This window comes from Loxodonta africana, chromosome 4 (genome assembly GCF_030014295.1).
Source record: "Loxodonta africana isolate mLoxAfr1 chromosome 4, mLoxAfr1.hap2, whole genome shotgun sequence".
Taxonomy (NCBI): domain Eukaryota; kingdom Metazoa; phylum Chordata; class Mammalia; order Proboscidea; family Elephantidae; genus Loxodonta; species Loxodonta africana.
Genome location: NC_087345.1, coordinates 113732407 through 113876585, shown reverse-complemented (window position 1 = coordinate 113876585; position 144179 = coordinate 113732407). Strand labels below are relative to the sequence as shown.

The following is a 144179-nucleotide window of genomic DNA, read 5'->3' as shown; positions in this document are numbered from 1 at the left end:
GTGTTTAGTTCTGTTGTACATAGAGTTGCTATGAGTCAGAACTGACTAGATGGCACCTAACAACAACAGGAATTAGACAAGAAAATGCACAGAGTCAAAAAGAGTTATTAGATTAGAGAATAGTAGTGGCAATACAAGCTTCCTAGACGCATCCAAACACTTTGAGGGGCCGAGTCACTGGGGCTGAGGTCTGGAGACCATGGTCTTGGGGACATCTGGGTTAATTGGTATAACACAGTTCATAAAGGAAGCATTCTACATCTTTGGTGAGTAAAGTCTGGGATCTTAAAAGCTTGCCAGCAGCCATTTAAGATATATCTACTGGTCCCATCACATTCAGAGCAAAGTAAAATGAAGAATACCAAAGACACAATGAAAATATCAGTTCAAAGGACTAGTTGATCACATGAACCACAGCCTCCACCAGCCTGAACCCAGAAGAAATAGATGGTGCCCAGCTACCACTACCTACTATGCCACAAGGGCTTCGTCTATCTCTCTCTCTATCTTACTCTCTATCTATCTATACTCTTCACTGGTTTTGCTTCTCTAGAGAACCCAGCCTAAGATAACCTATAAGTACATTAAAACAAGGTATAGAAATAAAGGAAATACGGTGGTATAGACGAAGACTTACAATGTGCTTTTGAGAACTGGGACAGCCATGGAAGTGTGCCACTTGAATCTCCGTTCAAGACTTTGCCATTCAGCTGCAAGGAGTGCATTTAGCTGACAGCCTCCAGCTGTAGCATCTTCAGAATCACCCTCAGGTTTTGAGCCCAGGCCATGCTTTTCCTGGACAGCTCCTAGGAAAAGACTGAGTGCAACTGGGGGACTATGGCTTGGCCATTTGTGCCCAATGCACAACTTCTCTGATGGGTGATGGGCAATCTTTGCTCCTGATCTCCCATTGGGCTGGCCACAATTGTGAGCACTGCCTAATTGTCTGTCCAATTCCAATTCCTTCCCCTTTCACAGGCATTACCCCCAATAAACTACTTATAAGTCCATCTCAGCATCTGCTTCCTGGAAGTGTATCATCTGGCAAACCTACTGTTGCTGTTGTTAGTTGCCATTGTTGATTCTGACTCACAGCGACGGCGTGTGTGCAGAGTGGAACTGCTCCATAGGGTTTTCAAGGCTGTGACTTTTCAGAAGCAGATCACTAAGCCTATCTTCTGAGATGCCTCTGGGTGGGTTAAAACTACCAACATTTTGGCTAGTTGTCAAGCACTTAACCATTTGCAATACCCTGGGATCCCGGCCTTTTAATTAAGAGATAGAAATTAGAACTGGAATTATTAAATTGGGTACTTATATAATAGAAAAGGAATAATTTCGTTTGAATAGAATTCAATGTGATTATTTACCTTCCTCAAAATTTGAACATAAGTGATCACCTTGCAGACAAGTTCCTACTTCTTCATTAAGTCAGGTATTACAATTGTCATAAATCAGTACTCTGAAATCTGTTTCAAATGCCAGAGTAGATGATGACAAGTTTGTGTTACTTTAGACACAAAGTAAAACTTACGGAAGCCTGACCTCTCCCCCTATTTCAACTATTAAACCATAAAAATTACCTTCACATGGATTTGGTCATGAAGATCAACAGCATCTATGAACTTCCGTGAAATAAAAGGTAGACCACATGATGGTAGAGAGTACACTTCATACAGACTCAGAAATCAGACTATCAATGGAGGTTAAAAAAAAAAAAATTAGGCAAATTGCATAAGTCAGGTTTTGGCTAGGAAAATAGAAGCCACTTCATGTTATTTCAAATAGAAGGTATCTAATATAGTCAATTAAAGTCTTATGAAACACCTAAGGAGCTGACAGAGCAAAGTACAGGAATGCTGTTTTCAGGATATAGAAAGTACAAGAATCATGGGGAAGCTACCACCTATGATCTTCAACCACCTGCAGCACCACAACAGGTAACTCCCAGGAAAACTCCAGATGCCCAGGGAAGCACCATTGATGATCTCAGCTGCCTGTCTTCAGCTGCCAATGGAGGATAATGACTCCCATTTCCTTTACCTTCCAAAGCTCCTTTAAATGTCTATCATTTGGCAGAATCTCTAACCCAAAAACATTCTAAAAGGATTTAGAAATGCATTTCCAGAATTCTTCTCTGAAAGAGGAGAAAGGGACAGGGAAGATGTTGAGTTGCCAACAGACAATCTAATGAACCAATCAGGCTGTTTCTCGTGCCTTCTGACATCACTTGCTCATCCGTCAGGCTCTCTCCTGCTGCTGGCTCTTGTCAGGTTATTAAGAGTCTGGCATCTTCTTGTAGCCAAATATTTGCTCTTTACCTACCATAAATCTGACAGCTACTAAAGCCTGCAAGAGCACAACCGAAAAGAAATATCATATTAAATTTCATAAGGGCTTACTACCTGGTTTCCGTAAGGATGACCTGATTTCTCTCAGGACTTATGTGTACATAGTAATTTCCTCAGCTAACTTACACTACATTATTTTACTCTTTTAAGGCAAAGAGAAGTCCGAATAAATGTTGGAGCAACATTGCCTTGGGCCGCTTGAAATACGTGAGTCAATGATTCCTTGACCACGTGTTATCAGTATTAACTCACTCTTCTGTGCCCTACTCACTCTGCTCCATCATTCCACAAATTCACACAAAATAGTCTATTTTGAAAATGAGATATTATTTATTATTCTATAAGATTTTGAAAATAAGTCCAGATTCTTACCTGACCCTGGGTCCGTATTTTGAAATACAATAAAATATAGTTGGAATTTGATTGATACCACATGCCTCTTGGAAGAGGACGGCTGTGCACACTGATACATAGTAGTATGCACATTTTACAGTTATATCCAGGAACACACAAAGCTAAGTTAAATTTTGTCTTTTCTAGTGTTATGGGTTGAATTGCATCCCCCAAAGACATATGTTGAAGTTCTAAGCCCTGGTACTTGTAAAAGTGACCTGACTTGGAAATATGGTCTTTGAAGATGTAATCAAGTTAAGAGGAGGTCATTAGGGTGGACCCAAATGCCATATGACTGGTGTACTTATGAGAAGAGGAAAAGAGGCAGACATTGACACAGGGAGAATACCATTTGATTACAAAGGCAGAGACTGGGTGATGTGTCTACAAGCCAAGGTTTACCAGAAACACCAAAAGCTAAAAGAGCAGATCGGAACAGATGGAACAATTCTCCCCCTAGTGCCTTCGGAGAGAGCGCGGCCCTGCTGACAACTCGATTTCTGACTTCTAGCCTCCGGAAATGGGAGAGAATAAATTTCTGTTACTTTAAGCCACCCAGTTTGTGGTATTTTGTTTCAGCAGCCCTAAGAAAGTAATACAGGTAGTTAGTTGGCAATTAAGTCCTCTTGAGGAATGCCAAATTCACCATAGATATTTTAGAGTATAGACATACAAAATGAAACCATAAGACAGGGTAAACCAAACTTGGTCCATATTAGTTTCAAATATACCTATGAGCCTAAGTGCACAAAATGTCCAAAAAAAACTTCCAAGATATATTTCTTTATAAATGTTTTCACTAAATACTTCAAACAGAGATGGCATTTCTGGAGACATGTACCCATGCAGCCTCAGCACTAAAACAATTACAATGTTGTATGAGGTGTTTCAAACTGCTACATGCAATTTAAAAGATTTAATAAAAGCTTTAAAATGTCTTAAATGCACATGATGAAACAATAAAGAAGAATGTACCTATCCTGAAAACCAGCTACTGAGAGGGGGATTCAGAGGATATTAATTCTTATTTGTGAGCTATGGGAGAGTGTACGTAATTTTAAAATGTTTACCTTTTTAGAACGAGAAAAAATGTGGCATTCTTCAACCAAACCCAAGTGTCTTTGTTTAATAGAGCTGCCATAACGAAATATACCATAAGTGGGTGGCTTAAAAAAAAAAAAAAGACATTTATTTTCTCACAGTTCTAGAGGCTAAGAACCCAAATCAGGGTCTTGGCTGTGTCAGTTCCTTCTGTGGGCCTCTCTCCTAGTTTCTGGTGACTGCCGGCAACCCTTGGCATTCCTTTGCTGCTTATAGATGCTTCTGTGGTGTATTCCCCATGTGTCTCTGTGTATCTTCTGTTCTGTAGGTAAGACTCCACTCAAAAGGAGTCAAAAAAAGAAGGGTGGTACAAATGGTGAAGCACTCGACAACTAGCTGAAAGCTTGGCTGTTCGAACCCATCCAGAGGTGCCTCAGAAGATGGGCCTGGTGGTCTGCTTCTAAAAGGTCACAGTCTTGAAAATCCTATGGAGCAGATCTACTCTACACACATGGGTCACCATGAGTTCTAACAGACTCCATAGCAACTAGCAATAAGCACTCTAAAGGGTTAGGTTTTGGGTTCACTCTCCTCCAGTACATCTTCATTAACACAGTAAATGTAAACTCCCTACTTCCAAACAGGGTCCTGATCACAGGTACAGAGGTTAGAACTTCCATATATATACAGTAAAACCTGCGAAAGCCGGAACTTGTGTAAGGCGGAAACCTGTCAGAGAAGGAAAATTCAAATATTTTCTACTAAAATTAGATAGAAAAGTGTAAGACTACACCCTGTCAAAGGCAGAAAACCAGTGAGGCCCAGAAAAATAAGTCAGTCTCGTCAAGTTCTGGTCTCACAGGTTTCACTGTATATTTTGGGGGGACACAATTCAATCCATAACACCAAGGAATACTGCTCCTTTGCATTTAATCATTGCTTGCTTCAAAGTAGGTTGGTAATGGCATTTTCTTTGGTCAGGTTGCCCATGTTTCCGTGCTGTCTTAGTGCTACTATAACAGAAATACCACAGGTAGGTGGCTTTAACAAATAGAAATGTATTTTCTCATAGTTTGGGAGGTTAGAAGTTCGAATTCATGGTTCCAGATCTCGGCGAAGGCTTTCTCTCTCTATTGGCTCTGGAGGGAGGTCCTTATCTCTTTTCAGCTTCTCTTCCTCAGTTCCTTGGTGATCTTCATGTGGCCCATATCTTTCCCTCTGTTTGGGCTTCCTTCTCTGTTCTTGACCTGGCCTTTTTATATCCCAAAACTGATTGCTTAAAACACACCCTGCACTGATGTGGTCTCATTAAGATAACAAAAGAGTCCTATTCCTAAACGGAATTACATCCACAGGTATAGGGGTTTAAGATTTACAACACATATTTTAGGGGACACAATTCAGTCCATAACACATCCTAAAAGTTGAACATTATTAAATAAGTTGAGAGGTATAACAATACTTTCGAAATTTTTTTTTCTTTTCCTACAAGCTTAATGATGTCATGTATCACTAAGCTTGTAGAAAATTCAGTTCAAAAATAGTTAAATATTGAATCTTATAAATAATTTTCATGACACAGTATACAATTTTAAATAAATCCCTATTTATTTCTACCCTGATTGTAGCAAAGGGTATTGCATAGCAATGAAGAAAAATTAATGCTTCTTGGTCACCAAAAAGGAATCCCCAGTCTTTCCTCAACAAAAATGAAGAGTTCTGTTTAACTGCCTACAGAAATTAACTGAAACTACTGGTCTTTAGTTGAGATCTGTCTAAATCATCCTCATGATTTTAGTACACACACACATATATATTTTTAATTTGAGGATATTTGAGGACAGAGATCATGCATTTATGAACCTTGGTCTTCTTCAATTCCTGGCAAATAGTGGGCCACTCAAAAGTGAGTTGAGAGAAGGGGATGTGTCTTAGAAGATGCAGAGAAAGAAGAATGTTAAAGTGAGAATATTTTAATTCCCTTAAGTAAAGCCTCATATATATCAAACACCCTGTTAGTGGAAACACCATTAGAGAAAACACTTTCTTTTTTTAATGTATTCATCTTTATGAATTTATTCATAAAGTTTTACAAAATGTGTGACTAACAGGCATTAGCCAAACATTCTGTGGAAAGACACTCTCATTCTGCATGGAAGTAAATAGTAGTTAACACCTAAATATAGCCTGAACTAAAAAGAAATAAATGTACCTTCACTTCAAAACCCATCAATCACCCTCTTTGAAACATTCTGTTCACACATTTGGCTCTCCATCTTTATTTGCCCACTGTTTTATTTCTCCTCTGCCTACACTGGCATCCATTTGTTCTTTCCCACCACCTATGTGTGTTGCATGTGACACCTTGCTAGGCACACTAGTTTACTGCTGAGAATTTCACATGGAACATCTGTTGCTCAGATATTCATTTCCTTTCTGTCTTAATCGCCTCTCATTCAAAACTAAAATGAAGGGAATTCAAAACCAACATGAAATCATAAAGTCACACACACACATACACACAAAAACCCTCAAGAATCTTCTAAACTTCTCTGCATTTCCCCAAGAAGGAAAAACTAGAAGGTCCCCATATCCAAACCACTAAATACAATCACATCAGTTATCTCCTGTCCCCTATTAGGACTGGTATGTAAATATTGATAAATATAAGAAAGAAGGTCAACAAAACTTCTAATACTACTGAAGAAGCCCAGAAATCTCCGGGGAGTTTTCCATCCAGCCATATTCCTAAATTATAGGTGTCAGTCTACATATCCTAGGAACCATCCCCAATTTAATCAAGCTAAGGTAATGTTTGACTTTTCCCTACCCGTCTGCCCCTTATAAAATCGTAAGGTTCTTGAGAAAGGGAAACCATCTTCTGCTTAGTATACTAAGAGTTCTCAGGGCCTTGCTATCACAGATTAGCACTTCAGAGATGGGAAAATGTCATTGAGAGGAGTAACAGATTAAAACACATGAAAACATATTACAGAAATAATATTCCTTTGTATTGGGTAGAAAAAATCCAGTCCTCAAAGCTAGTTTGAGAAAGGAAGAAAAGGTCTGTGTGGCTTTTTGAAGGAAAAAAGACTAATTCTGCCTACCTCACAAAACAAAACCCATGCAAAACCTGATGTAAAGGATAACCTGGAGAGACTCAGACAGCCAAATCCAATGACAACCTCTCTGTCATGAATTGAATTATGTCCCCCCAGAAATGTATGTATCAATTTGGCTGGGCCATGATTCCCAGTTTTGTGTGGTTGTCTTCCATTTTGTGACTGAAATTTTATGTTAAAGAGGATTAGGGTGGGATTGTAACACCCTTACTGAATTCACATCCCTGATCCAATGTAAAGGGATTTTCCCTGGAATGTGGCCTGCACCACCTTTTATCTTAGATAAAAGAAAAGGGAAGCAAGCAGAGAGTTGAGAGACCTCATATCACCAAGAAAGCTGTGCCAGGAGCACAGCGCAATCTTTGGACCTGAGGTCCCTGCGCAGAGAAGCTCCTAGTCCGGGGGAAGATTGATGAGAAGGCCAAAAGAGAGGGAAAGTCTTCCCCTGGAGCTGATGCCCTGAAGTTGGACTTTAAGCCTACTTTACTGTGAGGAAATAAACTTTTCTTTGTTAAAGCCATCTACTTGTGGTATTTCTGTTATAGCAGCACTAGTTGACAAAGACACTCTTGAATCAGTGGAGACAAGACATGTTTATAAAACATTAAGTGAAAAGAGTACGATTCTGAAAGTGCATTTTATCAGGGATGTATGCTTCAGCTACTTAAGCAATGAAAATTAGATTATTTTAGAAAAGCTAAAATAAAGACAAGATAAAAATGAAAATAAAAGGGCCTGAATGGAAAGGCTGCAGAATAAACCTTTAATTTAAACTCTTTCAGAGAAAGATACAGAAATTATGCTCTATAAAATTATTCATCTTCTTCTCCACATTAAAAAATTCAGATTTCTCCTTTAAAGGACTAAGAGCTCTTGTTTTGTATGACAGACTTTGCTCTTTGAAGAGAACAGAATTACTCTTTTATTTTTTAAAAATATGTAGCTATGAGTTAAACTGTTGTAGTGGTAAACACAGAAGCTTACATTAAAAAATACATTAATCTCCAATTACATTTTTTAATGTGATGGGGAAACAAATCACCAACTTCATATGGAAGGGAAAGAAGCCCCGGATAAGTAAAGCATTACTGAAAAAGAAGAAGAAAGTGGGAGGCCTCACTCTACCTGATTTCAGAACCTATTATACAGCCACAGTAGTCAAAACAGCTTGGTACTGGTACAACAACAGGCGCATAGACCAATGGAACAGAATTGAGAACCCAGATATAAATCCATCCACATATGAGCAGCTGATATTTGACAAAGGACCAGTGTCAGTAAATTGGGGAAAAGATAGTCTTTTTAACAAATGGTGCTGGCGTAACTGGTTATTCATTTGCAAAAAAATGAAACAGGACCCATACCTCACACCATGCACAAAAACTAACTCTAAGTGGATCAAAGACCTAAACATAAAGACTAAAACGATAAAGATCATGAAAGAAAAAATAGGGACAATGTTAGGAGCCCTAATACAAGGCATAAGCAGAATACAAAACATTACCAAAAATGACGAAGAGAAACCAGATAACTGGGAGCTCCTAAAAATCAAACATCTATGCTCATCTAAAGACTTCACCAAAAGAGTAAAAAGACCATCTACAGATTGGGAAAGAATTTTCAGCTACGACATCTCCGACCAGCACCTGATCTCTAAAATCTATATGATTCTGTTAAAACTCAATCACAAAAAGACAAACAACCCAATCAAGAAGTGGACAAAGTATATGAACACGCACTTCACTAAAGAAGATATTCAGGCAGCTAACAGATACATGAGAAAATGCTCTCGATCATTAGCCATTAGAGAAATGCAAATTAAAACTACAACGAGATTCCATCTCACTCCAACAAGGCTGGCATTAATCCAAAAAACACAAAATAATAAATGTTGGAGAGGCTGCGAAGAGATTGGAACTCTTATACACTGCTGGAGGGAATGTAAAATGGTACAACCACTTTGGAAATCTATCTGGCGTTTTCTTAAAAAGTTAGAAATAGAACTATCATAAAAAAAAAAAAAATTTTTTTTTTTTTTTTTTTACCATACAACCCAGAAATTCCACTCCTCAGAATATACCCTAGAGAAATAAGAGCCTTCACACGAACAGATATATGCACATCCATGTTTATTGCAGCTCTGTTTACAATAGCAAAAAGCTGGAAGCAACCAAGGTGTCCATCAATGGATGAATGGTTAAATAAATTGTGGTATATTCACACAATGGAATACTATGCATCGATAAAGAACAGTGAGGAATCTCTGAAACATTTCATAACATGGAAGAATCTGGAAGGCATTATGCTGAGCGAAATGAGTCAGAGGCAAAAGGACAAATATTGTATAAGACCACTATTATAAGATCTTGAGAAATAGAAAAAACTGAGAAGAACACATACTTTTGTGGTTACGAGGTGGGGAGGGAGGGAGGGTGGGAGAGGGTTATTTACTGATTAGTTAGTAGATAAGAACTACTTTAGGTGAAGGGAAGGACAATACTCAATACAAGGAAGGTCAGCTCAACTGGACTAGACCAAAAGCAAAGAAGTTTCCGGGATAAACTGAATGCTTCAAAGGTCAGCAGAGCAAGGGCGGGGGTTTGGGGACTATGGCTTAAGAGGACTTCTAAGTCAATTGGCAAAATAATTCTATTATGAAAACGTTCTGCATCCCTTTGAAATGTGGCATCTGGGGTCTTAAATGCTAATAAGCAGCCATCTAAGATGCATCAATTGGTCTGAACCCACCTGGATCAAAGGAGAATGAAGAACACCAAGGTTACATGATAACTATGAGCCCAAGAGACAGAAAGGGCCACATGAACCAGAGACTTACATCATCCTGAGACCAGAAGAACTAGATGGTGCCCGGTCACAATGACTGCCCTGACAGGGAGCACAACAGAGAACCCCTGAGGGAGCAGGAGATCAGTGGGATGCAGACCCCAAATTCTCATGAAAAGACCATACTTAATGGTCTGACTGAGACTAGAGGAATCCCGGCAGTCATGGTCCCCAAACCTTCTGTTGGCCCAGGACAGGAACCATTCCTGAAGACAACTCATCAGACAGGGAAGGGACTGGACAATGGGTTGGAGAGAGATGCTGACGAAGAGTGAGCTATTTGTATCAGGTGGACACTTGAGACTGTGTTGGCATCTCCTGTCTGGAGGGGAGATAGGAGGGTAGAGTGGGTTAGAAACTGGCAAAACTGTCACGAAAGGAGAGACTGGAAGGAGGGAGCGGGCTGACTCATTATGGGGACAGTAAGTGGGAGTATGGAGTAAGGTGTATATAAGCTTGTGTGTGACAGACTGACTTGATTTGTAAACGTTCACTTAAAGCTCGGTAAAAATTATTTAAAAAAAAACATTAATTTAATAAAAATGGCAATCATAAAAAAAAACTAATAAGACTCATTCATGACTACCCGTGATTTAGCTATAAAAATAAAGGCTAAATGAGACCAAGCAGTCCAACTGCTTGGTCTCTATCGTTTTGGGGAATTTATCAAAAACATTTTTTGACTTAATGTAGTTATAAGTTTTACCTTTTCCATCTCCCGGAGTAATATTTCATGTCCCTGGTGGTGCAGTGGTTAAGAGCTACAACTGCTAACCAAAAGGTCAGCAGTTCAAATCCAGCAGCTGCTCCTTGGAAACCCTATAGGACAGCTATACTCTGTCCTGTAGGGCCGCTGTGAGTTGGAATCGACTCAACGGCAATGAGTTTGGTTTTTTGGTTCTTTACTAATAGGTAAAATGATGATTTAACTTATTTGAAAATAACTGCCTTTAATGCGTTTCAAGGCAAAGTAAGCTAAAGTTTACTAAAATAGCTTTAAATTTGTGTCAGGAATAATTAAATCTAGGAAAACTAAACTAACTGGGACATTTCAAGCTGAGAAGTGTAGTTGGGAAGATAGAAATATAATTTTAAAACAGCTCTTAGATGCCATTATTCTAGTGGGTATTTTGTTAATGACATGAGTTGTTTCATAGAACGTGGAATCTGAAAAGGAGCCAGGGATTTCTGTTACCAACCTCCTTTTTTCCAAGCGAAGAGATCGCGATGGCTAAACCATCACCTAAATGAACAACTCTCCATTCTCAGGCCAAAAAAAAAAAAAAAAACTTTAATTCATGAGCCAAGATTTTCACTGAGAATGAGTGAGAAATAACCCTCAGTGTGTGCGTAAATCTGCTAAAAGAAACTATACCAACCCGGAGAAAAACTAAATTCAATGGCATGGGTTACATGTATGTGATTTGTTGTTGTTACTTGCTGTCGAGTCGGTTCTGGTGATTTAGCCTCTTAGAAACGCTTTAGGATAGTTAGTTCAAGGCTACTACTGTGGGGGAGGGTGCAGGTGGTTTATATAAATATCTAATCTGTGAACATACCTTTTAAAGAAATATTTTATAATTTTAAGAATAGAAATAGAAACTTATATATATTTTTTTTTCAGGAAAAATTCACCAAAGGAACTTATTCTCATAACATTTGAATTGAAAATACATTTAAAAATTTGGCTTAATGTGACAGTTTCAGGAAAACCACAAGCATGTTCATGCTGGTAACATTTCTGTCAGAAGAAATCAAGGAGAGAGGAGCTTAGTTGACAGAAGCTCCTTAACCAAAAAAACACAAAAAAACCCAGTGCCGTCGACTCCGACTTAGGGGGGAAAAATTATATTCCATTATAATTTTTTGAAGCTGAGTGTCTTAATTATCCACTGCTTTTTTTTTTTTTTTTTTTTTTTTTGCTATAATAGAAATACCACAAGTGGATGGCTTTTAACAAAGAGAAGTTTATTTTCTCACAGTAAAGTAGGCTAACAGTCCAAATGCAGGGTGTCAGCTCCAGGGAAAGGCTTTCTCTCTGTCTGCCTTCTCATCAATCTTCCCCCAGACTAGAAGCTTCTCAGCACAGAGACCTGGGTCTAAAGGACACCCTTTGCTCCTGGCACTGCTTTCCTGGTCATGTAAGGTGTCCCTGTCTCTCTGCTCCCTTCTCTCTTTTATATCTCAAGAGATTTCCTCAAAACACAATCTAATCTTGTAGATTGAGTCCTGCCTCACTAACAACTGCCGCCCATCCTACCTCATTAACATCATGGAGGCAGGATTTACAACATATAGAAAATCACACAATACCGGTAATCATGGCCCAGCCCAAGTGATACACACATTTTTTGAGGGGACATAATCCAACCCATGACATTCCACCTTTTGGCCCCCCAAAAATCACATCCTTGCAACCTGCAAAACATATTCACCCCATCACATCATAGCAAAAGTCATAACTCCAAGTCCAAAATCCAAAAATTCCTCCTCATTTGTGAAATCTAGAATACAAGTTATCTGCTTCTAAGGGCACTATGGCAGAACAGGCACAAGCTAGAAATTTCTATTACAAATGGGAGAAACTGGAGAGAAAGAAGGGATAACAGGCACCAAGCATGTCAGCAGAATCAAATTACATCAGCCCTCAAGGCTTTGAAAATAATCCTCTGTTCTCCGAGACAATTTACACGATGATCCTGTCCTTCAAATTCTAGGTATTGGCCACACTTTCTAGATTCTGAGTGGTGTCACCTCTTGCCTGGGCTTCAGCTCCACCTCGGAGCCACTGGGACACCAACTCTGCTCCCTCAGCTTTAGGCGCTATTCTCCTAGCCCATCTTTATGGCTACTCCACCCTTAGAAATACCAAAGGCCATGGCTCCACCCTTTGAAATCCCAGAGGTCCTGGCCATACCTTATGAGACTGAGGCAGCTTGGTTTCCTGTGTTCCTTGTCTCCTCAGCTTCTCTTTCCTGGTTTCTTGGCCTCTTGGCCTCTTGGCTCTCTTGCTTCATGGGCTGGCAAGCCTAACTCCCCCAATAAGTGCCCAGTGGCACCCTACTTCCCCCAGGAAGACTCTGCGCACACGCACTCAGCTCTCTCACTCCGTGGGTCAGCTACAGCGCCCTCTGGCCCTGGTCTCCTGGTTCTGCTGCTGCTGCTTCTCTGCCACTGCTTCTCTATCCATTCACAGTTTCAAAACCACTTCCACATTTTAGGTATCCGTTAGAGCAGCACCCCACTCTCTCGGTAGCAAATTCTGTCTGTTATCTAGTGCTGCTATAACAGAAACGCCACAAGTGGATGGCTTTAACAAAGAGAAGTTTATTTTCTCACAGTAAAGTAGGCTAAAAGTTCAAATGCAGAGTGTCAGCAGGGGAAGGCTTTCTCTGTCTGCCTTCTCATCAATCTTCCCCCAGGCTAGGAGCTTCTCAGTGCAGCGACCCCGGGTCTAAACGACGTGCTCTGCTCCTAGCACTGCTTTCTTGGTGGCATGAGGTACCCCTGTCTCTCTGCTCGCTCTCTCTTTTATACCTCCAGAGATTGCCTCAAGACATGATTCAGTCTTGCAGGTTGAATCCTACCTCACTAACACAACTGCTGCCCATCCTCCACCATTAACATCATAGAAGCAGGATTTACAACATAAAGGAGAATCACACAATACAGGGAATCTTGGCCCAGCCCAATTAATACACACGTTTTGGGAGGACATAATTCAAGGCATGACACTGAGATATAGCAGCTCTTTATACAAAACTTCTAAGCAATGTGAATATCTTCAATAGGTGAAAGGCACTCCCCAAACTTTCATATTTGGAAACAAACTTATCATTTGCAAGAACTAGAAAGCTAAATAACAAGGAAATCCCCAAGATGCAGCTGTTTATGTGAACAAAGTGCTTTACAAACAGGGACAGGAAATAAAGCAGAAAGGAAGCTATCTAAAATACACAGGCCATCGCTCTGCTGAGCAATATGCACTCACTCATTTTCCTTGCTAGAAATAAATCTCCAGCACTTAAATTCAAGGGAACGGACTCTTGAGTACAGCCTGTTGTCTGGGTAGTTCATTTTGGGAGAAAGACCCCACATAACGTATGATTAAATAATCCCTTACTGAGAATGTGTCCAACAGAACTGATAACCCTCTTTTAGATAGACCTTTTGTTTGCACTATCTAAAGACTTAGATCTTGGGTATAATAATGGTCTGTTATGGGGCTGCTGGAGCCCTGGAGGTACAGTGGTTAAGAGCTTGGCTGCTAACCAAGAGTTCGCCAGTTCTAATCCACCAGCTGCTCCTTGGAAACCATGTGGGGCAGTTCTACTTTGTCCTATAGGGTCGCTATGAGTCAGAATTGACTCAGTGGCAATGGGTTTTGTTTTCTGTTATGGGTCTGCTAGTCTGTCTGAAGAAAAAAATTCAAGGCTCAAGTTGCAATATTAAAAGATTTATAGCAAAATATTTAATGATGCAGGAAGCATCAAAAGATGATAGAAGGAATACAGACTCACTATATCAAAAAGAATTGGTCGACCTTCAAACATTTCAGCAGGTAACATATGATCAAGAACTGATGGTATTGAAGGAAGAAATTAAAGCTGCAGTGAAGGCATTGACAAAAAACAAGGCTCCAGGAATTGACTGAGTACCAGTTGAGAAGTTTCAACAAATGAATGCGACACTGGAAATGCTCACTTGTCTATGCCAAGAAAATTGGAAGACAACTACATGGCCAACTGACTGGAAAATATCCATATCTGTGCCCATTCCAAAGAAAGGTGATCCAACAGAATGTGAAAATTATTGAACAATATCATTAATATCAGAGGCAAGTAAAAGTTTACTGAAGATAATTCAAAAACGGTTGCAACAGTGCATCTGCAGAGAACTGCCAGAAAGTCTAGCAGGATTCAAAAGAGAATGTGGAACCAGGGATATGATTACTAATGTCAGATGGATCTTGGCTGAAAGCAGAGAATAAAAAGGATGTTTAAACCAGAAAAAAAAAAAAAAAAAAAAAACCCAAAAAACAAAAACTCAAACCCCTTGACACTGAGTTGGTTCTGATTATCGGTGACCCTATAGGACAGAGTAGAACTGCCGCGTAGGGTTTGCAAGGCTGTAATCTTTACAAAAGCAGGCTGTCACATTTTTCTCACATGAAGTGGCTGATGGGTTCAAACCAGCAAACGTTCAGTTAGCAGCTAAGTGCTTAACTACTGCACCACACAGGCATTCAACTGTGTGGACCATAACAAATTGTAACATTGCAAAGAATAGAAATTACAAAACAATTCTGCTTATGAGGAACCTGTACATAGACCAAGAGGCAGTCGTTCAAACAAGGGAATACTGCATGGTTTAAAAGCAAAAAAGGTGCGTGTCAGGGTTGTATCCTTTCACCATACCTATTCAATCTATATGCTGAGCAAATAATCCCGGAAGCTGGACCATATGAAGAAGAACGTGGCATCAGGATTAGAGGAAGACTCATTCACAACCTGCCTTATGTAGATGACACAACTTTGCTGAACATGAAGAGGACTTGAAACACTTACAGGTGAAGATAATGATGGCAGCCTTCAGCATAGATTGCACCTCAACATAAAGAAAACAAAAATCCTCACAACTGGACCAATGAGCAACATCATGATAAACAGAGAAAAGATTGAAGTTGTCAAGGATTTCATTTTACTTGGATCCCCAATCAATGCCCATGGAAGCATCAGTGAAGAAATCAAATGATGCATTGCATTGTACAAACATGCTGCAAAAGACCTTTTTGAAGTGTTAAAAAGCAAAGATGTCACTTTGAGGGCTCAGGTGCGCCTGACCCAAGCCACGTGTTTTCAGTCACCTCATATGCATGTGAAAGGTGAATGATGAATGAGGAAGCCTAAGAAGAATTGGTGAAGCATTTGAATTATGCGTTGGTGGAGAATGTTGAATATACCATGCACTGCAGAAGTACGGTCAAGAGGATGAATCAAGGATGGAGAGACTTCATCTCACATACTTTGGGCCCATTATCAAGGGAAAGACACGCTTAGTAGAGGGTCAGTGAAAAAGAAGAAAATCCTCAACGAGATGGATTGACACAGTGGCTGTAACAATGGGCTCAAGCACAGCAACGATTGTGAGGATGGCACAGGACCAGGCAGTGTTTCGTTCGGTCGTACATAGGGTCTCTATGAATAGGGACTGACTCAATGGCGCCTAAAAACAATAATAATGGGTTGTGTGACTCATGGCAACCTCATGTACAGCGGAACAAAATGTTGCCTGATCCTGCACCATAGTCACGATCACTGGAGTGCTAGAAGTTCATTGTTGAGGCCACTGTGTATTTTGAGTGCCTTCCAATCTAAGGAGCTCATCTTCCAGTACTATATCAGACAATGTTCTGTTGTGACTCAAAGGGTTTTCACTGGCTAATTTTTGGAAGTAGGTCACCAGGCCTTTCTTGGTGGTAACAAAGAAGTCCCAGCGCAAAACCAATTCACTTACATACTCTCAGCACATGACACAGCTTGCGGAGCTAGACTTTGTCCTGAGGGAACGAGGCTGGGAACACACTTCTAACATAGTTCTAAAAGTCAGTGACTTTCAGAAGGATCCAATTAGCAGAGTAACTTAAAACACTTGCATTTTTTAAAATCTCCTTTGAGCATATGTATTTCTCCAGCTGTCTCATATTATCTGAAGTGGCAGGAGAATAGTGACAAAAACTCAGGCACTTAAACGGTGCCTTCAGGATGTGTGTGGCTTCTTTTTTCTTTCCACGTCTTCTCCTGAATCGACCTCTTAATGTTATACCTTCCTTGGCAACTGAGCAAGAGCAGAGCAGACAGAATAAAGTGCCCGTAATTCTTTTCCTAGGCCCTGTGGAGTTTGAGCTTTTGTTGTGTCACTTGAACATTCGATCTTAAATGGCAAAATATTCTTCAAGGCAGACAGAGGACTTCAACATGGCAACCCCAAATTTCTTTTCCATACGCTTTTGGCAGCTCTGGAAGAAAGTTCTGCTACTGCATTTAGGAATAATGTTTTTACATTCCTGTGGACATTCACAAAGGGAATATTAGATTTAATTTTTACCACAAGCAGAAAAATGATTTCTGATGGAAATAATGTTAGACATGAATATCATGGAAAGTATTTTCTAAACTTTTATGTTGGGGAAAAAAAATCATCCTGCTTCTCAGGGTTATTGCACACTTACAAAAATCAGGAAAATTGCCAGTGACTACCCACTGCGGAACTTGCTACTTTGATAAACGTGTTATGCTCCCAGTCAAATTGTACCACCACAAAGCTTCGTATAAAACCAGAGAGACAAATTAATCTTAGCAGCTATTTGGGGGAAGCTATCTGAACATGCCTCACCCTCCTCTCCCCCAAATCACAATGCAATATTAACTCCTAATCTCTTTCATTGCCATTGGTAATTGTACCCTTTGAAGATAATCTATGAATATGCATATGGCCTTTAGGCACTTTAATTGCCATTTCATCCAATTAACAGATAATTAAAAATGCTTCTTGCGAATACGTTTTTTTCCCTTCTTTTTATCACCAAATAGTGCGAGTTGCCTGTAAGGATGAAGCAGCTAACAGACCACATCAATGGCAGATCTCAAGTGTGTCAATAGCAAACACAGCCAATCTCCTTCCATCTCACGGAGTTCCAGTCACTCTGTAACTTGGCCCTCCAGGTTTGGTTCTTAATGACCTACTATTCTTTTTTAACTAGTTCACTAGCTCTTATTGGACTAGCTCTTATTGGACTAGTCATGAAATATTTCTAAAATTTCTAAGTGTTGTTAGAGTCATTTTCCTGTAGAGTGATATGGTGGGTTATTTTTAGAGAGAACAAAGAGTAAATGATACCTATAGCTAAGTTGACCACGGAGATCCATTTGTAGATACTGGAACCAGACTTGGCATACCTAGCCTCAAGAAATAGAACCTGACTTGAAAGCATAATCAAAGTATAGTATAAGGGATTTTTTTTTTTTAACCAACTCTTATGGATTAAATTGTGCCCCTTCACCCCCCACCCAAAAACACATGTTGTAACTCTTAAACTTTATACCTGTGGTTATAATCCCATTTGGGAATGGGATTTCTTTGTTATGTTTACGATGCAGTATTAGTGTAGAGTGTATCTTTCTTGAGATATAAAAATAAGAAAACCAAACCCGCTGCTGTAGAGTTGATTCCAACTCATGGTGACCCTATAGGACAGAGTAGAACTGCCTTATACAGTTTCCAAGGAGTGCCTGGTAGATTCAAACTGCCAATGTTTTGATTAGCGTTGGTAGCTCTTAACCGCTATGCCACCAGGGTTTCCCTTTCTGAGATATAAGAGCAAATTAAGCAAGCAACAAAAAAGCAGAAATAGGGGAAGATAGATGCCAAGCCACATGAAGATCATTGAGGAACAGAAGCTCAAAAGACACAAGGACCTCCCTCCAGAGCTGACAGAGACAGAAAGCCTTCTCCTACTGCTGGCATGCTGAATTCGGATTTCTAGCCTCTTTTAACAGTGAGAAAAATACATTTCTGTTAAAAGCACCCACTTGAGGTATCTCTGTTACACCAGCGCCAGATAACTAAGACAGCAAGCAAGATGAGTGAAGTTAACCTGTGATAATGAACAACTCCCAAATCACAATGATTTCACTCAGGTTTGTTTCTTATGCATGTAATATGTTCAACATGTAACACGTGGGACAGCAGGGGTCTCTGCTTAATTTAGTCACTCAGGGACCCAGGGTGACGAAGACTTCCTGTTAACTCAAGATTGCATGATCATTGAAGCAGGGAAAAGGAAGTTCGCAGTGAGTACTACCAATTAAATGCTTTCATTTGGAAGTGACACACATCACTTCCACTCACATTTCCTTGGCCAAAGCAAGTCACTGGCCAAACCTAACTTCAAGGGGGCAGGAAATCACAATCTTAACAGAGGCTTAGAAGGAGGAGAACCAGAATAATTGTGAATATCTCTAATTGCTATTATACTGCCTATTCCTTGTGATTGACCTGTAGGTGTTTAATAATACAGTGTAGTTTGATGAAGTTTGAGAATTTAGCATTGAGTATTTCAACTATATGTGAGTGACCATGTGGGAGGTAGTTACCTGGCAAATGAGCTAGCTTTGTTCTCTACTTATTGTCACCTTCGTTGTAAATGAAAATGTGTCTCTGAAAAGCATATTTAGTTGTCCCTTATGAGGGCATTCTATTATTTTAAGAACTAAGAAAAGGTTTGTCTCTCTATGAAGAATTGGTGTTTCCGCTTGTAAGTTAATTAGAATCTGTTGATTTTGCCGAGAGCCAGGTTATAAACTCTGAATTAGCCCCAAGGGTTAGTATACTTTCTTACCTTCTTCTAACCTTGTTTTCTCCTTTGGAATTAATTTTTAAAATAATGACACTATATTTGTGTTTTTAATAAAACACCTCAAGCTCTTTTGTGAACTAAATGGACAGTGAATAAATAATTGGAATTAAAAAGAAAAGGATAAAAACTGTCACTTTGTTAAAAATAGTTTTCCTGGTTGTGACATTGTATTATAGTAATGTAAGATGTTACCACCGGGGGACACTGAGGAAAGTAAATACAGGACTCCCTTGTATTACTTCTTGTAACTGCCTGTGAATTTACAATTACAACAAACAAACACAATAGCCCCCAAAGAAGGTCAATTGCTAGTGCTGGTAATAGAAGAAGTCTTTTTATAAAGACTTACAAATGCCAAGATTCTTTAAACCAACAGTTGAATGAAGAAATTTCCAATTTACCATGCAATAGAAGTCATCATGGTAAAGACTTGGAATTGTAATTCCAGGATATTTCCATGGATTTATTAAAAAAAAGGCAAAAAATTCTTACATAAAGAAAGCTTTTATTCATTCATGCTTTCTTTCTAATAAAAAAAAAATTATTAAATGTCTCCTGTTGCTAAGGAGTATTTTGGGCAACTGCTATAGAAAACCAAAAAGGTGTCTGCCACATAGTGCTTACATTTTAATGGAGGAGACAGGTAAGTCAGCAAATTAATAAAAGCAATTGCAGTTGCGGTATGTGCTTTGAAGAAAACTAACAGAGTGCTGAGACGAGGCTAACAGGGCGAAGAGTCACTCTGGACAAGGTGGTCAGGAAGAAATCTCTGAGGGGAGGGGATCATTCCAAGCAGAGATAGCAGCATGTGCACAGCCCTTGGAAGGAAGTGGAGCTGCAAATATTTAAAAACCTGGAATTTGTCCAATATGACTGGTAGATAGTTAGCAAGGATGTGGCAAGAGATGACATTGGAAACATTGGAAGGAGCCAGATGTAGGCAGAAGCCCAGTCTAGTAGTGCCAGATGTTGTTATAGATGACTTTTAGCTAAGGATGATATGACTACTGTCATGGATTGAATCGTGTCCCCGAAAATATGTGTCAACTTGGTTAGGCCATGATTCCTAGTATTGTGTGATTGTCCACCATTTTGTCATTTGATGAGATTTTCCTATGTGTTGTAAATCCTATCATTATGATGGATCATTGGTAGTTGTATCAATGACATCTATAAGATTAGACAGTGTCTTAAACTACTTTCTTTTGAGATATAAGAGAGAGAAGCAAGCAGAAAGACGGGGAACCTCGTACCACCAAGAAAGCAGTGCTGGGAACAGAGCAGGTCCTTTGTGCTTGAGGTTCCTGTGCAGAGAAGCTCCTAGACCATGGGAAGAATGATGACAAGGGCTTTTCTCCAGAGCCAACAGAGAGAGAAAGCTTTCTCCTGGAGCTGCAGCCCTGAATTCAGACTTCTAGTTTACTGGACTGTGAGAGAATAAATACTCTTCGTTAAAGCCATCCAGTTGTAGTATTTCTGTTACAGCAGCACTAGATGATGAAGACAACTACCGATGTTAGTTCTAAGTAGAACAAATTAGTTATTGAACTAATTGAACTTAAAGCATTTATTCTTTGCCCCTTTGTTGTACATATCATGATTGTTGCCATATTCTTCAATATTCAACTTTCCTTGAGAAAGCTAACAAATGAAGAAGTTAAGTGGATACAAAATGGGGAAGAAAAGTTAGAAGTAAAACCTGGTGCTAAAGACCTGCATATGTAAATAAAATACCAGTAGCAAGGAAAATCCAGGAGAGAGAATGGAAGGATATTATGATTCTCAGAGGCAGCCATTATCACTGGAAAAGATACTGCGTTCCTGACTTCTTTACCATCTGCCTGAAATTCTCCTAAAGGTATACATGACCTATGTATTGCATTATTAGAGACTGGGCTTAAAGACAAATATGCCTTGCAGATTTAACACTATGACTTAAATTTGCATCAAAGAGTAAATGACTACCCTGGAGAGGGGATTGTAATAGGTGAGATGATATCTGGAGGAATAGGTTTTAATCAGAATATTTTATTTCACAAAGCTGTGAGCTGGCTGCATGGGTGATGAAGGTGTTCATCTTTATCTTGTCTTGGATTTCATATACATTTCTCAGTAGTTTCTTTTTTATTAAGAAAAAAAAAGTAGAGGGTTAACTTTAGATTCTTTCCTAGAGTAATTCTTAAGCAAGTGGGCTCTTGAAACAGGGAAATTTGGGGATTTAGGATGGAAAGGGTCATGGAAAACACATTTGAGTCCACTAATGACAGATTTCTTAGAGTTGAGAAATCTTAGACTGAGCAAGGGCTTTTAGGAGTCAATGGATTTAAACCATTCTTTTTAGAGAAGTGAATCTGTTCAAGGCCATATACCCAGTTAGTGGAGTCAGTGGTGGGAAAGGGGGACAGGATTTCAAATTCAGAATCCTGACTCCAGCATTACAACACAACTCATTTGAGTTTCCTTTTTGTTCCGTCACTGGTTATACCAAATTTCATTTTAGTGACAAAAAGAATATTTGGAAGTTATAAGTAAACCTCGTAATGATGTTCATTGACAAATTGAAAAAAAAAAAGTTAAAGATAGCGAGAGTCAATAGGGCAACCATCACAACTGGGAAAGAAAGACACACTGAAGAGATAATTGTAATCGATCACCTAAGAAGGAGTAAGCAATGCAATAAAATAAGCTTCTTATCTGGAACTATAAAAGGAATGCAGCTTGTAAGGCCTGTGTCCTCTTCACTGAACAGAATTTTACAAAAGTCTATTATCCAGGTCCAGATTCTGAAGGGTGAAAGAAGCAGAGAAATTTGAGAGGCTATGAGAACAGATATAAAACCTATAGAGAAAAAAAATGAGATACAATGAGAAGACCATGAAATTTGACCTAGAGAAGAAAGGGTTACTGGAAACTGAACAATAATATTCTTATACAGACGTGGAAACCCTGGTGGCTTAGTGGTTAAGAGCTATGGCTGCTAACCAAAAGGTCAGCAGTTCAAATCCACCAGGTGCTCCTTGGAAACCCTATGAGACAGTTCTACTCTGTACTATATGGTCACTATGAGTCAGAATCAACTCGATGGCAATGGGTTTGGTTTGGTTTTTTAATTGTACATATGGATATTATGTAGGGGACATTAGATGTTCTTCAGTTTGTCTATAGATAAAATATGAAATGTTTTTGTTGGGCAGCAAAAAGGATTTTGACTTGAGAGATAAAACAAAAATTCTTAACACTTTAGACATTAGAATGATCTGTTAAAAGGACAAGTTGCCTCTACTGCTCTGCTGATGGTTGAAAAGGAATAGATTCCTGACATCTCTTCTGGCTTACAGGAACCTTGGTGACACAGTTCCTTAAGCATTTGGCTGCTAACGAAAGGTTGGCAGTTTGAACCCACCAGCTGCTTAGGGCATGGGGTTGGGGGGAGGATACGTGGTGTCTGCTTCCGTAAAGATTACAGCCTTGGAAACACTATGGGGCAGTTCTACTCTGTGCTATACAGTCGCTATAAGTCAGAATCAACTCGACGGCAATTGGTTCTGGGTTTTTACGCTGGTTTACATCAATCCAGCCTGATTGACTTACTTCGGGTGTACAAGTAAAACCAGAGACCACAATTCTGGTAGGAACTAAATCCAACGGACTTAATGTTAGCACCCTAATTTCAGGTTCCATTAGTAAGTGGGGAAGAATAAGTCATCGGGTTCACTTGGACCCAACAGCACGAGCAGAGCCTCAGGAGAGGACTCCAGTTCTTCAAGTTATCAGCCAACCAACTGTCAGCTGCAACTTGGCTTAGAATCTTGTTTATCTTTTTAATTGTGTGTATATGCCCAGAGGCTCTACAGTGGCTCTAAATATAAAGGATAAATAGTGTACAGCAATTCAGTAATTAAAAGTCTCCTGTTATTTCCTGTGTGGTAATTTTCAGAGATCACCATGACAATTTAGTGACATTAGACTGAGAAAGAAAGGAAGTACCAGGAGAAAACTCAGGAGAAATTAGCAATTTAGGAGGGACATTCCATAATCAAACAAGCATATGTCTGGTTTGGAGCAAATCCAAGGTTACCCAAGTATGGCAATGCAGTCACTTCGATATGAGAACTATTCCTTTAGTTATCAAGTTATTTCTGGTTTTCAAATTAATCTTGTTTCTAACTTCACAATAGTGTTTAAGTAGTACCTCCACTTAATGAGGAACTACTATACTGAGGTGTTTTCAGATCAGTGCTTCACAAATTTGAATGTGCTGATGAATCATCTTATTAAAATGCAGATGTTAATCAACAGGCCTGGGGAGGGGCCTGAGACTGTGCGTTTCTAACAAGCGCAGGGAGATGCTGAGGCAGCTGTTCTGGCAACCATGCTTTGAGTAGCAAGACTTTGGGTAACTTCGAAACTACCCAAACCACCAAAAAACCCACTGCTGTCAAGTCGATTCTAACTCATAGTGACCCTATAGGACACAGTAGAACTGCTCCATAGGGTTTCCAAGCAGCGTCTGGTGGATTCGAACTGCCACCCTTTTGGTTAGCAGCCATAGCTCTTAGCCAATACACCACCAGAGTTTCTGAAACTAGCCTAGTAGGTGCTATTTTAACTTTTAAAAATACTCTTTAAAAAAGAAAAAAAATCTGGACAAGAAGAAGCTGGGATGATTTCTTTAGAAAAGGCTTCACAATTTCCAAGGCAGCACATTAGTTAAAAAATTGTCTGGGCAAAGAAGGAACTCTTTCAAGTTGGGCCCTCAAAAGCAAGCTGGCAGACAAACGAGTGTGGACCAGAGCCAGGCAAGTTTCCACCCAGTGGAGGTAGCATCAGTCCAAATAATTATGTCCAAGGGGTATGGAAAACTCAGGTCTAATTAAGGCTATTTTCAATATCCGAGAGTTACAGGATGGTTGACGGGGCCCAGAAATAACTATAATAGAGCAAGAGATAGTGATTTGGTTCCAAAAGTGTCAATGTAGATTGGAACTGGACCCTAGCCTACATCTTGGTGGGAAGAGACAAGGTCCAGGCTTGAGACGGTAGCTGGGCCTGTTAAAATGGGTTGGGGCTCCAAGCAGAGTGCCTGTTACAGAGAGGGACTATACCAGGGCAGAAATCCAGACAATTGGGATGGATGGACATGGAGGTTGAGGCGTAGGAAGAAAGCTGTAGGTCAGTGGGTATCCATGGACACATTTCAGAGACACTTGATGCTGAGATTAAGGCAGCAAAGCTCATTTTAAGCCCCTAAAACTCAACTTTTAATGTACTATTAGTCTTGTTTCCAATTAACACTTGAATTGGGTGAGGTTGAGCCTACAGACTAGAAGTATTCAATACTTAAAGTGATGCTTAGGGAAAAGGAAGATGTGAGATGCCCTGGTAGCACAATGGCTAAACACCTGGCTGCTAACTGAAAGGCCAGAGATTCGAACCTGCCAGCGGCTCCATTGGGAGAAAACACCTGGACATCTGCTCCCATAAAGACTACAGCCTAGGAAACTCTATGGGACAGTTCTACTCTGTCATATAGGGTCACTAAGAGTCCAAGTTGTTAATAGGCACACAACAACAACAACCACTAGATGCCAGGACTATAAACCAAAAACCTGTTGTCATTGAGTCGATTCCAACTCACAGGAACCCTATGCTAGGTGCTTAATACATACTTACACACAATTAAATAATTTTGCTCTGGAATGACAGAAAAATTATATAATTTTTAAGTTTTATTTTGGATAAAACCCTTCATAATCTTTTGAAGAGTTCCTAGTGTAGTGGGAGACAAACATTGACGTAAATAATTACAAGTTCTCATAGTATTTGACAAAAGGGAAACAGAAAAGCAGAACTTTCTGTGGCTTTCCTACACTTGACTGTGAACACTATCCATTTCAAGTCAGTGATTAGCAAAAAGAATAATTAATATTTTATTATTTTATTGCCATAATAAAAAGTTTGCATTCAATTGGGTGGAAAATAACTTTTTAAAACAATGCAAAAATTAACCTTTGGATTATGAGAAAAGAAAGCCCAAGAAAATACTGTCCCTTCTTCTCATAGAAAATAGGAGCTGACCTTCTCTTAAAACAACTGGACTGGTGAGGAGCTGTTTTGGATGATCCCAGCCACCATCATTTAACCTTATTAGGCTTTTTATCGCCTTTTAAATTGCCTTGTCAAGTCCCATTGGAGAAACAGGCCGATTTTTTTCTCTTTATTCAAGAGTTTAAGAAAACTATCGTACAAAATAAAACTTTAGTAAGTCTGAAAGATATGTAAGTAGAAGTCTGAAACTGATTTTTATCATCCGAGTGGCTATTTCCATGACAAAATAATCCTGTCCCTCAGTTATACCAAAAAGGGAGTACTTTTCATCTACTTTTGGCCACATTGTGCTCTCCGGACATAGATTCAGACCAGAAACACGAAGCTAACAATAGTTACGGGACATTTAATGGCTCAACGCTCAGAAATATTTCCATTATTGATGCCTGAAATTTCACTTGTAATGTCTGCTTTTATTTGGGTTGTGCCAGGCTGCCAGTCTTGGAATTCTTATTTGCTCTTAGGCACTATGTCTGCAATTAAACTATCATTGATGCGTTTTTCCATTAACAAGTGTTTGAACTCCTAGGCATGCCTTCGGCTACATACCAGATGAAAAGGGAATACAGCACACAATTTTCTTTCTCAGGAGACCATAAATAACTAAGAATGTTGTATTCATGTGAAATGTGGAACTTAATCCGTTTTTAAAAAGTAAATCATCTACTTTCAATTGGGAGTATTTCTCAATACATTTATCAACCATTGCTTAATCTGACCCTGGTTTTTACCTCCAGGCTTGAGTAGATCACACATTTCAAACTCACCCTAAGCTAAATGATTTCATTTGTCCTGGGGCAAGTATCTGCACTATAGATACAGAGCATTCACCTTCTCCAGTAGGCACAAAAATCATGGCGGTGGGGGGGCGGGTGGAGGGAGGATCACACCAACTACTTCGTAAATTTATTTAAAATCATTTCATGAGCTCTGACTTAACACACGAAGTTCTTTACAAATATGAATCCATTAATCCTTATAATCCATGAGGTTGGTACTATTGTGGTCTCCATTTCACTCATCAATTTAAGTAACTTCTTCCATGTCACACTGTCAGTAGCTCTTAAATAGTGCTCTTAACTGTTAAGCTACCTGCATATTAAGAAAGATGTTTTGTCTCTGTCGTGGCTTGGAAAGAGAGGTTAAAGCATGCACAAACTCTGCTTATCATTAGCAGGCGTCTTTGATGAGGAATGTTTACTAGATTTTGTAGCTACTTTTAAAATAAATGCAGTTTAACCTCCCCTTTCTAATTAAATCAGTCCAGCTTTAGAAATAGCTATATCGCATTTGAGATACAATTAGCCTGAATCTTCCAACTCTAAAAATTTTTTCATGAGTTAATTCCATATGCTTTTCAAAAACCCCACTGACTTAGTGACAAAGAACTCTGGAGAGGATGCCCATGGGTTTAACTCAACACTACCCCTGCTACCTCTGGATGTAGCTAGAGACAAGTGGGTGATAATACCACACACATAAGCAATTATTATCTATGTATCGGCTGTGAGTTTTTTTTGTAATAAGAGGAATGGGATCCTGCAAGTTGTCAACATTATAAATAAAGCAAGGCTATAATAGTACATTTTACCTCAAGATAAATTATCATGGTGTATATCATATATGATATGCCATGTATGTGGAATTAGACTTATGAGATGAAAAATGTTTAAAATCAAATGTAATCAGCTTAGCAGAAAAATAATTTAAAAAGTTGCTTCTGTTTGTAAACCAATAAAAAAAAAATCTTTTTTTTTTACCTGATGGAGACTGCTGTCTCATCTGATACATAATATGAGCTCAGGAATGACAGGTCTGTCTTTGTCACTCTTGTATCTTGACACTGAGTGAGAACTTAACTAATGACCTTCACCTGGACCTTCCAAAAGCTGTAACTTCTCGATAAAGATCTTGATAAAGGTCAATATTTTCACAGGCTGACAGAGTCTGGAGGAGGGTCTCTGAGCAAGCACTTCGATATTTTTAAGTCTAGTTGATGGCAACTTTTTGAAAAATCCCAGTTTTGCTGAACTTGCAATCATTTGGACAAATCACAAGAAAATGAGTATAAAATACATGACCCTCAGATACATCTGCATTTGGTTTTACTCTCTCAAAGATACATACTTGTGGAAATTTATACAAGGCCTGGTTTGACTGAAAGGACACATCACTGATGTTCTCTAGGTTTACATCGAATGTCTTTGGCTTTATATAGTGTCTCTTATTCTAAAGCTAGTTAACCACTTACGGGTATGTTTTTTTATCAGTGAGGTAGAAGGTGAAAGGGAAGGGGCTAATCCATTTCCCTTATTCTGTGCATAAGTCAAAAGACGAAGCTAAATTTTACTAAAGACAAACCCATACCCAAGGGATAGAAAGACAATTTTTAAATGTCTGTTGTATTCCTTGGAAACCCTGGTGGCATAGTGGTTAAAAGCTATGGCTGCTAACCAATAAGATCCACAGTTCGAATCCATCAGGCGCTCCTGTGGGGCAATTCTACTGTGTCCTATATGGTCGCTATGAGTCGAAATAAACCCGACGGCAAAGGGTTTCTTTTTGTTTGTTTTATTGTATTTCTTTTCCAAATGTTTGAAAACATAAAATATACATTTAGACTCTCTATCTTTTTTTTTATCCAGGCTTGGTTTCTGGTTTTTTTCCTGGTGTGCTCAATTCTTTTCACTCTCTCAATGTCATTTTGGTTTTAAAATAACACACATTTTAAAATACCACACATTTACTGACCAAAATTCTTAGACCAGGATAAAAATCATAATTAAGCGTTATTATTCCATGCACCCAATACTGGCTTCATAAAACTGCACAAACAGGATTCCTTTAAGTTGTTTTATTGATGACAGAAATAGTGCATAATTACAGATGCGATGAGGAAACTGCAAACAATAAAGAATGTGTCTATTGCCCGCAAAATACAATTATACCAGGTCCTTTAGACATACAAACACAGAGTTCTTTCTCACCAGATGGTTCATGTGTAACAAAGCCATTTTAGAATGTTTAATTGTGCTTCTACAAAACCTTCAAAGAATGAGGTAGTTTCCTTTACCGTACCCACTATGTTACCATATTTCCATTATTATACTTTTAGTAAGCTTAAACTCTTTTAACATAACCCTTAATTCAAACAATTTTTCATGAAAGCCAAGCCTCATTTACAAAATGTTTATTTCTTTTTAATTAATTTTTCTTCAAGAGAATTTCAAGAATTACCACGACTAGAGAAATTTAAGATTTGCAAAGGCCAGCGTTTATAATTACAATGGTAATTGCAATTAGATTCTGATGAAAAGAACAGGTTCTAAAATTTCCATAATTAAGCTAATATTCTCCTGTTCCTATTTATAAACTCTGAATTAAAAACGTCTTCCTCAAGCGACTTATTTTCCCTTAGCCACCATATCAAGTAAGCACAAATTCTTCCTAACAGTGGGTCAGGCTTCATGTACTAGTTAATTGAGTGCATTCTGGGATCATTCATTCTTGTAAGTCACACGGGAAACATCTGTAGAAATTATAGATGCATACAGATTAGCTAGCTTATTTCTAAGATCTGATTCAAAATCTACTCATAGCCAAAATCTTGAGAGAATTCCTGCACTCTTCACAAACTTATCAATGAAGTAGAAATTGAGGCAGATGTTTGCATTCCTTTGTTAACCCTGAGAATGACCTTAATAACCCTGTGAAACTAGCTTGAGGGAATTGCACTAAATTTTTGCACATTTTAGTCAAAAACTAAAAATAATATCCAACTAATTTCTTTCACAAAAAAAGAGGGATAGTGATAAACAGTATTTCTAAGAAACAACAATAAAAGTACTAAATCACAATATACTCTTTGTCACTCTTTTTTTCAGATGCAAAACCTTTAATGAGTTTTAGAAAAGATAAAACAGTTGGAGAGATAATATATTTTTTAAAATAAATTTTAAAGGCTATACAACTATAAAATAAAGTCGTATCCAGCAGTAACCTAAAGTAGTTTCCATATAACACAAAGTGTATAATCTCAAATCGTGGCTTAATTCTAATATCTGGTCAACTGATTACTATCTTTAATCACTTCCTATTTTTTTTTTTAATTGGCACCATTTGTATTTGGCACCTACACTGAAGCTAAACATCCCAATGCCTGGCAGAATAAGGAAAAAGCTCCTTTGGACAACAGAGAAGTAACTTTGATATATTTTCTCCTATATTATTCCTTTCTTTCTGTAGCTCATTTTCTTCCTCTGACATCTTTAATTAAATTTTTCTCCACAATTCAATAATCTATACAGGTAACAAGGAACCTAGCGATTGTGACAGTGGGTCTGAGGTATTGTTTCAAACACTCTGACGGTAACTTACTAACCATCACCACACAGGGCGATGTGCGAGAAAGCTGTCAATGAAAGTATTTTTCAATTCATCCTCACTTGACACCTTACAGTCAATTCTTAGCAACCCAACACTGGATTATGTAAATTGAACACTATGCGATTCAAGTTTTGAGTCTTGTTAATTGCGTCTATTGTGGTATGAAAAATATACTTTCAGACAGATGACGTAAAACTTGTATTCAGCAGATTTCAAAGACCACTTTGATTTGAGATTGAATTTGATGACTTTATCAACATTTTTAAAAGCAATTATATTTACATATATCTGCTCCTAGGGGATTATTTACCCGTGAACACTACTATATCCTGTTGCTATGTTTCTTCATCAACTTCTCAAAATTAAGTACCAGAAAAGTCTTTTATTATGCTATGTATGCTGAAGACAATCAGTAAATCACTTCCTTCTACCTTTGTATTTTTAAAAGAAAGTCTGACAATGATAAAAATGAATCTCTTTGCCATTCTTTTTAAAAACATCAAACTGTGAACAATCATGGTTATATTAAAGTTATTCTTCCCCCTGTTGTTTTCTAAGTAGCTGGATCCATCACCTTCAAGCTAACATCACTAAACATCTTGATTTATAATAGACATTTTCCAGGAAAACTCACTCTAGGATCATTTTCTTTATTTCAATATTACCCAGCTTTATGAAGATGAGCAAGGATGCTGTTATCTGAGGTGTTTGTTTGTTCCATGTACCATAACAACTCAACATTGCTCCAAAAGAATGCACTCAACAAATGTACCAAATTGGCAGTAGTAAACTAGGAAGAAATAATTGACACAAGTAAGCAGCGGCTTACATATATAACCCTAAATATTAACCTTACTAAGTAGCTTTGCCCTAGAGAAAAAGAAGGAATGCTAAAAGGACAAATTTCCTTTCAAAAGGAATGAAAGTGTTTGTTGTGATTTCTTAAGAGATGTGCCCAGACCTTACTCTTCTCCTTATCTAACTGCATTAAACACTGCTTTTATATATAAACTTAATTAAAATAGTAGACTATAAACCTCATGAGGTTAATGTCTATATACCATTTATTTTTTAAAACTAACTTTCTAATCTCTATTGTTGGTTGTGTTAGACACACATTTGAGGGTACTCAATCAACATTTATCATAACCGATCAAATTAACTATAATCTCTATGATCTCTGTCAATTATTTTGTTTATTAAAATGTTTATTAATGTTTATTAAAAAGCTGGTACCCTTTGCCTTTTTGAGGTGATATCCAGAAAGCACATTGTACTTGTGACAAAACAATTGACAAGTGTTATCAAGTAAGTGTCCACTAAAATTACTTGTTAGCATTAGTATTTACAATTTAAGTTTCTGCATATTCACATAAGAAGAAATTCACAATACAAAGAATTATTTGATTATATTTAGAATCAGGACATCAAATAAGAGATCCTTACGATATTTCTCTAACCCCTGTCTAAGCCGTTTGCCATCCTGTAGCCGTGGAATATTTATTGTTCTAAATATTTTAGAAAATACCATTCTCAATATATTCATTTCATTGAAAGTGAGCAAATGTTGTTTCTGCTTAAAATATGTTTTCCCAATCATACGAGTAAACTTAACATATCATTTTAAAAAAGAACTTCTTAAAGAAAAAGAACGCAGTGACTGAGCGCTGAGTTGGGAAGAAAAAAAAAAACCCAGTGCTGTCGAGTCGATTCTGACTCATAGCGATGAGGGAAAGAAAATAAGCTTATTTTGGTAGCTGATTTCACAGTACAATCCTCCTACAGTGAGCTGAAACTGCAGCTTTAAAAGTCTCACAGTTCTAAGACACTCATTAATTGCCCTCAAGTGCCCAAGAAGGCTCTAATATGAGGACAGCAAGGCACTACTTGTTCAGGTACAATTATGTCAAACAACAAAACTAACACTGTGAAAAACTGTACACCCAGGTGTGTAGTGCAGGCTTCCCACAACTGCTGCTGTGTGCCATCATACTGTAGATGTTATAGTGTGCTTTCTGCTGCTGTTTCTGACCTTTATATTTTTCTTTTCCTTACAGCTACTTTTCAAGAAAAGAATAGAGAATGTTTGTTGTCATTAGCTGCCGATAAGTCAATTCTGACTCATGGCGACCCCATGTGTACAAAGTTGAACTGCTCCATAGGGTTTTCAAGGCTGTGACTTTTCAGAAGCAGATCACCAGGCCTGTCTTCCGAAGTGCCTTTGGATAGATTTGAACTTCAGCCTTTTGGCTACTAGTTGGGCACCATTTGCACTACCCAGGGACTCCAGAGGATGTTTACCAGGTTTAAAAAAGAAGATTATCCAACAAGATTTTTCATTTGCTTCTCTTTTCCTTTCCTTTTTACTTTTTCTATGTGCCTTTGAAAGCAAAGGCTAAAGCAGGTATTATTAAGTTATTCATTCCTGCCAGCTGCAAAGTACCAGCAAATATGGAACACTTCCCTGAAATGTACTGTTCTTGTGGTGTATATCATCAGTTGAATCCTTAATAAATGGCTACATCAAAGAAAATGTCCAAAAGCAAATATTCTTAATACTCAGGTTTTATCCATGTCAGTCAGAACACTGCATTTTAAAATCTTGGTTTCTACCCATGTGTTCTGTAAAAAGCTGACAAGCTGGGTCAGAAATGCAATAACTGAATAAAGTGGGAGGAAGAGAACATGCAAAATCAGTTAATCATTATCATTTTAAGTGCCACCAGTTCTGTTTATATTCATGCACATGTGAATTGCTGAATCTCATTTGATCAACCCAATTAAACATTAAATAATTGCAGCCAATTATGCAAATATCAGCAACAATATTAATTTGTTGATCTTTTTGAGCAGATTAGCCTCACATGTTCCTAATGTTAGACTATCTTCTGCCTTAAATGATCAATTAGTGTTGGGATAACTAAGTCTTGAAGGATGGATAATTGCCTAGTTATAACGTGCCACTCTTGCTGTATTAATCCACTGCAATTAAACAAATAGCGCACAAGGAAAAAGATCTGCAGATGTTCCTGTTAAATCCATTTAACAAGTCAGTGTCCAGGTCAATTCTTCCTGTCTTACTACTTAAATGAGAATAGCAGATTGTGTTCTCCGTCTCAGGGAAAACCTCCAGTTATTTTAAATAAAAATCTCCAGCTTAAAAAAAAAAAATGCCTATCTTTAGCATTCACTAAGTCTAGGAGAAAGGGTTTAAAATGTCCTTAAAAGTTTTATGAAACAAATCATACACAGATAATGTCAATACATATTACTGTTCTCCAAATTTCACAATGGCCATGTCTTGCCATGCTAAATTTAGAGATTCAAAAGCATAAAATGTATGGCAAGCAAATAACTGCCATTTCTCACAGGAATCTGAGTTTGGTTATTACATGCTACCTGACAGGTTAAAATGACCTGGAAGCTTTTTCCAGATTACCATGTCAAAAATGAGGTCAAAGGATTTAGCCAAGGCAAAAGAAACCCTTCAATTGCACTTAGTGACCGCGTGCAGAGGGCAGTCAGAAACACTAAGGCCTGAAAAGAACAGATGCTTACAAGATTTCAGACCACCAATTAAACCCCTGCCCCGCCCCCCACCAAAAAAAAAAAAGATGGTTTTTACCATTCCTTTTCATCTTATATTTCCAAATTTTCATTCTACCATTCCTATCTAAAAAGACCCTATGGCTAAAAGTCTTGGGAAAAAATCCGGTCTCATTGGCTGTATGCTGGTAAACGCCTTAGGGATATTTTTCAAATGCATCAAACTTTCAGAATTTTTTTTCCCCTTGCTCTGAAAAGAGAATGAAGTATGATCAGCAAGATGATGGTTACTAGGACCCAGGACAATCAAAATACAATGTCTGAGAGTTGACCTTCCAAGGACAAGTGTTTTCTAACAGATTTTTACTTTTTTTTTTAGATAAACCCGGAAGGATAAAACTTTAACTCACAGTTCTTAAATGAAGAAAAAATCTATAGTTGTTCTTTCTGTACCTTACCCACTCATGCATTCAATCCCAGTTCAACAGAAAAGACCACCTATGAACACAGAGTACAGAAACCACAGTACACCTCTTTGCTTTCTGCCCCCAAAATAAAACATTATGATTTATTTTGTATCTAACACTTAACATATAACATTTATCATTTCTCTTTGGTTGGTATCTAGACTTCTCTCTAGAATATGCCTTCAATTCCAAGACAGTCTTCAAATATTAAATAATTGCTCCAACTAATTATGCCTCTGAGTATCTCTTAATGACTTACTAGTTCATGAAAAGTAAAGACAACATGAGGTAAATATGTCAGCATCAATCTTAAATTCTAATGAAGAGGTTTCATAATATAGAAACAAAGATAAACTTCTATAGAAGCTAAATGTTCATTCATTCATTATATACAATGTTTACTGAGTACCTACTATGTGCCAGGCATTGGGGATACAAAGATATATAAGGCACAAGACCTTAGTCTTGTAGTGGAGCCTGATAACAGCTGATTACAATATGGTGGAAAGACTAACAGTGGAATTGTGCCCAGGTCTTGCTGACTCACAGGGTGAGCATGAAAGAAGAAAGGGAGGTGCACCTTAAAATGGATTTAGGGGATCTGCCCCCCCCCACACACAAAAAGCAAAGGGAAGAAATCTAGTTTTTCAAAGTCTCGTTTTAAAAAGGACTATTGAATAGTGCAGAGAAAAAATAAAAATGCGAGCAGAAAATACCTTCTGGGGAGAAAGGTGTGTCAAAGGAAATGTTACCTATAATATTACTCAAATCAGCTTTAAACCCAAAAAAACCTCATTTGGTTGAGCAGAACACAATTTATGCTAAAGAACAAATGTACAAAGTACTAAGGGAGGCACTATAATTATTGAGGAAAATTCTATATTATATGGCTTACATTATCATCTTTCTAAGAGAAGGTAAAGCAAGCTTCTTACCACTTGCATTACCTTTCTAAGAGATGATAAGTAAGTTTACAAATCATCATTTCATGATTGCAATTCATTTTCTCTGGCATGAGGAAACAATCACCGTGGTAACACACCAATAATACAAACTACATTACGCACAACTACAAAAGGGTAGCCAGAGAAATCTATCATAATTCAAATGCAACAGTTTATCCTAATGGCATACAGATGATATCCGGTGTTTCTCATTCAGGATACTATGATTGTCCAGTCACTCTCTTCTCTTCCATACTACAACAAAAGCAAGAAAACATGTTTCAGTATAAAAGCTAACAGTGCAGAAACAGCTTATAAACAAACCTAATAATACAGTGAGGTTGTATAAAAGGTTGAACATTAAAAGCATATTCACATTAAAAGTAAAATTAAAGAGAAAGATAGGGAGGGAGAGACATCTTACAAAAATAAATAAGAAAAAAAAAGCATATGTAGGGAGACTTCTAAACAATCGAATACCTGGAGAGAATCACAAATATTATAATTATTGTAGTACTCAAATTCACAGCTGGTGTGGGCCCTTCATGTATTTAAGTATATACCTTTTCATGACTATTTCTGTATTTAGCATCTGTGCTCCAAAGAAATTCAGTTAAATTGTTTAATTCCTGTTATCTTTACTGTAAAGATGTGATTCTCAAGGAGCTCTGGTGATGCAGTGGTTAAGCGCTTGGCTGCTAACCAAAAGGTCAGTGGTTCGAACCTACCAGCTGCTTCATGGCAGAAAGATATGACAGTCTTGTTTCTGTAAAGATTACAGCCTTGGAAACCCTGCTCTGTCCTACAGGGTTGCTGTGAGTCAGAATCGACTCAACGGGCACTGGGTTTTAATCCCAGCAGCATCAGCATCACATGGCAACATGTTAGAAATACAAATCCGGGGCCCAACCCCAGCCTACTGAATAAGAAACTCTGAGGGTAGGTTTCAGGGACCTTTGTTTCTGCAAGTATTCCCCAGGAATTCTGATGCTTGTTAACATGCTAACATGGGAGAATCACTGCTCTAAATTCCCCATCTTAAGAACTTTTTACATTTACGAACAAAAATATTAAGCTGACAAGCTCCATGAATCTTAACAGTGACTTTGTTCCCTAAATGAAAGTTGTCTGTGTTGTTAGTGTACCATTTTTAGTTTTCCTTCAAAAGTTATGGAACTGAAGCACAGAGTTTATGGTTATTTGCATTAGCAAATAGTTTGCTTTAGGAAGCCTAAATATTAATGTTAAATGAATTAAATAACACAAAGATATTCCATAAATAAATAAAAAGCTAGTTCTATATTCATTCATTCATTCATTCAACAAGCATCCCTGTGCTTAAATGAACTTTTACCCTTTTAGCAATTACTGTATGCTAACACCACCGGTGCTGAGAGCTTTACCGGCTTACCACACCAATTAATCCTCACAGTAACCCACTATCAATCTTGTTTTATGGATAAGAAATTGAATATTAGGGAATTAAATAACTTGCTCAAGGTTGTAATTAATAAACAGTAGTGCCCAGCTTCTAGACAAGGTCTGCCTCACATCAAAATCCACATTCTTCACCACCATCTAACCTGCCTCTATATGTTCACATAGTCACGCAAGTGGAGACAGACTTGGGACAGACGTGCCCAGCCCAATGTAGCATGCCATAAATCTGTCACTCAGACTATGTTCCTTTTAACTTGGATTGGCTCTTCAGTCCTAATACCACTTCATTTTAAATTAACATGAAACGCCAGAACTCTTGAGTTGGAAAGATCCTTAATGATCATCTGAAATAATTATTTCAAAAGGTAGAGGATGACCCAAATGAGTGGGGCTCTGGCCTTTACTTCGTTATTTTGCTTCAGAACAATCCCTTTTGCCCATTTTGCATATTGGGGTTCCAGGAAAGCTTTATTTTGAAGAAAATTCTTGCTGCTTAAAAATCAAATGTGAAGAACACTGAATTTTAACCCAATCCTCTTTTTTACGTATAAGGATACTAAGGCCCAAGGCCACTAGTTAATCACAAGCCCAGTGCTCCTGCCCCTGTGGAGCCAGTGCTATTTCTTCTAGACCACATTGAGCTTGTGCTGTTCCTCTGAATGAGTTTTAAAGACCTTGCAGAGCAGAACCCACCAATTTGCTTAAGAAATACTGGGAGACAAGAATGGGTCTACCTCCCACTTTCTTGATTGCGTAACAAGGAGAACAAAAGAAGCCTAAAGACTGTGTGACTTTGTTAATTCACATCAGAAAGTTACCTAAAGATTGTAGCCTCCCACTATCGATTCTGTGGCTTCATAATGAATGCAGGATAAAATATTTCCAAATTCTGCCTGATTTATGTATGATGTCAACATGACTTAAGTAAGAACAAAATATATGTTTTGTTTCCCTTATTTAGGTTCCCATTAGTATATTAGGTACTTATGCCATTAATTACAAGTGCCAGTGTACTGACATTTTAGCAGATCTACATTTTGAATCTCATCAGCCAAAGTAAATTTGCTTTCAATTAGTTGTCTTACTTTTATGAAAGATCGAAAATCAATTTTGGTCACAATGAGAGTCACAGGCCATATCATTCTAGGAGCCTGCACAATATGCATTAAGTTTTATCCCTCTCATCCTGCAATTTATGATTTTATATAAAATAGAGTTCTAAAAGGTACCAAGAAATGTGATATTACAGGTAATTCGTAATGTCTAGAACTAGGCATTTAGCAATCAAGCTTTTCATTTGGCTGATGGATAATTCAATTTAATACCTCAAGGAAAAATAATTCTAAGCAGAGATGACAGATTTAGACAATAGAAATTATATTCATTTCTCAAGAGTAGGTGTCCAGAGGAGAGAAAGAGAAAACATGTCTCTACATGGGCTAAGGTGTCATTATATTATTGCCAGTGTCATTACAAAACCATGGTAGGCACGTACCTTCCATGTTTGGCAGGCCAGCCCAAGTCACACTTGCTTGGCTTTGTTCATCATAACCAAAGATGAGGCCAAAGCAATGTGACAGATCAGGCTAAGCCTGTGAGATGGTAGTTTACGCCCATGTAGAAGACAACCAGTATGACGTGAGGAACGGTAATCTTGTGAATTCCAGTTAGAACACTAAACCAAAACATGACTAATGACTAGTTCATTATTTCGCATTTGAGGTACACAAAGCTAATAATTTTATATGGCCTTTATGAAAATGCCTTTTATAGTCAGCAAAAAATTGCTGGCAACACAAAAGAACAATCTGCTTGTCATGCACTCACTCTCTACAACACCAATAAAAATATAATCAGTGCTGCCCTGCTGGTAACAATGTGTCATTCTGGTTCTAAATCCTATCCAATGGCTGTGAAAAGCTTTGTAAAGCTGTAACATGTGGAGAAGTATGGATTAGGGAATAAGGGGCTGGGAAGGTGGTCAAGGAACTGACTCATCAGGGCAATCTGGAGGTGTCAAGTCAGTGCGTACACGGAAAAAAGGACAACTCAAGACGCAGGCGGGAATGGGAGTAGGCCTTTAAACTTCTTTAAATTAGAAATGTAACTGAAAGTCACTGAGTTGCTCAACTGAAAACAAGAAAAAATATGGTAAACACTAATGGTCATTCATGGTTATAAAACTGTAGCCACTAAAACAGAAAGTGAATTTTATATTTTTGGTGCAGCGATTAAGAGCTTGGCTGCTAACCAAAAGGTCAGCTGTTCGAATCCACCAACTGCTCCTTGGAAACCCTATGGGGCAGTTCTACTCTGTCCTATAGGGTCACTATGAGTCAAAACGGACTCGACGGCAAGGGGTCTGGTTTGGTTTTTAGTCTGGTGACCCACAATTAATACAGATCCTACTCCCATCCTGTTTGAGCTTTGCCTTCCCTAAATTGCTTAAGGCATCCACCCCTCAGCCCTTGAGACCACTGCCTTCCCACTTTGTAAAACTTCAATAGCAGCAACGCTCCTGTTGCTGCCACTCAAACATGCTACCCTGATATTTAAGATGCAGGCTATTTTTTTGTGTGTGTGTGCTTTAGATGAAGGTTTACAGAACAAACTAGTTTCTCACTAAACAGTTAGTACACATATTGTTTTATGACATTGGTTAACAACCCCATGGCATGTCAACATTCTCCCTTCTTGGCCTTTGGTTCCCTATTACCAGTTTTCTTGTCCCCTCCTGCCTTGCAATCCCCACCCCTGGGCTGATGTGCCCCTTTAGTCTCGTTTTGTTTTATGCAGGCTCCAGCTTTTATCTGCTTCGGACGGCAGTCCCAGTGTGTATCTCATTCTGAATAACATCTAAGTCAAGTTCTTTAAAACTTTTCTTGAAAACTAATTTGACATTATTCAAGATCTTCCTCCTACCCCTTCTCAGATGGTATAAATACACAAGAGTGACATGTTTTTGTTCTTTGGTATTTGTCTACTGTCTCACTCATGCATTCAGCCCTTTATTCATTCATTCATTCAAGAAACATTACTGAGTTGAACTATGTCTCAGGCCCTTTGCTGAACACTGTGGGCACAAAAAGAGAATAAAACAATTCCAACAGCCCTAGCAAAAAAAAAAGACAAGTGTGCAAATAATTATAATGTAATTTAAAAGCCATGTGTATTAATTCCAGGTGCTATGGAACCTGGAGGAAGCAGCAGCATTTAAATGAGTCAAAGTGTGTTTTTACTGGAAGGGAGAGATGTTGTTCAAGAGAGATTTAAAAGGTTCCTAAAATGACACAGTGGTTAAGCAACTGGCTGCTAACCAAAAGCAGTTTGAATCTACCAGGCACTCCTTGGAAACCCTATAGGGCAGTTCTACGCTGTCTTATAGGTTCACTATGAGTCAGAATCGACTTGACGGCAAGGGGCTTGGTTTTAGGGTTTTTAAAAGAGATGAGGAGTTATTGGGTGGTGCAAAGAGTTAAGTACCTGGCTACTAATCAAAAGGTTGGTGGTTCAAATCCACCCAGAGGTGCCTCAGAGGAAAGTCCTCGCAATCTACTTCCAAAAGAACAAAGCCGTTGAAAACCTTATGAAGTGCAGTTCTACTCCGAAGCACACGGGGCTGCCACGAGTCAGAACTGCCTCAATGGCAACTGATCTGGTTTTTAGTTTTCTTTTTTAAGGAGATGAATCTTGAATGATAACAAAGACATTATTAAGTGGGCAAACTCCAGAAGGCACAGTGAAAACAGAAGGATCAGGAAGCAGAGCATCCTAGGAGAACAGAGAGGGTTCCAAAACGGCAGGCGCAAAGGTGAGCATGATGGTGAGTAATCGGAATAGCAAGGAGCAATGGTAACCTTTCACTGGAACAGAAGAGAAATGGTGGCAGCATGACTAACGTTCTCCAAGGTTAAGTCTGGTTAAATGCAAACACAGAAGTGTTTTCCTTTGTCATAAAAAAAAAAGAAGAAAAAGGAAAAAGAAACTTTAATTGAAATGTTCCCCTCCTAGGAGGTATTTGCAGAGCAATCTAAAACCCAGAGTACTTCTATGGGCAATTAGCTAAATGGGATGAAATACTTAACCTCAGAGATTCTTACTCACAACAGAAGTTAAAACGAAAGCCAAATCTGTGGTTAAGAAGGAATGTTCCCCCCTGGGTCATACTGGCAAGAATCTTGAGGGGTTTTGGTGGTTGTTACTGTTCCCCTTTTTCAATTTACCAGACACTTTGCAGGAAACATCCATGTAATGCCAAAGAGATCAAATGTAAAACACGAAGCAATTCTATGCTTTTTCCTAAATAATTACTTAAATTATTTTTCTTGGAGAGAAACAGACAACCTAGTAGCTTGGCTGACAGCACCAATTTGCCATCACGTAAGAGAATAATTTTAAGACTCCTTTAGGTTCCAGGCCCACAGGCATAGAATAATTGAAGAAGAAAGATGTGTTCTTAGCTTCTGAATGCATGGCTTTTTGTAACTTAAGAATTTGGAGCAGATTTGGTGCTTCTGGTTTGTGGTTTAATACATAATCGCTTATTCTCTCACATGTCCTGTGATTATCTGCCTTTGTTTCTTTGCTCAGTATGGAGCTCTGAAGGTCTCATTACTTTTCAGTGTTACTACCATCGTACCTAAGGTCAAAAGAGAAATCATTACATTCTTCTCAGTCACAGGCACGAAGTTATATAAAAAGTATAATAAAGGTAAGAGAAAAAGGTATATTTTTCTTCCCATCTTTGCTTCTTGTATATCTAATATTTTAAAACTTTTACTTATGGTCTCACATTTAAATTGAATATTTATTTTGTTCTTCCTTATCTTGTGGCCTCTATCTTTTGCTTTGCCTATCAGTGTGCTTTTTTTTTTTTTTTTTTTAGTTTTTTTGTCCCATTTTAAACTACCGTATCACCGGTGCCTAGAACAGTACCTGGCACGCTGTGCTCAATACACATTCCTATTAAATGAATGAACCAAAAACATTCACTTCAGTCAGGTATTAAAACAACAACAACAGCAATAAAAAAAGCAACAACTACAATTAGGTTTAGGCTTTACCCAGTAAAGATCCTGATTTCCATTTCCTCATCTAACTACTTGCCATTAAGTCAATTCTGACTCATGGTGACTCCATGTGTGTCAGAGTGAACTGTGCTCCATGGGGTTTTCAGTGGCTAGTTTTTTAGAAGTAGATCACTAGGCCTTTCTTCCAAGGCACCTCCAGGTAGATTTGAATCGCCAACCTTTTTGTTAGCAGCCGAGGATGTCAAACATTTACACCATCAAAGGACTAGACACTAAGTCCTTCTGAGAAGACACAAACTTGACAAGTTCACACAAGCTGTTGCAAAGAAGTTGTGATATGCTACAGTGTCTGCAGGGGTTTTCTGCCTTAGGGACAGCACTGCCATTTCTAACTCAACTGTGACAGTCTGGCACGTGAAGCCCTTTCATACTTGGATTCCATAATCTTACTTTGACAAATGTTCTTTCTGAGAACTTTTGCAATGGGTCCCCATCTTATCCCAAACGTATGTGTTTCGATTTCTCTTTTACTCAGGTTTTAGGGTTCTGACGCATATATTTTGTCATCATCACAATGATGACAGCTGCTAATTCTGCTTTTGCTGCCTAATGTTTCCTTCCTTAGCTAAGGCATCGTGACTATCTGTTGAACACCTTTACGGTTGTTCATATTTTTTTTTCCCAGCTCATATTTAATAGTTTAATTTTTCTCTCAGCTCTAGTGGCCTTATTTTCCCTTTTCTTTTAATCCTTTACAACCAAGTCAAGTAAATTTATGTTTTCTTGTTTCATATAATTTCTAAGAGGCAACCCTGAAATCTCTTGTTTGGTAGATTAACTGCTATAGAATGAACCATCCCCTTCCACTCAATTTGTTCAAGAAAATTTTCCAAAGTGATCTTCTTTTCTTATGACTATAATCACACTTCTCTTCCTCATAAAAATCTCTCAACACAATCTAGCCAGCTAGGTATTTTTCATTCTATTTAAGTTCTTTTTTTAAAAAAAAGATAAAATATCAGTGATTTATTAACTTCATCAGATTTACTCATAGCCATGAAAAAAAAACAAAATTTGAACCATCCTTGCAGATATTTTTATTAGCTATCCCTCAAATCACCTTTAATTGTTTCTAGGCACACAGAAATTCTGAGTCAAGTTTCCTTCTTCCACTAGTAAGATATTCCTCTATTTAGCTTACAGAAAATTCCTATAGAGAAACTTTGTTAAAGGGTGGAAGAGAGCTCATTCGTTCAAAAATGACAATCGTTATCCTTTTATTGTTACACATTTTGCATAAAAGTTGCTGAGATGGTCTGAAACATGCCATTTCTATTGCTATTCAAAGACCTTAACTCTAGAGGCCTGCTGCTTTCCAGCTAACTTTAAATTTTTGCTTAGTTCTCAAGACTCAACAACATCTGACCTTACCAAATCAACAAATTTTATTTCACCTTTCAATATGACTCTTGTCTCCCTTGGAGTGTTTTCACTGGCTGGCAATGATGGTACCTGGCACTCAACCAAAATCTTCTAACTACTTGCTAGTTATAGAACAGTCTCTTGTTATAGAACAGTTTCTTTTATAGGTGTTCCCAGGGTTACCTGGTATTTGATATAGCAATAGCCTGCCTAGAAAGATGCCTAACTGCCTGATAAGACATTATTATAAGTTGTTGCTCAGAAAATATGTACCAAAAAAAAAAAAAAGTTAGTAATATGAAAAAATAGGTTTGCATGCTGTTATGGATTGAATTGTGCCCTTCAAAAATATGTGTTATAAATCCTAAACCCTATATCTGTCTGTGGTTATAAACCCATTTGGGAATGGGTTTTCTTTGTTATGTTAATGAGACAATATGAGTCTAGGGTATGTCTTAAGTCAGTCTGTTTTGACATACAAAAGAGCAGATTGAGCAAGCAAGCAGAGATGAGGAAGATAGATGACACACCACATGAGATCTTCAAGGAACCAAGAAACAGAAGCAGAAGAGACAAAGACCTTCCCCAGAGCCTATAGAAAGTCTTCCCCTAGAGCTGTGCCCTGAGTTCAGATTTCTAGCCTCCTAAACTGTGAGAAAACACATTTCTGTTTATTAAAGCCACCCACTTATGGTATTTCTGTTATAGCAGCACTAGGTAGCTAAGACACATGCCCTTTGACCCTTGGTCCCAGCATTATAATTTTAGGAATTTATCCTAAGGAAATAATCAAGATTGTGTTGTTATAATAGTGAAAATCTGCCTACAATATAAATGTTCAATAACAAAATTTCTTTAGAAGGATGGTACGTCAATGTAATGTAATTCTATGTAAACTTTATACATGGAGTTGAGAAAAGTAAATTTTTAAAAAATTTTATTGTGGTAAAGTATATGTAATAAAAACTTTGCCATTTTAACCATATTAAAGTATACAGTTCAGTGACATTAATTACATTCATAATGGTGTGCAACCATCACCACAATTTCCAAGAGTTTTTCATCTCCATAAACTTTTTTTTATCTTCTGAAGCAATAACTCCCCTTACCCTAGCCTCTGATAACCAAATTAAAAACTTTGGTCTCTATACACTTGCATATTTTAGATATTCCAGAGGTGAGATACTAAATTTGTTGTTTTGTGTTTGACTTATATCACTCAGCATAATATACTCAAGGTTCATCACTGTTGTAGCATGTATCTGAACTTCATTCCTTCTTATGATTGAATAATATTCCATCCTATTCTCTGTATGGCTATAAATTGCCCACTGAGCACTGCATTTGCTGCATCCCCTAAGTTTTGGTATGCTGTGCTTTCACTTTCATCCCTCTCTAAGTATTTTCTAATTTCCCTTATGATTTCTTCTTCTTTGGCCCATTGGTTGTTTAATAGTGTGTTGTTTAATTTCCACCTATTTGTGAAATTTCCAGAGAAAACTATTTCCAATATGAAAAAGCAAATAGTTTATTTAGAGAAAAAAAGCAAACAATGAAATTACACATAATATGATCCTATTTTGCTAGAAAAAAATACATAAATGCCATCAAAATACTGAAAGTTGATATATCAAAGAAATTAACAATGGTTAGATCTCGGTGTTAGAATTAAAACTAATACAATTTTCTTCTTTATGCTTTCCTCTATTTTCAAGTTTTTAACATAAGTACATTATACTTTTTAGTGAGATTTTTAAAAAATGTTATCAAATTTTATACATTTTTAAAACTTTAAGTAGTTTAGAGACAGTGACAATATTTTCTATTTTTTTTTTTCCTTTTGTTGAACATGCACCCCCTTTCCCATTTCTGCTTTGCCCATGCCCGTACATAATATCAGGAAAATCTTTCTTAAATTTAACTTGCAAATCCCAAATTTCAATAATTATTCTTTTCTCTCCATTGAAACATGATTTGGTTCTAAGCTCTGATTCAAAATAGTTTGCTTTAAAAGAAAGAAGCCCTTACTTGAATGTTATTCAATTTGTCCAAAATACGGCTTGCAAGTTTAGGACCGTTCTCCATAGTTGGAATGTGTATGGTCTATGAAAGAAAAAGAGACATGAGATAAGTTGAGGAGAGTATTCTTATATACAGTGAGAACAAGTAAGATACTTGGCAATTCTACTATATTAACAACACAATTTCACCAAAATAAGGAATAGCACTATAACAACCTGCTGATTAGGCATGCTAGCTCCTTATATCAAAGACTCCTCTCTATTTTGAATCTGAGTAAAAACTAACGAGGCAGTAATGAGCCATTCATTGCTTTGCAACTGATATCCAGGCACCACTAGTTTATACACAAGCCTTTAGGCTGATTTGAGGAACAGTGAGAAACTAAGGATACCTAAAATAGTGGTTAAACTTTAATAACTCTACATCTTCCAGAATTCTGAAAATCTATGCAGACAAAAGATTATCCTCCACAACTTTTAGCAGGGAATGAGATCTCAAAGATATTTTGGCCCAAATTAAAGCAAGTTTTGTTTTGTTTTTGCCAAAAATTAAAGTCTAAGTCTATACCTGGACAAAAATGTCTTCTAAAACCTATCTCTGTTCCAAGGCAAACCTCCAAGGACTATAACTTTCACAATATAGGATACCAAACACCAAACCAAACCTGTTGCTGTCAAGTTGATTCTGACTCATAGTGACCCTATAGGACAGAGTGGAATTGCCCTACCAAGTTTCCAAAAGAGCAGACCTTTTGTTTAGCAAATAGATGGCATAATTAAATTCATGAAAGAGAGAGATTTTCTACCCTTATTTATATTTGAGTCACGCCTATTCATGCCTCATGGCTCGCTGGTTTGCACAGTTTTTCATAGTTTGATTTTAGTAGATATTTCATGCTCTCAAATAAGTTTCTTATTCAGCCTTTTAGGATAATAGGATAATTAGATGTAACTTTTGGCTCTGAAATGCCCCCAGAAATAAAATCATTAAAAATTTAAACTTCATGATGTTCATATTTCTAGAGGTGAAAGAACATTTGGACTTAAAAAAAAAAAAAAAAAAAAAAACTGACCTAATAAGCACTTTACTTCATAAGAAAGTGGACCGATAACATACTACTTTTTAATGTAACCATAATAAAATACTAATAAGTAGCTTTATAATCAGTAAAAGTATTGATATAAAATAAGACAATTCTTCTGCTGTGAAACAATAATTCTGTAGATGGAATTATGTCAGGAGTCTTTCCTTAAAAGCAAATTTTAAAAACTTAAGCAATGGAGCAGCCAGCAGTAAAGTCAGCTGAAAAATCAATCTAATTAGCTGAGGAAAATTATAATGTAGAATTTAAAAACCAATAGAATTTGTATTTAATGAGTAATTTAAGCCAGTTCACATTTTAAGAATAAAACCCACATGCCTTGAAGTTAAAAAGTTAACGCTGATGCTAATTATGAGTATCAGAGCTTAGTTATAAAGAGGAAAGCAAAAAAAAAAAAAAAAAGACAAGAAAAGGGAAGAAAGTAAACACAAAATCAGACTGATTTACTGGGTGGAGTAAATGTCTTTCCACCAAATCTTTTAACTCCTTTTGGAAGACTTTAGTGCACGCACAAGTTCTACCAAAGGAAATTTCTTTGTAAAGCAGTATACTTAGTAACTATTATTATTACTATTAGTATTATAAATGAAGTTGATCATTCAAATGCATTTTCCATAAATATTGCCATTGCCACTCCAGGATTTTGGAAGTACTTTTAGAAGCCGCAAACTAATTTCCTGTAGAGTCTTCTTCTGTGAACTGGTAGAAAGAGATAAGAGTGGAAGTCTACTGGTACATCTCTAATGCCCACATTGACATAAGGCAAGCATGATACTTGTCCAAGGATAAAACTGACTTCTCACCATGTTTGAGCTTACACAAAATTGCACAAAATCACTGGAAAAATGATAGTAAGTAAATAATTTGCTAATACAGGTTCACCTGGACAAACTGCCCCAGCTAATGGAATGCCAAGTTATAAAAAATCCCTTTGCATCCTGGGTCCAACTAGAATTTAGTTTACACGTTTAAAAAAAAAAAAAATTAAATTAAATTACAAGTAAATCTCTGGAAATGATGGGAAATGAGGAAACACTGTCTTACCTCACCCTTGTATAGTATATCAGAAACTGGACAAACAACACAGGCCGTACCAGAGCCAAACATCTCTTTCACTCTGTTTCCCTCTAGGGCAGTGGTCAAGTCATCCATGGTCAGATACCTCTCAGACACCTTAAATTCACCCTGTTTAAAATACAAAAAATAAAAACAAATGTATTCTAAAGGAAAAGACATGTAAAATAACCTAAGATACTTACTCCTCTGCTTTACATTCTGATCGAACACCTAATGTCATAGCCATCCTTAGAGGTAAAATTGGAAAGGACAACACCATCCTACAGGTAAACCCCCTGAGGTGTTAAGCAACCTACTCCAAGGTCACAATATTCTAAATGAGATTACTAGAATATAAAACACAAGACCACTACAAGATATTCTAGTACAGAGCATGAGCTTTTTTGCCTTTTTTCTATTGTCATGGATAAAGTCTCAAACTGTAGCACCCTGAGTGCTAATTAAGGCAGTAACAGTGTCTTAAACTTTATTTTATCATAAAGGAGAATAACATTGTATTATATATTATGATGTTAATAATTTTAGCTACCATGTACATGTACCAAGTTCTTTAATTCTTTAAAGTAGGTATTATCATCCCCATTTTACAGTTGAGAAAACTAAGGTTCAAGGCAATTGAGTGATGTTCCCAAGGTCACAGAGCTAGTACACAGCAGACACTGGGCTGGGCCCAGATCTGACCTAACTGGCTCTGCATTTGGTCCTCTACTGTCTTTGATGGAATAAAACTATAGACTCAGTTCAACTATCTGAAATATTTAATTATTTTTAAAAAGCTAAAAATACGAGCTTTAATTGAGAAATTGCATTGTATATATTTTTTTTCTCCCAAGTTCAGTGATTCAATTGGCTTTATAGTGGCAATCGTCCTTCTCCTTTACTATCATATTAGGTTGAGTTCCATCCTAGAATTATTGGCATAGCCTCACTGAGTTCTGCTTAAATTTTGAAACATTTTATTTGCTCAATGACAGGAAATAGGAAAAAAAAATCTGATATTTTTAAACTGTTTAATTCTCATTCTTTTATTTTGGTGATTAAAGTTCAAAGTTTGTCAACAGGCTATTTGAATTAAAGGCAACAAAGAATGGATTTTTTTTTTTTTTTAATAAGATGAAAATAGTTTTTAAAACCTATAAACCCATGATAGATAAAGTGGAAATCACAGTCCTTGGCAAGATTCAAAACATTAGAAGGAAAACACAGAATGTCAGGTTTGGGTTTTTTTGGGGGGGGGGTGGGTAAGAGGAGTCTGGGGGGTACAAGTAGATTTAAAAGGGTAGAAAAATATATCTGCAGTAAAAATGTGGCCCTTCGCACACATTAAAGCAAGTTTTAATTTCTGTTTGTAATTGGCAATTATGTTGTTCAAAGGTTTAAAAATAAATTAAGTCCAGAAAATCAGCCAAATTAACTGAAAACAAGCTGAATTCTGTTCTTGGAGGGCGAGGGTCAGGGGAAAGCCTTGTAAATAAACAGAATTGTTTTTACTTTGGTCACCCTTCAGGTTTTTTTGGTTTGGCAAGTAGTGGTAACCCCCCACTTGCCTCTTGGCATTTTACACTGTTTTAAAATAGCTTTTTAAATAAATTACAGCTACGGAGTCAAGAAAAAAAACCTTCCTCCAGAATAACCCATTGTTCATGTTAACAAATCATTAGTGTGGTAAAGAATTTCCACTTGCAACTTGTCATCAAACCTTCTGTACTTGGTTGATGTTTTTTCTTTAATAAAATAAAAATTACTGAGCTTCAAAAATACATCTTTCCAACTGCAAACATTTAGGACAGGGTAAGCTGTTTGAAATTATACCAACAGTTTGTAAATGTCATGCCCAATGTGCCAGCCAGCATGTGGCAGTTGGGTCTTGTCTACTTCAGGGTTTTGTAGGTTTATTTATAGCACATTTCCTCTATTTTCAAAGTCTTTTCCAGAGAAACCGTGCTAGTACTCTCCTACATAGATAATGTGTGTGTTGCTAAACATTTGTCCTATTAGTACTGTTTGACCACAGTATGCTCAAAGCCTTTTCATGTTCCTTGGAGACCATTTTACCACATGGGTCAGAAGTTCCATCCAAGAACCTCTGCCAGACAACCAACTCATTCAAAATTCTTCTTGATTATGTTATGTCATATCCAATACCAAATGGTTTAATATGGTTGCCTGTGTCACAGAGATTTAAAGTCTACCGAAAACGACTTTAAATTTGCTTGAGTGCTTTGATTTTAAAATAAGTATGTACATGATTTGGAAGGAATGGGGGAGAAAGAAGGCAACCAAACAAATAATGTTATGTAAGGAAACATCTGTATGTCAATAAAATTTTTTAATTTCTATCAATGGCATGGTTGCATTGAAATAAATAGAGGAAGAGAAGAAGTATGAACTGTTGCCATTTGTAAACAATATACTTAGTCTTGAAAAAGTTAATGTCTGGCTAGAGAGAAGCACACAAAGTATAAACTGGGAGAGTTGGTAGTAGACACTCGGTGTGGCAATTGTGGCTAGAACTAGAATACTTCTTCATTAGGACATTCTGCCAAATTGGTTTCTCTCTATCCTTCAGAATAAACAACACTTATTTGATATTCTCACCAGGACAGTTCTTCTAGAAGAGTTCTTTTCACTCAAAAGAATTAAAGAGATAACATTGGTTGGAACTACAGGGCATTATTTCAACACCAGGCTAGCTTCTTTTGATTTCATGATTATAAAAGTTGTTCATGTCAAAGGTACCCACCCACTGGCGTGCCAGGTCCAGTATGCTCTGCCTTGTCACTCCTGGAAGAATGATGCCATCTAGCGGAGGAGTTGCCAGTTCTTCTTCTGTCAATTAGAAATTGGAATATTTTCAAACTTTAACTATATTAGCCATACCTTGTATCAATAACCATTTTAAGAAACCATTTCTAGTCATAAACATAAAGATGTTACTGTTCTGCATTGTCAAATTTCCCCAATCAATTCACGGATCAAGTAGATCCTTGTTAAAAAAAAAAGAAAGAAAAAAGAAAAAGAAGGCTGCTCATTTAACCACTTTCAATTTATCATTAGTCAGTAAGAAATGAGATGGTTTTTTACTAACAAATGGTAAACGTTATAGAATGCTTTTAAGATAAATATTTTCATCAAAATTTACCTGAGTGGGTGTTATGAATTGAATTGTGCCCTCCAAAAATATGTGTTGTAAATTCTAACCCCTATATCTGTGGTTATAATTCCATTTAGGAATGGGTTTTCTTTGTTACTCTAATGAGGCAGTATTAGTGTAGGATATGTCTTAAATCAATCTCTTTTAAGATAGAAAAGAGCAGATTGAGCAAGCAACCAAGCAAGCAAGCACAGATGGGGGAAAATAAACGCCATGCCACATGAGATTTCCAAGAAATCAAGAAACAAGCTGAAATGAGACAAGGACCTTTCCCCAGAGCCAACAGAGAGCAAAAGCCTTCCTCTAGAGCTAGTGCCCTGAATTTGGACTTGTAGCCTTCAAAACTCAGAGAAAATAAATTTGTTTGTTAAAGCTACCCACTTGTGGTATTTCTATTACAGCAGCACTCGATCACTAAGACAGTGGGTAAAAGCTGGTTACTAATTAGAATACTGTAGATAGGCTCTTACTCAGAAACACTTGTCATTACCAAGCCTCCTAAGAATACTGGGGAAGAGTTTTCCCTCAGAAGTGTGTGTGCCCATGCAGTCTGGTTACTGTCTCCACACAGCCCTTTGATAAGTTTATCTTCAGCGGTTCTCAAACTTGGTGAGGTGTCAGCATCAAGTATGGAGACGATGACTTCTGAGATTCAAATTCAAGGGGCTCGAGCTAGAGCAAAACCAAAAATCACTCCATGGGAGACTCTGACGGAGGGCGAAGGTCAAGACAAGGGTCCAGTGAGAATGACCACAGCCACTCCTACCCACCACGATGGTTGGCATGATGACCTATCTATAGGAGTTGGTGCCCTTACAAAATGATGTCCCTGGTACTCAATATCCTCCTTTCCTCTCCATCTCTGGCACCCAGAAACTGAGTCTAGTCAGAAATTCACTCCTTAAATCCCCACTTTATGAAGATGTTTAACCTTATAATAGATTATGCGTTGTCCATCAGGTATTTGCAGAGGAACTCACAAGGTATGCTTGAAAGGACCACCAAGTAGCAAAAGCTGTATAGAAATCATATTGGTATCTTTGGACTCTCACAACACATTTTATGTAGCTAAAGGAGACTTCAGAAACCATCTAGTACAATTCTTATTTTACAGAAGAAACTGAGGCTCTACAAACACGAGTGACTTGCTAAGGTTGGTGGCACTGGAGAAAAGCCACAGCTGCAGCTCAAGTGTCCTGACTCCAAGACCACTGCCCTTTCCCTCAGTATACAGTAGTCCTGGCCTCACCTTCTCCACGGAGGCTACTTCAGATGTTCCCAATAACCAGGCTGTGTCTGGAAGACAGACTGAGCTGTGTGCACCCCTATATCCCCAAAACTCAGTATAATGCCTGACCCAGAGTGGTATGCAATGAATAATTTTGAATTGAAAAAATGAATGAATAATCCTGTTTGCTGGGGAAACAGCAGTATGATTTTTTTGTTTGTTTCTAAAACTCATCTGCTGACAATTGCTCTCTGGAAAGAAGAAAATTTGCTTTTGGCAATGTTCTTAGGGCTACTTTTTGTCATGTTTAGAACTGTTGATGATCTCAAAATAAATGTGTGTTTTGCAATAGTGAGCTAGCTAGATACATAAATGTATGAATCTATATGTGTGTGAATATATGCATATATACACACATAGGGATATATATCAAGTCCCCCCAGACTGGACCTTTCTTAAAGCTTGCTGAGCAGGAAGACCACATGAAGTTAAAGAAAAACGGCAGCCCTGCATGTACAAATGCTGTTTTGTGAAATACATTTAACACCCAGTACTGTAACCACTAGCCTGAGGTCAAGGAATAGAACATCTGCTTCTCTGATTGCCAGACAGAGATGATGACATGACAACATTTGGGTGAGAAACATTCATTTTCCTCTGCAACCACAAACATGCTTACAAGAGCCAGAACTAGCTCCAGATTGCCCAACATGAGGAAAACAGAATCTCAAACACAGCTTGTTTTTGACAAAGAAATCATTTTCAGGAGACAGAGAATTCAGAAGCAATAACAGCAGGATTCGTCTGTGACTTCCCAAGGTCAAGCACTATCAAGGAATCAGTGGGAACCAGGAATGTAGATTTTCCTAAGTGTCCTAAACATAAACAGAATTATTCATTTACTCAACAAATATATATTAAGTGCCTACCATGTGCTGTTCACTGTTGTAAGCCATTGGATACGGCAGTGAATGAAACTGATATAATTCCCAGCCTACTTTCTAGCAAATACAGGCAAACAATTATTGTATTAAATAGTATGTTAGACTGTTGTTAGTTGCCGTCAGGTTGTTTCTGACTCATGGAGACCGAATGTGTGTGGAGTAGCATGGCTCCACAAGGTTTTTCAAGGCTGTGACTTTTTGGAAGCAGATTGCCAGGTCTTACTTCAGAAGCACCACTGGGTGGGTCTGAACCGCCAACCTTTCAGTTAGTAGTACAGCACTTAATGTTTGCTCACTCAGGGACTTCTATGTTAGACTATGGAGGAAAAACAACAACATGAGGGAAGGGATGGGAAGTGCTGGGGGGAGGGAAATTTACAATTTTTAATAGGGTGCTCAAGGAAGGCCTTACTGAGAATGGAATATGTGAGAAAAGACTTGAAGGAGGTGAGAGAGTAAGCCATGCAGGTATCTGAGGGGAAAGGACTCCAAGCAGAGCCAGGAAAATACCTGGTATGGTTGAAAAGGCTCAATACAACCATGATCATTCAAACTAATTGTGAACTCAACAAGGGCTGGGACTTACTCTTCAGGTTATCTCCAGTGTCCAGGACACCATAAAATTATTTGGCACAACTACGTGTGTCAAATTACTCATCAACAGAAAAAAGAAGAGAATTGAAGCTGTGTAATCTTAACACCACAGTTGCTGTTACTAGAATCAAAACCCACACTAGTTACAGGCCAAATGCCCCAAATAGTTATTACACACAGCACTGTGCTTTAAACACAGATTATCTATCTTATCTACCTTTCTTGTCCCTTGTCCAAAAGGAATAGTGTGGATGGTCATGGAAACATGACAATATATTACTGGAAGAACTCTGCTTATAATTCCTGTTGTTAAAGCTTGTGAAAAATCAATACTTTGCTGATTTTTCAACTTATTATTCTTTGTATTTTCCTAAAGGCAAGTGATATAAATCAAACTTAAGACAGAGTTACTTCAATCTTTTTTATTTTAGCCCAAAGGTTACTCCTGACATGCTATTCACTTTTCTCATAATACTGTTCAAACATTTATTCCATATGTCCTTTCTCCTTAATCTTTTTTTTTGTTGTTGTTGTTGTTAGTAGAACACCTCCAAATTGAAATAGAACATTAAAACCATGGCTCAAGTTATCTCAGGAGACCATAATCTGAATAGTAACTCTTAAGATCTTGTATATTTGAAATGAATTGAAGAGAATTTCAGTCATTTCTATTCTAACCTTTAAAAGACATGGTGGAAAAGTTCCGTGGTCACCATTCAGATAAAGGATTAATTTTTTAACAGGACAGTTTCTGAGGTTTGTAGTTGAATCATGCAGCTCTGATTATACTTGTGCTTAAATGCTGCCATTTCCCATTCATAAATAATGATGCCACCACTTCTGTATGTTACAACTGTCTTTGCTATGGGTTGTTTCCCTCCCCCCTTCTCCTCAAGGGGGCAGCAAGAGGATAGGAAGAAGAGTTGAATAAATCTATTATCTTCTTTCTACAGAGTTCAACACTGGCTGTGATCTTTCAAGCATAGCTCTTGATATACACCATATGCAATAACTCAAATTTAACCAGTTGCTGTACAATTGATTCTGACTCATGGAAAAGTCAAATTTAGAAATCAGAAATATTACAGTATAACTTTTGTTCTTAAATAATGCCAAGCACTGTGAGCATGGTCTGTAATCTGGCTTTTCGTATGCCATGGATCACCAATGGCTGATCTCAGAACAAGGTACCCTCGCCACACCTTCTCCTCCTCCTACCTCTGACTGGAATATAAGACTCATCTTGTTAGTCTCTGTAACTAACACTCAAATTAGTACATAGCTCTGATTCAGCCTCATCTGAATCATCATTTTCCTCTTTTCATAGCCAAATAACACAAGAGCAATAGAGGCTACTATAAGTGCTGAAAAATAAAAATTTCATTTTAAGATTTTATTGAAACCAATCCTAAGACTTCATATGAATTTTGAAACTTATCATTTTACACTTCTTGTCACTACATTCACTACTGTGAAATGAAGGTCTTAAACCTAAAAAATTGTTTCAAAATTTTGCATGACTATAGGGTCACTGGAAACCGTGGTGGTGTAGTGATTAAGAGCTACAACTGTTAACCAAAAGTTTGGCAGTTTAAATCCACCAGGTGCTCCTTGGAAACCCTATGGGGCAGTTCTACTCTGTCCTATAGGGTTGCTATGAGTCGGAATCAACTCAATGGCAATGGGTTTGGTTTTTTGGCTCATAGGGTCACTATGAATTGGAATTGACTTGGTGGCACACAACAATATCATAATTCCAATGGAAATAAAGGCATAGATCTGTATTTTCTTTCATTATTTGCCGTTTAATCCAATACCATAGTCACTGTCAACACTTCACCAAGCCCCTGTGATCTCTTCCAACTAAAACAAACAAGACAAGACAAAACAAAGAGACCTAATGAACATTCAGGATACTATAGTAGACTTACTTACTAAAGGCCTTGAATGGACTGGGATCTAGGTACAAGGATCTCAAGATACAGCTAATATGTCCTTAAAAATAGTGTACTTCAAAAAAACTGAGATCCAGTGTAAATCTGGAGGCATCTGATATATTATAAAATACTGTATGTAGAAAGGGCCACAATTGTTAAGGAATTATAGCAAGAGTGCATACTAAGTTCCATACCAGTAGAATCAGTAGACAATGCTTGTTAGAACATTTTATACATAACCCTCCCCAAGCAAAAAAAATCCTGTTGCCATTGAGTCAATTCCAACTCATGGTGGCCCCAAGTGTTACAGAGTAGAACTGCTCCATAGGGTTTTCTTGGTGGTAATCTTTAGGAAAGCTGATTGGCAGGCCAGTCTTCTGCAATGCCACTGGGTGGGTTCAAATCACCAACCTTTAGGTTAGTAGTCAAGTACAAACTATTTGCGCCACCCAGGGACCTATTTTATACATAGCACATGTATATTTGAGAACACTTTTTTTTTTTTTTCAAATGCAAGGGTATTCAGATAAAAGAAATATTGAGGTGATGACAAAGGAGATAGGACAGCAAATCTTCAAATCATGGAAAATTACATATAGTCCAAGTCTATAACACAAGATTTTCCAGAAAATACTGACTTGAATTCCTTAAGTTGCTACTGATGATAAATATGTCTAGAACCAAAAAATGAACCCTAGTGGTATAACAGCTAAGTGCTTGGCTGCTAACTGAAGGGTTGGTGGTTTGAAACCACCCTGTGGCTCTCCAGGAAAAAAGATCTAGCCATCTGCTCCCATAAAGATTATATCCTAGGAAAACCTATGAGGCAGTTCTACTCTGTCACTCGACTCAACAGCACTAACAACAACAGAGCCAAAAACCAAAACCAAAACATAACCTTTATAACTTTAGTTCTTGTCTACTTGAATGACATAAACACTATGGCTCTTAGCCTTTGGAACTCTGCTGCTCACTTGTTTTAAGGTTCTAGTTCTGTTCTTCTCAGTTCCACTGAAAAATAGTAAAGAGCTGAAACCTGAGTGGATTACCTCCATCTTCATTTATCCAGTAAAGAAAAAGATTCATAGTTCCAACTTCGGTTATCTGATTATTCACTCCATAGAGCCACAGAACCTGCTGACACCCATTATCCATTGCTTCACATTGGGCAAAAAGAGATGAGCCGTAGTTCCTTTTAAAACAAAGGAAACATACCAATTATAAATGTACATCATTTTCTCCCCCTTCCGGACAAACACAGCAACTTCCATACTCTAAAATCCTTAAGTCTTCAATTCACATGTGGATGTAATCAACCTGTTATGCTCTTCCTATATCGCCTCTCTTGTAACATTAAAGAAAAACTCATTAGAGAAGCTGATTTATCTAATTGCACTCATCTGAGAGAGCACAAGTAGAGTCATGGAATCGTAGGTAAATAGCCAAGTTAACACTAACAGTTATGAGTTATTGAGAATTTTTATTCATGCCAAGCAATTTTACATGAATTATTTCATGTAAACCTCACACTGATACTATGAGTTAGTCACTATTATTTCCATAGTTTAGATAAGAAACTGAGGCTTAGAGAAGCAACTTACATAAATTACACAGCAAGTTATAGATCACCAAGTCCATGCCCACTTAAATGAGACCCTTTTATACATTCAGGAAACATCTAACCCCTGATGTCTAAATTCCTCAAATGAAGGGACAAAAATCATGGTTTTGACCTAAAAGTATCCCAAAAGTCCATTTTTCTCAACTTGCAGTATTCATATCAGATTATTCAAAAATAAAAGGAACATAAAACATCTTCCTAGAATGACAATTAGTTTATAATAATTTAATTTAATATCTTTTATTTTAACTTAAATGGAAAGTTATGGAGTATATCACAAAATATGGATAAATTTTTAAAACATGAGAGTCCTCAAATCAATGTGATACTTGATTGCCTCCCTAAACCCCTGGTTGCACAATTCACTTTCCTCTGTTTTTAGAGGATATTAGTGAATAATTCTGAGAAGTACTACCTTAAGATAATCAGGACTAGGAAATAAACCCTAGACCCACCCTTGGACTATACAGCCCCCAGCAGTTAACAAAGGAACAAACAGCTACTGCTGATGCAAAGCATTATTGTAATCATGTAATCTCCCAGAAAGCAACCCCTTAGGCCTTTTAAATCATCTCTTTTACATCTGGGTAAGATTAAAATGGAGCCCTGGTGGTAAAGTGGTTAAGCGCTCAGCTGCTAACTGAAAGATCTGAGGTTCAAACCCACCAGCTGCTCTGCGGAAGAAAGATATAGCAGTCTACTTCTATAAAGATTAACAGCCTTGGAAACCCTATGGGGCAGTTCTACTCTGTCCTACAAGATCCTCCTTACAGGAGCCAATCAATTCTTTTTCTGCTTAAGATAGTTTTTTCATTTGCAACTGAAAGAATATTCACTAATAACTGAAATATAATATATGGTTATTGCAATCTGGTTCACTTTACATTATATCACTTAATCCTCACAGGTAACCCAGTAATAAACCCAGTGCCGTCGAGTCTGTCATTACCCTTATTTTATAAATGAGGAAATGCAGACTTAGAACAGTTAAGTAACATGCCCACTGACATTAGGTTTTTAAACCAAGTCTTTTTGACTTCAAAGTTTGCCCTCAAGTGCTGGAAGAAAGTAAAAGGAAAAAAAATAAGGTGGAGGGAGGGGAATAACTTAAAGAGGGGGAAGGGAGGGGAGCGTGATAAACCTGATCCCTTCCAAATTAACTAAGAAATTGCTTGGGAATAAAGATGTTCCTATGATGAAGGATAATATCATTAATACCTCACGCAAACCACATGAATCACGTCTTCTACCAGCCTGAGCCCAGAAGAACTAGAGGGTACCCAGCTACTACCACCGACCACTCTGACAGGGATCACAACAGAGTGGTGGACAGAGTGGGACAAAAATGTAGAATAAAATTCAAATTCACAAAAAAAGACCAGACATACTGGTCTGACAGAGACTGGAGGGATCTGCAAAACTATGCCCCCACCCCCAACACCCTGCTAACTCAGAACTGAAGCCACACCTGAAGTCCACATTTCAGCCAAAGGTTAGACAGGCCTATAAAACAAACAGTAATATATGTGAGGAATGTGCTGCTGCTTCGCTCAATCAAGTATACAAGATCAAATTGGCAACACCTGCCTAAAAGCAAAGACGAGAAGGCAGGAAGCCACAGGGAAACTAGATGAATGGACACAGAAAACCCGGGGTGAAAAGGGAAAGGGGGAGAATGCTGACACATTGTGGGAATTGCAACCAATGTCACAAAGCAATTCGTGTATACATTTTTGAATGAGAAACAAATTTGCAAGTAAACTTTCACCTAAAACACAATAAAATTAAAAAAAAACACATGCAAGTAAAATTTTACTAAAGATCATTGAAAAAATGGTTGCAGCAGTACATTTACAGGGAACTGCCAGAAATTCAAGCCGCATTTGAAAGAGGACATGGAATGATGGATATCATTACTGATGTCAGACGTATCCTGGCTGAAAGCAGAGAATGCCAGAAAGATGTTTACTTGTATTTTACTGACTATGCAAAGATATTCAACTGTGTGGATCATAACAAATTTTGGATATCATTGTGGAGAATGAGAATTCCAGAACATTTAATTATGCTCATGCAGAACCTGTACATAGACAAGGTTCCACATGAGCACAACTAAGTGTTCTGGAATTTCCATTCTTTACAATGCTATCCATAATTGTTATCCAAGAGGCAGACATTCAAACAGAACAAGGGAATACTAACTGCATGGTTTAAAATCAGAAAAAGTGAATGTCAGGCTTATATCCTTTCACAATACTCAGGGACAGATGATCCACCCATGTGAAATCGTTCACTACAGATTAGTAAGTAAGCACAACTAAGCCCGTGGTTACCTTGCTTACTGGGTCATCCACCCCTGTCAGGTACTGTAAATTTGAAAAGACACTTTGATTCTGTAGGAAGGTGCTGTGGGGTTGGATGAGACAGATGTCAGTCATACTTAGAAACAATTTTTAATGAGGTGAAAATTTCACTACAAATGATCTGGTAAGCACAATGCTTACGTTGCCTATTGGATAATCTGTATCTTACCATACTTATTTAATATGTATGTTAAGCAGATAATCCAAGAAGCTGGACTCTGTGAAGAAGAACGTGGTATCAAGATTTGACGAAGACTAATTAACAACCTTGCAATATGCAGAGGACACAACATTGCTTGCTGAAAGAGAAGCAGACTTGAAGCACTTACTAAGATCCAAAACCACAGCCTTCAGTATGGATTACCCCTAAAATAAAGAAAACAAAAAAATCCTTACAGCTGGACCAGTAAGCAACATCATGATAAATGGAGAAAATACTGATGTTGCCAAAGATTTCATTTTACTTGGATCCACAATCAATGTCCATGGAAGCAGCAGTAAAGAAATCAAACAGTGGATTGCATTGAACAAATCTGCTGCAAAAGACCTCTTTAAAGTGTTAAAAAGCAAAGATGTACTTTCAAGACTAAGGTACACCTGTCCCAAGCCATGGTAGTTTCGATCCCCTCATATGCATGTGGAAGCTGAACAATGAATAAGGAAGACTGAAGAAGAACTGATGCATTTAAACTATGGTGTTGGCGAAGAATTTTGAATATACCATGAGTGGGCAGAAGAATAAACAAATCTGTCTTGGAGGAAGTACAGCCAGAACGTTCCTTAGAAGCAAAGATGGAAAGACTTCGTCTCACGTACACTATACATGCTATCAGGAGGGACCAATCCTTGGAAAAGCATATCATGCTTAGTGAAGTAAAGGGGCAGAAAAAAGAGGAAGACTGTCAACGAGATGGAATGATGCAGTGGCTGCAACAATGGGCTCAAACACAGCAATGATCATGGGGAAGGCACAAGACCAGGCAAGGTCATTATGAGTCGGAACTAACTAGACAATACCTAACAACAAGATGAAGGACCTTCCTCTTACCTCTAAGCTCAGTGCTTCTCAACTTTGGCTGCACATTAAAAAAATCCCAGTGTCCAGACCATATCCTAGGCCAAACAGAGCAGAATCTCTAGAGGTGGGACCCCAGGCACTGGTAGTTTGTTAAGCTCCCAAAGTGATTTGTAATCAAAATGAGAATTTTCCTTCAGCCGTGTGTCATTTTATTACTTTCCTCACTTATATAGAAATGCTCAGAAATAAAAAAAAATAATGTTATCTTCAATGACTCTAAAGTAGTAGAATAATCTTAGAATTAAAAAAAAAAAAAATCCTCTTCCATCCTCAGAGTCACTTAGGTAGAAAGTAGAAAGTTCTCAGGCTTACGAAAATCAGTAGCTCTTTAATAAATACCAATTGGTAGTCATCTCAGGGGTCCTAAAAAATGCTTAGGAGTTGATTGCTGAATTAGTTTTACGGAAGAGCTAACAATACGCAAATTTAAGGTAGTTTCCAAACTCCTTTGCCAACCAAACAGAATGATGCTAAATGCAGATTCATTTTTTCCCCTTGAGCTTCTTCAGGTTTGAAGCACAGCATCAGAAAGCTTTAAAACTTCTTGGAAGTGACAGGAGACAGCTAAAAGTCCGTCCTTTTGGCTACTGGCTTCCTTCTTGCCATTGTTGCTTTTATTTGAGATTCAATCTCTCTCCTCTAGCCTCTTGATCTCCTAAGACATTCCTAGTCAACTTCCATTGATCATGCTCCACTTGAGCCTAATGAGTCGAATTATGAATTTTTAATTAACTTATACCCCAAACCAAAACCATTGCCATCGAGTTGATTCCGACTCATAGCAGCCCTATAGGACAGAGTAGAACTGGCCCACATGGTTTCTAAGGAGCGCCTGGTGGATTCGAACTACAGACCTTTTTGGTTAGCAGCTGTAGCTCTTAACCACTATGCTACCAGGGCTTCCAATTCACTTACAGGGGCCACGTATTCTGTGATACTGTGTTATATCATCTAAATCTTTCTAATGAATAACAACCTTCCCACATACTGGGTAATAAAATTTCCCTGTAACTTCTGAGTGTCCCATTTTATCTTTTTCATAGTCAGGTAGTGGAAGCAAGAAAGCAAGATTTAAAAAATAATTTTTTCATTTTTCCTTATGATTACCTCTTCATCAAGATTGAGATTTACTGTAATGTGCACCATAAGTTAAATTTTAACAAAGTAGTGCATGTGGTACACAGTGGGGCATAGGCGTATGCCCTGGGAAGTACAAATGGGAAGTCAAGCCAGTAAACAAAAGCAGTTTTCACCCGGGCTAGCCTAGGAGATAGTCAAGGAGTACTCTAAACCAGAAGGAAAAGAAAGTGACTTCTTAGCTTAATGGACTCCATTAGGATTTCTCTACCCATTAAGTGAATGCAGTTGTTAAAAGTTGGTAACAAGAATGACAGGACAGAGAATTTTATAACCAACTCTTTTTTGGAGAAAAGAAAAGGGCAATACAGGAAGACTACAGAGGGGTCAAAGCCAGCTGTCAAAGTCTCTAACATCCCTGCAGCACATCATTCGACGCTCCCAGGGCTCCATGAATCTACACGTTGTATCAAAGCCTGGAAGACTGTCACCTTCCAGGGCTGCTGCTGCTCTGGGTATGTGATAAACATCAGCACTTGATACATAAAAAGGAAGAGCCCCTGCTGGGTAATCCAGCTATTCTTGCTCATGCAGAAGGGCATTTCCAATTCACAGCCAAGTCCACCCCTGAAATTATCCACACTTCTCAAATGCTCTTTTATTTCCAGCTAGCTACATATGGCCTATGAGACTGGCCTGACAGAGCCAAAACAGGGCTGTCCCTCAGCCAGTTGGCAGCAGGTGGGGCTACAATCTGTGGCAATGAAGACAGCACTTCAGTGAACAGGCACCTTCCCCAGACATGGCTTCTCGGAGCCAACTGAGAGCCCCAGCACCAGATGCTCTTTTACACCAAGTGCCAACCGCGGCCAAAGAGGATGGGCATCCAGGGGCACTGAATTCAAAGCACTACTTTTATTCCTGCTTTAGTCACCTATTTTAGTTTTTATCTACGTATCACACCCAATGTTTGTCCCTTATGAAGGGCCACAGGTTGTCTTCTAAACAACAAGTGCATTTCAAACGCTGCAAGCTAAGCATGAAACAAAAATGAACATAAAAACTTGAATATTAATATGTACATCCTTATTGAAGTGAAACGGCGATAACTAAATGGTTGCGAAGGGCTCTCCTTTAGATGGAGACACAGATTCTCTTACCCTCCCATTTTGCAGTCTCCAGTTCCACCTTTCCAGGCTCTTACATACTTCGGATGGGCCCACAGGGACACTGGATTAAAGGTTCCACTTGAAAAATAAGGTCCCACCGGACTCAAGATTACAAAGAGCAGGGCTTTGGTTGGCTTCTTGACTCCAAGGGAAGGCTGCAATCAAGCAAAAGTAAGCACAGTTGTAATTTAAAATGCAGACACCAGCCTTTGAGTTTAGAATAGGTCTGTAACTATACCCCAGAAGGCCATCTAATGACAGCAGCTACTACTTCTAAAGCTGAATCGCACAAAACCTGATGGTCTTATAAGATGAAAACACTAAGCATGGAATTCTTCAGTTTCTTTTTGCTTTGCTTTCTGAGCTGTTAGGGTTTCAGAGGAAAAGCTAATTTATATTTTCTTTCCCTTTGTTATTAGAGTTTTGAAGGAGAAGCTTATGTTTTCTGAATTTCAACTATATCTCCCTGCATAGCTCACTGCCCCATGATCCCTCACCCACTACTTACCCAAGGTTATCAAGAATCAGGTAGGGGAAATATTCATAAGCATAAAAATGAGTCTGTGTATGTGCACACTGATGTTATGTGAAAAGCGTGCAGCCCTTACAAAATGGGATGTCAACTCCATTAGCACTGCACAGGAAGATGAGGACCAGGTGGGGCTGGAGGCCACAGAGCAAAAAGAGGATGGGTGACCCAGGACCAAGAAATTAGTCAGCAACATCAGTATTTGGTTTCTTTTTTGTCTGTGTCTGTTCTTTTCTATGAGCTGGATATTAGAGAAGAACCATCCTACTAATAAAGGCTGAGGAGCCTTAAAGTTTCATTGGCCGTTTTAGGTTTCATTGTTTGGGAAGGAAAAGCTCAGGATCATATGCCCATCTGCCTTTCTTCCCGGCTGTGATAAAACTTGACTCATATCTATGCACTTGCATTTACCTAACAAGTAAGTGTAATGATACCTTCATTTCAGGGATGCTTTGAAGCTTAATATTTTATATCTTTTTATAGGCCCTTGTAATGAGGAATAAAGAGAAGCTTCCCAACATAATTTAGAGAAAACAATATTCAGGACACAGTCAATAACTTTTACAGCGTTACGGATTGAATTGTGTCCTCCCAAAATACCTGTTAGAATCCTAACCCCTATACCTGCAGATGTAATCCCATTTGGAAACAAGGTTTTCTTTGTAATGTTAATGAGGCCACATCTGTATGGGGCGTGTCTTAAACCTAACCAATTTTGAGATCTATAAAAAGAGCAGATGAAACAAGCCAGCACACTCGGGAACCCAGGAATGCTGGGGCTACAGAAGCTGAAAGACACAAGGATCTCCCCCAGAGCTCACAGCCTTCCCCCTGAAGCTGGTGCCCTGAATTCAGACTCCTAGAAGAAGCCCTGGTGGTGCAATGGTTAAGCACTCAGCTGTAAATCGAACGGTCAGAGGTTTGAACCCACCAGCCACTCCACTGGAGAAAAGACCTGCAGATCTGCTCCCATAAAGTCAGTACTGGTATTTCTGTTATGCAGCATTAGAAAACTAAGAAACTTAGCTTCTAAGTTTCTAAATAAAATAGGTTGTTTGGAAAACTGGTAACGTTTTATTAGGTATCACACTGATGCCTAGGTCTTTTTTTTTTTTTTAATCTCTGAACTCATGTATCTTATACAACATGCACTATACTAAAAAAAAATAATAATAACCCAACATCTGGGACATTTTTTCAGAGACATTTCATCTTAGTCATTCACTTCTTTTCCCTGATTTTAAATGAGGTAAACTTGCATTTATTCCACTAGGTGGTAGTATAGAGAGCATAGACAGCAAACAGGAATAATTCTATGCATTAAAGCTATTTCTAGAAAAACATCTCAACAAACCTTTAAGTAATATTTTTATTTTTAGCAAGCAGGTAAATTACAGACTAGAATTTTTCAATGCTGAGAGAAAAATCCATATATGTGTACTAACATTTTATTTTCTGAAATTTGGCAAGGTTAGCAAGGTCAGTTCATGCTTTACAGGGGCTTCAAGTACTGGTATTGATCACAGGTTAGTCAACTTCATCCTCAAATGATTATTTATGTTGTCTTTTCACAAAAAGAACTCTTTGAGTTCACTAAAAATGGTCACACTGCTTCAAGATTAAGAATACATAAAATGCAACTATATCCATCAGGAAGGAAGCTTAGTGACTGGCTCTGCTTCCACCCTCAGGAACCATTATTTATTCCTTTGTTTTAATTCTCCCTTCTAGCCTGGAAAGCCATTTAAATTCTGTACTGCTGCGATGGATAAGAGTAGTTTATTATCTGTTAATCAACTGGCAGGGGACAAAATTCTGTGATGACAAGGTCAGGCTTCTGATCAAATAAGGCAATAGTCACATAAATAGAGAAAAATGGAAGATAACAGCTGGTAAGTTACATAAGTCAGTTTCAGTAAGTCTTATTTTCTTATGGTCAATTTGATTGATTTTATAGTTGCTATCTTCTCTATTTGTTTCTTGGATTATTTAAACACACAGAATTGGGGGGGAATCTATGAAAAATGAGGGGCGTAAAATCTCAGTTGCTAAGTATGTAATTCTCAAGGAACCACATTGATTTCGAAGTTGAAGTTCTGATGTGTTAAAAAATAAATGGACTCTCACATCTTGCAAATAACAGATGCATATATAAGGGTACCCTCGGCAGTTCGAATCCGCCAGGCACTTCTTAGAAACTCAATGGGGCAGTTCTACTCCATCCTATAGTCGCTATGAGTCGGAATCGACTCGAGGGCACTGGGTTTTTGGGCTTATAGATGTATATTCTATGTATATTTTATACATAATGATAAGGCACTCTAGTAGGATAGAAAATAAAAGGCCATGTCAAAGTGAAAATTACCTCTTCTTTCTGAGTCAGCTGTAAAATTATAGAAAAGCAGGACTTCAGAGGTTATCTGAATAATGGTAGAAAAAGAGCTCAGATAAGAGAGCTGAGAAAGTACTATTAGTCCCTGTTTAGGCCTGGAAGGCAGGAAAAGGCTGAGAATAATTCTGCCTAGGCAAGGCAAATAAGTGACATAGAAATAGGATAATTGGAAATAATGGAACATTTTCCAGAAACAGTGGCCTGATCTTTATTCCTGTTGGTTCTCTGAAAAGATTAAATAAGGGGGGTAATGATACAGAATATTGGAATGAGAGGTGCTACAAAGGGTGCGAAGAGGAGAGCAATCCATGCATGACCTTGAGTGCTTTGAGGATCACAAGGGGGAGGAACACCAATTCATGAGGTGGTTAACCAAAACCACTGCCGTTGAGTCGATTCCGACTCATAGCGACCCTATAGGACAGAGTAGAACTGCCCCATACAGTTATGTAGAGGTGGTTATGTAGGAAAAATTGGGACGGCTAGTGAAAGACTGGGTCCCTGTGTGCACAAATGGTTAAGTGATCAACTACTAGCTGAAAGGTTGGTGGTTCAAAGCCACCCAGGGGTGCTTCAGAAGACAGGTCTGGCAATCTGCTTCCAAAAGGTCACAGCCATGAAAACCCTATGGAGCAGTTCTACTCGGCACACATGCAGTTGCTGTGAGTCAGATCAACAATGGCAACTAACAGTAACAGTGAAAGATTAAAAATAATAACAACCCTCAATATTTATACACTGTTTTTTGGCTACCAAGACATTATACTTTTATTATCTCAAACAACCCAGGAAGTTATATAATTCCTGCTTTTAAATTGTGGAAACTGAGGCTCAAAACAAATGAATTGCTCAACATCTCAGCTCTTAAACTCAAAACTTTCTACTCTTAATCCAGAGCTTTTTTTCACTATTCCAAAGATTTTTCATATGTAAAGGGAGTGATAATGATAACTAGTACAAGGACTAAATTAGACAATACGTGAAAAGCATCCATGCATTCCAGGCATTCGACAAATAGCAACTGCTATTATCATCTTTATAAATAATAATTGATAATAGTAACAGTGGTAAATCAGTCCATATTTAGTGCTAGGAATGCCAATATGCAAAGCATAAAGATTATAGACTGTAGAAGTACAGTCAACACTCAATGTTGGAACTGTAGAGAATGAGCATTTGGAAAATATGCAAGGATTATTATACTATGTGAGAAATACAAGTTGGTTAAGTTTGAAATCAGTCTGTGGGACAAAGGATTTAACTTTACCCAAAGAATTTGGTCTTTGTCCTTGGTTTCTGAAATACAACCTCTAAAACTTTGGAATTTCCCCAGTGATTGAAGGATTTTTGATGAGCCGTCCAGCCCACACCTGAAGGTTTATGCTGATGAGGTGACTCAGGTGAGGGCTGGCCATACCAGAAAAACCACCTCCTGGTATCAGTGGACCTGGGGGAGGAGAGGCAGGATTGCATCATTCATGTCTACTTAATGAGGTCCCAATAAAGGCTCTGGGCATGGAAGTTCCATGAGCTTCCTGATTGATAAAATATATCAATGCACATTGGACGTAGCATGTTCCTTTGTGGGACACAGAAGTTCTGCATCAGGAATGCTGCCAAACCTCACCCTACGCATCTCTTCATTTGTACCCTTCTTACTATAATAAACCTGTAATTATAAGTGTTTTCCTGAGTTCTGTGAGTCATTCTAGCAAATTATTATACCCAAGGGAGTAATGGGAGCCAGCAGGTCAGAAGTGAGGGTGTCCTGGTGACTCCAAGCTTGCAGCTGGTGTCTAAGGTCTTAGGTAGACCTGGTAGTCTGGATGACTGTGCTCTTTAACTTGTGAGGTCTGACCTAGCTTGGATGACTAGGGTCAGAGAAAAAGTGCTACATGTGGAATGGAAGCAAACAGAAGTAGAACAGAGGGGGCAGAATTGACAATAAATTAATTTGGATTGGTCAACACATTTGTTGCCAGAGAAGTGGGGATTTAATTTTTCCCCGCACAATCTTAAATATAAATTTCACCACGGATTATTAAACAAGTGGTCAAGAATACTTGATGGGGAAGTACTTAGGAGGTGCCAGAATAAGTCACTTGGGAAAGCCATTCTTCATTTTTCTTTTCTCAAATGATTCTACAGCAAAGATTAGCAAACTTCAGCCTATTGCCTATTTCTTTAAGAAAGTATTACTGGCACACACTCATTGACTTATGTGTTGTCTATGGCTGCTTTGTGTTACAGAGGCAGAGCTGGGTATTTGTATGGCCTGCAGAGCCAAAAATATTTACTATCTGTCCTCAACATAATTTATCTAAAGAGAATAAAAATCAAAAGCAAAATGAGTTTCTTAATCAGAATGGATAAAATTAATAAGCCTGACAATATTACTGTTGTTAAGGACATGAAGCAAATGGAATTTTCACATGCTGATTTATTCCTATACACCTTGATTTCATACTTTCAGACATGAGAACTGTTGAGAGAACAAATTTTTGCTATTTTAAACCACTCAATTTGTCCTAATTTGTTTTAGCAGCCCTAGGAAACTAATACACACAGTGAGTAACACACAGTAGATGTTGTGGCATAGAGGTTAAGAGCACCAGCTCTGGAGTCACACTGCCTACTTTTAAATCCTGGTGGTATCATCTTTGGCAATTATTTTGCCTCTTTGGGCCTTAGCATCCTCATCTCTAAAATAATGCTAGTAGCACCTACCTCACAGGGATATTGTCACAGTTGCCGTATTACATGAAAAGCACACAACACAGCTTAGGAAAGTGTCATAATGTCAGCTGATGATGATGGACTGGATGACTGTATGTCATCGAAGGAAGCCAGTACTACCCTGAAGAGTAGCAGTACGTTCTTGGGGGTGGAAAAGTAAGATGGGCTTAGGGCATCTTGCTGGGAACAATAAGTCTTTCAGTAGTCCCCTGGGGTGTATATTTTCAGGCTGTTCATTGCATCATTGTATGAGGTAGCACCAAATCGAAACTCCATTAGAGGAAGCAGGGCAAAACACGGTCGATGCTGAGTATGGAGAACAATGCAGCAGTTAGAAGCAACAGATTAGAAAGACACAGAAAAGTGGATAGAAATGAAAAGCATGGTGCTGAGGGGAAAAGGTAAGAAACAGAATGAGATCACGGGAACTGTTATGAATGTAAATTGAAATATATGTGTAACATAAAGATTTCACGAGATGATAAAATGAAAAGAAAGATATGTCTATAGAATTTGTATGTCCTTAAGCTTCCTGTGAAGTGACTCAGAAATCAAGAAGTGGACCATTTGGAGCTGACAAATCTGATCTCCAGCTATGCTCCTCCCCACTCACAAAATGGCAGGAGAATTGTAAAATGTGAGCACTAATAGATTTCTAATGAAGTTGAGAATAGGGAAACTGCTTCTGTGAGATCTTTAAAACATTTTCTGCATTATTCAGATTGCATTCTGTGTACCTGAGGTGGGTTTTAACCAAAAGCAGGACCGCTTCTCTGGTTGAGCTCAATTCCAGAAATTTATTTAGGGCCAATCCAAATGTAGAAGTGTGAAGTTAGTTGAATCTGAGGAATTAATTAAATTCTGGATCAGCCAATGTCAGTCTGTCTTTGAGTACAGCTGAAAATTCAAATCTCCTTGCTGATCTGTGGACAGCCTGGGACTCTTCAAGGGGGCTGGGTGGACTAATCCCTGAAAGTCCGCAGAGGTAGAAAAATCCTAATACCAGACTCCACCCTTTTCAATGACACTATTCTTAGCCCTGATATATATTAGTATTGTCTCACTCTTCCACTTCTCTAAGGAAGTAAGATGATGGACTTCATCAACATTTAAAACTTTTGTTCACCAAAAGACTATCAGCAAAGCGAAGAAAAAACCTACAAATTGGGAGAAGCTTTTGGGGAACAATGTAGCCGATAGGGTTTAATATCCAGAATATGTAAAACAATTCCTACAACTTAACAAGAAGACCAACAACCCAAACAAAAAAATGGGCAAAGGATTTGAACAGACATTTCTCCAAAAATTTACAAATGACCAATAAGCACATGAAAAGAGGCTCAATGTCATTAAGGAAATACAAATCAAACCACAATGAGATACTACCTCATACCCAGTAAGATCGCTATAATTAGAAGAAAGAAAGAGAAGAATGTAACAGGTGTTGGTGAAGACATCAAGAAATTGAAATTGTACACTGCTGGTGGAAAGGTAAAAATGGTGTAATTACTGTGGAAAACAGTTTGGTAGTTCCTCAAAAAGTTAAACACAAAGTTACCAGCAATTCCACTCCTAGGTATATAACCAAAAGAATTGAAAGCAGGAACACAAACAGTTACTTATATACCAATGATCATTGTCACACTATTCACAATAACCAAAAGGTGGAAAAAATCTAAATACCCATCAACAGATCAATAGATAAACAAAACATGGTATATCCACGCAATAAAATATTACAAAGCTATAAGGAGAATGAAGTCCTGATACATGTTACAATAGAGAAAAACCTTGAAAATATTGTTCAAGTTGCTGCTGATCTAGTTGTTGTGGTTAGGTGCCATCAAGTTGGTTCTGACTCATAGTCACCCTATGTGCAACAGAACCAAACACTGCCTGGTCCTGAACCATCCTCATAATCGTTGCTATGCTTGAGCCCATCATTGCAGCCACCCTGTCAATCCATCTCGTTGACTGTCTTCCTCTTTTCCTCTGACTCTCTACCTAGCATGATATCCTTCTCCAGGGACTGGTCCCTCATGATAACGTGTCCAAAATATGTGATGCTAAGTCACGCCATCCTTGCTTCTATAAAGCATTCCAGTTGTACTTCTTCCTAGACAAATTTGTTATTCTTTTGCCAGTCCATGGTATATTCAATATTCTTCGCCAAAATCATAATGCAAAAACGTCAATTCTTCGGTTTTCCTCATTCATTGTCCAGTTTTAGCATGCTTATGAGAGGACTGAAAACACTATGTCTTGGGTTAGGCCCACCTTAGTCTTCAAGGTGACGTCTTTGCTTTTCAATGCTTTAAAGAGGTCTTTTACAGATTTGCTCTATGCAATGTAACTTTAATTTCTTGACTGCTGCTTCCATGGGCGTTGATTGTGGATCCAAGTAAATGAAATCCTTGACACTTTCAATCTTTTCTCCATTTATCATGATGTTGCTTATTGGTTCAGTTGAGAGGATTTTTTTTTTTTTAATGTTGAGGTGTAATCCATACTGAAGGCTGCAGTCTTTGATCTTCATTGGTAAGTACTTCAAGTTCTCTTCACTTTCAGCAAGCAAGGTTGTGTCATCTGCATAATGCAAGTTGTTAATGAGCCTTCCTACAACCCTGATGCCCCATTCTTCTTCATATAGTCCAGCTTCTTGGATTATTTCCTCAGCATACAGATTGACTAAGTATGGTGAAAGGGTACAACCCTGATGCACACCTTTGCTGACTTTAAGCTACACAGTATCCCACTCTTGATCTATGTACAGGTTCCTCATGAGCACAATTAAGTGCTCTGAAATTTCCATTCTTTGCAACATTACCCATAATTTGTTATGCTCCACACAGGCAAGTGCCTTTGCATAGTCAATAAAACACAGGCAAACATTTTTCTGGTATTCCCTGCTTTCAGCCAATATCCATCTGACATAAGTAATGATATCCCTCGTTCCACGTTGTGATGGTTAAGAATTGTGGGTCTACTTGGCTGGGCCATGATTCTCAGTGTTTTGGCAGTCATATGATGTTGTGGTCACTTCTCTGTTGAGATCTGATATGTGATCACCCCCATGATGGGATCTGCTGTGAGCAGCCAATTGGTTGAAGCGAGTTTTCTTGGGCATGCGGCCTGCACTGAGTGTGGGTGGACATTCTGGTAAGGCTCAGGGGCTTTTGCTTGTTCTGGATCCTGTAGCTGGCTCCTGTTCATCTGACCTCTGATTCTTGGGACTAGAGCTAGCAGCTTACCTATGATCTTGCCTGCCAATCTTGTGATTCGTCAGTCTTCACAGTCTGTGAGCAACAGTCCTGCTCTCCAACCTGCCAATCTTGGGCTCGCCAGCCCGAGGTTACACGAATCAGGAGAAGCCTCTATGCAGACCCATGGACTTGGGATGTAACAGCCTCTCCTTGATACAAATCTCTCTACATGTTTATATGCTTTACTGATTTTGCTTCTCTAGAGAACCCAGCCTAAGACACACATCCTCTTCTGAATCTGGCTTGAATTTCCGGCTGTCCCCCATTGACATACTGTTGTAATAGTTTTTGAATTGTCTTTAGCAAAATTTTACTTGCATGTGATATTAATGATACTGTTCAATGATTTCTGCCTTCTATCAGGTTATCTTTCCTCCAAATTTATTCGCACAGATGAGTGTGCGCTTCCAGCATTGCATCTGTTTGTTGAAACATTTCAACTGGTATTCTATCAAAAAGATGGGTCAAGTAGATGACTTAAAATCAGCAAAACCCAGCTTTTTGGGTGATTGGTTGGATTGTTAGGTATTCAGTACTGAACCTGACAGTCATATATAATTTTAGATTCTTGTCTTGTAAAATAAAAGTTTAGTAATCATTCATGCAAATGTTCTTTATTTAAATATAATTTCAGGTTTTATCTTAGTTTCTGATCAATAAGTAATCAGCAATATTTTGAAGCATTCCTGATTTTAGTTTTTCTTTAAGGTTTTTTAACCTATAACTAAATACTTCAGGAGATATTGATTAAAATGATCTTGAAATTCCTTTTTAGCATGAAGACTCTTCTTGTAATGCAAATGATTTTACCCTCTAATTTTAACTTTTCACATGAGGTTTAGGTATTAATAATGTAAACTCTACAGAGATTTTTTTTCCATATGGATCTGCTGAGGCCCAATACAAACCTACTGTATAAACAATCTATACGTAAATTGAGTACCATATCAGGGAATAAAGACTAGGCACGTGCAACAAACTGTGGTTATATCACTTAATAAATTGTCCCAACACGTAGTTACTCATTCAAAGAAGTCAACATACCCCTTGGATATAGGACCCAGCTAACAGATAATATAACCATGAAAAGAATATGAAAGAAAAAGGTGCATATCAGCCAGCAAGCAGGAGACCAGACCAAAAAAGAAAGAAATCAGACAATTGATGCAGACATGAACTTGCAATTATTCTGTGAAGGCAGTAACATGAGAGAAGCTATCACAACACCAAGTAACATTAAAAAGACAGGCAAAAGCTAGTCATTCCTGATGAAATAATCAGAGTGAACCGGAAGTCACTAAACCCAGTCCTCCAGCCAGTGCTTCACATATTAAATGCAGTCACCATGAAAAGCGATGCATGATAATTATCAAAATGAACTGAACATCTGTGTGATGTATGAGTATTTAAATCCATAGTTATTGTATATGCTTATTTCTGAATTACAGGTGATTGTTTTTTCTGTCTATACCAATAATTAGAAAATTCTAGTCCATACAAATGTATCAACCAAATATAAATATTATTCACCCACCAAATGGTATTAGTTGTTTCTTTCCATTTCTATCTCACTACTTAGGAAGTAGATTTTTTTTTTTTTTAAATTATTGATTCTAAGGTCCAAAGCATGTTCATGTATGCTAGTTGACAGAACGTAGTGGAAGAGAACTATGTGGCAAGGCTTTTAAACATTGAGGTTCTTGAATTTGAGTGTGCTTCAGAATTGCCAGTTGTCATGGATTGAATTGTGTCCTCCAAAAGAAACATGGAAGTCCTAATCTTTTTACCTGTAAATATGACCTTGTTGGAAAAAGGGATTTGCTTTTGTTATATTAATGAGGTCATAGCAAGTAGGCTGGGTCCTAAACCTAAGCCCTTCTGAATGGTGTCTTAAAAAAGAGAATAAACACACAGACATGCACAGTGGGAAAAGACCAGGTGAGGATACGTTCATAAGCAGAGTACTGCTGACAGCAGAGAGGCCCACAGGAAGAACTGACACGGCTAAGACCCTGATTTGAATTTCTAGCTAAAACTGAGAAAATAAATACAGAAAATGAGAACTACCAAGTGAGAGGATTATTATGACTAAGGGCTGGACTAAAAGATTAAAGATCTTGTCTAACTCTAGATTATAAGATTCAGAAAAAAATATTTGACAAAATCCTACATTCATTCATGACAATTCTCAACAAACTAGGAATGAAACAATTGGGTATCTTAAGCTGGGAAAGCACCTCAGGATCACTGAAAGGTAGTGCTTTGAGGTTAGTAACAATGTTTCAACAAATTGAAAAACAAACAAACAAACAAACCAGAATGCTCCTTAGAAGCAAGGACGGTGAGACTATGTCTCACATACTTCAGACATGTTATCAGGAGGGTTCAGTCCCTGGAGAATGACATCATGCTTGGTAAAGTAAAGGGTCAGGGAAAAAGAGGAAGACCCTCGACAAGATGGACTGACACAGTGGCTGCAACAATGGGCTCAAGCATGATTGTGAGGATGGCACAGGACTAGGCAGTGTTTCTGTCTGCTGTACATAGGGTTGCTATGAGTAAGAACCAGCTCAACAGCACCTAATAACAATATCATAAAGTTAAAAGGTAATAATAATATTAAAAAAAAAAAACTTTAAGGAGATAGATTATTTTAAACTGTCCCAATTCTTTAAAACTCATTAGGGAGACAAATGATTCATGAAATTCATTACCTAGTTCTTAATGGTCTTTCAAAGGCACCAAAGGACCACTTAGGAGGTATTTATTCTTATGGCCCTATTTCTCTGCTTTTTGCATTCATACAACCTAGTAGAGAACCTAATAACCACATAGTGACCTATAGAAAACAGGATGGCTAGACTATTGCAATAGAGCTCTACCTCACTCTCCCTATTCCTAAAGATCTCATACCCCCTCCTTTCATCCGCCACTCACACTCAATCTCCACCCATCAGTTATCCCTCAATATCACCCACTCTTCATAAGGTCACAGCTGCCTAGCAGAGAAAGGAGACAAGCGACAGTCTTCATATAACACACTCACCCACTCAAATAGCCTTAGTCTCTCCAGGCGCTTAAAAATTCATGCCTTCTTTTTGCACAGGTGTCCAATCAATAGACTGTGACTTACCAGGAGATCTTCAGGCCATCTTGTTTAAGGCTCCCATTCCAGCTTTTCAACTTCCTTCCCTAACTCCTACTTTGAACTTTTATTTTCAGCAGTTTCTATCATCACCCACCCTTTACTCCCACTTCTTACCAAATAATCCCGAGACCTCAGGAAAATAAAAGTACCAGCTCTTCCTCCCTCAATTTTCAGAACCATTACTACTTCTATCAAGAAGAAGTGCTGCCTGGAAGGGACACTAGTCCCTTAGGAAATAATTTCCTAAGACACTAGTAACTTAGGAAACAATGGTTAGTCTTGATCAGGGGAAGGCAAACAGCCTTGCTCATTCAATTATGTACAGTCTGTGGCTGCTTTTGCACTAGAGAGACCATATAGCCCACAAAACCTAAAATATTTACTATCTGGTCCTTTACAGAAAGTGTGTGCTGAACTCTAATTCTGATAATCAGCAGAAAGGAGTTATTAATGATGCTATTGGGGGCTACTTCAAACTACATGCCAGAAGTTTTACTCAAGAATAAATAATGATAACTTGCCCACCAAACTACCCGAAAACAGGAAGTCAGTTTGTACCTCAGTCCCGATGAATGTAGGACGAATATATAGGCTAGCAGAGGTTGAATAGGGGACCCAATCCTGATCCAACAGCAAAAGTTGTTGAATACACTCTAAAAGCTCTTCTCTGTCAAATACCTGAAAAATGGAAAACATAATGAATGATGAAATTTTTTCAGATAAGCAATCAGAATAAAAAACGATCCTTGTGAATGCTTCACCTTTTTTTTTTAAGGCAATATTAGTAAAAAATAAATAAGAATTTTTTGTATCTGCGATGGTTTTCACTAAAAAATGTGCTAGGATATAGCAATGCAAATAGACATGTGCACACCAATGTTCATCGCAGCACTATTCACAACAATCAAAAGGTGGAAACAACCTACATGTCCACCAACATATAAATGAATAAACAAATTATGTTACATACATACAATGAAATATTATTCAGCCATAAAAAGGAATGAGGCACTGATACATGATACAACATGGATGAACCTTAAAAACATTATGCTGAGTGAAGTGAGTCAATCACAAAAGGTCAAATACTCTATGATCTCACTTATATGAAATACCTAGAATAGGCAATGTATAGAGACCAAAGTTTAATAGTGGTTACCAGGGGTGGGAGGGAGAAGGAAAGGGTGAGTCATTGTTTAGAAAACAGGGAGTTATACACTGAATTATATATGTGAAAATGCTGAATTGGCAAATGTTATGTTACATATATTTTTACAACAACAAAAAAATATGCCAGGACAATGGATTACCCGCATGGAAAAGATAAGAAATTGGATTCCCACCTCTTATCATATATAAAGATCAGTTGTATTTGGATTAAATACTTAAGTGTGACAAAACATTATGATCTTTATAAGAAAGTACAAAATATCTTCATGTCCTTAAGGTAGGGGAAGATTTCTTAAATAAGAGACAAAGCACATAATTCCCAAAGAGAATAAATAAATAAATAAAGACATAATTGCCAAAAAGAAAAACTGGTAAAATTTGACTATTTAAAACTTCTATTTAAAGACTCTGTTCTTCAAAAGATATAAGAAGCAACGAATTAGGGAAAGGTATTTGTAGCCTATAGCCAACAAACGATCATAGCCAGAATACACAAAGATACCCAGAAAAATCAGTGAAAAAGGGACAGATAACCCAATAGGAAAATGGGCAAAAGCAAATGAGTTTATTAGTAAGGAATAAAAAAAAAGTTTTTCATACACTAGATGGGTGATAGTTTATAAAACAGTTTAAGTCATTTTCATTCATATGAAATTCATATGACAGAGCAGAAAAACATACTTTAAGAAATGTAATGAATTATCTAAAATAGAAATGAGCTGGGTACAAGTAAGAGACTGGTTAACAACAATCACAGTGTAGTAATGCTAGAGAAATTGGGATTGCCAAACATAGAGGCCTTATCATCACCCTGCATCACTTGCTTGGGTCTCTGGAACTGCTGTCTAGAGGCAAGATTTAGTGGAAACAAGTAGGAATCAAAAAACCTGCATTCAATTTCCAGCCCTGTCACTTCACCCTGTGTGACCTTGGGCAAGTCATTTAACCTCTGGACTTTAGCTTTCGTCTCTGTACAGGGATGCTATGAAAATTTACAATAAACAACTTTTTGACAATGGCTCACTGCTATGATAAAATAGCCAAGGAATGTAAAACTACTTTACACTGCAGCAGAGCTCACGTCCAGTATGTGTTCATTCCTTTTCCTCTGGTCTCATTTTAAAGTTTTCAGCAGGCATCTGTCTGTAACGGGTAGAAGAGTGAAAGTAGGATCTAGTCTAAAGCACTTACCCTCCTTTCCCTTCTGTTACCATATGTTACCTCTGAAGGAGGTAAGTGAAGCCTGCGTTACAAAAATAGGCAGAGGAAGGAAAAGGCTGGCTAAAAAGGAAAAGTTACTTGTTTCTACCTATCCTCAGGCTTCCGCAATGCTGAGCTTCAGCTAGGTTCCTGGACGTTAAATATACAGAATACATAAAAGAAGGAAAACACTTCTTCAGCTCAGAAAGACAGCCTAAGTCATGGTTCAGTGACTGGAACAGGTAACCTCTTGCCTAAACGTGAACTACAGGGTCTAAATCTAATTCCCTATATAATGAATTCTGTTCCATGATGAACAGTACTATAGCCAGGATCCAATGACCATGAGAAACCATTTTAATATCTGTTTTTTAGAAAACTTTGGATAAAATACCAAAATAATTAGTCAAATTGCTATATACTTGTTATTGTCAAATTAGGCAAAATATCCCCAAAATATCTGTGGTATATACCATACTTTTCATTTTTAATATTGCAATTCCATGTGGTCTTTAAATTACATTTGTTTTAGTTTACACTTTTTCCTAATCCTGTTATCTACCACATACATATTAATCCCCCAGAGACGCTCATAAAGAATGTACATATATATATAGTGGAATTACTAAATGCTACTTGTTACTAATTACAAAGTAGACCAGAAACAACTCCAATGTTCATTTGGTTTGTACTGAATGTTAATCTAAGTATTCACAATTGATTTGCTTGGTATAAGCTCAGGGTGATCCATTACATTAAAAGAAACACAAAAGAAATTCCAAAACTTACATACCGGCAAAGTTGCCCTCAGAGCAGATCGGTACATTCTATCCATATTGAGATTTGGTCGAAAGAGTCGAATTTTATTATCTACTCCCCGAAATGCTTTCAATCCTTCAAACAACTGAAGAAAAAGAGAAATAAATCTTAGAGGAATAACTAAATAAAAATAATCCATGTTCAAGAGTTGACTTTTCTATGGGTGCCCATTTCCTTTGTCGCATAAAGCTATTGGCTCAAATTGACCTCAAAAACTGACCTCACACCAGTTGCCATTGAGTAGACTCCAACTCATGGTAATCCCATGTGTCAGAGTGGAACTGTTGTGCTCCATGGCATTTTCAATGGCAGATTTTTTTTTTCCCCAGATGTAGTTCACCGGGTCTTTCTTCCAAGACTGTCTGGGTAGACTCAAATCTCCAAACTTTCGCTTAGTAGTCAAGTGTGTTAAACATTTGCACTACCCGGGGACTCTGATCTCAAGTATTGTTCCATGCCCTTGAGTCTGTGGAGCCACTGGGTATGTTTGAACTGTCAACCTTACAGTTAGTAGCTGAGCACTTAACAATTGCACCACAACGGTGACTTCTGACCTCAACTCTCTCCCGTTGCCATTGAGTAGATTCTGACTCTTAGCGACCCCACAGGACAGAGTACAACTGCCCCACAGGGTTTCCAAGGAGCGGCTAGTAGATTCCAACTGCTGAACTTCCGGCTGGCAGCTGAGCTCTTAACCACCACGCCACGAGGGCTCCCTGACCTTGACCTTTTAAAAAAAAAAAAAAAAAAATTTAGACATCCCTAAATCTAGGAACACCAACAGTTGGCAGAACTGATTATGGTAACCAGGATTAAAAAGAAATCCTTTTATTACCAGAATTTAGTGAAAATTCAGTTTTCCTTTGCTTAGCAGGAGTGAGATTGCTAAATAACACATCAGTGAAGGCGAGAAGACAACATCTCAAATCTTGCAACATGTAGGATGGAGTAGAACCACCCCATAAGGTTTCCAAGGAGCGGCTGGTGGATTCCAACTGCTGACCTTTTGGTTAACAGCTGTAGCACTTAACCACTGTGCAACCAGGACTCTGAATGTCTGGACAGTGGAGAATAAAACCAAAGACCCTGCTGCAGCCTCCCCTCCAAAAAAAAGTTACCTATGCATCCTTTCATTTAATCTGGCCCATTCAAACTCTGAACATTAGATAATCTAGGTAAGACCAGAACTGGTCATCAAAATCATAGAAACCAGGCAGCTCAGTACTAGGTTAGGGCTAATTCTATGTCACTGTCCTCAAACCAAGTGGACACAAACCCCAGACACATCACTGAGCAGGGGTGTGAAAAGATTTTGAATTAAGTATATGCCAACAAGTACAGGGAAAAAAGAAAAATCAATCACATTAGTGGGAAATTTTAACACAGGCTCCCTCAGGAACTGATAGAACAAACGAGCTAAAAATTTAGGAAAGATATGGAAGATTTGAACAACAGGAACAATGACCTTACCCAATGAGCATACAGAGCCCTGCACATGCCACCTGCTGAACATACATTCTTTTCACATGTTTTCTAACCACAAGATAAGCCAGGGATCAATATGAAAAACATAACTAGACAACATTCACATTTTGGAAAATAAGAAACCCATTAATTCATATACCATATAAGTCAATGAAGAAATTATAAGAGCAAGTAGATAATAATATGAACTGAATGATAATGAAAAGTAGAACTTTTAGAGAGATTTATAGCCTTTGATGAGAAATAAGAAATATAAATTGTATATTTCAATTTAAAAAAATCTATATTTTCCAAAAGAATTAGAAGAGTGATATTACGGCAAATCTTTAATGTTTGTTTTTATAGAAGACAACTGGATACTCATACCTGCTCCTGCATTCAATGTCTCACAATGTTGTTTTGCTTAAAGTATACAAAGAAAGCCCAATCTCACAAAGAATGTAGTTGAAAAACGGAGACTTATTTTTTTACAGCTTTTTCAGGTAATTGCAGCTATTTTTCTTTGACACTACAGCAAAATATGACAAGTGGTAGTCACCTAAAGGTTGGCTGCAATGTGAAATAGGAAACTACTTCAATGAAGTTTCCATTGGTGTATGTTATTAGTCAGAGTTCAACCAGAGAAACAGAATCGGTAGGAGATAGTACATAACATTAATGAATTTATTACAAGGATTGGCTAACGCAATTGTGGGTTGGCAGCCAGTCCAAAGTTGAGCAAGGTAGGCAGTGAAGAAAAGGAAAATCGCAAGCAGGCTAGAGGTCCTTGGTCGTGAGCTGAAACTTGCCCAAATGCGCCAGTGAGGAAAAGAAACAGAGGGGAAGAAAGTGCAATCTGCAGACCCAGCTGCCATTCGGAGTCTCTAACTCAGGAAACCCTGGTGGCATTGTGGTTAAGTGCTATGGCTGCTAACCATAGGGTCAGCAGTTCAAATCTGCCAGGCGCTCCTTGGAAACTCTATGGGGCAGTTCTACTCTGTCCTATAAGGTCGCTATGAGTCGGAATCAACTCAACGGCACTGGGTTTGGTTCATTGGTTTTTAACTTAGCTCAGGGAAATCCTAAGGTTAGACTCACTCAAGATAATCTGCCTTTTGATTTTACTTTAAACCAACTGATTAGGAATTGGAATCACATCTGCAAAATTCCTTTACAGTAGCACCTCCATCACTGTTTGAATAGCTCAGAGAAGGTATGTGTAGGCAACAAAATGGCCGCTGCCTCCCTTCCATACTCCACCTCTCACAAGAAAATATTCTTTGTAGCCCATTCTTACTGGAAACAGAATAAAAACAGAAATCTGGTTCAGGCTAGTTCAGTCTAGGTCAGACTAGCCAAACTGAACCATCAAAAAGCCATCACACTCTATTTTGCACTTTGAAGGACTCTTTTACCTATATATAAATTTGTAATGTCATGCAGTAGTCATTGGAAAATATTGGTTCACTGAGTTATGCAGATTTTCCTAACGTTAACGCCTTCTTTATACATTAAAAAAATGATGACAAAAAAAAAACCTGTTGATATCATAACTAAACATCAGAAAACTATTCAGTATTGAAAAGTTGTCAAGCTTACGGTAGTGGATACAAATTTTCCAAAATTCTATTTTCACTTGAAAGCTAGAATTTTGTCATTGGCAATGTTAATTGCTCTCTCATTACGTACCAGGTGTGATTCCATAGGCATAAATTAATTACTGTATTTCATCCTTACAATAACAACATGAGATAGGTATTTTTATAAAGAAATTGAAGCATAAAATGATTAAACACATTTCCCAAGTCATATTGCTCCCTGTTGTTGTTAGTTGCCATCAAGTTGATTCTGACTCATGGTGAATCCATGTGTGTCAGAGTAGAACTGTGCTCCACAGGGTTTTCAAAGGCTGTGACCTTTCAGAAACAGATCACCAGGCTTGTCTTCAGAGGGGCCTGTTGGTGAGTTTGAACCACTAACCTTTCGATTAGCAGCCAAATGCTTAACCATCGTACCACCCAGGGAGCCTAAAGATCTCCCTAGGGAGCTAAAAAAAGACAAGATTTGAACCCTAGAAATGCGACTCAGGCCTGATTGTTGAACCATCTGCTTTCTCACTTAAGAAAGCTAAATGAGATGGCCCATGTAAGGTACTTAGTACAGTGTGCACCACAGGAATTTAATAAACAATGGTAGTTGTTGTTTTATCATTATCATTATGAATATTTATGATTACTATCTTTTAAACTCTTAATAGGGAGGCCACTGTTTATTTCCAGCACCCCTAATATTCTGGGAAAGATATCCGACATATTAAAAAAGAGTAAAATAAAATGGGGGTCGAGGGAATAGGGAGTATATTATGCATCAGGCTGTGTATCTTGAGAAGTATGAGGGAAAGAATTCTTCTTTAAATATTTTATGCTTGTAATTATTTCAATTCATGCCCAGAAGAGTACATTTAATTACATAGCCCTTAATATGTATAACTACACATTATTGCTGATCATAAAAACATGCAGTTAGCATTAAAATCTAATATTATACTGAATGACCCCATCTCAATCATTAGAAGATCTGAGAAGAGAGGTGACTTAGTAAAATATTAACAGTACTGACTTTTGATTGCTAATTTTCTACGAACTGTTCTTATTTGCTCTAAGTGACTTTCTTTAATTGACATTATAGAAAATTCAAGATTATCTGAAAAATTAGATTTATCCTCAATCCATCTTTCTATAGGAAAAAATTTTAAGACATTTATGATTTCCTCTAAGAAGCCCTGATGGCACAAACACTCGGTTGCTAACTGAAAGGTTGGCAGTTTGAACCCACCCAAGCAGCTCCACGGGAGAAAGACATGGCCATCTGTTTCTGTAAAGCTGACAGACAAGAAAACCCTACAGGGAAGTTCTATTCTGTCACATGGGGCCACTATGGGTCAAAACTGACTCAACTGCACCTAAAAACAATGACAATATGATTTCCTCTAATAAAAATGATAAAGCCCATACTGCCCAACAGCTATTTTAGCAGGTGGGAGCTGCTTAGCACCCACAGTGAAGTATAATAAACATATAACCATCACCATTCCATTCCCACATACTTACTTCTACGGCATAGTGGAGCGCTGATGAACCAGGATGCAATGAGAGGTTTTGAAAAGGTTTGATATGCGGTCGTTCCCATCCAAACTCTGAGGACCATTCCACTGTCAACATATGATCCGTGAAGACAGTTCCAAAAACTAGACTATTTGGGTCTGGTTTTTCTTTTAAAATGGTGGCTGGTGTGATTATTAGATCTTTAGCCTGGGGAAGAAAAATCAGGATCATTAACAAAAAGGAACTGAACATTCACTGGCTGGATGACCAAACCAACAAACAAACCCACTGCCATCAAATGTATCCCAACTCATAGCGACCCTAAAGGACAGAGTAGAGCTGCCCCATAGAACTTCCAAGAGGGTAAAAAGCCAAAATCTAAAGTCACTGACTATTAAATACCAAAATCACTTGGCAACTAATTCAAATATTTAACAACATAATGTGAACCAAACAAGTCATGTCTGCATTCAGAATGTGGTCTGTTATTTGAAGTCTCTGCAATGCACATTGCCCATAAGTATATTAGAACCAAAACTGAGTGACATTAAAAATTGGGACAAAATAGTAGATGTGGTAAAATGATGCAAAAAGGAGCACACAACCCTTCCATCACCAGATTCAAGGTTAGCATTTGGGAAAGAAGGGGTGACCTCTATAACTAAAGCAGCAACACCCACAATGTCTTGTTAAACTAAATGTCATTAAGAACTAAACCTTTACCTGACGGCGATTAGTGCTCCAATCCACAACCAAAAGATTCTGTCATAAACCTTCAAAACCTACAGGATACGCTGTAGGAGACCAGGGACTGAGGGGAGGGGAAAACGCAGAGTTATTGCTTAATGGCTACTGAGTTTCTGTTTGTGGGTGAATAAAACGTTTTAGAAATAGAGTGTTGATGGCTGCACAACATTACGAATGCGATAAATGTCACAGAATTGTACATTTAAAAATGGTTAAAACGGAAATTTTAATGTTATATATATTTTACCACACACACGCACACACACACAGACAAACCCTATGGGTACACTGTAGAAGAATAAGCCCAATGAAGTAAATGTTTTCTTCGTTGAATACAGAGATGTTGAGAATCAGCACTAAGATACAGCCCTCTGTTTTGTGCTGAGGAAACAGTGAACTAAGGACATTTTAGTCAAAGAAAGTGTAATAGGAAACAAATTCACACAGCAGCATTCCACTAACTGTCCATAGAGCCAGGTTGCCTATTAAAAATAACCAACTACACAGATAATACACCACTAACTTACAATAGCTGTAAAATGCTGACAAAAACCACAGGAGAAGGAGCTTTTTAACAAATTTAAAAACAATATTATACAGGGACTGTTTCAACCTGTTATCAGGATGTAAGGAATATCAAACTGCACTTCAATGCACAAAAATAATTACTTCCTCCGAATCAAACACAGAGCTTCAATTTACATCATTAGCTCTTAATATTCCATAAAAATAATCTAATTACCTTCATTGCCTTACAGTTGCCTAGTCATTTGATATATCTTAAATGAAGATCAGTTTTATTTTTAGAATAAAATCAGGCTGAAAGCTGTGTTTTTAATCAACCGGAAAACTCACATCATCATGAAGCACAGGGCAGTAAGGACAACTTACTGCTGTCATTTTTAGGCTAATCTACTAATGCTGCTTTGGAATATGCCAGTAAAACGCCATATTTGGGGGGGGGAATTACTTCTATCATTATTTAACCCAAATAAATAAGTGAACTTAAAACCATTTACTAAGTAAGAGAAAATTCTATTGAAAGGGGAATATTCCAGTAAATCGTTTTGATGTTTGGGTCCCATTTCTTTCCCTTTATCCTCTTATCCTCTAATCTAAGGCTCTGATAAATTTTGCCCATGAACCAAATGCAGCCTAAAAGCCTGTTTTTTGTTTTGTTTTGTTTTTAATTTATTTATTGAGCTTTCTTTAGGTGAAAGTTTACAAATCAAGTATCTCATACAAAAAGCCATACACACCCCGCCGAGCACTCCCAGCTGCCCTCCCCTTAATAAGACAGCACATTCCCTGTATTCCCCGTGTCCATTCAACCAGCTCTGGTCCCCTTCTTCCTTCTCATCTTTCCACCAGACAGGAGTCGTCACCTGCATAGTCTCATGTGTCTACTTGAGCCACGAAATTCACTTCTCACCAGCATCAGTCTGTCTTATAGTCCAGGCCAATCCCTGTCTGTAGAGTTGGTTTTGCGAATGGTTCCAATCTTGGGCTGTCAAAGGGTCCGGGGACCATGACCGTCAGGGTCCCTCTGGTCTCAGTCAGACCATTAAGCCTGGTCTTTTTACAAGAATTTAAGAACTGCATCCCACTGTTCTCCTGCTCCATCAGGGAGTCTCTGCTGTGTTCCCTGTCAGGGTAGTGATCAATGGTAGCCGGGCACCATCTCGTTCTTCCAGTCTCAGGCTGATGGAGTATCCAGTTTATGTGGCCCTTTCTGTCTCTTGGGCTCATATTTACCTTGTATCTTTAGTGTTCTTCATTCTCCTTTGCTCTAGGTGGGTTGAGACCAATTTATGCATCTTATGTGGTTGCTTGTTAGCATTTAAGACCCCAGATGCCTCTCATCAAAGTGGAATATAGAATGTTTTCTTAATACATTTTGTTATGCCAATTGACCTAGGTGTCCCCTGAAACCATGGTCCCCAGACCCCCGTCCCTGCTCCTTTGGCCTTTGAAGTGTTTGGTCGTATTCAGGAAACTTCTTTGCTTTTGGTTTAGACCAATTGTACTGACTATCCCTGTTACGTGTTGCCCTTCCCTTCACCTAAAAAATTTTTTTGTCTACTATCTGGTTAGTGAATATCCCTCTCCTTGCCTCTCCACCCTCATAACCACCAAAGAATATTCTCTTCTGCATTTAAACTTTATTTAGAGTTCTTATAATAGTGGTCTTACACAATATTTGTCCTTTGGCAGTTGACTAATATCACTCAGCATAATGCCTTCCAGATTCCTCCATGTTATAAAATGTTTCACAGATTCATCATTGTTCTTAATTGTTGTGTAGTATCCCACTGTGTGAATATACCATAATTTATTTATCCATTCATCCGTTGACGGGCACCTTGGTTGCTTCCAATGTTTTGCTATTGTAAACAGTGCTGCAATTAACATAGGTGTCCATATATACATTCGTGTAAAGGCTCTTATTTCTCTAGGATATATTCCAAGGAGTAGAATTACTGGATCGTATGATAGTTCTATTTCTAGCTTTTTAAGGAAGCAACAAATCGATTTCCAAAGTGGCTGTACCATTTTATATTCCCACCAGCAGTGTATAAGTGTTCCAGTCTCTCCACAACCTCTCCAACATTTATTATTTTGTGTTTTTTGGATTAATGCCAGCCTTGTTGGTGTGAGACAGAATCTCATTGTAGTTTAGATTTGCATTTCTCTAATAACTAATGATCGTGAGCATTTCCTCATATATCTGTCAGCAGCCTGAATGTCTTCTTTGGTAAAGTGCCTGTTCATATCCTTTGCCCGTCTTTTAATTGGGTTGTCTTTTTGTTGTTGAGTTTTTGCAGTATCATGCAGATTTTAGAGATCAGATGCTGATCAGAAATGCCATAGCTAAAAACTTTTTCCCAATCTGTAGGTAATCTTTTTACTCTTTTGGTGAAGTCTTTTGATGAGCATAGGTGTTTGACTTTTAGGAGCTCCCAGCTATCTAATTTCTCTTCTGGTATTTGTACATTGTTAGTAATGATTTATATACTGTTTATACCATGTATTAGGGCTCCCAGCATTGTCCCTATTTTTTCTTCCATGATCTTTATTGTTTTATATTTAGATTTTATATATATATATATTTTTTGATCCATTTTGAGTTGGTTTTTGTGCATGGTGTGAGGTATGGGTCTTACTTCTATTTCTTACAGATGGATATCCAGTTATGCAGGCATCGTTTGTTAAAGAGACTGTCTTTTCCCCATTTAACAGACTTTGGGCTTTTGTCAAATATCAGTTGCTCATATATGGATGGATTTATGTCTGGATTCTCAATTCTGTTCCTTGGGTCTATGTATCAGTTGTTGTACCAGTACCAGGCTGTTTTGACTATGGCAGTGGTATAACAGGTTCTAAAATCAGGTAGAGTGAGCCCTCCCGCTTTATTCTTCTTTTTCAGTAATGCTTTACTTATCTGGGGCCTTTTCCCTTCCATATGAAGTTTGTGATTTGTTTCTCCATCTCATTAAAAAATGTCATTGGTATTTGAATCAGGATTGCATTGTATTTATAGATCACTTTTGGTAAAATTGACATATTTACAATGTTAAGTCTTCCTATCCATGAGCAAGATATGTTTTTCTGCTTATGTAGGTCTTTTTTAGTATTTTATCTTCTTAGGGGCTATTGTAAATGGTACCGATTTGGTGATTTCCTCTTTGAAGTTCTCTTTGTTGGTGTAGAGGAATCCAACTGATTTATATATGTTTATCTTGTATCCTGATACTCTGCTGAACTCCTCTATTAGTTTCAGTAATTTCCTTGAGGATTCTTTAGGTTTTTCTGTGTATAAGGTCATGTCATCTGCATACAGAGATAACTTTACTTCTTCTTTGCCAATTTGGATGCCCTTTATTTCTTTATCTAGCCTAATAGCTCTGGCTAGGACTGCCAGCACAATGTTGAAGAAGAGTGGTGATAAAGGGCATCCTTGTCTGGTTCCCAATCTCAAGGGGAATGCTTTCAGACTCTCTCCAATTAGGATGATGTTAGCTGTTGGCTTTGTATAAATGCCCTTTGTTATGTTGAGGAATTTTCCTTCTATTCCTATTTTGCTGAGTTTTTATCATGAATGGGTGTTGGACTTTGTCAAATGCCTTTTCTGCATCAATTGATAAGATGTGGTTCTTGTCTTTTGTTTGATTTATGTGATGGATTACATCGATTGTTTTTCTAATGTTGAACTATCCCTGCATACCTGGTGTGAATCCTTCTTGGTCATGGTGAATTATGTTCTTGAATTCTATTGGCTAGAATTTTGTTGAGGATTTTTGTGTCTAAGTTCATGAGGGATATAGGTCTGTAATTTTCTTTTTTTGTGGTGTCTTTACCTGGTTTTGGTATCAGGGTTATGCTGCTGGCTTCATAGAATGAGTTTGGGAGTATTCCATCCTTTTCTATGTTCTGAAATACCTTTAGTAGTAGTGGTGTTAACTGTTTTCTGAAAACCTGTTTTTATAAATAAATTTTTACTGGTACACAGATAAGCTCATTCTTTTATCTAAACTAGCAGCATAGTGGACTAGTTATATCTCAGACTTGATGGCTCGCAAGCCTAATTGGCCCTTTAAGAAAATTTGCTGATCTCTGCTCTAAACTATTTAGACAAGAACTTTAACTGATTATTCAAGATTAAATCCTCTACTCTAGAATAGTGCCTGGAACACATAATAAGAAAGGTTTTCTCAAATCATGAAAATTAACATTTGGCTGAATTCAGGCGTACCTCCTAACGAATGCAGATTTGCCCGCTGCAGAATGGCCAGGATTTTATTTAAAGTGAGTGAAATTCTAACACAAACTTTTTATTATGAGTGGTTTCAAAGTATTCTTACACATTGAAGCGTTTGTGATTTTGCTTTAGTTTTTTTTTTTTAGTGGGTTGGGGTGCAGGTAGGTCCTGGGCACAGACAGGTGTCCATTATCAATATAGGAAGACAAACTTCATGCAAATCTTCTTCTAATAGAATATATACAACTCTACTTCAATGACAATCTGCATAAAAAACAACTGTAGGGTGATTCTTTTAGTTAATTCCCATGCTTTATAATTCATGTGAAGGAGCTCTGGTGGCACAGTGCTTAAGTGTTTGGCTGCTAACAGAAAGGTTAGTGGTTTGAATCCACCAGCTGCTCCATAAGAGAAAGATGTGGCAGTTTGCTTCTGTGAAGGTTACATCCTTGGAAACCCCATGGGGCAGTTCTACTCTGTCCTGTAGGGTCACTATGAGTTGGAATCAACTCGACTGCAGTGGGTTATAATTTTTGTAAAACATATTGAAGGCAGAGCTTTGTTTTCACATTATTTACCTTTATTATTATTATTTTCTTCCCTATCTCCTTTACTATTCTTAGTATTTTGCCTTTTTATTCATTCAACAAACATTGATGGGACCAGCACCGTGGCTGAGATGCTGCACTAAGTCAGCACAGGTGACAACAAATTGCACTTGGCCCAGCCCCTCCTTCTCACACAAGCTCACTGTCAGCCCTGGACAGGCAGTAGCCGCTGACAGCAAGTCTTATTCATTCATTCAACCTTGTATTTTTTGAGCTACTCTGTCCTTGTACTTTATAAGCCCAGAGGAAAATCAAGGAACAAAATAAGTCAAATCCTTACTCTGCCAGTGAGGGAAACAGTATAAAGAAATAATCAGATATACATCATGAGGTGATCAGTGCTATGAAGAAAAGCAAAGCAGCTTACGAGGATAGAATGGGAGACAGGATGCTTATTTTAGACAAAGGCGTTAGGGAAGGTGACATCTGAGCAGAAACTTGAATGAAGACAGGGGGTAGGCCACATAGATAATTAAACCTGTTGCCTTCCAGTCAATTCAGGCTCATGGCGACCCCACGTGTTGAAGAATATAACTGAACTCCACCGGGTTTTCATGGCTGTGACCCTTTGGACAAAGATCGCCAAGTCTTTCTTCCGAAGCACCTCTGGACAGTAGCGCTTAACCATTTGTGCTTCCAGGGATGCCACAGATATCTAGGGGCAAAGTATTTCAGGCAGAGGAAACAAGTGCAAAGGCCCTGATGTGGGAAAATGTTTGGTATGTTCAAGAAACAGCAAGGAGAGCCCAGTAGAGCTGGAACGCAGGAACCGTGAGGGAAAGTGGAGTGGTAGGAGATAAAGTCAGAGCAGTACCTCAGCTGCTGGAATAAGGGAAAGGGATGGGTCAAGATAACCAGTTACACAGGGTCTCCATTGCCTAAACCAAACCAAACCCACTGCCACTGAGTCGGTTTTAACTCACAGTGACCCTATAGGACAGAGTAGAACTGCCCCCATAGGGTATCCAAGGCTGCAAATCTTTACAGAAGCAGACTGCCACATCTTTCTCCCATGAAGAGGCTGGTGGGTTCGAACCCCCAACCTTCTGGTTAGCAGCTGAGTGCTTAACCACTGTACTACCAGGGCTCCATTTTATACTAACCAATATTCCAGTTCTCTGTGAGCCCTGGCTCTGTGCAAGTAAGATTGGATCCCAACTTCCTTATTTCCCTAGGAATCTTTGCAATAGGCAACTAGCAATTAAGTAACCCTATTTATTCTCTCTATTCCAGGCAATTTGAACGAGCCATTGAGGATAATACTAGATGCTTGGATATCACGCTTTTAATTTTTTGCTGTTTTAAAATTATGCAAGAGAAAAGAAGGAAGTGGGAGGATAGTTTAACTGGTGTCAAAATACAAGAATCTGTGTAATGTTAGGTTTTCTCCTTAAGTCTCTACACTTCTCTCTCCACATCAGTAATTCTCATCCCTGGCTACACAATGGATTCCACTGTGGGGCTTTTAATCTAGACCCCTGTCATGGGTTGAATTATGTCCCCCCAAAAATGTGTATACCACCTTGGTCAGACCTTGATTCCCAGGATTGTGTGGTTGTCTTCCATTTTGTGATTGTAATTTTATGTTAAGTGGGTTAGGGTGGAATTGTAACACCATCCTTACTGAGGTCACCTGTCTGATCCAAGGTAAAGGGAGTTTACCTGGGGTGTGGCCTGCACCACCTTTTACCTCTCAAGAGATAAAGGAAAAGGGAAGCAAGCAAAGAACTGGGGACCTCATACCACCAAGAAACCAGTGCCAGGAGCAGACCACATCCTTTGGACTCGGGGTTTCTGCGTGAAGTTCCTAGTCCGCTGGAAGGTTGATGAGAAGGCCGACAGAGAGGGAAAGCCTTCCCCTAGAGCTGACACCCTGAAGTTGGACTTGTAGCCTACTAGACCATGAGAAAATAAATTTTTCTTTGTTAAAGCCATCCACTTGTTGTATTTCTGTTATAGCAGCACTAGATGACTAACACAACCCCATTCCAGAACAAGTGAACCAGAGCCTCAGAGAGGTGGCACAGGGCATCGTAATTTTGTTTTTTAACTTTCCCAGGTGACTCTACTGCATAATCAGGGCTAAGAATCCCACCACACTGTCTCACTGAAAGATCTCATCAACTTGAAGAGCACTTGGTTGGTTTGAAATGCTGGCTGCTCAGTTGATCCACCTGGGAAAATTCTTTTTCAATATCAGTGCCCAAGCCCTACCCAAGACCTGTGAAAGAGAATCTCAGGAGCAGAGCTCATGTCAGTGTTTGTTTAAAGCTCTCCAGGTGATTCCAAGGCAGGCTTGAAAACAACTGACTTAAGATGATTCAAATCTCTGATTTATAAACTCTTACCTAAAGCCATGTACTCTTTTACAGTCATATAACTCTGGTTATCACAAACGGACAGCCCTGGTGGCAGAGTGATTAAGAGTTCAGTTACTAATCAAAAGGCTGACAGTTCAATCTACCACCCGCTCCTTGGTAACACTATGGGCAGTCCTACTGTTTTATAGGGTCGTCATGAGTTGGAATTGAGTCTATAGCAATAGTTTTATCTCAAATTGAACAAATTTAAAATGGAATGCCCAAAGTTTCCTCCAAAACTGGGTCCCCATTTTTTCAGGGGCCCGCATTTCTGGCATTAATGTTTACAGGGTAGTGCTATTCAGCTACATGCACTCCTTCCTAATGGAATCAGCTTTGCTCTTCCCCAAAGCATGCTGGGGATGAACTTGGGATGAACTCAGGCTAAGGTACAAGGCCGAGGAATGCCTTAGTAACAGGAAGGAAAACATCTGAGCCTAGACATGAACTCCCTGGGAACACTGACTGTCCAAGGATGCAGGAGAAAAAGAATGAGCCTTGGTCCCAGCTGGAATGGTATACAAGCTTGTGTCCCTTGCTAGGTGGTTGCAGAACGCTAAACTGGTCCAGCTGTCACCCTGGGCCAGCCATGGTCCTGTAAGTAAGCTTCCCAAATAAACCATACATATGTCATGATTGCTGGTTCCGGGGTCTTTCTTTGGTCTCTTGGAGATGCAGCTGACCTTAGGTTCAGGTGCCACTGGGTTGTTAACCAACAATGTTAAAATCTACTCCTTTACTTCTTAACTTGAAATTTATTTAATAACATGTTTAAGGGGTACTGAGTTTCTGTTTGGAGTAGTGAAAAACTTTTGGGAATGGTGGTGGTTGCACAACATGGTGAATGTAATTAATGTCACTAAATTGTACACTTAAAAATGATTAAGATGGCAAATTTTTTGTCATATTTTACCAAAAATCAAAAAAAATTTTTTTTAAATGAGTCCTTGAATGGTGCAAACGATTAAGTGCTTAACTACTAGCTAAAAGGTTGGCAGTTCGAACTCACCTAGAGGTGCCTCAGAAGAAAGGCCTGGCAATCTTCTTCTGAAAACCCTATGCAGCAGTTCTATTCTGCACACATGGGGCTGTCATGAGTCAAAATTGACTCCAAGGCAACTAACGACAATGCATGTTTATTACTTTATTTATAAATTATACCATAAAGGGGGGGGGGAAAACTACTACCCTGGCCACCACGTCCACACTTCCCAGAGATGATCTCTGTTAACAAATTCTTTGTGTATTTTCCCTATTTTTTCTCAGAATTTTTATTCCTTTCAAGGTCATTTATCATTCTCACAACATTCTCACAATCCTGTTTCTCGTTCATCAGCCAGTCAATTAAGACACACGTACTTTCAAAAAGTATTTCTCTAATAAATCTGTTTTCATCAATTTATACTGCCCCCCAATAGCAACTATCGTGTATCTCGTCCCTAAAATCCCTCGTGAGTGTAATCACATGCTTGATCATGACCCTCAGTGTTGTTGTTTGCCACCAAGTCAATTCCAGCTTACAGCAATCCTCAGTACCTATGGACACTCAAATGTCTACAGATTCAAGTCCAAATATTTCAGCCCAACAAAGATCCCAAGGGTGACACTAACTTCCTTTTTCAAGTCTACTTTTCACTAATACTCTGCATAAACTTTTCACTTATCATTTAGCAATGACTTCAGCTGGAATAAATAAAACACAAATAGATGCTTGTTTTCTTAAAAAGTTAAGTCTGGAGGAAGCAGGTCTGCCCGCAGCATCCTATAACATCAAGGGTTTCTGATTTTCTTGGTCTTCAACTCAGGGTCAAAAGAAGGCTGCTACAATCCTAGCTTCAGCTTTCATTCAAGGCAAAAGAAAAGAGGAGGAAGGCTGTACCAGACATTTCTGTTTCCTTTGACCACAAAAGAAAATGTTCCCAAAAATGTATCACATGAATATCTCTAGCTGCAAGGGAGGCTGGAAATGCAAGTATGTTCCCTGGGGCTAGGCATAGCCATGCAAAAGAAATCAGGGTTCTGTTAACAAGGAATATGGATGGGAGCTATATATTGAGTACACATTAAACCAGTGCTGGAACACTTAGCAGAAACCCTGGTGGTGTAGTGGTTAAAAGCTATGCCTGTAACTAAAGGGTAGGCAGTTCAAACCTACAAGGCACTCTTTGGAAACCCTATGGGGCAGCTCTACTCTGTCCTATAGGGTCCTAATGAGTCAGAATAGACTCAATGGCAATGGGTTTGTTTTTTGCTGTTGTTTTGGTCTGGAACATTTACCAGTCCTTAAATATTCTTGTCTACGTGCCTTTGTCTAACATGGAAGAAAAGAGAGATGGAAGGAGTACAACTTGGCTACAGACACCTTCTCAGCCTTTTTTCTCCCTGCCTTTTCCTCCACGTATAACACTGGACATCTGTAGTTAGTTAACCATTTACTCTGAAATGGGGATGCCCATAGAAGGGAAGTGCAACATGGCTGAAAGCCCCTGAGGACTGTATCGAACAGCATTCAGACAACATATTTTGCTCACTACTCTGGAGTACATTTGCACTTCTCTGCATTTGCCACGACATTAAAAAAAATTTTTTTTAAGTGAGCTGTGTATTACAGCTGTACCAGAAATTTAATAACTTTGTTCTATAAGTTCCTGTGCATTTTTCCGACTCCATTTAGACTTAGATGCTATATTCTTTATCTTTTCGAGGTACTCTTTCAAAATCAAATAAAGTATGAAAGAGAGAATTGTAGATTTTTGGTTTCCCATTGTGTAGAGAAAGTTTCTTTCAATGGAAAGACCATTGAAAGAAATCGACCGCTGAACTCTTTCAAACAAAGGAGGCTCCCAGGTCTACAGAAAGATTCGCTAGGATATAAAATTATGGCATTTCATTGCTGGATCCTGTTAGGAAACTGTATCCCCACTTTTAATGAGAGCCCATCAAATCAGGGGTGGGGCTTTAGGGTTGAAGAATGGGGTAGTAGGAGAGTGGGATAGGATAGTGGGAAAGAAGGATCAATATGAAAAGTACCCAGAAGGCAATATGAATGTTAAAAATAAATGTAGATTAAGAAAGAGATAGAAAATGGTGGTCCTATAAAATCTACCGTTTCTCCTCTCAAAAGTATAAGTTTCATTTTCATTTGCCTCATCACATAAAAATCAAATTAAATCGAATTGCCATCAAGTCAATTCCAACTCATGGTGACCTATGTGTTACAGAGTGAACCACTCCTTAGGGCTTTCTTGGCTATAATCTTATTTTTTTCATTGTACTTTGAAGGTTTATAGAACAAACTAGCTTCTCGTTAAATGGTTAGTACGCATATTGTTTTATGACATTGGTTAACAACCCCAAGACATGTCAACACTCTCCCTTCTCAACCTTGGGTTCCCTATTACCAGCTTTCTTGTTGCCTCCTGCCTTCTAGTCCTCGCCCCTGGTCTGGTGTGCACCTTTAGTCTCATTTTGTTTTATGGGCCTGTCTAATCTTTTGCTGTGACTTCATTACTGAGGGTGTCCAGGGGCCGTACTCTTGTGGTTTCTCCAGTCTTTGTCAGGCCAGTAAGTCTGGTCTTTTTTTGTGAGTTAGAATTTTGTTCTACATTTTCCTCCAGCTCTGTCTGGGGCCCTCTATTGTGATCCCTGTCAGAGCAGTCAGTGACGATAGCTGGGCACCATCTATTTATACTGGACTCAATCTGGTGGAGGCCGTGGTAGTTGTGGTCCATTAGACCTCTAGACTAATCTTTCCCTGTATCCTTAGTTTTCTTCATTCTCCCTTGCTCCCAAAGGGGTGAGACCAGTAGAGAATCATAGATGGCCGCTCACAGGCTTTTAAGACCCCAGATGCTACTCACCAAACTAGACTGTAGAACATTTTCTTTATAAACTATGTTATGCCAATTGAGCTAAATGTTTCCCGAGACCATGGTCCCCACATTCCTCAACTTGGCTGTAATGGAAGCAGATTGCCAGGCATTTCTTTCTGCACTGTTGTGTGTGTTCCAACCACCAACCTTTAGATTAGTGGAGTACAAACCATTTGCACAACCAGGGACCTTGCCTCAATCACATATGAGCTATGAATACATCCACCATTATGTTGATATGTAAATACATGAATGTAGAAAGTCAACAGATACTTCCTTTAACTAAAACCTAATATATAGAAATCTAAATTAAACAAGAGATTATTTATATTATGAATGAAGTCTTCACTTTGCAAAGGATTTTTCTATGCACAAAGAAAGGTCTTCCCTGCAGTTGTTATGAGTTAAGTTTAATCAGGAAATTTTTATTTAACTACATCCTTTAAAAAGGAATTTACTATTTAAAATGAGCCTTGTTTTTGTCATTAGTAGCCATTGAGTTGATTGATTATATTACAGAGAGTAGAACTGCTCCATAGCACTTTCAAGGCTTTGACCTTTTGGAAGCAGATCGCCAGGTCTGTCTTTCAAGGCACCTTTGGGTGGGTTCAAACCACCAACCTTTTGACTAGTAATCAAGCACTTTAACCTGTTGCTGTCGAGTCAATTCCAACTCATAGCGATCCGATAGGGCAGAGCAGAACTGTCCCATAGGGTTTCCAGGGAACGGCTGGTGGATTTGAACTGCCAATCTTTTAGTTAGGAGACGAACTCTTAACCACTGAGCCACCAGGGCTCCAAGAGATTAGCAAATAGGAGTCCCTTTCATCTCATGCTTTCAAGGACCTGTATCTCAATATCTTAATTCCCCAAATTTACGAAGAGCTTAATTTTCATTGAATGGCAGAATAGATTATAGAGTTACGGAAGATGTTATCTTTGGGGGACAGGGAATGACACTGACAAATAAAACTCACAAACTCACTTTAGCAAAGGAATGGCTATATGCTATTTTATTTTGGTTTTTAAAAGGTCCTTGTAGCAAAGACCTTGTCTTAAATTTATTTCTGTATTTCTAATGGCAAACACAGCCCCTGCTGCGTGTGTGCGTGAAATTGATGAGTCAAGTTTCACTCCTTCTCTGAACCCTGCCAGGATGTGAGATCATTAGGACACTCTGTGCTATTGATGATAAATGACAGTGACTGAAATGGGCAGCGGGGGGGGGGGGGAGGGTAGAGGGGAGGCATCAAGACGAGAAGAAATAACCTCCATGGTTGGAGGAGTAGTGGTGATAACGATTTATAAAGAAAATAATAATATATTTTATATTTGTTCTTTTATGATTTTCAAAATACTTTATAGGAGTCTTACTGCATTTGCTCCTCAAAATTTCCCTGTAAAGTAGGAGATTTAATACATAAACCCCATAATTCAGAGAGAAAAGGAAATGCCCTACTCTTACGGTGACGGTAAAATGTCATGTGCTGTTTAAAGGGAAAAATCACCAGGTTAAATTGTTTCCACAGATAAGAATGAGGGGTTATACTTATGCAACCGGATAAACATCTGGCTTAATTTTCACTAGCTGAAAATCTTCAAAGAAAATTTTAAGATTCAGGAAATAAAATAATCATTTAACTGCCAGGTAAATTTAGGTATGATGAATGTGTTCTCACTCCCCAAATAATTTCACCCCCCCAACAAAAAAACCGAACCCACAGCCAACCTAGTGGATTCTGACTCTTAGTGACCCTGTAGGATTTCCAAGGCAGTAAATCTCTGTGGAAGCAGACTGCCACATCTTTCTCTCACGGAGAGCCTGGTAGTTTCGAACCACTGGATCTTTCGGTTAGCAGTCGATCGCTGTAACAACTTCGTCAACAGGACTCTTACCCAACCCCCCCCCCCAAGGGATTTAAAACGCATGGCAGCATTTCTAAACAATTGTATAAGCCACAAGGTAAAAATTCTCCCCCCAGGACCCAAGAACAACAAATGGATTTACTCAGCTGAATGTGTTTCAGACACTTAAGCTTTGGCAAACAACTTACCTTAAAAGTCTCCACCGCCACTTTAGACCCTCCTTCTCCCGTACATTCTGCAGAGCATCCATGATGGCAGTCCTTAAAGAAGAAATAAACCTCCATTAAGTAAAACCTGGTGGGAAAATGGGGCTCAGGGTAATGATATGACTCACCATTACAGGTGTGCTCTGCTCAGGTACTCAAGCAAACAGGAAAAGGACAGCAGGAGGATCAGGAGGCTTTGACAATCAAACAACAGTCAGGAGCCCCACACAAGAGCGTCCTGCAAGTGTTGCCCTGCATTTTCTACCCTGTCCGAGGTGGTGGCTTTTTGTCCTCCTCCACTGGCTTAGAGCAGACTGGTTAATTTCCAGGTTAGCCCTACAGAGCCAGAGTTCACCAGCAAAGAACAAAAAGACAGTTGTTTCACTTATATCCGAGTAAATAGTCTAGGGTTTTAAGCCATTTATAGAAAAATCTCCCGGGCGCGCTCAGCCTCGTGGTCTTGTCAATCACTGGTGCACAATGGCAAGCTTGGAAAAAGGATGGGGACGAGTGTGAACCATTTTCTCCATAGGCAGGGTCCTGCGATTCAGGCGCATCGACATCAAATTCCACGCTTTAAGTACACAAGGCATAACTTGGTGAATTAGGGAGTTATTTCAAAGATAGTGAAGGACACAATGACACAATGGAATGGGGACGAATTGGGGAACGGTGCAGACATTAAAAAAAAAAAAAAACCCTAGTCGGCTAAACAACTACAGGAGGAAGGGAAGAAAGGCAACCAAGAAGGCAGAAGGCTGCAGTCAAAATATTTTGAGGTGGCGAAGGCACAGTGGATGCGGCTGTCAGTTTTGGCAGCCCAGAGATTCTGCTCCCGCCTCCTCCCTCAAAACGGCTTCCATGGCTACCCTCAGATTCCCTCGAGCGGGTCAACCCGCAGCGTGTTGCAGGCTGGGACTCTAGATTTAGGGTAGGGATGGGCGAAGAGGAGATGGAGTGGAGGCGGAACGGCGGTGGGAGGTGAAGCAGAATGGTGCAGCAAAAGGCAGCAAGGCACATGGCCGTGCCCGCAGGCTTTGAATGCCGAGTTCCAATCCTCCCCCTCCCGCAAACGCCCACGGTTGGGGTACCTGGTGGGCCGGGGCTGTGGCGGCGTCAGGCGGGCTGGCCATGGGGAAGCTCGGGGCGCGCGGGGCTGCAGAGAGCCGTGCAGGCAACACGCTGCGCGTAGCTGGACGCGAAAGCCAGAGCCCGCGCGGCACGGGATGCCACAGCCCGGGGCCCGGCGACAGAGCCAGGCGCAGGGAACGACGGATCCCCTCCAACATCCCTGGGGGAGGAGCCTCCAACGGTTTAGTCTCTCTTTTTCTTTAATCGCGAAAACCAAAGCCGTATTCCCTGCCACCGGGTTTCGTGTTGGGGCCCAAGAGAGCACGCCGCGAGACAGCGCTTTTCCAAGCGCAGGCACCTATGGAGCATCATTATTTACCAAATAACCTCCAGGTGAGCCCGGAAGCGTCCCTGAGACAAGATGAAAGAAGCCTCAGGGAAATTCTCTTACATCAGGGCAGCTTTTCCGTCGACCCCGGATCAAACCGACAAAAAAAGCAGTTTCTGCCCCCGAGAGTCTGGCAGCTTGGAATTGGTATTTGTGTATTGGCTCTTGTCCGCCACCAACTCCCCACGTGCAACCTAAAGAGGGAGAACGTGAATCCAGCTTTGTAACTCAGGGTACTGCGGGGCCACCAGGCTCACATCCTCTGAGAGCCTGTTACCCAGACCCAGCCATTCGTCGTTTTCAGGCAAAATAGGCCATAAGGAGATCCCAATTGTAGTGTTTGGGCGGTTTACAGATATGGGCTCATGATAGCAATACTTGGTAAAAGGATTGGGAAAGTGAAATACTACTAGGCTTAGAAAGGGAAAAACAAGATTGAAATAGCTATTGTCTCCTCTGCTGTGTTTTCCCGGGGCAACATCGGCGTAAATTATGAGCCTTCTCCGCTTCCAAATTAATAGGAAGTGAGTGATAACGCTGGCTGACTTGACCTTGGAAAGGTGGAAAGGGCAGTTTATTTATGAGCGGTTAAATCCGGCTTGGTTCTAGAATTGATTTCCTACACCCCTGGAAGGCAATAGGGCTCTAATTTTATCAATTCAGGGAAAAACAAAAAAAAAGAAACAAACAAACAAACAAAATCCACTCCTCCTCCCTCCCCTCTTATGCTGGGGTGGGGTCCCAAATTCCAAAGACCACAGAGCCCAGGCAGGTCACGTGGCTGAAGATCAGAGTAAAAAAAAATTTAATAGGCCATTTTTTAGGGCAGTTTTAGGTTTGTAGAAAAATTGCACAGAAAGTACAGAGACCCCATATACCATCCCCAGCAGTTTCCTCTATTATTAACATCTTGCATTCCTGTGTTAATTTGTTAGCATTGATGAACCAGATTGATACATTATTATCATGATTTACATCAGGGTTCACTCTTTGTGTTGTACAATCCTATGGATTTTGATAAATGCATAATGTCATGTGTCCACCTTTATAGTATCATACGAGTAGTTCCACTGCCCTAAAAAGGCCTGGTGGTGATGGAGAAACTTGGAAATGGATAAGGGTGATGGTTGAACAACAAGATGAAAGTAATCAATGTCACTAAACTGTAGATGGGAAGAGTGGAAATGGCAAATGTTTTGCTACATATACATTTACCATAATTTAAAAAGACAAAGTCCCTGTATTCCACTTATTCAAACCCCCCCCAACTTTCCCTGAATTTTTGCCAGCCGCTGATCTTTTTACTGTCGCTATAGTTTTGCACTTTCTAGAATGTCATGTAGTTAGAATAATAGAGCATTTTCAGATTGGCTTCTTTTACTTAGCAATACGGTTTAAGATTCCTTCATGCCTTTTCTTGGCTTGATGACTCATTCATTTTAACTGCTGAATAACAGACCTTTGTACACATGTTCCACAGTTTATGCTCTTAGTTAATGGACATGTTGGTTGCTTCCGATTTTTGGCAATTAGTAATAAACACAAAAAACCCAAACGCACTGCTGTCGAGTAGATTCCGACTCACAGTAACTGTACAGGACAGAGTAGAACTGCCCCCATAGGGTTTCCAAGGCTGTGATCTTTACAGAAGCAGACTGCCACACCTTTCTCCAGAAGAGGGGCTGGTAGGTTCAATCCACCAACCTTTTGTTTAGCAGCCAAGCACTTTAACCACTGTGCCACCCGGGCTATAAAGCTGCTATAAAATTTGTGTGAACATAAGTTTTCAACTCATTTGGGTAAATACCTAGGAGCTTGTTTGCTGGATCATATGGTAAGCTGTGTTTAGCTTTGTAAGAATCTGCCAAACTGTCTTCCAAAGTGGCGATACCATTTTGTATTTCCTCCACCCCCAAAAAAAACAAGCAAACCAAAAATGTGCAGGCTAAGTCAACACTAGGGTTGCCAGTTTTTGACCCTTGCCCATGGTTTAAGAGTAAAAAAAATGTTGGTGGAAGCGTTATAAACACTTTTTTTAATTGAAAGTCTAGAATGTCTACACTACACATTCGTTCAAAGCCTGTTGTTTTTTCCAGTGTAGACAATACACAATCCCATTTTCTTGCTATTTTGAAAGGTCTCTGGGTGGTGTAAGTGATTTGCACTCTACTAACCTATTTTAAAAAAAAAAAAAAAAAAACCTATTTTAAGTGCTACCGGTAATTGCTCCTTTTCAAATCAGTCATGAAAGAATGCTATTATTAAAGAATTACGTCAGCGCCAACCTTTCCTCCCCTTCAGCACCTAATTTCATGAAAGTGCCATCTGTATTAACTGCTTGTATTTCCTTCCCCCTTCAAGAGACTATGGAGTTCCTGGGTGGTACAAATGATTAACGTGCTTGGCTGCTAGCCAAAAGATTGGAGGTTCAAGTCCACCCAGAGGTATCTTGGGAGAAAGGCCTGGTGATCTATTTCCAAAAACTCAGCCATTGAAAACCTTTGGAGCATAATTCTACTCTGAAGCACATGGGATTCCCATGAATTAGATTTTTTTCTTCCAAAATGACTGTGATTTGATTCTGCCCAATTATTCCACCCAAACAAGGTGGGCTAGCCTTTATTTTACTCAACCCAGTGGTTTTGCTTCTCGTGCGTTTTTGTGGCTGCACCTATATGCTGATAACACTCAAATACATGTTCAGCCCACCTCTCTCATGGACTCCAAGTACTTAAGAGTCAAATCTGTCTCTACCATTTGTCAGGCACTGGTCTAGGTGCTGGGGATGCTTTCTGAGCATGCCCCAATCCTGCCCCCAGATGCCCCAGAGAGAAAAATGTTAATTATGTTCAAAAGTGTTAACAAATCTCACAAACAAATGTAAAACTGCTTGTACCTATGCTACCAGAGCCTCTAGTAATGAAATGTAACCTAGTCAGAAAGGCATGGAAATTCAGAAAGTCTTAAATTATCCTTAAGAGAACTGGAGGATTAGAAAAATTAAGGGAAGAAGGGATGAGGGTGTCTTGGATGAATCCTGTTCCAGGCCAAAGGAATAGCTCTGAGGAGGGAAGAAACAGGGTGATCGCAAAAGACTATGAAATAGAGCCTGAGTGGCTGGAGTGGAGAGAAGGGGAGAGAGTTCGGTCGAAGGGGAGGTTGGGAGTATAGGTAAAGGCATACCCCAACTAGTAGTGCCTTAGAGAGTTAAATTAAAAAAAAAAAGGGGGGCGCATTATTATGGCTGTCATACAGATGTAACATAAATTTTAAAAGTTTAGCTGATTTAATGAAGTAAACAGGTAGATGTTAAAACTGACTCTGCATTTACAGATCAGGAACATTGAAATGAATTTGAAAACCTGGCTTCTTTCAGGGCCAGGAACAGAAGTCAATTGAATGTCAACCTTCAGAGTTTATTTGCGTGTTTACAGATTAGAATTATTCTGCATTTCTACCACTTATCGGTTATCTACACTATACAGAGTGAGAAAAGTACCCCCAAAACAATAAACAATGGAAAAAAAAAATGCTCCCATACAATCAGAATCAGATAACAGTAAAGGTTTGCTTTAAACGATGTATACCTTTTCGATGAAGTCCAAATTTTTCCCTACTATAGGGTGACCATATAGTTTTGTCATTCAAGGAGTGCTATCACTAAGGGACAGCAGGAGTAAACCGGACATATTAGTCACTCTACTTAGATGTCACATTAAGAAATTCTGTCTTTAAAGTGGAAACCCTGGTGGCGTAGTGGTTAAGTGCTATGGCTGCTAACAAAAAAGGTCAGCAGTTCAGGTCCACTAGGCATTCCCAGGAAACTCTATGGGGCAGTTCTACTTTGTCTTATAGGGTCACTATAAGTTGACTCGACAGCAATGCATTTGATTTTTGGTTTTGGTCTTTACAGTAGACAATACTGGGGAAGTCAGCACAACTTAACCAAGGCAAGATCATGGAAGCTTCATAGACATATACAAACTCCCTGAGGGACCTAATTACTGGGCTAAGGGCTGGGGACAATGGTCTGGGGAACATCTAGCTCAATAGGCTTAACATAGTTTATAAAGAAAATGTTCTAAATCCTACTTTGGTGAGTAGCTTCTGGGATCTTAAAAGCCTGTTGCAGCCATCTAAGGTACTCCAATGATCTCACCCCATCTGGAGCAAGGGATAATGAAGAAAACCAAAGACACAAGGGAACGATTAGTCCAAAGGACTAATGGACCACAACTACTACAGCCTCCACCAGACTGAGTCCAGCACAAATAGATGGTGCCCAGGTACCACCCCAACTGCTCTGACAGGGATCACAATAGAGGGTCCCAGACAGAGCTTGAGGAAAATGTAGAACAAAATTCTAACTCACACAAAAAAACCAGACTTACTGGTCTGACAGAGACTGGAGAAACCCTGAGAGTATGGCCCCCCGACACCCTTTTAGCTCACTGAGGAAGTCACTCCTGAGATTCACCCTTCAGCCAAAGATTAGGCAAGCCCATAAAACAAAATGAGACTAAATGGGCACGCCAGCCTAGGGGCAAGGACAAGAAGTCAGTAGAGGATAGGAAAGCTGGTAATGGGGAACCCAAGGTTGAGAAGGTGAGAGTATTGACATGTCGTGGTGTTGGCAACCAGTGTCACAAAACTATATGTGTATTAATTGTTTAATGAGAAACTAATTTGCTCTGGCAAATCTTCATCTAAAGCACAATTAAAAAAAAATTCTGCCTTTAACATTTGTGCCTTCTAGGTTCCCCATGTAGCAACACTTACACACCCAGCAAAGGCACGGGGTAGAAAACGTCCCTAAAAAACTAAATCTGAAGTTCTAAACCATTTTGAGCGCTGGACTGCTGATTTAGGAAATAACACTGGAGTGGTAATTCCCTGTCATCCAGAAGAGAAAATGTGACCCAGCTGGAGCTGGACTCACAAGGACACATCAAAGACAGTAGCTAAGATAATCTTGGAAAATATCTTTTAAGGAACCTTTCACATAAACCAATTAAACACAGAAGACTTACCACTCTTATCTTTTTCTATTAGCATTTGTTGTTGTTGTTGTTGTTAGGTGCCCTACTTTGTTTTTGTTGTGAGGTGTTCCCACTCATAGCAACCCTATGTACCATAGAATGAAACACTGCCTGGTCCTGTGCCATCCTTATAATCCTTGTTATGCTTGAGCCCATTGTTGCAGCCACTGCGTCAATCCATCTCCTTGAAGGCCTTTGTCTTTTTCACCAACCCTCTACCAAGCATGATGTCCTTCTCCAGGGACTGATCCCTCCTGACAATATGTCCAAAGTATGTAAGATGCAGTCTTGCCATCCTTGCTTCTAAGGAACATTCTGGTTGTACTTCTTCCAAGACAGATTTGTTCATTCTTTTGGCAAGCCATGGTATACTCAGTATTCTTTACCAAAGGTGTCAATTCTTCTTCGGTCTTCCTTATTCATTGCCCAGCTTTCCCATGCATATGATGCAATTGAAAATACCATGGCTTGGGTCAGGTGCACCTTAGTCTTCAAGGTGGCATCTTTGCTTTTCAACACTTTAAAGAGGTCCTTTCCAGCAGATTTGCCCAATGCAATCGGTCTTTTGATTTCTTGACTGCTGCTTCCATGGGTGTTGATTGTGGATCCAAGTAAAATGAAATCCTTGACAACTTCAATCTTTTCTCCGTTTATCATGATGTTCCTCACTGGTCCAGTTGAGAGGATTTTTGTTTTCTTTATGTTGAGGTGCAATCCATACTGAAGGCTGTGGTCTTTGATCTTCATTAGGAAGTGCTTCAAGTCCTCTGCACTTTCAGCAAGCAATGTTGTGTCATCTGCATAACGCAGTTTGTTAATGAGTCTTCCTCTAATCCTAATGCCCCATTCTTCTGCTTATAGTCCAGCTTCTCAGATTATTTGCTCAGCATACAGATTGACTAGGTATGGTGAAATTACACAACCCTGATGCACAACTTTCCTGACTTTAAACCAGGCAGTACCTCCTTGTTCTGTCTGAACTGCCTCTTGATCTGTGTACAGGTTCCTCATGAGCACAATTAAGTGTTCTGGAATACCCTTCTCCACAATGCTATCCATAATTTGTTATGATCCACACAGTCGAATGCCGTTGCATAGCCAATAAGACACAGGTAAACATCTTTCTGGTGTTCTCTACTTTTAGCCAGGATCCATCTGACATCAGCAATGATATCCCTGGTTCCACGTCCTCTTCTGAATCCGGCCTGAACTTCTGGCAGTTCCCTGTTGATATACTGCTGCAGCCGTTTTTGAATGATCTTCAGCAAAATTTTGCTTGCATGTGATATTAATGATATTAGCATTTAGTGGATGGAAAATAAGTTGGACCAATGAAGACCCTCCTGACTGTTGTTACTGAAGCCTGTACCAATGATTGTTAAGAAAGGCAATTCAAAATGTAGGATTTCGGTTTCCAGCCAGTCATGAAAAGGTGAAGCTTTCAATGGTTTTGTCCATTTTGTAATGTTAATATATACTGATGACTCTGTAACATTCCTTGGACTCCGGCAGACATGGCTCTGGCAGCATGTGCGTCTACTTCTCACTTTTGTCTGTTTGAATATATGCCAAATAAACGTTTCTTTTTGCTTTACTAAACTTTGTGATGTTTTTACCCTACAACACTGCTAACCAAAAGGTTGATGGCTGAAAACCACCCAGAGTCTCCTCAGAAGAAGGGCCGCAATCTGCTTCTGAAAGGTCACCTCCTTGAAAACCAAATGGAGCAGTTCTACTCTGCATGCATGGGGTCATCATAAGTGGGAATCAACTTGACACCAACTAACGGCAACAACAGCAAGGTTTACTAAGGGCCTTGGTCCCATGTAGTCATAAAATCCTCCTGAAAAGTTGCATGTGTCAACCAGAAACAACCATAAGCAGTCTAGACCAGCCCTGGGTGCTTCCACCTAAAAACCTTACTTAACTGGTATTTTCCAAACCCACATTCTCTTGAGACTTCAGCGTAATAAAACCAAGAACCCTTGTACCTATTACAAATGAAAGAAAGGATGCATGGCCCAGTCACAAACTTACCCCCCACACCCTGCCTGATGATTCTTTGACCAGAGCAAGGGGACGAAGCCTTTAAACAAAAATTGTTATTGCTCCTACTGCCTCAATCTTTAATGTAGTCTGAATTCAGACCATCACAACACACAACTTCCTAATGTCATACTCCACCCTGACTAGAAATACTAGTAAGACAAGGACATGAAGCCTGACGGCAGGTTTCTGGTGATTGGATTAGAGAGAGGATTTTCGGACATAGGAGCCCTGTGGTGCAGTGGTTAAGAGCTCAGCTGCTAACCAAAAGGTCAACAGTTTGAATCTACCAGCTGATCCTTGGAAACCCTATGGGACAGTTCTACTCTGTCCTATAGGGTCACTATGAGTCAGAATTGACTCGATGGCAATGGGTTTAGTTTTTTGGTTTTCTGACATAATGTTCAGAACGATCCCTTTCTTTATGCCCTGAGGGTTTTTATAGCCCACTGGACCATTTGGAATGAATGAAAGAAAAGATTTTATAAAGTGGGAGAAAGACAACTATGAAATTGGAGGTAAGAAAGGGGAACTGGCAGGATGATTCCAAGCAGATGTTGTCTTGTAAGTGAGGCTTGGGAAAGACCTAAATGAAAGCTGAGAGTATGGAAATTGATTTTTTTCCTAATACCTGTCTGTCCTGCATAAAGATTTGGAATGTCTTCCTCTATTCCTAGGGGCATGATTTCTAAAGGCTGGGGACATCAGTTTAATCTTACTTCTGATAGAACAGTTCTGACACTTGATTAAGGCTCTCCTTGTTTCTGTACCAGTCTTTTCCTGTCTGAGCACGGACTTGATTATCTTTTGGATATCCAGCGCTTAGTACACAGCCAGACTAATGTGTGGGTCTTCATAATTATTTGTTGAATAAATTGATTGAAGGTATAAATATACCATGTTTTTGCTAAAATTAAAAATTGTAGGTGAGCTGATATACTTTACACACACAGAGACATTACATAGAAACAGAGAGAAAGTAGTTGCCTACATAAAATAGAGTTAGGTACAAAATAATCAAAAATAGATTTTAAATTTGGCCATTTATTCAGGTTGTGTGTCACAGACATATTGAACCTACTTACTAAAACTGCCTTTGTCTAGTTATAAGATATTCTGCCTTTCTCTTCTAGCTTCCATGCGCTTCTGGACAGGCAATGAAAAGTCCCCAGAACTTTTTCTGAATCTTACTACGCCAGGAGTTCTGAGTTCATGAGAACATTTTGTTTCAAGGACCAGCTCTGTTATTCAGTAGATACATCACCTTAAGCAAGTCACCTAATGTCTCTAAACCTCATCTTAAAAAGAAAATATGTAAGTAACATTTTGCAAATTACTGAGCAAAACATGTCACAGTGATTTCTTTGTTCTATCGTAAGGCTGTCAAGCTTATAGGGAGACCCTGTAATACAGTAGTGAACCAGAGGGACTCAGCACTGCAGGTTCAGTTCTGGCAATGCCGCTTCCGAGCTCTGCAAGCTTGGGCTACTTTTTTATTATTATTATTAATTTATTTTTGCCCATCTGATCTCGTATATCTGATTGAACTAAGAAGCACATTCCTCACGTATATTATTTTTTGTTTTATAGTTCTGTCTAATCTTTGTCTGAAGAGTGGTCTTTGGGAAAGGTTTTAGTTCTGTGTTAACAGCCTGTCTGGGGGCTGTAGTTCCGGGGGTTCCTCCAATCTCTGTCAGACCATTAACTCTGGCCTTTTTACGTAAATTTGAGTTCTAGTCTACGTTTTTCTCCTGCTCTGTCCAGGACTCTCTGTTGTGATCCCCGTCAAGGCGGTCACTGGCGGTAGTTGGGCACCATCTAGTTCTTCTGGTCTCAGACTGGTGGATCTCTGCCTTATCTGGTCCTTTAGCCCTTTGGGCTAGTATTTTCCTTGTCAGTGGGATGGAACCAATTGATGTATCTTAGATGGCCACTAAAAAGCTTTTAAGATACCAGAAGTCACTCAACAAAGTGAGATGTAGCACATCTTAATAAACTATGTTATGCCAGTTGACCTAGAAGTCCCCTGAAATCATGGTCCCCAAGCCCCAACTCCAGCTACTCTGTCCCTCAAAGTGTTTGGATGTGTCCAGGGAACTTCTTTGCTTTTGCTTTGGTCCAGTTGTGCTGGCTTCCCCTGTGTTGTGTGTTGTCCTTCCCTTCACTGAAGTTGATCTTTGTCTACTATCTAGTTAGTGATTTCTCCTTCTTCTCCCTCCCCACCCTTATAACCATCAAAATTTTTTTCTGTGTTTAAACCTTTTCTTGAGTTCTTATAATAGTGATCTCATACAATATTTGTCCTTAGTGACTGACTTATTCATCAGCATAATGCCCTCCAGGTTCATCTATATTGCGACATATTTCACAGATTCATCATTGTTCTTATCGTTGCATAGTATTCCATTGTGTGTATGTACCATAATTTGCTTATCCATTCATCTGTTGATGGGGATTTAGGTTGTTTCCATTTTTTTGTTATTGTGAATAGTGCTGCAGTGAACACGGGTATGCATATGCCTATTCGTGTGATGGACCTTATTTCTCTCGGGTATATGCCTAGCAGCGGAGTTGCTAGATGGTATGGTATTTCTATTTCTAGCTTTTTAAAGGAGGCTCCATATCATTTTCAAAAGTGGTTCTACCATTTACACTCCCACCAGCAGTGCATAAGAGTTACAATCTCTCCACAACCTCTTCAACATTTGTTATTTTGTGTTTTTTGGGTTAGTGCCAGCTTTGTTGGGGTGGGATGGTATCTCATCATAGTTTTGATTCGCATTTCTCTAATGGCTAATAATCATGAGCATTTTCTCATGTGCCTGCCAGCCATCTGAATGTCTTCATTGGTGAAGCACCTGTACATATCCTTTGCCCATTTTTTAACTGGATTATTTGTCTTTTCGTTGTTAAGGTGTTACAGTATCTTATAGATTTTGGAGATTAGACCCTTATTGGATATGTCATAGCCAAAATTTGTTTCCCAGTCTGTAGCTTCTCTTTTTTTACTCTTTTGGTGAAGTCTTTTGATGAGCACAAGAGTTTGATTTTTAGGAGCTCCCAGTTATCCAGTTTCTCTTCTGGTGTTTGTGCATTGTTAGTTATGGTTTGTATACTATTTATGTTATGTATTAGGACCTCTAGCATCCCTATTTTTTTCTTTCATGGTCTTTATCATTTTAGATTTTATATTTAGGTCTTTGATCCATTTTGAGTTAGTTTTGTGTATGGCGTGAGGTATGGGTCCTGTTTCATTTTCTTACAAATGGATATCCAGTTATGCCAGCACCGTTTATTAAAGAGACTGTCTTTTCCCCATTTAACGATTATGGGCCTATTTCAAATATCAGCTGCTCATACATGGACGGATTTACGTCTCGGTTCTCAATTCTGTTCCATTGGTCTATGTGTCTGTTGTAGTACTAGTACTAGGCTATTTTGACTACCTGGGCAGTATAATAGGTTCTAAAATCAGGTAGTGTGAGGCTTCTCACTTTGTTCTTCTTCAGGAATGCTTTACTTATCTGGGGTTCCTTCCTTTTCTGTATAAAGTTGGTGATTTATTTCTCCATCTCATTAAAAAATGCTCTTGGAAATTGGATGGGGATTGCATTGTATCTGTAGACCGCTTTGAGGAGAATTGACATTTTCACAATGTTGAGTCTTCCTGTTGATGGGCATGGTATGTTTTTTCACTTATATAGGTCTCTCTTCGTTTCTTGCAGTAGTGTCTTGTAGTTTTCTTGACATAGGTCTTTTACATCTCTGGTTAGATTTATCCCTAAGTGCTTTATCTTCGTAGGGCCTATTGTAAATGGTATTGATTTGCTGATTTCCTTTTCAAAGTTTTCTTTGTTGGTGTAGAGGAATCCAACCAATATTTGTATGTTTATCTTATATCCTAATACTTTGCTGAAATATTCTATTAGTCCCAGTGGTTTTCTTGTGGATTCTTTGGGATTTTCTGTATATAAGAGCATATCATATGCGAACAGGGATACTTTTACTTCTTCCTTACCAGTTCGTATGCCCTTTATTTCTTTATCTAGCCTAATAGCTCTGGCTAGGACTGCCAGCACAATGTTGAAGAAGAGTGGTGATAAAGGGCATCCTTGTCTGGTTCCCGTTCTCAAGGGGAATGCTTTCAGTCTCTCTCCATTTAGAATGATGTTGGCTGTTGACTTTGTATAAATGCTCTTTATTATGTCAGGAAATTTCCCTTCTATTCCTATGTTGCTGAGAATTTTTATAAGGAGTTGGTGTTGGGCTTTGTCAAATGCCTTTTCTGCATCAATTGATAAGATCACGTGGTTCTTATCTTTTGTTTTATTTATGTGGTGGATTACATTGATTGATTTTCTAATGTTGAACCATCCCTGCAGATCTTATCTTTTGTTTTATTTATGTGATGGATTACATTGATTGATTTTCTAATGTTGAACCATCCCTGCATAGCTGGTATGAATTCCACTTGGCCATGTTGAATTTTATTGGCTAGAATTTTGTTGAGGACTTTTGCGTCTACATTCATGAGGGACATTGGTCTGTAACTTCCTTTTTTTTTTGCAGTGTCTTTACCTGGCCTTGGTATCGGGGTTATGCTGGCTTCATAGCATGAGTTCAGGAGTATCCCTTTCTCTTCTGTGCTCTGAAATACCTTTAATAGTAGTGGTGTTAACTCTTCTCTGAAAGTTTGGTAGAATTCTTCAGCGAAGCAGTCTAGGCCAGGGCTTTTTTTTTTTGTTATTGTTAGGAGCCTTTTTATTGCCTCTTCAATCTCTTCTTTTGTTATGGGTTGATTTAGTTTTTCTACCTTGGTTTGTGTTAGTTTAGGTGGGTAGTGTTTTTCTAAAAATTCATCCATTTCTTCTAGGTTTTCAAGTTTGTTGGAGTAAAATTTTTTGTAGTGTTCTGTTATGATCCTTTTTATTTCACCCATCTTATTTCTTTTTTGAGTTATTTGCTTCCTTTCCTGTTTTTCTTTTGTCAGTTTGGTCAATAGTTTGTCAATTTTGTTGCCCTTTTTCAAACAACAAACTTTTGGCCTTGTTTACTCTTTCAATTGTTTTTCTATTTCCTATTTCATTTATTTTTGCTGTAATCTTTATTATTTCATTTCTTCTGGTGTCTGAGGGCTTCTTTAGCTGCTCTCTTTGTATTTGTTCAAGTTGTAAGGTTAATGTTTTGATTTTGGACCTTTCTTCTTTTTGGATATGTGCATTTCTTGCTATAAATTGACCTCTGTGCACTGCTTTTGCTGTGTCCCAAAGGTTTTGGTAAAATGTGTTTTCATTCTCATTTGATTCTATGAATTTCTTTATCCCATCCTTGATTTCTTCTATAACCTAGCAGTTTTTAAGCAAGGTGTTGTTCAGTTTACATTGTTTGATTTTTTTTCCTTGCTGTTTTTGTTATTGATTTCTACTTTTATGACTTTATGGTCAGAAAAGACACTTTGTAATATTTTGATGTCTTGGATTCTGTTAAGGCTCATTTTGTGGCCTAAAATATGGTCTATTCTGGAGAATGTTCTATGCGCGTTGGAAAAGAATGTATACTTTGCTGCTGTTGGGTGGCATGTTTTGTATATGTCTATGAGGTCAAGTTGATTGATTGTGGCATTTAGATTTTCTGTATCTTTATTGAGTTCCTTTCTACATGTTCTGTCCTTCACTGAAAGTGATGTGTTAAAGTCTCTTACTATTATTGTGGAGCTGTCTATTTCTATTTTCAATGCTGTTAGAGTGTGTTTTATGTATTCTGGAGTCCTGTCATTGGGTGTGTATATATTTATTATGGCTATTATGGCTATGTCCTCCTGATGTACTGACCCTTTAATCATTATATAGTATTCTTCCTTATCCTTTGTGGTGGATTTTGCTTTAAGGTCTATTTTGCAGATACTCATGTTGCCACTCCTGCGTTTTTTTTTTTTTTTTTTTTGGTAGTTGTTTGCTTCATATATTTTTTCCATCCTTTGAGTTTTAGTTTGTTTATGTTTTTGTATCTGAAGTGTGTCTCTTGTAGACAGTGTAGATGGATCTTTTTTTTTTTAATCCATTCTGCCATTCTCTGTCTCTTTATTGGTGTATTTAGGCCATTTACCTTCAGCGTAATTATTGATTGGTATGAGTTTACTGCTGTCATTTTGATTTTTTGTGTGTCTGTGTGTTGTTGACACTTTCTTTGTTTCACTTAAGTTTCATCTTTTTCATTATTGTTGATTTTGTGTTTGCTAAGTCTTTATGCTTTTCTTCTTTTTTATTTTGATAGGTAGGTTTGTTAGCTTCCTTTCTGGGTACCTTAACATTTACCTTTATTTTTCTAAGTTTAAACCTATCTTTTGTTTCTTGATATTTTTGTGCTACTTACTTAACCTCACTGTGCCTCAAATTCTCCATCTGTGAAATATATTAGTAATGTAATTTTCAAGAGGACTAAATGAGATAATTCACATAAAGCCTGTGCTGGCACCCAATAAGCTTTCAGTCTGTTTAGTTATAGTTATTACAGTGAAGATCCATACTAAGCCTGATGGTTTTTTTGGACAGTTTGGCATCTGTGAAACCTGAATTATTTGTAATTTTAGGGAGCAGAGAGGATCCACAGGAACTTAACCCCTCTAAAAACTGATCCTTGTGGCATGGCTTAATTAGAACTCATTGCATGTCATACCAACAATCATGAAGACGGAGCAGGACAGAACATTTTGTTTTGTTATACAAAAGGTGACCGTGAGTCAGAGCTAACTCAGCAGCAACTAACGGCAACAACAGCATGGCTGAGAAGTGGTGGCTTGACCTGAGATGTTCCATAAATCCTCTTGGCAAACTGACCACTGTGTGTGGTCAGCAGGAACAAATTATTCAATAGGCAAGGTAAGCACGGTACCTACCTTGCATACCACATCATCAGTAGTGAACAATTTCACATTTTTTCACCACATCAAAAATTCTGCTTCTAGGTATGACCGATACCTTTCTCTCTCCTAACCCCACAGCACCTTCTTACACAATCAAAGCCTCTTTTCAAATTTACAGTCCCTGACAGTAAGCAAGGTAAACATGGGCTTTATTGCAGTGAAACCCATGTAAAATTGTTCACTACAAGCTGGTAAGTAAATACAAGTAGGCCTGTGCTTACTTTGCTTATTGGATAATCCGCCCCTGGTGGTCAGCATTTCTACCATTATACTTAGAAGTTCATTAGCTTTTTAATTTTTCCTCAGATTATTGGAGCAGCATACAGAAAACTTTATTTCCGCTAGGGTCTCTTGAATGTTCAGACCTGGTACAGTCGTTAAGTAGACAAAACTTGCTTCCTCAAGAACTCTGGTTAATTTACTGCTCTACTTTCAAAACTTGGTATTGGTGTTCTTTCTCACTAATGATGGATGGCGTGCATTTTTCTAACTACATATAAACCCAATATATGGCAGTCTCAGTTTACAAAATATTATCAAAACACCATAGCAAACCAAGCCAAACGTATTGTCATCAAGTCGATTCAGACTCATAGCAACCCTACAGGACAGAGTAGAACTGTCCCATCGGGTTTCCAAGGAGCAGCTGGTGAATTCAAACTGCCAACTTTTTTGGTTAGCAACTGAGCTCTTAACCACTGGGTCACTATTATACAAAAGTTTTGCCACAGGTAGCTTTTAAATAGCAAGTCATTTACAAAGTTTACAAAATGAGTTGATATTATGATAGTATTTATAGTAACACGATCACCTATTGTATGAACACAGGCTCAAGAAACACAGTAAAGAACTGCAGTCCTCACTACCAGACTACCTTTTGCCTTTTCAAAGGTAGTTTAAAAGTGCAAGTGTGTGTGTGCATATTGTTTATACATGTTTTTATGACACTATGATTCCAGTATTTCAACCGTCATAAAAATACCCTTTTTGATGTTCTGATCAAATAAAATATCCTATGCTGGGTCTCATAGCAACCTTACAGGACATAGTAGAACCGCCCCATAGAGTTTCCAAGGCTGTAAATCTTTATGGAAGCAGACTTCCACATCTTTCTTCCATGTAGCACCTGGTGGTTTCGAACCACCAGCCTTTTGGTTAGCAGCTGAGCACTTAACCACTGCACCACTGTGAGTTGGAATCGACTCAATGGCAACATGTTTGGGCTTTATGCCAGGTCTATCCTTCAATTCCTCCTCATCATATAACACTTTAAAAGAAGTACCAGTAAAAAGTAAGTAAGGTTTGGACATAGAAAGTTGAGGGAGGAGATGTACAAGATAAAGGAGACTAATGGGAAATGATCTGGAAAGGTGGTTTAAGGATGATTAAGGAATTTGAATGCCAATAATTTGTTCCATAGGCAATGGGACACCTTTTATGGTACTTGATTCAAGAAGATGTATGAGATATCATTCTCACAACGATGCATAGGATGGGTTGAATCAGGAGGTACAGGAAGAGGGGAGACCTCTTGGGACTATACCCCAGGTTCTGAATCTTGACTCAAGGAAAAGGAAAGCATGAGGGGATATCTAGGTCAATTGGCATAACACAGTTCATAAAGAAAATGTTCCACATTCCCACTCTGGCGAGTAGCGTCTGGGGTCTTAAAAGCTTGTGAGTGGCCGTCTAAGATATGTCTATTGGTCCCATCCCATCGGGAGCAAAGGAGAATGAAGAAAACCAAAGTCACAAGGAAAATATTAGCCCAAAGGACTAAAGGACCACATGAACAAGAGCCTCCACCAGCCTAAGCCCAGAAGAACTGGCTACAACCACCTACCACTCTAACAGGATCACAACAGAGAATCCTGGACAGAATGGGAGAAAAATGTAGAACAGAATTCAAATTCATTAAAAAAGACCAGACTTACTGGACTGATAGAGACTGGAGGAACCCCCTAAACTATGACCCCCGGGCACTCTGCTAAGTCAGAACTGAAACTACTCCTGAAGCCCGCTTTTCAGACAAAGATTAGACTGGCCCATAAAACAAACAATAACATACATGGAGAACATGTTTCTTAGTTCAATCATATATACAAGACCAAATGGGCAACTCCTGCCCAAAAGCAAGATGAGAAGGCAGGAAGGGGCAGGAACTGAATGAACAGGCACAGGGAACCCAGGGTGGAAAGAAGAGCCTGTTGTTTTATTGTGGGGATTGCAACCACTGTCACAAAACAATATGTATATAAATTTTTGAATGAGAAATTAACTTCAGTAGTAAACTTTCACCTAAAGCACAACTAAAAAGGGGGGGAGGGAGGGGTTGGGAGGGGAAGGATTAAAAAAATAAAAATAAATAAGATGCCAGGAAAGGCCATTATTTTTGCAGAAAAAGGAAAGCAGACAACAAAAGGTAGCAATTCCAGTTTCCAGAACTGAACACTGATTAGTTGGCAGACCGGGGAGAGAAGAATAATTTTCATTCTAAAACCCTTGCCATCCCACCCCCACCATGTTTTAGTTCAAGAATAAGCTTGAATACTTTTCAATGATTTAAAAGCTGCATGTGCAGCAAGTGAAGATGATTGCGATGAAGAATTTGTTGCGACTAGGGGGTTGTCTAGGTCATCTAGTGCTGCCTTAATAGGAATACCACAAGTGGATGGCTTCAAAAAAGAGAAGTTTATTCTCTCACAGTCTAGTAGGCTGGAAGTCCGAATTCAGAGCACCAGCTTCAGGGAAAAGCTTTCTCTCTGTGTCAGCTCTGGAGGAAGGTCCTTGTCATGAATCTTCCCTTGGTCTGGGAGCATCCCAGAGCAGGAGCCTCAGGTCCAAAGGATGCACTCTGCTCCCAGCACTGCTTTCTTGGTGGTATGAGGTCCCCCTGTCTCTCTGCTTGCTTCTCTCTTTTATATCTCAAAAGAGGCTGGCTTAAGACACTATCTAATCTTGTAGACCTCATCAATACAAAATATAGCTGCCACTAATCCATCTTATTACATCATAGTGATAGGATTTACAACACATAGGAAAATCACATCAGAAGATAAAATGGTAGACAATCATACAAGGGAATCATGACATAGCCAAGTTGACAGATATTTTTTGGGGACACAATTCAATTCATAATAGGGGTTAAATCACTTCGAAGTGAAGGCAAATTTACATAACACTAAAGGGGAAGTACGAATTGTCTAGTTGTCCATAAATTGGATGTTCATAACCTGAGGACTGCCTGTACATTTTGTTTTAAAAGCTTCCATTAGTCACATCTTGATAAACTGTGTACTTTCTCTCTAAATCCACTCCTTGCCCCTTCATCACTTCTGTAACTTTTTTCCGTTACAATATATAGGACATGCTTACTCTCCAGACTATCAGGTGTGCATCAAAGAAAAGCATGAAAGAAACAAAGTGAAGAAAATGAAACCCTCCCAAAGTATTTCACATTTGTTAGGTAAAAAAACAAACACACATATATGTATTTTAATGGAAGACTGAAGTCCTCACGGAAGCCCTGGTAGTGTAGTGGTTAAGTGCTACAGCTGCTAACCAAAGGGTTGGCAGTTCAAATCCGCCAGGCTCTACGGGGCAGTTCTACTCTGTCCTATAGGGTCACTATGAGTCAGAATTGACTCGACAGCACTGAGTTTGGTTGGTTTGGTTTGGGGTCCTCATAAGCTGGCATGTAAACCTGTTGTTCCCATCAAACGAGTCATCAAATACCTGCAAGTTAATTTGTTTGCATGGATATGTCAGTGTTACTCTGACAAAAAGGTGGGAGCACACATGCACAAACACAAGTTGTTCTGTGTATGAACTTACTCCCTCATAACAACCATTTTCCATTGGATGAATCCTGCATAAGACCCTAGCTTCACACACAGTCCACCACAATTCATATTCAAACTACGATGAGGTGGATATTATTATAAACCCCATTTTACAGATGAGAAAATTGAAGTTCACAAAGGCCAAGATTTGATTGTCTGTCTAATACACTAGTATCTTAAAAACCCATTGCTGTTGAGTCCATTTCGATTCATAGAGACCCTATAGGAGAGAGTAGAACTACCTCATAGGGTTTCCAAGGAGCAGCTGGTGGATTTGAACTGCTGACCTTTTTGGTTAGCAGCTGTAGCACACTGCAGCTCTTAACCACTGTGCCACCAGGGCTCCATCTTAACATAGCTCTTAATAATTTTTTGATTTGTTAAAGGTCTATAGGTAACAAATTTCTGTATACTGCTAAGTAACTAAACTGCTGAGTCACCATTTGTTAATTTTTTTTTTGAATATATGCCTTTGATATGGGGAGTTTGAGCAGCTTGGTGTGGGGCAGAAGGATAAAGGGAGTGAGTACAGGACCCAAAGCTAAATAATTCAGTAATGCAGGAGATGATTAACAGGGACTGGCAGCATTGTTATACTCCTATTTTGGTTAACACAAATGACATAACCTTATTGAAAATCCCTACTAAATTGGAAGTTTCAGTAAGTGCCTCTCAAATTACAGAAACATTTGTCTCTTCCTTGATATCCTCTAAGAATTGGAGTTCTTTAGTTATTTGGAACAAGTTTTGAGCCTCTGTGTGTCGAGGGGCTATCCATTCCTGCGAAAGTCTAAATCTGTCCCAGATGGATCCAGGGGAACCGTCAGGGACAGGCTGCACGTTTACAAAAGGATTGAATTTAGGCTTCATGCCCTATCCTCAAGCAGGTTACATTTACAGTTACAGAGATAATGTAAAAGATGTGAAGAAAAAGACACCAGGCAACTTTAATATTGTGGGTCCATTACAGAAACATATCACCTATATAGAAAAGCATCAAGTAACTTTTTTAAAATTCTATAATTAACTTCTGAATAGCATATTACTGCACTATATTTTGTGTTTAATGTTACTTTATTAAAAATTTTACCACACTTTTTTTGTAACCGTATTTACGCATTTCTTCATGTTATGGAAGTGACCAGATCTCTCTTTGGACCTTCAAGACTGCATCTAACAGTCTCTTTCCTGCTTTACAACAAGTCAGAGTCTGCAAAAGCACCACCAGAGGCTGTGCCCCAAGATCACCTTCTACCCACTAGACTAGATGGTCCCACTGGGGCATCACAGCTGCTGTAGGCTTCAAGAATTCTCCCTCTTATACGAACATACCTCATTTTTTCTACGAGACAATGATCTAGGGACTTGTGTGTTAAATAAACTTTTATCAACAAAACAATATTTAAATTCATTAGTTGAGCTTAAGGAGCCCTAGTGGCGCAAAGTTAAGCATTGGACTGCTAACCAAAAGGTTGGCAGTTCCAACCCACCCAGAGGCTCCAACGCAGAAAGACCTGGTGATCTGCTTCTGTAAAGATTACAGCTTAGAAAATCCTGTGGGCAGTTCTACTTTGCCACATGGGGATGCCATGAGTTGGAATTGACTCCACAGCACACAACAACAGTGGATGAGATTTGGCTCCTTGATTTGGAGGTTTAGGGTCATGCATGGTTTTATGAGCTATCCCAGTTAATTGTCCTAATAATGTGTTTAGTGCTTTTATTCTACCTCCAATTTTGTGCATAGTGCCTAGGGTCTTCAAAGCTTGCAAGCAGCCATTCAAGGCACAATTGGTCTCTATTCACCTGGAGCAACAAAAGGAGAGTCAGGAATAGGAGGAGGAAATAGAATGTGTGGCTAGTTGCCTCCATGCGCAACTGCCTCTTTTGCCATGAGACCAGAAGAACTGGATGGTGTCCAACTACCATTACTGAATATTTTAATCAAAGATTCTATAGAAGAATCCTGATCAGAAGGGGGAAAATGCAAATTCTCATGGACTCAAGACTTTCTGGAACTATGGAGGCTAAATGAACCCCCAAAACTATTGCCCTGAGATAAACCTTAAACCAAAAACACCCCCTGAAGTCTTCTTAAAACCAACAACATTTTAGCTTAACTAGTAAAGAATGTCTGCCTTGAGCATTATACTCTTTTAAGATCTATCTATATGGGATCAAACTGACAATAGCAACTCAAAAGATTAGATATGAAAGTCAGGGGACAGTGACTTTATGTTAACAGGCAAGAAACAGAAAAGGAAGATGAGAATGGTTGCATAACTCAAAGAATGTAATCAATGTCACTGAATTGTACATGTAGAAACTGTTGAATTGGTGAATCTGCTGTGTATATTCTCAATAACAATGATGAAAATAAATTATCAAAAAAAAAAGTGGAGCTTAAAATTTAAAGGATTTATACAGAAAATCCTTTTGGTAAAGTAAATCATCATGCCATAATTTATCTCTTCTATAAATTCAGATTTCCAGGTGCTGGGTTGACTCATGCAGAAGGATAGGGTACTGGTAAGTATTGGCTCTGAAGTTGCTTTCACATATGTTTGCAGGTAACCTATCGGTTTCTCTTGCAAGGCACCAAGTGCCTTGAATAAGAAGCAGTATCTTTCCACCCTCATATTCCAGGTGCCTAACCCACTAAATTAATGTTTGGTGGATGAATGAAGGAAAAAAAGAAAAGCCAGTCAGCCAAGAAATATTAACAAAATATCTGAATTAGAAAGTTTTTACCCATTTCATGAAAAAAAAAACCCAAAATTTATTTAAGATGAGCAATTTTTCTTGAATTCTATAAATAAAAAGAGATTTTCATATTTCTGCATATAACTAATTCTTCTAAAAACAATCGAATGCAGTAATTTAAATCATTTAAAATTAATACAATAAATTAAAATTTAATTTGGGATTTAAAATAATCACTACCTACCAAAAGAAAAAAAAAGTGTAGAATAAAAGTTAAAAATGTTTGTTGATTGTAATGATTAAGGTTGTGTGTCAACTTGGCTAGGCCATGATCTTCAGTGATTTGATAGTCATATGATGGTGTGATCACATCCATGATAAGATTTGATATTATGTGATCATCCTCCATGATAGGATCTGCTATGAGTAGCTATCAGGTGAAGGGGAGTTTCCTTGGGCATGTGGCCTGCATTGAATATAAGTGGTAATTCTGGCAAGGCTTGTGAGCTTTTGCTAGTTCTGGATCCTGCAGCTGGCTCCTGTTCATCTGACCTCCAGTTCTGGGGACTTGAGTTACTAGCTTACATGCGGTCTTGCCTGCCAATCTTGGGATTTGTGGATCTTCACAGCCTGGGAACAAGAGTTCTGCTCTCTGACCTGCCAATCTTGGATTTGCAAGCCCTTGTGGCTACGTGCACCTGGAGGAGCCCCACGGACTGGGGTCGTTCCAGTCTCTACAACCTCGTGAGCCTTTTCCTTGATATAAATCTCTATGTATATATTTATACTATTACTGGTTTTGCTTCTCTAGAGAACCCAGCCTAAGACACCAATTATATATACATAATCTATATAGAGTTGAACTGTGCTTTTTCAATGGAAACCCTGGCATAGTAGTTAAGTGTTAACGGCTGTTAAAAGGTCAGCAGTTCGAATCCACCAGGTGCTCCTTGGAAACTCTATGGGGCAGTTCTACTCTGTCCTATAGGGTCACTGTGAGGCCGAATCGACTCAATGGCAATGGGTTTGGTTTTTTGTTTTGGTTCTCTGTCAGGATACATGAGTCTAAATGAAAAGTTTAAAGTGAGGAAAAGGAGTTATTTGAGAGATATTAGGAAAAGATTTTGACAGACCTGGTAATAGACAAGAAAAAGAAGCTGGAAGACAAGGGGACATCTAAAACAACTCTTTGTTTCTGGCTCAGCACCTGGGTGGCATTATCCAAAGCAAGGAATACAGAAGTTCATTTTAGGAGGTGCCAGAAGCTTATGCAAGTGACAACTTCTAATGGCCATCTGGAAACTCATACCTGCAGTTAAAGTGGGGGTCCCCCCTGTAGGTAGAATAATAGTAATAATAACCAATTGCTCTCAAGTTGATTCTGAATCATGACGACACCATGCGTGTCAGAGTAGAACTGTGCTCCGTAAGGTTTTCATTGGTTGATTTTTCAGTAGATTGCCAGACCTTTCTTCCAAGATGCCTCTGAGTAGACTCAAACCTCCAACCTTTGGGAGAGAGATGGCGGCTGTCGCCTTTACCAGGTGATCATCCTTGCTATGATTAGCAGAGGTATCAACAAATACTGTATTTTATGAGTACACAGGCTCATCTCAGTGGTACTCTTGCCAAGAAGTTTAACCTAAATCTAACCTAACCATAAAGAAAAAATTAGATGAATCCAGAACGTGGGACATGCTACAAGACAATGGGCCTGAACTATTCAGAAAAGACAATGTCATGAAAAATAACAATAATAGCAAAAATATAGCGGTATTGTTCTAAATTAAAAAAGACTAAATTGGTAAAACTATCAAATGCAATATATCAAGAAAACAAAATAAATACACACAAAGGTATAAAAAAAACTTTGAGAATTTATATATGGGCTAGATATTAGTTGATTTTACTGAATTAAAATTCATTTTCTTGAGTGTGCTATGTAGAAGGTACCTGTTTTGGGGACATGAAGTATATAGGTGAGAAGTATTATCACAACAACAATTCATTTTCATATGATTCGGCATCTGAGAAAACGGTAAAACAAATGGAAAGGTCAACTATTGATGAATCTAGATAAAGGTCATACAGGTTTTTTAAAAAAATTCTTTCACCTCTACGGTAGGTTTCAAATATTTTCAGAATAAAAAGTTTTAAAGAAAGTATAAAAATTTCTCACGTGTTTGTAAAATGTGAGCAAGGAGTACCAGACTAATCAAAAACAATATAAAGTCTCCAAATCCCATTCAATTCTAAGTTATAACCTTCTCTCCCTTATTAAAATTTTTATCTCAAACAATGCTCATTTGTTTTAAGTTAAATTTCAACTTTTGACGGTAACGAAATGCCCAAAAATCCAGCAACAGAGAAAGCAGATAATTAAAGGTGATCTATATAGACAAGCGAAGTAGTTACACTGGAAAAAACTGAGTACATTTTTATTTATCTTTGAAATATTTGCTTCGGATTCCCATTAAAAGTAGCGAACTAAACACATGTGCTTTTTCTTTTTTTATTCCAGAAGCTCACTAAAACCTTTTTTTTAAGCTTAATTTACAGGAAACAGGACATCAGCTATGACTGAGGTTAGCACATTTTGAAAGACAGAAAGCTGATAGAGGAGAAATAACATCAGCTATTTTTATGAGTGAGGTTAGCACATTTTGAAAGACAGAAAGCTGATAGAGGAGAAATAACTAACTTAGTAGACTAGAAGGAACTGATATTGTATTGCCCAAGGAATGAGACACCAAAGAGAAGCCAATTTTCCTCACAGATCCCCAGAAACGTTCAGAACAGGGGCATCAGGAACTTCAAAAGGTAAGGCTGCGATGGGGCAGAAAACAGGGATTTTTTAATGATACTCACTTGGGGAGAGTACAATCAGGAACAGCTTTAGTTTTCTCTCATTCTGTCCCCCAAGCTGGCTTTTTGAATCTACCTTCCCCACCTAGATAGGATCAAGCAGATTCCACTATGATTCCAGTCACTTTTAAAGTTAGGACAATCTTGTTTTCAAGTATTTAAAAGATTCACCTGACCTGAAATAAGACTTCCAGCTCAAATTGCCTTTAAAGTTTTTCTCTGAGTCCCTGGGTGGTACAAATGGTTAACATGCTTGGCTGCTAACCAAAAGTTTGGAGGTTTGAGTCCACCTAGAGGCACTTTGGAAAAAGGCCTGGCAATCTGCTTCCAAAAGGTCAAGCACTGAAAACCCTAAGGAGGACATTCTACTCTGACACACATGGGGTCATCATGAATCAGAGTCGATTCCATGGCAAGTGGAATCCCCGCCCTGGCACCACACAACAAGCTCAGAAACAAGTCTCCTGTTTCTTCACTTTCCTTGCTCTGTCTCCTCTTCACTCTCCACCTGCTGCTTCTGGATGTGCCAGGATCCTGTGGGCCGTGAATACAAGGAAATGGGCAGGCCCTATTTGTCTAGTACTGTTATCTGGCCTGTGAGGCATCCCAATGCCAGATAATAACGGTACTAGGCAAATGGGGCCTTTCCCTATGCTGGCTGTTTATCTCATCATGGGGCATTTTGTACATTCTTCACAGACAGCTCCTCCCCCCACCCTCACCCTCACCACCAATGGCCACCCCAGCCCTGTAGTAGTTCCCAGCTGCAACGGTGTATACTGTCTCACATCTCAGGAGGCCCTTTCAGCTCTGGCCCTATCATTACACCCTACACAGCCTCTGACAGCTGGGGTTGCCTTGCCCCTGCAAGCAGCCTTCTTGGACAGAGTCCTTTGAAGGTGTTTACAATATGGCTCCTTTCCTCAGATTTCACATTGCTCATGGCATCTTCACCCCACAAAACTCCAGAATTGCAAATGATTCCCACTGAAGACCCTCTCTTGACTCCCATCCCAGGCAGCTCTAGCCTGCCTTGACTGTTCCAAGTGAGAGTCAGACACCAGTTTTATGGCCCCACCATCCGCCAGGAAATACAAGTCAAGTTCTCTCAAGGAATCTCCAGTGTGCACACCAGACTCTTTGGCAAAAGAGGCCCACGGATCCCCTTAGTTTTCATTGAGTATTGCATTTGGGGGACATGAAAAGCACCCCTCCCCCCTCCTCCAGGGTCCACAAGTTGCCCTTAAGTTGATTCCGACTTATGGCAACCCTATGTGTGTCAGAGTAGAACTGTGCTTAATAGGGCTTTCCATGGCTGATTTTTCAGAAGTAGATCTCCAGGCCTTTCTTCCCAGGTGCCTCTGGGTAGACTTGAACCTCCAACTATTTGATTAGCAGCTGACTGTGTTAACCTTTTGCATTACACAGGGAAGACTCCTCCAAGGTAAGGAAGGGGAAATGTTAAGCACTTCTTGCTTGACCAATACATTTTCTTTAAACAATCCTCTTCTTCCTGCCTGCTCAATCTCCAGCCTTCTCTTAAGTATAATCTGGAGATAAGTGATGGGCTAACAGTTACAGAACTAGATTTGTATCCTTTAGAAAGTTCTTTGGATGCATCCAACATGTCTGTTTTGAATGTGAAGGTACTTGTCTCTCTGAGCTCATTTAACATCCTGTCCATCAGTCATTGGGGGAGGGACAACTTGAAGGCATGGGTCTTGTTTCATTTTTTTGCAGATGGATATCCAGTTATGCCAGCACCATTTGTTAAAAAAGACTGTCTTTTCCCCCATTTAACTGTTTTGGGGCCTTTGTCAAATATCAACTGCTCATATGTAGATGGATTTATGTCTGGATTCTCAATTCTGTCCCATTGGTCCAGGTATCTGTTGTTGTACCAGTACCAGGCTGTTTTGACTACTGTGGCGGTATAATAGGTTCTAAAATCAGGTAAAGTAAGGGCTCCCACTTTGTTCTTCTTTTTCAGTAATGCCTTATTTATCCGGGGCCTCTTTCCATTCCATATGAAGTTGGTGATTTGTTTCTACATCTCATTAAAGAATGTCATTGGGATTTGGATCGGAATTGCATTAAATGTATAGATCGCTTTTGGTAGAATAGACATTTTTATAATGTTGTCTTCCTATCCACGAGCAAGGTATGTTCTTCCACTTATGTAAGTCTCTTCTGGTTTCTTGCAGAAGTGTACTGTAGTTTTCTTTGTGTAAGTCTTTTACGTCTCTGGTAAGATTTATTCCTAAGTATTTTATCTTCTTGGGAGCTACTGTAATGGCATTGATTTGGTGATTTCCTCTTCGATGTTCTTTTTTTGTGTGTAGAGGAATCCAACTGATTTCTGTATGTTTATCTTGTATCCCGATACTCTGCTGCACTCTTCTATTAGTTTCAGTAGTTTTCTGGAGGATTCCTTAGGATTTTCTGTGTATAAGACCATGTCACCTGCAAATAGAGATACTTTTACTTCTTCCTTGCCAATCTGGATGCCCTTTATTTCTTTATCTAGCCTAACTGCTCTGGCTAGGACTTCCAGCACAATGTTGAATAAGAGTGGTGATAAAGGGCATCCTTGTCTGGTTCCCGATCTCAGTGAGAATGTTTTCAGGCTCTCTCCATTTAGGGTGATGTTGGCTCTTGGCTTTGTATAAATGCCCTTTATTATGCTGAGGAATTTTCCTTCTATTCCTATTTTGCTGAGTTTTTATTAAGAATGAGTGTTGAACTTTGTCAAATGTCTTTTATGCATCAATTGATAAAATCATGTGATTCTTGTCTTTTGATTTACTTATATGGATTACATTAATTGTTTTTCTAATGTTGAACCATCCCTGCATACCTGGTATGAATCCCACTTGGTCATGGTGAATTATGTTTTTGATATGTTGTTGAATTCTATTGGCTAGAATTTTGTTGAGATTTTTGCATCAATGCTCATGAGGGATATAGGTCTATAATTTTCTTTTTTTGTGGTGTCTTTACCTGGTTTTGGTATCAGGGATATCATGGCTTCATAGAATGAGTTAGGTAGTATTCCGTCCTTTTCTATGCTCTGAAATACCTTTAGTAGTAGTGGTGTTAACTGTTCTCTGAAAATTTGGTAGAAGTCTGCTGTGAAGCCCTCCGGACCAGGGCTTTTTTTTTGTTGGGAGCTTTTGGATTACCTTTTCAATCTCTTCTTTTGTTATGGGTCTATTTAGTTGTTCTACCTCTGTTTGCGTTAGTTTAGGTAGGTAGTGTGTTTCTAGGAATTCATCCATTTCTTCTAGGTATAATTTTTTGTAGTAATCTGATATGATTCTTTTAATTTCAGTTGGGTCTGTTGTAATATTGCCCATCTCATTTCTTATTTGGGTTATTTGCTTCCTCTCCTGTTTTTCTTTTCTCCTTTTGGCCAGTGGTGTATAAATTTTGTTGATTTTTTCAAAAACCAGCTTTTGGTCTTGTTAATTCTTTCAATTGTTTTCTTGTTTTCTAGTTCATTTAGTTCAGCTCTAATTTTTATTATTTGTTTTCTTCTGGCACCTGTGGGTTTCTTTTGTTGCTCTCTTTCTATTTGTTCAAGCTGTAGGGATAATTCTTTGATTTTGGCCTTTTCTTCTTTTTGGATGTGTGCATTTATTGATATAAATTGACCTCTGAGCACCACTTTTGCTGTGTCCCAAAGGCTCTGATAGGAAGTGTTTTCATTTTCTTTGGATTCTCTGAATTCCTTCATTCCATCCTTAATGTCTTCTATAATCCAGTCTTTTTTGAACAGGGTATTATTCAGTTTCCAAGCATTTGATTTCTTTTCCCTGCTTTTCCTGTTATTGATTTCCACTTTCATGGCCTTATGGTCAGAGAAGATGCTTTGTAATATTTCAATGTTTTGGACTCTGCTAAGGCTTGCTTTATTACCTAATATGTGGTCTATTCTAGAGAATGTTCCATGTGCACTAGAAAAGAACGTGTACTTGATTGCTGATGGGTGGAGTGTTCTGTATATGTTGACTTCTGGTTGCTCTGCCCAGTATTCTAGTCTTGGGTTGATACCTGATATTACTGATTTCCTAACCAATGAACTCCCTTTAGTATTTCTTGTAGTTTTGGTTTGGTTTTTACAAATTCCCTCAACTTGTGTTTATCTGGAAATGTCTTAATTTCACCTTCATATATAAGAGACAGTTTTGCTGGATATATGATTCTTGGCAGGCAATTTTTTTCCTTCAATTTTTTAAATATGTCATCCCATTGCCTTCTTGCCTGCATGGTTTCTGCCAAGTAGTCCAAGCTTATTCTTATTGGCTCTCCTTTGTAGGTGACTTTTCATTTATCTCTGGCTGCTTTTATAATTCTCTCTTTATCTTTGGTCTTGGCAAGTTTGTTATAATATGTCTTGGTGACTTTCTTTTAACATCTACCTTATGTGGAGTTCGATGAGCATCTTGGATAGACATCTTCTCACCTTTCACAATATCAGGGAAGTTTTCTGCCAACAAATCTTCAACAATTTTCTCTGTATTTTCTGTTATCCCTCCTTGTTCTGGTACTCCAATCACTCGTAGGTTATTTCTCTTCATAGAGTCCCACATGATTCTTAAGGTTTCTTCATTTTTTAAAAATTCTTTTATCTGATTTTTCTTCAGATATATTAGTGCCAGGTGATTTATCTCCGAGTTCAGAAATTCTAGCTTCTACTTGCTCAATTCGGCTCCTCTGACTTTCTATTGAATTGTCTACTTCTGTAATTTTATTGTTAATCTTCTGAATTGCTGATTGCTATCTGTCTATGGATTTTTCCAGCTTATCAAACTTCTCATTATGTTCCTGAATAATCTTTCTAATTTCTTCAGTTGCTTTATCTGTGTGTTCCTTGGCTTGTTCTGCGTATTGCCTCATTTCCTTCCTGATGTCTTGAAGGGTTCTGTATATTAAACTTTTGTATTTTGCATCTGGTATTTCCAGGAATGCACTTCCATCTAGAAGATCCCTGGATTCTTTGTTTTGAGATCCTGTTGAGGTGATCATGGTCTATTTCTTTATGTGACTTGATATTGACTGTTGTCTCCGAGCCATCTAAAAGTTATTGTATTAGTTTATGCCTGCTTACTGTGTCATAGCTGCTTGCTTTGTTTTGTTTCGGTATACCCCTATGGGTTGCTTGAGTGAGCTAGCTTGATTATTTTCACCTTTGGAGCTCTGGTGTCCTGTCCCCAGCTGGCTAGAGGTGTTATCAGGTATATCAGTCTAGGAGCCCATTCACCTTTCTTGTATGAATTCAGCTCAGGTGTCCAGGTAGCTGATATCAAGTGTGTGGTACAGGCCCTGTCCTACAGTCTTAGAGGGGCAGGGGTGATTGGCATATATACCGGTATCTGACTGCAGCAGGGGGTCATGCTCTGAACAAGGCAGGGGACTGAGAACCGACCCCCAAGTGTCTCTGCGGAAAATGTGTCTCTGTTCCCTGGAGTGTGCTGGTGGGTGGGTTCTGCAGACAGACCATGGGCACCCAAAGTTTTGGGTTGTAAGGACAGGGAGGTACCAGTTATCTTTGGACCCCTGTCACAGGTGGCTGGGTGACCTGAGTGGAGCTACCAGTCCTTAGGTCCCTGATGTGGGTAGGTGAGGACCTTGTTTAATAGGCAAAGCAATTTCAAACGTCAAACACCCACCTCTCCACTGCACAGCTGAAATGGTTGGAGTTTGCCAACAGGGGACTATTCTTCCGAAATAGGCCCACACAGGTCCATGCAGAAGGGAAAGGTGCTCAAGGTCCATGGGCAGTTTATGCCTGGACAGGAGCCGCTTCTGTCCTGAGCTCCCCCAGTTAATGGAACTAGCAAATTATCTTTTCCTCCCAACTGCAAATTTTTTCCTTTCCCAAGGCTGGGAGGAGGGCTCTAGGTGCTCACCAGGGTCTATCTCAGGCGCAGGGATTCAGCCTCTGAAGCTGGCTTGGGGGTGGGGAGGCGTGGTAAAATATACGCAAGTACTTAATTTTTGCTGAGAGCACCATTCTCCTCAGGTTCCAGAGGTGTGAGTAGGCTGTGTGGCCGGCTGCTACTCCCTGAGGAAACTGCAGCCGAATGCTAGGACCAGCCCGCCGCCACCTCCGCCACTGCTCCAGGAATGGTGCCTGAGGGCTCCCCGTGATTCAGGTCCGGTAACTCCTCTCCACTTCTGAACGGTCTCTTCCTCCCCCTGCCCCTCCGTTCATTCTCTAAGTTTGCCTTTGATGCTCAGGGCTCCCAGCTTGTCACAAATATACTCGTTTCACTTGTTTTTTCAGGTCTTTGTTGTAAAGAGGGCTCGTCAGAAGCGTCTGTCTATTCCACCATCTGGGCTCCACCTCCTCCCTTCATTTTTTTAAAACTTATTTTTTTAACACTTGATGAATTTGTAGGAAGCGTCCAACTTTTGTTATAAATGCTGCAATAAATAAGCTGTTCATAAATCATATGCGCACAAGTAAACACAAGCCAGTTCTAATTAAACTAAGCATTAATAATGGTGTTGAATCATTAACTGTGTCTCAAACTACGCAGTTCAGTTCACATAGTTGCAAACAATTTCTTTAGAATCAAGTAGTAGATTGATAGTCTACATAATACTCAAAGGATACTTTGGTCAAGAGGAGGGAAGGCGTCTAGTTTACCAGCACACGCAGCACTAATGTAAAAGGCATACCTTAAACTGTTAAAGGAACATAAATCTTACTGACATCTTATATCAACATATTCATTGAATTACTGACATTTACTGAATAAAGAAAATCAAAGTTCTGCTATTAATATTTTGTTTTACAACAAATGAAAATATACGTTATATTAAAAAATAAATAAACGTAAAAACTCATGAAAAATTATCAGCATAGCCAAGTATAAACGGTTAATGTGTATAAACGGTTAATGTGTATAATCAAAAGAATACGGAAGTAAGTTAACTCTCAGGACACTTTCAAACAACAAGCATAACTAATAAATGGCAGAAATTGTGCACAGAGAACTTGAAACCCTGTTTCTTGAGGTATTTAAATGGACTAGAACTAAAAGCTAGAAAAATAAACTCAAAAGAACAATCCTTCTTTGGCAGAAGTCAACGCACAAAATGACCTAATAGATTTTTTTCTTTCAAAATTCCAGGATTCAATGAACACTGCCTCTAAGGGCCTCTTTTGTTAGATTTGTTTGTCAGTGTATGCATTAATTAGTTTGCTAAAAAACTGCATTGTTTGCAACAAAGAAAAACATGTTAGACAGGATTAGAATCAGTTAACATTCCCAGACACGTGACTTTGTTCTATATTCTAAGTCAGTTCTTTGGGATGTGATAGGGCCATTGCCTTTCACACACTGCCTAAATCTGAAAACGGTAGCGATTTAGCAGACTGGCATCTGTTGTTAACAGTTTTTGTAGTGCTGGGTTCATACTACTATGTAACATCTTTTTGTATGAATTAACCCAAAAATCTTGACAACCTATACATTTACAACCTATTTATGCTTACAATGTAGTGCAACTTCACCACTGACATTCTGTAAACCTATCAATCAAAAAATTGAGGTCATAAACGTTAAAACACCAATACTTGACTATTCTCTGTGTTTTTATAACTCTCTCTTTTAGGAGTCAGTCAAAGCTTCAACTCCAAAGAAATCTAGAGGTAGGAAAAATATACCTGCTATTCAAAAACAGGGAGCCCTGGTGGCACACTGGAGCCCTGGTGGAACAGCAGTTAAGAGCTCAGCTACTAGCCAAAAGGTCAGCAGTTCAAATCTACCAGCCGCTTCTTGGAAACCCTTGGGGCAGTTCTACTGTATCCTATAGGGTCACTATGAAACTGGATTTACTCGACAGCAACAGTTTTTTTTGTTTGTTTTGGCAGTACAGTGGTTAAGAGCTTGACTGGTAACCAAAAGATTGGCAGCTCAAATCCACCAGCTGCTCCTTTCTAACTCTATGAGGTGGTTCTACTCAGTTCTGTAGGGTCTCTATGAGTCCGAACAGACTCCATGGTGATGGGTTTAGTTTCAAAAATACAGAAGCATAAAACCAAATCAATTAAAATGGATCTTGGAAGTTTAGAACTAGGCACTTGATTTAGTTCAACTAATATGGATTTCATTTTACTTGGATCCACAATCAACAGCCATGGAAGCAGCAGTCAAGAAATCAAAAGATGCATTGCATTGGGCAAATCTGCTGCAAAGAACCTCTTCAAAGTGTTGAAGAGCAAAGATGTCACCCTGAAGACTAAGGTGCGCTTGACCCAAGCCATGCCATTTTCAATTACCTGATATGCATGTGAAAGCTGGACAATGAATAAGGAAGACCAAAGAAGAGTCGATGCCTTTGAATTGTGGTGTTGGCGAAGAATATTGAATATACCACGGACTGCCAAAAGAACGAACAAATCTGTCTTGGAAGAAGTGCGGCCAGAATGCTCCGTAGAGGCAAGGATGGCGAGACTGCGCCTTACACACTTTGGACATGTTGTCAGGAGGGATGAGTCCCTGGAGAAGGACATCATGCTTGGCAGAGTACAGGGTCAGTGGAAAAGAGGAAGACCCTCAACAAGGTGGATTGACACAGTGGCTGCAACAATGAGCTTAAGCATAATAACGATTGTAAGGATGGCGCAGGACTGGGGAGTGTTTCGTTCGGTCGTGCATGGGTCGCTATGAGTCGGAACCGACTGGACGGCAGCTAACAACAACAATATCTATGAACTGCAAACAATGATGCAAAATTCCTGCCAGAATACAGGAAAAGGCTGGGCCCACTGGTGAGGTAGACAGCACACTAGACTAGGAGTCAGAATACCTAGTTTCTCATTATGCTCTGCTTTTTCTGACCTTAGGGGGAGCCCTGGTAGGACAAGTGGTTAAGTGCTTGACTGCTAAAAGAAAGGTTGGTAGTTTGAATGCACCAGCCATTCCGGAGGACAAAAGATCTGGCAATCTGCTCCCGTAAAGATTACAGCCTAGAAAACCCTATGGGGCAGTTCTACTCTGTCACAGGGGGTTTCTATGAGTTGGAATCCACTCGACGGCACACAATAACGTTTCTGGCCTTAAGCAAGTCTAATAAGTTTCCTGATCTTTATTTTTTTGTCTGTAAAGTGAGGTTAATAGTTGCAACGCCTCCTTCATAGGAATGTTTTGAGGTTACAATTTAATGTTATGTAATTTGTTTGGCACTTTAAAAATGCAAAGTATTACTATCTTAGTTAAGCAAAGAAGTCCTTACTCAAGCCTGGATATGTTTCTTCTACAAACACCAGCACTAACCTTGCAACGCTGAAAACCATGGAAACCCTGAGTAATGCATTTGGCTTCACCTGTGTAAATTTTGCAGCACCATTTTAATTCTACCTTTTATTTTCAAAAGGAGCCCTGGTTGCTTAGTGGTTAAGCACTTGGCTGCTAACCTAAAGGTCAGCAGTTTGAACCCACCGGCCGCTCTGTGTGTGGGGTTGAGGGGAGGAGAATGTGGCAGTCTGCTTAGGTAAAGATTACAGCTTTGGAAACACTATAGAGCACTTCTACTCTGTCCTGTAGGGTCGCTATAAGTGGAAATTGACTTGATGGCAGTGGGTTTTATCTTCAAGGTTCAAAGAAACATGCATTACGGTTTCAGATTCCTGCACTAACATCCTGAACTAAAGCAAAACAATATAACTTTGTATCTGATTCAGCTAAAATGAATTGTATTTCACAAAATCATCCTTTAATGCAGAGGTGGAATGCTAACACCTGCCGAGCGTTCATGCTGTGCAAATCCCTCCTTGTGCTCATGCCAGGAGATGCCTAAATGTGTTGACATCTTTGTCAGTCACATAAAAGATATTGTGGGATCTTTGGCCTAGAACATCCTAGCAAGTGCTCCTTCTTCTCTCTAGACTTATAAGGAGTCAAATAGAATCTGATTTCTCTAATCCCAGATCCACTAAAGAGCCCTGGTGGTGCAACAGTTAAGCTCTCAGCTGCTAACCTTGGGAGAAAATCCTAGTGACCTGCTTCTGTACTACAGCCTAGAAAACCCTATGAAGCAGATCTACTCTGTCACACTGAGTTACTAAGAGTCAAGATCACCCTGATGGCACCCAACGACGATCCCATATCCTAGGTTTCTTAGGGATTCGTAAAGCAAATAACCATCTACAGTCAAAATTAAAAAAAAAAAAATTTTTTTTTTCACACTAAGGCATAGATTGTAAACGCAATTGGTCAAATATCAGTTCTACACATAAACATAAAGAACAAGTGAATTGGTTCTTTTTAGCTTAAATATTTGAATAGTCATATTAACTGGTCTTCCTTGTAGGCACATGGATATTATCCTATCACTGACAGCGTTGTACTTCAGGGTAGAAATGTTCCTTTTGACAACGAATGCATTCTTCACCCTCCTTTCGAATCGTTCAAGTTGTCATTCCCGGCATAGTAGACCACATGATTATCTGATTCAAAATGACCAGTAACAGTCCATTTCAGCTCACTAATGCCTAGGATATTGACGTTTATGTATTCCATTTCATTTCTGACGATTTCCAATTTTCCTAGATTCATACTTCATACATTCCAGGTTCCAATTATTAATGAATGTTTGCAGCTATTTCTTCTCATTTTGAGTCATACCACAACAGCAAATGAAGTCCCAAAAGATTGACTCCATCCATGTCATTAAGGTCAACTAGCTCTTCCCAGTCATCTTTTGAGTGCCTTCCAGCCTGAGCCACCTTCCTGCACTAGATCAAACAATGCTCTGCTATCAACGACTAAGGCCAAAGACGAAGAAATTAAAGATTTTTCCCAACTCCTACAGTCCGAAATTGATCGAACATGCAATCAGGATGCATTGATAATTACTGGTGATTGGAATGTGAAAGTTGGAAACAAAGAAGAATCGGTGGTTGGAAAATATGGCCTTGGTGATAGAAATGATGCCAGAGATCGAATGACAGAATTTTGCAATACCGACAACTTCTTCATTGCAAATACCTTTTTTCAACAACATAAATGGCAACTATATACATGGACCTTGCCAGATGGCATACACAAGAATTGAATTGACTGCATCTGCGGAAAGAGATGACGGAAAAGCTCAATGTCATCAGTCAGAGCAAGGCCAGGGGCCGACTGTGGAACAGACCATCAATTGCTCTATGCCAGTTCAAGATGAAGCTGAATAAAATTAGAACAAGTCCATGAGAATCAAAGTACGACCTTGTGTATATTCCACCTGAATTTAGAGACGATCTCAAGAATAGATTTGACACATTGAACACTAATGACCAAAGACCAGAGGAGTTTGGAAGGACATCATGGACATCATACATGAAGAAAGTAAAAGGTCATTAAAAAGACAGGAAAGAAAGAAAAGACCAAAATGGATTTCAGAAAAGACTCTAAAATTTGCTCTTGAACTTCAAGTAGCTGAAGCTAAAGGAAGAAATGATGACATAAAAGAGCTGAACAGAAGATTTCAAAGGGCGGCTTGAGAAGACAAAGTAAAGTATTATGACATGTGCAATGACCCGGAGATAGAAAACCAAAAGGGAAGAACACACTTGGCATTTCTCAAGCTGAAAGAGCTGAAGAAAAAAATCAAGCCTCAAGCAAAGGATTCTACAGGGGAAATATCAAACAACGCAGGAAGCATAGAAAGAAGATGGAAGGAATACACAGTCACTGTACCTCAAAGAATTGATTGACATTCAGCCATTTCAAGGGGTAGCATGTGATCAGGAACCAATGGTAATGAAGGAAGAAGTCCAAGTTGCACTGAGGCATTGGCAAAAAACAAAGCTCCACGAACTGATGGAATACCAATTGAGATGTTCCAACAAACAGATGCACAGCTGCAAGTGCTCACTCGTCTATGCCAAGACAGCTGCCTGGCCAACCGACTGGTAAAGATCCATATTTATGCCTATTCCAAAGAAAGGTGACCCAGCCAAATGCAGAAACTATCAAACAATATCATTAATATCACATGCAAGTAAAATTTTGCTGAAGATCTTCAAAATCGGTTGCAGCAGTACATTGACAGGGAAGAGCCAGAAATTCAAGCCAGGTTCAGAAGAGGACCTGGAACCAGAGATATCATTGCTGATGTCAGATGGATCCTGGCTGAAAGCAGAGAATACCAGAAAGATGTTTACCTGTATTTTATTGACTATGAGAAGGCATTTAACTGTGTGGATAACAACAAATTATGGATAACATTACAAAGGATGAGAATTCCAGAACACTTAATTGTGCTCATGAGGAATCTGTACACAGATCAAGAGGCAGTCGCTTAAACAGAACAAGGGGATACTGCATGGTTTAAAATCAGGAAAGGTGTGCGGTCAGGATTGTATTCTTTCACCATATTTATTCAATCTGTATGCTAAGCAAATAATCGGAGAAGCTGGACTATATGAAGAAGAATAGGGCATCAGGATTGGTGGAATACTCATTAACAGTTTGCATTATGCAGATGACACAACCTTGCTTGCTGAAAGTGAAGAGGATTTGAAACATTGATGAAGATCAAAGACTACAGCCTTCAGTATGGATTACACCTCAACATAACGAAAACAAAAGTCTTCACAATTGGACCAATAAGCAACATCAGGATAAACAGAGAAAATGTTGAAGTTGTCAAAGATTTCATTTTACTTGGATCCACAATCAACATGAACGGAAGCACAGTTAAGAAATCGAAGGATGCACTACATTCGGCAAATATGCTGCAAAAGACCTTTTTACAGTGTTAAAAAGTAAAGATGTCACCGTGAAGACTAACAGGCACCTGACCCAAGCCATAGTATTTTCAGTCACCTCATATGCATGTGAAAGCTGGACGATGAATAAGCAAGACTGAAGAAGAATTGATGCCTTTGAATTGTGGTGTTGGTGAAGAATACTGAATATACCAGAGACTGGTAAAAGAACAAAAAAATCTGTCTTGGAAGAAGTACAACCAGAATGCTCCTTAGAAGCAAAGATGGGGAGACTTTGTCTCACATATTTTGGACATGTTATCAGGAGGGATTAGTCCCTGGATAAGAACGTCATGCTTGTTGTCTTAGTCATCTCGTGCTGCCATAACAGAAATACCACAAGTGGATGGCTTTAACAAAGAGAAATTTATTTTCTCACAGTCTAGTAGGTTACAAGTCCAAATTCAGGGCGCTGGCTCCAGGAGAAGGCTTTCTCTCTCTGTCGGCTCTGGAGGAAGGTCCTTATCTTCAATCTTCCCCTGGTCAAGATGCTTCTCAGGCATAGGGACCCCAGGCCCAAAGGACATGCTCTGCTCCCAGTGCTGCTTTCTTGGTGGTATGAGGTCCCCTGCTCTCTGCTTGCTTCCCTTTCCTTTTATATCTTGAGAGATAAAAGGTGGTGCAGGCCATAAAAAAAAAAATACCCCAGGGAAACTCCCTTTACCTTGGATCAGGGAGGTGACCTGAGTAAGGCTGGTGTTACAATCCCACCCTAATCCTCTCAGCATAAAATTACAGTCACAAAATGGAGGACAACCACACAATACTGGGAATCATGGCCTAACCAAGTTGACACATATTTTGGGGGGTACACAATTCAATCCATGACATTTGGTAAAGTAGAAGGTTAGCGAAAAAGAGGAGGACCCTCAACGAGATGGATTGACTCAGTGGCTGCAACAATGGGCTCAAGTGTAACAATTGTGAGGATGGTGCAGGACTTGCCAGTCTTTTGTTCTGTTGTACACAAGGTCGCTATGAGTCGGGACTGACTCGATGGCAACTAACAACAACAACAACTTAAATATTGGACTATTTTTAAAGACAGTAGTGGAATTTTACAAGTATTTCACCATTTTTCAATCACAAAAGCCATGTGTTTTTCAGTACTACTTCTCTGGATTATTGCTTGATGTAAAGTAATTTTCTCCGAAACTTTGTCTTCCCTTCTCCTCTTCTTGAACTTCTTCCTGTATTTTTTGGATCATGACTAACTTTTTAAAATTTTCTTTCTCTCATTAGTCACTGTACACAGGAAAATTATTTTGCAAAATAACTTTTGCACAGAAAAGGCCTGGTCTACTTGAGCATTGTGTTCTTTTAAAGAGGTACCTAAAGGGGATCAAATGGACAACAGCAACTCAAAAGAATAGATAGAAAACTAAGAGGACAGTGAGTTTATGTTAATGGGCAAGGAACAATTCGAAAGGAGGGTGAGAATGGTTGTACAACTTGAAGAATATAATCAGTGTCACTGAATTCGAACATGTAGAAATTGTTGAATTGGTGTATGTACTGCTGAGTATATTCTCAACAACAGAAATAATTTTTTTTTTTTTAAAGCACGGCCTATGTGACAACAGAGAAAAATTTACATGATATGCTATCTTGTATTAATAAGATGATCTAGTTTCTAAGTTATTTTAAGGTATATAAGTAATCCACTTTTAGAAGTAATGTCATAATTCAGCTTTTTGAGTTTGAGAGGATTAATCCAATGTAATTGGCACTTGAAACTTACTGTTATATATAGAAAGACTGATTCTGCTTTGGCTTTGCATTCACCCTTGACTTTGTGAATCACAGACTAGGTCTCATGATGAAAAATTTGCAAATGCTTGCAAAGTTATGTTTATGAATCAGAGCTTCCCAACCATTTAATTGTGAAGCATTTTTAAGATTTGAGTTGCCTCTAACAGGTCTAATCCAATTTCAGTGACCTTAGTTGTATGGGCACTGACATGCACTACCAAATGTGTTACAGAGGCTCAGGACAGCCCATTAGTAAAGATTTTTACCATATGTTAAGAGTTGAGAGCATTTGAACAGCTGTTGGTGGTGGGGGAGGGGGAGTTACAACACAAAGACTGCCCATATTTACAACTGTAAAATGAGGTGAGCAGCCACAGTTTCCTCCTGCCCTTAAATAGAATGATAATATTGTATAGAAAATAGAGGATGACTGAATAATGATGTCTATCATGGAAGGTCCCAGATTCCCACCCTCCAATATGGTAACCAAACCCCCTTGGGTGTAAGGCTGACCGTTCCACTGGGTTTCTGGGGCGAGGCATCAGTTATTTAAAGGAATTGTGGTTACCAAGCAGGTAAAGGCAAATAGAGAAAGCTCTTCTTTTCCATGTTCCTGTGCAGGTTGAGTTGGAATCGACTTGACGGCAATGGGTTTTTTTTTTTTTTTTTTTCATTTATACAGTTTGAGAGAAGATCACTCAAAGAAGCAGGCAACCTGAAACACCAAAAGCTATAGCCAACCCAAACACTCAAGGTGGCCACATTTGATAAACAATTCTTCATTTATGTACAGAAACAATTTACTCCTAAGCCCAGACCTCTCAGTTAGGTTAGTAACACTACGCTCAGTTCTCTAGTTCTTCACTTCCCTAGTTTTATTTCTTATTAATAAAAATAAGAAAATAAAATGTCTGGCACAAACTAAGTTATGATCATAATTGGTTACTGAAGAAAGCTATAAGTTGGTTTTAATTCTTAGCACACACCTCTTATGATCAAATGACTGTTTTTGACTTCCTTTCATAAGTGTTTTTTTTCACTGAGGTAAATATATACGTAACAAAGCATTTATCATTTCAACAGTCTTCACAGATACAGTTCAATGACATTAATGATGTGCATCATGTTGTTCAACCATTGTCTTTATCTGCTCCCAAATTTTCCCATCACCCTTAACAGAAGCTCAGCGTCCCCTGAGCACTGAGTCTTCCTTTCCCCCTCCCTCCTACCCGCCCCTGGTAAACACCAATAAAGTTTGGTCTTTATGGATTTGCCTATTCTAAATATTACATGTAACTGGGATTCGTACAATACTCGTCCATTTGTGACTTTCACTCAGCATAATGTTTTCAAGGTCCATCCATGTTGTAGCATGTATCGGGACTTCATTTCTCTTCTCTCATAAGGTTTTAAACCCATTTCAAATTATTAGACCGTCTCAGGTTCAATGAACTGACAGGGAAGAGAAATAAATTCTTGTATACAAATGGCAAACATTTTTAACTCTCATTACTCTATAGTTCTAAAATCAAATGAAGTTACTCATTACTGAAACTCACTAGATGGAATACTGGCCAAAATTAATTTTTTATCTTTTTTTTCCCTCTCCTTTTTTTTCATCACCAAAGTCTCCAAAGATGTTCTTATTCTTATGTTAGGCCTGATTAACTAGCTTTGCATCTATGAGCCTTGCTGGAGGGCCACGTACTGTGTCTGCAATGTCAACCCCCTCTGGCCCCCAAGCCTGTTGTCTTCCCCCTACAAGTCCACAGACTGTACTCAAGTCTTCTCCTTTCCATCACTTAGCTGTATATCACTGACAATCACTCCCCTTGAGTCTATCCCATTCACGCATGTGCCTCTATTAAATCTCCACCTCAATTCATTAAACCGTAAAATGTACTTACCACTTTTATACACATGCTCTTTATTGTACATGATTTTTTTTTTTTTATTCAGTTGCCCATTCTGTATGCATTCATATTAAAATATAAGCTCCTAGGCAAGAATTTGCTGAGGACATAGCCTGTCATGGTGCCATACACAGAAAATCTTTTTTTGTTGTTGTTGTTTGTTTTTTTTATAAAGATGATAGCAATACATATGTAAAACATAAGTAGAAAGGTTTTTAAAGAACAAAAACAAACTTAAGAAATCTCACTCAGTCCTTGGATCATGCCTAGAATACAATCATCCTAATCTTGGTGGTGCAGTGGTTAAGAGCTCCACTGCTAACCAAAAAGTTGGTAGTTTGAGTTCACCAGCTGCTCTTTGGAAACCCTATGGAGCAGTTCTGTTCTATCCTATAGGGCTGCTATGAGTCAGAGTTGACTTGATGGCAATGGAGAATCTGGGAAAAATAACTCCCAAGGGATCAAATTGCCTTAGAACAACCTCTTAAGTCAGAGAGCAGAAATGGAGTCTCCTGTATTACAGAAGTACGGTGGGCTCATGTTAAAGCACCCCTGACCTACAAAATGCATGATCAACCAAAACTCCACATGGGACAGGGAAGAGCTGGAAAAGAAAGACCGTTTGTTCTCATAATTGTCTCCATTTTCTCACTAAAGAAAACTGAGTGTGTTCTTCAGCTGAAATTACAGGCATGAGCAAGCCAAAAATAGGATATCTAACTGTCTAAGAAGGGGATTGCTCAGTTTTTCACTGGGATGCATTTGTATTTCTTAATGCAAAACGTAGTGTTTCCGCTCAGCTACGGATTAACCACAGTGGAAAATTTTGTTGGTGAAGAAAGCTTTCCATTTACGCACTATTTCCTCTAAATGAAATCGTGGTCTGGGATGGGTTGTGGGTAAGCACATGCCTCTCATTTGAAATTCTGAATCATGGCTTTATGTCTTCCAAGAGATCAGATTGCGTTATAGGAAGCTCCTCATTCCAAGATGGTAGACGGCAGGGCTACTTTCCCACCCTTCACTTTCGTCTGAGGAAGCTGCTCTTCAGCTGTTAATGTCCTTGCGGTTTTCCAACGTGTAAGATCAGGAAAATAAAACACTCAACGTGGTATAATCTCTACGCCTTCAGCTTCAGAAGGAGCAGGCAGCTAATTATCCTTAATTTGCATAAGAATAAGTCATTAGGGTGCTCTGGCAGTTTAATGAAAGAATGCCTTTAAGTTTATATGATTTATTACTCCTAGAAGCTTTCGTTTCCTCAAGAAACAAAATAATATGAGCCTTCTGCCTTTAGGAGCAACTAGGCAGTTCTCCCTCCCCTATCCCACCTTAGGCAACTAACTAGTCCTGCATCTCCCTCCTTCACTACAGACAGACTGCAGGAAACCCCCATTTACAGCCAGGTACACCCCCACCTACACCGAGACCTCCTCTCCAAAATCCCCGACACCCTGTGCATCTTAGAAATTGAGAAAAGCTGCCTCTTCCTTTCCAGACTTCAAAACAAGAGAAGCGGGAGCTGTGAGCGGCCTTTTATCTCCACTTTCAAACGCCCCTGTGAAAAACCTTGAGAAGGCACATCAGAAATCCGAAAAGAATGGAAGGTTCAAAAAAATATTAAAAAACGTTTGCTTGGAGACGAACTGTGGTGGTCCTTCTCCGTCCCGTTTCTGCTAATTGTTTCTTCTCCTTTCTCTGAGAAATCGCGTGTTGAATCCTTACACTCACTTTTGTAAAATACAGACAAAATCATAGTTACCTTCATGGTTCCTCTGGCGGTGAGGACAGCTGTAGCAGAGCCGCAGGGCAAATCCGACCGGTCTCAGCCGCCTGCCGAGCGGCCCCGGTGCGTGGCTGGCGAGCGCGGTCCGGCTGGCGAGCGCGGTGGCGGCTGCGGGGATGGCCTGGGCAGTGGCTGGGGCGGCGGCTGCCACACGTGGCGGCAGGGATTGCAGACGAGCCTCCACGCAGCCGAGACCTCCGATTGCGTCAGCAGGAAGAGACTGAGGCTGTGTTTCCCCTAGACCGCCCGCAGAGGGTAGAGCCTTTCGCACCACCAAGACGCAGACCAGAGCCCAGCCCGGAGCCTCGCCCACCACTCACTCCTGGAGGTGCCAGTGTTTCAAGCAAGTTACCACATTTCCCTGGAATTAGTGCCTGTGAGTGTGTCTCCCAGTGCAGGACTACCATGTATCATTTACTTGGGGATGTCAAGAAGAAGGAAACAGGTCACGGATCAAATTTGATTTCAATTCCGTCCTGACCTGGCTGCCTACCTCTAGACTCCTGCCCACCTCACTTCTGGCAACTTCCAAAGTAGCTTTCCCGCCCGCACATACGACCCTAGCACACTCTGCTCAAAATTATACAGTGGATCCTCATTGTCTAAAGAATTTTTTTTTTTAATGGAAGCGTTGAATAATCTAGAACATGTACCTGATTTTTTAAAGTTTGCCAGCAGTGTTTCTCCCACCCCTGTCTCCGGTCCCCCAGTACACCTTTAGATGAAATCATTTTTTGCCAATTTCTTACATACCTAGGAAAAAATTTAATTCTTTGATTTAATATATAAAATTCTTTTTTATTTGCACATTGCCTGCTAGGTGATTTAATCCTGTGTGTGTTCCTTCACCACCTCTACACAGAAGCTCCAGCCAGCATTGCTACTTTTCCATGCTCATCTTCTAGGGCAGGCTCCGAGACTTTGCCTCAGCTGCTCCTTCTGCCTGAAGTGCTTGGCCCCAGCTCCCTCTCTGTCCATCTGACAAACTCCTATTTTTAAAAGCTTCAAATGAAGCCTTTGCTGTGAAGTTCTCACGACTCCCTGAAGCAGAATTAAGCCCTTCATTGATGCACTGCCCTTTGTCCTTTTCCTTTTTAAAAATCAGTTTTCTTAAATTTCATAAAACTGTTTGTTTGTACAGATGTTACCTCAATAGATTAAGAGATTCCTGAGGGCAGACCCTTTGTCATATGCATCTCCCATTCCCGGTGGCCTAGCTTGGAAGAGAATATTGGGTAGGTGAATAATTGAATCACTCACTTGACAAATTTATTGAGTTCCTACAAGCCAGATGTTTCATTTCATTTTTTACTATTTCCAGTTTTCCTACATTCATACTTCGTACATTCCAGATTTCGATGATTAATGGATGTTTGCAGCTGTTTCCTCTAATTTTCAGTCGTGCCACATCAGCAAATGAAGGTCCCAAAAGCTTTATTCTATCCACGTCATTAAGCTCCACTCTACTTCGAGGAGGCAACTGTTCCCCAGTCGTCTTTTAAGTGCCTTCCAACCTGGGGGGCTCATCTTCTGGCACTCTATCAGACAATGTTCCACTGCTATTCATAATGCTTTTCAGAAGTAGACTGCTGGGTCCTTCTTCCTAGTCTGGAAGCTCAGCTGAAACCTGTCCTCCATGGGGGACCCTGCTGGAATCTGACCACCAGTGGCATAGCTTCCAGCATCACAGCAACATGCAAGCCCCCACAGTACAACAAACGGACAGACACGCATAAACATCGATATCCTAGGCATTAGTGAGCTGAAATGGACTGATACTGGGCATTTTGCCTTGGACAATTATATAGTCTATTATGCTGGGAATGACAACTTGAAGAGGAATGGTGTTGTATTCATTGTCAAAAAGATGGCACAGAACCAGACAGTGTTTTGTTCTGTTGTGCATACCATCGCTATGAGTTGGAACCGACTCAATGGCACCTGACAACAACAAGCCAGACACTGTACTAAATGCTAGGGATAGAGTGGTAAACAACAACAAAAAAAGTTCCTACCCTCGTGGATCTTCATTTTTATGCAGGAGATAGAAAATAAGCAATTAAATCATGTAGCAAAATGTCAACAGATGGGTAGATGGATAAATAAAACATGGTACAACCATTTAATGGGATACTATTTAGCAATAAAAAAGAACATAGTACTGATACATGCTACAACATGGATGAATCTTGAAAACGTTATTATTGTTGAGAGGTACCATCCATTTGGTTCTGACTCATAGTGACCCTACGTATAATAGAATGAAACAGTGCCAGGTCCTGCGCCATCCTCAAAATCATTGTTATGCTTAGGCCCGTTGTTGCAGCCACTGAGTCAGTGCATCTCATTGAGGGTCTTCCTCTTTTTTGCTGACCTTCTGCCTTACCAAGCACGATGTCTTTCTCCAGGGACTCATCCCTCCTGATAACATGTCCAAAATATGTGAGACAAAGTCTTGCCATCCTTTCTTCAAGGAGCATTCCAGCTGTACTTCTTCCAAGGCAGACTTGTTTGTTCTTCTGGCAGTCCATGGTATATTCAATATTCTTTGCCAACACTATAATTCAAAGGTTTCAATTATTCTTCGGGCTTCCTTACTCACTGTCCAGCTTTCACATGCATATCAGGTAATTGAAAATAGCATGGCTTGGGTCAGGTGCCCCTTAGTCCTCAAAGTGACATCTTTGCTTTTCAACACTTTAAAGACATCTTCTGCAGCAGATTTTGCCCAATGCAATATGTCAGTTGATTTCTTGACTGCTGCTTCCATGGACATTGATTGTGGATCCAAGTAAAATGAAGTCCTTGCCAACTTCAGTCTTTTTCCATTTACCGTGGTATTGCTTATTCGTCCAGTTGTGAGGTTTTTTGTTTTCTTTATGTTGAGATGCAATCCATATGAAGGCTGTGGTCTTTGAGCTTCATCAGTAAGTGCTTCAAGTCCTCTGCACTTTCAGCAAAAAAGGTTGTGTCATCTGCATAAAGCAGGTTGCTAATGCAATTTTGATGCCCAGTGCTTCTTCATAGAGTCCAATTTTGATGCCCAGTTTTGATGCCCAGTTCTTCTTCATAGAGTCCAACTTCTTTCATTATTTGCTGCCAATTTTGATGCCCAGTTCTTCTTCATAGAGTCCAACTTCTTGCATTATTTGCTCAGCATACAGATTGAATAAATATGGTGAAAGGATACAGCCCTGACACACACCTTTCCTGACTTTACACCACTCAGTATCCCCTGTTCTGTCCAAGCGACTGTTTCTTAGTCTGTGTACAGGTTCCATGTGAGCACAGTTAAGTGTTCTGGGAAACCCATTCTTTGCAATGTTATCTATAATTTGTTATGATTCACATAGTTGAATGTCTTTGCATAGTCAATAAAACACAGGTGAACATCTTTCTGGTATTGAAAACATTATAGGAAGTGAAAGAAGCCAGTCACAAAAGACCATCTATTGTATGATTCTATTTATCTGAGATGCCCCGAATAGGAAAATCCATAGAGACAGAAAGTAGGAAGGGGAGTGGTGGTTGCCTAGGGCTGGGGGAATTGGGAAAAATTGAGTGTGACTGCTAATGGGTACAGAGTTTCCATTTGGGAACTTTAATTTTGAATTAGTCGTTTAATGAGCATGCCTTCCATTAGTGAAAACGTGGTATCAACAAAAAATTCAAAGGAAGAAATAACTGGGTCACCAAACGGTTAAACATTTAAAAAATACTAAAGGAAGTTGAATTCTCCACACTTGGTGTATACCATATCATTACCTGTGGATAGTGTCCTTCATTGAACTTAAAGAAGAGACACCTAACAGTCCCCAGAATTTGAGATTGACTTCAGAACCCCAGACAGCCCAGCTTCATTTTGTCATCACTGTTTTAATAGTCTGTTATTACAATCACTATGAAAAAATATATGCTGCTCAGCTGTAGAGTTTCTCTCCTATAACTTACTAAGTCTCTAGAAGAAGGGACACTCATAAATATTCTGTGCCTTGAGCTATTAATAATTTCTGGGACAGGAGTAAGAGAATTAGCAGAAGACAAAGATGGTCTCTATCAAAAGGTAATAGAAGTTGCTTCATCCAAAATTCGACTCTACAAACTCAGGAAAAAATTTCATTCTTTTCTATTTCTCATAATGAAAAATATTGCAAATTGAATACTCAAAAATAAAATATGCAGTACTTTAAAGGAAATTTAAGAGGTTTTCCAGGATAACTTGGATTCATTGAATTTATTTTTAGCCTTGTTTTGCACACACTAACCTAACCCCCATTTAAAATTAGACTCACTATACAGAGAGAGTTGGCCACACTGTCAAAAGTAGGGTAATACCAAGGCATATGACTCCTTGTGCCCAGGGCCGGTAGCATCCAAAGAGAGGAAAGGTAATTACCCAAGAACTTTCTGCTGACCAGGGAGGAGGTAGTAATCCTCACATTCAACTCTCTGTAATGGACTCAATCATACCAAAGGTCATGAATATGGCATAGGTCTGGGCAACATTTTGTTTCGTTACACATAAAGTCACCACAAGTTGGAGTTGCGTCAACTAACAACAACAACAACAAATAACAGAAGAAGCTTTGGGTAAGTTATCCCTGAACAAGGAGAAAAAAGATTAGTGTTTCTTACAACTCCTTCTTAATTTTTGATTAGCTAAATTCTTTACTTAGCTCTCTTAAAGAGCAAACAGACTCGAATGTAATCATATAGCAACCTCTAAACTGAGGAAAGAGACATTCAAGGGGCTATTTAATAAACAATCTTCAAACAGGGGCAGCATGGATTAAGGGAAAGCACTGGCTTTAGAGCCAAAGCTGAATTTGAACCCCCAGTTCCACTAACCTGTAATGTATGACCTTTCACAAATTATTTACTCCCTCTGAAACTCAGTTTCCCTTTTTTTTTTTTTTTCAACATTAAGTGGGGGGGAAAACTCAGTTGCCATCAAGTCAG

The 144179-nt window shown here is 38.9% G+C and overlaps 2 protein-coding genes across 2 annotated transcripts; one reads left to right on the top strand and one right to left on the bottom strand.

Moving 5' to 3' along the window:
• Positions 1-28116: 28116 nt before the first annotated feature.
• Positions 28117-139328, bottom strand: BCAT1 (branched chain amino acid transaminase 1). Its single transcript, XM_003405356.4, has 11 exons — positions 139197-139328; positions 96104-96175; positions 81710-81910; positions 77110-77220; positions 74505-74624; positions 61870-62033; positions 55620-55762; positions 49457-49542; positions 46681-46821; positions 44541-44615; positions 28117-34875 (listed from the first exon to the last, which is right to left on the bottom strand). The coding sequence occupies exons 1-11, from the start codon at positions 139200-139202 to the stop codon at positions 34834-34836; spliced, it is 1161 nt and encodes a 386-aa protein (XP_003405404.2). The 5' UTR covers positions 139203-139328; the 3' UTR covers positions 28117-34833.
• Positions 96791-97794, top strand: LOC135231137 (uncharacterized). The gene is given in 4 exon segments (XM_064283217.1): positions 96791-97052; positions 97171-97184; positions 97187-97489; positions 97492-97794. Coding segments are annotated over 4 exon segments (549 nt in total). The 5' UTR covers positions 96791-96918; the 3' UTR covers positions 97590-97794.
• Positions 139329-144179: the final 4851 nt, after the last annotated feature.

What these genes read in the sequence shown, in the direction of transcription:
- BCAT1 (XM_003405356.4), bottom strand. An exon ending in CTCTGAGGGCAACTTTGCCG is followed by an intron (nt 74,625 to 77,109) that starts GTATGTAAGTTT and finishes TCCATTTTTCAG; the next exon opens with GTATTTGACAGAGAAGAGCT. An exon ending in ACAAATTGAATAACATTCAA is followed by an intron (nt 34,876 to 44,540) that starts GTAAGGGCTTCT and finishes CTTTTGTTGTAG; the next exon opens with TATGGAAGAGAAGAGAGTGA.